Source organism: Musca autumnalis, unplaced genomic scaffold, assembly GCF_047663935.1.
Source record: "Musca autumnalis isolate F117 unplaced genomic scaffold, ASM4766393v1 scaffold_1, whole genome shotgun sequence".
Taxonomy (NCBI): domain Eukaryota; kingdom Metazoa; phylum Arthropoda; class Insecta; order Diptera; family Muscidae; genus Musca; species Musca autumnalis.
Window position 1 is genome coordinate 230,345,127 of NW_027411644.1, and position 121,896 is coordinate 230,467,022.

Here is a 121,896-nt window from a genome sequence, read left to right on the forward strand (position 1 = left end):
AAATTACTCTCTATTATTGTGATTGATTGGTAACTCAAGCAAAACGTCAAACATCGATTAAACCCTACTTACTACGCTTTAACACAGAAAAAATTTTAGCCATAAAAAATTTTCGTATTGACAAAATTCAATAAAATAGTCCACATTGTGCTTGATAAAAACAAAATATTTTCTTGATGAAAAAAATTGTTGAATACATTTAAAAAATGTTCATATTTACAATTATTTTGTCGTTTTTTTTTTTTTTTTTTTTTTTTTAAAACAATTCCAAAAGCCAAATTGGTCGAGAATGGTTCGATATTGATTTTAAATTAGATTAAAACTATTACCCCCTGTTTTTTAACTATTTTTTGTTCCTTCGTCTATATTAATAATAATTTGGGCATTCATAGCTCAGCCCCTACACAGAAAAAAAATTGTAGCCATTTGATAAGAAAAGTCAAATATTCAATCAAAAATTGTCTTATTGACAAAATTCGATAAAATTATTTGATCACAAAGTAAAAATACAGGTTGATAAAATAAAATTGTAATATTGATTAAAATTTTTATCGATTTTTAATTTTTAAAATATTTATCAAAATATTCCACATTTTGCTTGATAAACACAAAATATTTTCTTGATTAAAAAAATTGTTGAATGCTTTTCTCCCAACCGATAAAAAATATTCATATTTACAATTATGTTGTTGTTTTTTTGTTAAATACAAACCCAAAAGCCACAAAAAAATACACATACACACATTTTTAAATGGTGGTTATTTATCTAATTGAAATGCCAAGTACAAAAGCAACAACAGACGCATAGGTACATAAATAATAACAGATGAAAGAAAGAAAAACGAAATGGGGTAATTAATAACAGAAGTAAATAATTATTTAGTGTCACACTTTAATTTTAATAAAAGAAAACAAATAAATCACTTTTAAATATAAAATACAGGGAACATTGTTGAACGCTTCCCGTTTTGAAATAAAACCCATTCTTCTGCCACATTGAAAATTATCAGCGGAAAATGGATATCTGTAATGTGAGAAATAGTACATCCATACATATTTCAAATATATAAAATGTTTTGATGTTATTACCAATATCACATGCGGTTGTTTCTTTGTCCAATAAAATATTCTTATTATCCTTTTTCATATTCGTGAATTCAATTATAAAATGTATTGGTCATTTAATTTACTTGAAAAGCACCATTACTTTAAGAAAACACACAAACACAGATTTATTTCTGCACTCCCGATCCACATACAACGACTGCTTTAAATAAACTGCGAAAATAAACCAAACTGATGCTTAAAAAATGTTATCTGCCTTCCTTAACCAACAAACAGAAAAAACATGAGAACTCGTACCGTTTGTTAGGTTCATAAAAATTAGCAACAACAAAAACAGTAACAAACTTATTGTATACATACAAGCTTTCACCCGCGCACAAATAAATAAACAACCCAAATACCACACAAACGCACCATCCCTCCATGCCGCAAAAAATTCATCACCATGCTTTGAAATATACATAGCAACGACACTCATGGTATAAGTAAAGAGGTAGATTTAATTGAAAAAAATCTATAAAACCCTTGTTTTTCCTGAATTCCTAAAACATCAAAATTGGTAAACACAAAAGCAACAAGTGGGTTTGTTTACAATACCAATTTTGAGCATTTTATAATAAACACGAAAAATGAATGAAGGGCCAAGGTTTCTCCACATAATCGAGTTTCAGATATGATAAAATGTTTGTTTCAATACAAAACTAAAGAATTTCTTACATACAAATGTTCTAAAAACAATTTTAAAAATCATTGAACTCGATTGTTTTTAGAATTGTTTGGCATATTATTCAAACAGCACACACACATACAGAGATTGTGTATATTTTTTGACGTTTTAGGAACAGTCGGAAGATAAAAAATTAAATTGACAGAAAGCTTTAGCTAACCTTTCTTATTAAACCATGACGACACTCACATCCCAAGAAAAAAACACAGCACATTTTTGTAGCAGTCTCTTTATGCCCTAAAAAAGTTGTTTCTCTCGCTCTTGAGAGCGAGAATATGCGACAAACGTTGAAAACCATTTTAACTACAGAAATTTATTAATAACCATAAACAAATTTCAATAAATTATTTGTTTGAAATCGTTGATTGATCGCTTTCTAGTAACATTTTCATGTTTGATAAACATTTTCCCATTATGTTCGTAATATTTTATCGCCATTCGACAAAAGTATGGTGATAAAGCTTTTAATCAAAATTTCCGTGGTGACTTTTTTTCTGTGTAGATGACATACAGATCTAATTCTTCGTAGACACGTTCTATATACAGTTAAGAATTCCTCATTCAAAAATCAGCGTTCCACATTTGCGCTAAGGCAAGTAAATCGATCTACAACATTTGACAATTCGTGTCAGAACTTAATTTTTTTTACAAAAACAGGCGGTTAATAAGTTATTACGGAAAGCTTATAAGCTAGAGCTGGCAAAAAATCGATGACACTATAGATAATATCGATTATTTTTTAAAAATTAAATATCGATTGATAGTTTTGTCTATCGATGTTATCGGATTAAAAATCCCTAACAAAAAATTCATTGAAATAAATAGAAATTTGGGTTTTTTTTTTGGTTTTGTGGATGTGAGAAATTAAGTCAGTAGTCACACGTAGAAACTTTCGGAGAAGTAAAATGTATTTTTTATATATTTTTATTAAAAATTAAAAAAATTATTGTTTTTTCTCCTTTATATTTCTGTGAACAATTGTGCAAAAAGTCAAAGCATAGAAATTTCCGCCATTTTCATTTCTATATTAAAGATGACTACATTTTAACGATAGTATCGATAGCAATCGATTTTTTTAAATTAAATATCGAAAATATCTAATATTGGGAATATCGATTGTTTGCCAGATATAGTATATGCCATTTTAACAAATAAAATTAACTAATGCATTACTGAACTTCAATGCATTTGGTCCGGAAACTTTTTTCGCGAAAGAGAAAAAATGACACAGTATTTCGTAGTAGTTTTTCGTGCTCTACGGGGCTATGCGATGGTATTTTTGATATTTGCAAAAATTGCAAAAAGTTATAACCCTAATGTTTATTATTAGCTATTCTAACAACCACTGAATGCTGATACAAAATTTGGAATATTTTGATACATATTTTTGTCAATATGTGAAATATTTATCAGTTCAATACAAAAAATCGATAAATATTTTAGTCAATATGTGATATATTTTATCAGTTGTATTTTTACTTTGTGATCAAACAATTTTATCGAATTTCGTCAATATGACAATTTTTTTAACGCCGGAAAATCTATAATTTTTTTTCTGTGTATACAATTTGTACGTGAAACGCCGTATTAAAGCCTTTTTGCCGGGTTAACCTTCTTTGTGAGGATTTATTTGACATATAACCAATGGAATTGGCAATGGAATTGGGTTAGTTAAATCCGGTTATATAAACGTACTATGAGTTCATTGACAGTAATAGCTTTGTTTCAGAACCAGAAAATGTATACTATTTTTGCAACATTTTGCGAAAAAACTTGCACCTCCCATTTAATACAATTGGCGCTGAATAGAGTTTTCGTTAGAAAGTATTTACAAGACAATTTTAAGCGAGTAAAAAGCAACAACTTCATTGCTGGCTTCTAATTGGCTTATTCGTTGCTTTTGACATATACTCGTAAAACTGATTTTTTGTAATTTCTGTCTCTTTTTCGTGCCTGTACTTTTTGAACAAGTTATTTTTGACAGTTCGCTTTTTTGTTAGCTTTACCATTAAAAATTACGAATGAATCTAATTTGACAGCTGGTATGACAATCTTCTTTCATATAACACATTTACATATACTATGTTTTATTTTTGTTATTGAATAAAAGGTTAACGCAAGAAACACCACTTTTGGCACTTTGAAAATTATTGAAAAAAAAAAACAAACAAAAAATAAAATTAATAATGCTTTCTTTAACATTTATAGCATACAGCCATACAAATTTTATAAAAAAGTCAAAAAACTTGAACGGTGTTGAAAATAGAGCACTTAGAAAAAGTGTGGTGAAGGTGTCCCATGATACTATACATATATGTAATGACATGATGGCCCTAAATCTTGTTTTCAGTGATATATCTACTTACAGTGTCTTAAAATAAATTGACCAAAGTTCTGAAAAGTAAAAATTTTAATTTGGGCGGAAGCTTTTTTGTCGAAGCACTTTATAATTAAGATTTCATCTAATATTAGGTAAAAGCTCACAAAAATATGATACTGCGATATGAGGTTGTAAAAAACTCGGGATTTCTGAGTGAAATCGGACACTTTCTCAAAATGAGGTTTTTGATTTCCTTTATTTTTTGCTGGGGTGATGTAGGGATACGCAAGTCGATTTTCGAGTAATCGATTCTTTGATTTGAAGAACCTAAAAATCGAGTTTTGACTTCATAGAGAATCGAAAGATCGATTCTCTATTATGATTCTTCGATTCTTGCAGTGGGAATCGAAAGATCAATTCTGTTTTGACTTTTTCATGTAACAACAATATTCTATTATTTGTTGTACTGATAAACAAAGTTAATCTAACGGTACGGCAGTGTTAAACGCGAAGCATTGTACACTAAAACGTTCACATTTTTCATTTTTATCCAAGTGAGTTCTAAGTAAGAATCAAAGGATCGATTTTTGATTCCTACGTATGAATCGAAAAATCGATTTTTGAGTTCTAAGTAAGAATCAAAAGATCGAAGGATTGATTCTTGAGTTCTAAAGCTGGGTACATATTGTCAGTTTTGAATGACAGCTTTGTTGTTGCTTGCTAGTGTGGCAGTTCATTTTTGTCATTCATCATCCAACCACAAAATGTTTTGTGGTTGCTGGACGGTTTGACAGTTATCGATAATTGCGAAATATCGACATTCAAAACTGACAATGTGTACCCAGCTTAAGTATGAATTAAAAGATCTATTCTTGAGTTCTAAGGAAGAATCAAAAGATCGAAAGATCGATTTTTGCTTGGTAATACGTATCCCTAGATGATGCTGCTCATCAGCAAAACATTTCAGTATACTTTCAGATTTTTTTTACCAACGGCTCCGGAGATATCGCGCCTTATGGTTTTCTATAAGAAGACCTTCAGGTTTTCTATAAGGGGACCTTCAGGTTTTCTATAAGAGGACCTTCAGGTCTTCTATAAGAAGGCCTTCAGGTCTTCTATAAGAGGACGTTAAGATCTTCTATAAGAAGACCTTCTGGTCTCCTATAAGAGGACCCTCAGGTCTTCTATAAGAGGACCTTCAGGCCTTCTATAAAAGGACCTTCACTTCTATAAGATCTTCAGGTCTTCTATAAAAAGAACTTCGTTCGTTTGTGGTGTTCAACAAGAAGACCCTGTAAGAACCCCTTCATGCATTCTAAAAGATGACCTTCGGACCTAAAAGGACCTTCAGGTCTTCTATAAGAAAACCTTCAGGTTTTCTTATAAGAGGACCTTCAGCTCTTCTATAAGAGGACCTTTAGGTATCCTGTAAGAAGGCCTTCAGGTCTTCTATAAGTGGACCTTCAAGTCTTCTATAAGAAGACCTTCTGGTCTTTTATAAGAAAACATTCAGCTCTTCTATAAGAGGACCTTCAGGTCTTCTATAGTAGGACCATCAGGTCTTCTATAGTAGGACCTTCAGGTCTTCTATAAGAGGACATTCAGGTCTCCTATAAGAGGACCTTCAGGTCTTCTATAAGAGGACCTTCAGGACTTCTATAAAGAAGGCCTTCAGGAAAAAAATAGGTAAATTAAAATGATTATAATTTCGGTAATTAACTATATTTTTCGATAAGTTAGCGACCAATAAAAAGTAGTCGTAAAGTTTTACAGATAGCAAGAGTGCTGTTCTTTCATGAATAATTTTGCGTTCTAATTTTACCGATTTTTGTCCGTAACTCAAAAATGAGTCAGAGAATCGCACTACTGGTCTTCTATAAGAAGTATACCTTCTGGTCTTCTATAAGGAGACCTTCTGGTCTTCTATAAGGAGACCTTCTATAAGAAGACCTTCGGGTCTTCTATAAAAACCTTAGAAAACCGTCTTTCTTTAAAAGACCTTCTGGTCTTCTACTAGAAAATTTTCTGCTTTTCTGAAGAAACCCTTCTTTCATTGGAAGATCTTCTGGTCTTCTATAAAAAGATCTTCTGGTCTTCTATAAGAAGACCCTGAGGTCCTCAATAACAAGACCTTGTGGGATTCAATAAGAACACCTTGTGGTATTTTATAAGATATCATTCTCCTTTTTATAAAATGACCTTGTGGCCTTTTATAATATGACCGGCGTTCCATAAGTTGACCTTCTGGCCTTCTAGAGAAAACTTTGAGGTCTTCTATAAGAAGTGTCATTGTTTCCTTGTGGTCTTCTACAAAAAGGCCTTTTGTCTTCTATAAGTGTCCTTGTGACCTTCTATAAGATGACCTTCTTGTATTTTAAAGAAAACTATATGATCTGCTATAAGAATACCTTCTGGTCCTCTACAAGAAGTCCCTGAGGTCCTCAATAACAGGATCTTTTAGTTGTCTTACAAACAAATTTATAGCCTTCTATCTTGTGGTCTTTTATAGGAAGGCGTCAAGGTTTTGTATTTTAAGAAGAAGAAGGCTTTGTTGTATTGACCCTGTGGCCTACTATGAAGAAGGCCTTGTGGTCAACCATCGGTATTTTATTATCAGGCTAAATATCTTCCAACTGTTCAGCCTAATATTGAATAGATTTTCGTTTTGACAAAGTATTACAACACCACCATCATCAACACACCAAAACTCACAACAAGCAGTCAAGTGACAGGAGGTCTATATTGGTAATGCAGTTTATGGCTTAACAATTTCGTTTTCATATTTCTTTACGGACAGACAATTTATATATTGCCAACACCAAAACTTTTCAAATTTTCCACCAAAAAAGAAAAAAGCTAAATAAAATTGCCAACAAATAGAACATCAGGACGATGTTAGTGGCAGTTCTAGTGGCATCGTGTTAAATATTTTTATTTTCGTCTCCCAGGATGTATGTATGCTGGTGTTGGTAAGCATTGTCATACTGGCAAAATAAATAACTAAAGTAAAAGGATTATGATTCCTGCTGTTGATGTTATTAAAAATTGTTTCTCAAGCACAAAAATTGAAATGAACATCCTTTTTTCCGATTTTCTTTAATGTTGAAAGTGTTATGCCGGCTGTTGTTACTTGTTTAACACTTGGATTTTTACTAAATTATGTGTTGTTGTTTTTTTTTCCTTTTCTTCAAAGAAGAAGAAACTGACCAATTAACCTCATCAAGAATAAACCCACATTTTACAATTGTTAACAAACCAAAAAAAAACTCAAGCATCCATCTTTTTCCGTAAATAATTCACTCTCGCTCGCTTTCTCCATCTCTAATTTATGTTGTTGAATATGAAACATTAGAGTTCTTTTATGCAAATAAAAAATAACGCCTTTATGTTGTTACAGATTTGTTGCGTTCCTTTTTTGTCTTTTTTTTCGTTATTCTAATTTCTATAACACACATTCAACTGACCAAGAAATGGTGATTGAGAAAGATCATATAACAACAGTGTTTAATGTGAAAGAATTATTTTGTAAAAATGTATTTTTGAAAAACTGAGTAGGCAATTTATAAAGCTTACTACAGTGAGTGGCTCAGACATGAAACAGCCGTCCTAATCGGTGTCAATATTACAACTTCAGGATTCATCTTCTTTCCTATTAAAAAACTAACCTACTCTCTTATAAATACGCGTTTTGCCTTAATACTCGTAATATAAACAAATTGGTCGTTTAGAAAGCTACATGTTTAACAGTTTCATAGATACCATTTTTACAAATATGAAATATTTTGTTATGGAATCATTTCATTTTAAGCAGAGTGAAATCTTGCCTAAAATGTGAAATGTCAAATTACTCTCTATTATTGTGATTGATTGGTAACTCAAGCAAAACGTCAAACATCGATTAAACCCTACTTACTACGCTTTAACACAGAAAAAATTTTAGCCATAAAAAATTTTCGTATTGACAAAATTCAATAAAATAGTCCACATTGTGCTTGATAAAAACAAAATATTTTCTTGATGAAAAAAATTGTTGAATACATTTAAAAAATGTTCATATTTACAATTATTTTGTCGTTTTTTTTTTTTTTTTTTTTTTTTTAAAACAATTCCAAAAGCCAAATTGGTCGAGAATGGTTCGATATTGATTTTAAATTAGATTAAAACTATTACCCCCTGTTTTTTAACTATTTTTTGTTCCTTCGTCTATATTAATAATAATTTGGGCATTCATAGCTCAGCCCCTACACAGAAAAAAAATTGTAGCCATTTGATAAGAAAAGTCAAATATTCAATCAAAAATTGTCTTATTGACAAAATTCGATAAAATTATTTGATCACAAAGTAAAAATACAGGTTGATAAAATAAAATTGTAATATTGATTAAAATTTTTATCGATTTTTAATTTTTAAAATATTTATCAAAATATTCCACATTTTGCTTGATAAACACAAAATATTTTCTTGATTAAAAAAATTGTTGAATGCTTTTCTCCCAACCGATAAAAAATATTCATATTTACAATTATGTTGTTGTTTTTTTGTTAAATACAAACCCAAAAGCCACAAAAAAATACACATACACACATTTTTAAATGGTGGTTATTTATCTAATTGAAATGCCAAGTACAAAAGCAACAACAGACGCATAGGTACATAAATAATAACAGATGAAAGAAAGAAAAACGAAATGGGGTAATTAATAACAGAAGTAAATAATTATTTAGTGTCACACTTTAATTTTAATAAAAGAAAACAAATAAATCACTTTTAAATATAAAATACAGGGAACATTGTTGAACGCTTCCCGTTTTGAAATAAAACCCATTCTTCTGCCACATTGAAAATTATCAGCGGAAAATGGATATCTGTAATGTGAGAAATAGTACATCCATACATATTTCAAATATATAAAATGTTTTGATGTTATTACCAATATCACATGCGGTTGTTTCTTTGTCCAATAAAATATTCTTATTATCCTTTTTCATATTCGTGAATTCAATTATAAAATGTATTGGTCATTTAATTTACTTGAAAAGCACCATTACTTTAAGAAAACACACAAACACAGATTTATTTCTGCACTCCCGATCCACATACAACGACTGCTTTAAATAAACTGCGAAAATAAACCAAACTGATGCTTAAAAAATGTTATCTGCCTTCCTTAACCAACAAACAGAAAAAACATGAGAACTCGTACCGTTTGTTAGGTTCATAAAAATTAGCAACAACAAAAACAGTAACAAACTTATTGTATACATACAAGCTTTCACCCGCGCACAAATAAATAAACAACCCAAATACCACACAAACGCACCATCCCTCCATGCCGCAAAAAATTCATCACCATGCTTTGAAATATACATAGCAACGACACTCATGGTATAAGTAAAGAGGTAGATTTAATTGAAAAAAATCTATAAAACCCTTGTTTTTCCTGAATTCCTAAAACATCAAAATTGGTAAACACAAAAGCAACAAGTGGGTTTGTTTACAATACCAATTTTGAGCATTTTATAATAAACACGAAAAATGAATGAAGGGCCAAGGTTTCTCCACATAATCGAGTTTCAGATATGATAAAATGTTTGTTTCAATACAAAACTAAAGAATTTCTTACATACAAATGTTCTAAAAACAATTTTAAAAATCATTGAACTCGATTGTTTTTAGAATTGTTTGGCATATTATTCAAACAGCACACACACATACAGAGATTGTGTATATTTTTTGACGTTTTAGGAACAGTCGGAAGATAAAAAATTAAATTGACAGAAAGCTTTAGCTAACCTTTCTTATTAAACCATGACGACACTCACATCCCAAGAAAAAAACACAGCACATTTTTGTAGCAGTCTCTTTATGCCCTAAAAAAGTTGTTTCTCTCGCTCTTGAGAGCGAGAATATGCGACAAACGTTGAAAACCATTTTAACTACAGAAATTTATTAATAACCATAAACAAATTTCAATAAATTATTTGTTTGAAATCGTTGATTGATCGCTTTCTAGTAACATTTTCATGTTTGATAAACATTTTCCCATTATGTTCGTAATATTTTATCGCCATTCGACAAAAGTATGGTGATAAAGCTTTTAATCAAAATTTCCGTGGTGACTTTTTTTCTGTGTAGATGACATACAGATCTAATTCTTCGTAGACACGTTCTATATACAGTTAAGAATTCCTCATTCAAAAATCAGCGTTCCACATTTGCGCTAAGGCAAGTAAATCGATCTACAACATTTGACAATTCGTGTCAGAACTTAATTTTTTTTACAAAAACAGGCGGTTAATAAGTTATTACGGAAAGCTTATAAGCTAGAGCTGGCAAAAAATCGATGACACTATAGATAATATCGATTATTTTTTAAAAATTAAATATCGATTGATAGTTTTGTCTATCGATGTTATCGGATTAAAAATCCCTAACAAAAAATTCATTGAAATAAATAGAAATTTGGGTTTTTTTTTTGGTTTTGTGGATGTGAGAAATTAAGTCAGTAGTCACACGTAGAAACTTTCGGAGAAGTAAAATGTATTTTTTATATATTTTTATTAAAAATTAAAAAAATTATTGTTTTTTCTCCTTTATATTTCTGTGAACAATTGTGCAAAAAGTCAAAGCATAGAAATTTCCGCCATTTTCATTTCTATATTAAAGATGACTACATTTTAACGATAGTATCGATAGCAATCGATTTTTTTAAATTAAATATCGAAAATATCTAATATTGGGAATATCGATTGTTTGCCAGATATAGTATATGCCATTTTAACAAATAAAATTAACTAATGCATTACTGAACTTCAATGCATTTGGTCCGGAAACTTTTTTCGCGAAAGAGAAAAAATGACACAGTATTTCGTAGTAGTTTTTCGTGCTCTACGGGGCTATGCGATGGTATTTTTGATATTTGCAAAAATTGCAAAAAGTTATAACCCTAATGTTTATTATTAGCTATTCTAACAACCACTGAATGCTGATACAAAATTTGGAATATTTTGATACATATTTTTGTCAATATGTGAAATATTTATCAGTTCAATACAAAAAATCGATAAATATTTTAGTCAATATGTGATATATTTTATCAGTTGTATTTTTACTTTGTGATCAAACAATTTTATCGAATTTCGTCAATATGACAATTTTTTTAACGCCGGAAAATCTATAATTTTTTTTCTGTGTATACAATTTGTACGTGAAACGCCGTATTAAAGCCTTTTTGCCGGGTTAACCTTCTTTGTGAGGATTTATTTGACATATAACCAATGGAATTGGCAATGGAATTGGGTTAGTTAAATCCGGTTATATAAACGTACTATGAGTTCATTGACAGTAATAGCTTTGTTTCAGAACCAGAAAATGTATACTATTTTTGCAACATTTTGCGAAAAAACTTGCACCTCCCATTTAATACAATTGGCGCTGAATAGAGTTTTCGTTAGAAAGTATTTACAAGACAATTTTAAGCGAGTAAAAAGCAACAACTTCATTGCTGGCTTCTAATTGGCTTATTCGTTGCTTTTGACATATACTCGTAAAACTGATTTTTTGTAATTTCTGTCTCTTTTTCGTGCCTGTACTTTTTGAACAAGTTATTTTTGACAGTTCGCTTTTTTGTTAGCTTTACCATTAAAAATTACGAATGAATCTAATTTGACAGCTGGTATGACAATCTTCTTTCATATAACACATTTACATATACTATGTTTTATTTTTGTTATTGAATAAAAGGTTAACGCAAGAAACACCACTTTTGGCACTTTGAAAATTATTGAAAAAAAAAAACAAACAAAAAATAAAATTAATAATGCTTTCTTTAACATTTATAGCATACAGCCATACAAATTTTATAAAAAAGTCAAAAAACTTGAACGGTGTTGAAAATAGAGCACTTAGAAAAAGTGTGGTGAAGGTGTCCCATGATACTATACATATATGTAATGACATGATGGCCCTAAATCTTGTTTTCAGTGATATATCTACTTACAGTGTCTTAAAATAAATTGACCAAAGTTCTGAAAAGTAAAAATTTTAATTTGGGCGGAAGCTTTTTTGTCGAAGCACTTTATAATTAAGATTTCATCTAATATTAGGTAAAAGCTCACAAAAATATGATACTGCGATATGAGGTTGTAAAAAACTCGGGATTTCTGAGTGAAATCGGACACTTTCTCAAAATGAGGTTTTTGATTTCCTTTATTTTTTGCTGGGGTGATGTAGGGATACGCAAGTCGATTTTCGAGTAATCGATTCTTTGATTTGAAGAACCTAAAAATCGAGTTTTGACTTCATAGAGAATCGAAAGATCGATTCTCTATTATGATTCTTCGATTCTTGCAGTGGGAATCGAAAGATCAATTCTGTTTTGACTTTTTCATGTAACAACAATATTCTATTATTTGTTGTACTGATAAACAAAGTTAATCTAACGGTACGGCAGTGTTAAACGCGAAGCATTGTACACTAAAACGTTCACATTTTTCATTTTTATCCAAGTGAGTTCTAAGTAAGAATCAAAGGATCGATTTTTGATTCCTACGTATGAATCGAAAAATCGATTTTTGAGTTCTAAGTAAGAATCAAAAGATCGAAGGATTGATTCTTGAGTTCTAAAGCTGGGTACATATTGTCAGTTTTGAATGACAGCTTTGTTGTTGCTTGCTAGTGTGGCAGTTCATTTTTGTCATTCATCATCCAACCACAAAATGTTTTGTGGTTGCTGGACGGTTTGACAGTTATCGATAATTGCGAAATATCGACATTCAAAACTGACAATGTGTACCCAGCTTAAGTATGAATTAAAAGATCTATTCTTGAGTTCTAAGGAAGAATCAAAAGATCGAAAGATCGATTTTTGCTTGGTAATACGTATCCCTAGATGATGCTGCTCATCAGCAAAACATTTCAGTATACTTTCAGATTTTTTTTACCAACGGCTCCGGAGATATCGCGCCTTGAAGAAGTCGAATTCTTTAAAAACTATATGCAACAAGTAAAACAGTATCAGTCAGCTTTGCCGACAAAGATATACCCTCAGCCTGTGTATATTGAAAAAAAAAATCCCAAAAAACTTATGGATCGGCGTTGACCATTATGGAAGTGGATCTCCAGCCACTACATATGGTGACATAGGGGTTTTTACACCTTTCGGCCTGTCTTCCCAAGAAATATGGACTTGCCCCTGAAAAAACTATTATCGTCGTAATACAGGTAGGAAATGCAAATCGCTTCAGCAAAAATGAAAGTGATTCGAGGGCAGTGAACTTATCCGAAATTTTGTGTGGGAGGTACCCGAAGGTGTGGACAAATATAGTCCATATTCAAACCTGATCTATATCTGGTAGATATATTAAGATGTGTAAAGTATGGAAAAAATCGGTTTCTCCCTTCAATAGATATCGTGCGCACAATTTTTCCGAACATTTTTGAACTTTTGTGGGGGAAGTACCTGAAGGAGTGGACCAACATATCTTATCTTTGAACTTAAACTATGTTTGGACAAAATATTACGAAGGCCAAATTTTGGACCAAATCGGCAAATCCGTTCCCCCCTACAAACGGTGTCATAGGGGTTTTTCGCAACATTCATGCTATTTTTTCAGGAAGTATGGACTTGATGAAACTTGTACCATCGTATGGGTGGCAGTGAATACAAGTTGTAACAACAAAAATCAAAAAGATTATAGAGCAGGTCCTAAACTGAACTTATCCGAAATTTTGTGTGGGAGGTACCCGAAGGAGTGAACCGATAGAGTCCATACTAGAACCTCATCTAAGTCTGGCAGAAATTTCTCGATGTGCAAAGTATGGACCAAATCGGTTACTCCCTTCAAGAGCTATCGTGCGCACAAATTTTCCGAACATTTTCGAACTTTTGTGGGGGAGGTACCGGAAGGAGTGGACCGATATAGCCCATCTTCGGACTTAAACTAAGTTTGGGTAAAATATTACGAAAGCCTAAATTAAACCGAATCGGTTTATCCGTTCGAGAGTTATCGTGCGCTCCAGCCAGCCAGACAGGCAGACAGACAGACAGACGGACGGACATTGCTCAATTGACTACAAATTGTCTGAAACACATTTCGTCCAAACATACTTGGGGTCTAAAACCATTATTTCGATGAGGCACATTTTGCCCGTATGAAAGTGTATACATATACCCTCGTTAGCATAAATGCTGAGGGTAAAAAAATGGTTATAATCCAAACGAATTTATCAAACAAAGGACTATTATTAACGCCTTAACTTAAGTTGAATCATTTAGTAAATTTCCTTGCTTCATTTTTCTAGTTATGAAAATTTCTCTAAATTGCAAAGGTTGCCATATATTTTGGTTATAATATCGGTCAAAATGAAAATATCTAATACAGAGGTATGGATTTCTTTAAAGTTTAAGTTACTTTCCAAAAAATCGCAAGATTGGCCACTAGTACCAAATTGAAAACTGTATAGACTTTTTGAGGAAGTTTGCGGTTTTGGCAGTTATGACCAAGACCTGAGAACCAAAAATACACTATTACAAGTAATTCTGCAGTCAAATGTGGTTAAATTTTATAAAGTATCAAGAAAAGGATGGTAACCCTATATGGAGGCTGTGGTCAAAAGTGGACCGATATGACATTTCGTTATAAGATGGTGTTCTGAGGTCTGAGTTCATATTCGCTAAGAATATTTCGTTGACATCTGCCTAAATAAATCGATATAAAAATCATATAGGGTGTATACCACATAATGGACCAATACTGACAATCTTTCGCAGGGAGGCTTAATATGCATTAAAAACTCTTGGTACCGAATTACAGCAAATTCGGTTGAAAAATGTGTTGGTAACAGTAAAATATTTAATGATTCAGAATGATTCATTACATGGCAAACACGAGAAATTTCGGACCTAGGACCCCAATATTTTACTTAGAATGTTTTTATGCCACTATGACCCCATTGATAACAATTTCAGTTCGATATTATTTAGATTATTTTTGTCACACCTTCCCATGTAAGAGCCACCACAATGCATTGTGGAGTAGGGTATAAATATAAAAGCACGCTTTTCACAAGGAAGATTTTTTATTTAATTTGTTTAAAATATTTATTATAATTATAAATTATAATAAATAAATATAAAAGCACTAGCAATAAAAGCTATCGGCTAACTCTCAGGGAAGATAAGTAGGTATTATCTTAAAGACAAATAGGTTTTCTCAGGACTTCTCCTAGATGATCAATAGATATTCACATAGAAGATCAATAGGTCTTCTCATAGCAGATCAGCAGGTCAACTGATAGAAAATCAAAATGGTTTTCTAATTGAATACCAATAGGTCTTCTTAAAGAAGACCAATAGATCTTCTCGCAGAAGATTAACAGGTCTTCTCATAGATAGTCAATAATAACGGTATAACCTACGAAATTACCATAACGTTCAGTCATGTAGAGAATTTTCATAGCTACAACATTTTCTTTAGTCCCATTTCGAAACGGCCTTGCAGTTTCCAAGCAAAATCGTAAACCCGTTAAATGTCAACTTACAATCGCGATTTTCAGAATCTGCAAAAATTTCCCAGGTGTGAGCACCTTCCATTTAAAGTTGCTTCAAGAACACCGTGAAAATGATTCTTCCGATTTTCAGTATTTTGAAGGTTTTAAACACCATATCTTACCGAAATCGCTTCAATTTTGTACAGAGTCAAGGTCAGTGTAGCAATCATATGTTCTTTCAAGGAACTTTAAGGATATATTTTCGGCTTGCTTCTTCTTATTATGGTCCAGTCTATACCCAACCAATGTTAAAAAACTTTTCTTTAAGCAGAATTGTATTTAATCATTTATCCACCCGAGAAAACTTGAACGTGAAGTTTAATCCTCCGACTAATCATAAAGCCATACCCAAAATTATGTTTAGTTCCATGAAAAACACTGTCCAATATTTATACTGGAAACAAAAACTAGTTCATTGTCCATCAGCATCCATCACCAAAGACGCCCTATTAAAGCATAGTTTGTCTTTTTTTCTTCTTCTTCTTCACATCTACTTCAGCGCCCGCCCATTCTCTGCATTTTTATCACGTAATTAAAACTTGAAACGCATATAAATTAGCAAACATCTTTCTTTATGCTGTCGTTGTTTTTTTCTGCTCCTTTTTTCGCACCATATTTTGGTTTCTAGTAACAAGTCAGAGATGAATGAATGCTTGAATAAAAAGGACATGCAACAACACAAAGTGAAAGAGAGAGAAAAAAATGAAGAACGTAATAAAAATATTACAGGATATAACAGACCAGAAGAACGACACGCGCGTCGTTGTCTTTTTGTGTGCAAATAAATTCCACGATTTTCCCCCATTTTTCCTGTTCCTGCATGCGGCGTCCCGTTCCCCAACTAATCGAGAATAAAACAAACACCGCAGATTGATTGGACAGATGCCTGCAACCAGCATAAAATGGGAGTTGTGCATAGAAAAATCTGTGGGCGAAGGGATAACAACAAACAAAACACAGAGAACAGGACAAGTACTGGTAAATGACTGACATTGTTAACCTCACTCTGATTAACTTTCTTTGTCACGTTAATGCCAACATGTTTACTAACCTCCTAGCGAAGAATACCTACCGCCTGCCAATGTTCTATTAACATTTCTAGCGCATCAAAATGAATGTGGAATTTAATTAGTTTCTTCGCACTGATGAACTTTTTCGAAAAAGGGAATAATTTATTTTTGTAATACTTTTCAATAGTTTATATTTAAATAAAAATTTGTTTAAATATGTGTGGGGAGGGGTCAACAATTGGAATTGGATTTTGATTAATAGTATTTTGGTATTTAAATTTATCTTACGAGTTCATGCGTTTTGATGTAGGTGAAAGGGTTATGGCCACTTATTGAGCACGAAAAAATCCATTTTCATGAATTCATGAAATCTACCAATCTCTATTAGAAGATTTTGTTTTCATCTGAAAGGTCACACCTTGAGCTACTTTGGTTTTTTTTAATATTGCACAGTGTTCTGACAAATGGCCGCCTACGAAACACTGTTTATACTAAAGTAGTTTGCGGTGTCCACTGTAGCTCGAAAAAGAATAAACCGATGAACATATATTTTTCTGTGATTATTAGGAACCTAATTTATCGACAAATTAATGGCGGAAAGCTTTTAGACTCAAAGACGACTAAATACCAAACTTCCGACATTTCGGTAAAATAATGTGGCTCAAAAACCTCCAGAATACCGAAAATCAAAAGATACGCTTCTATGGGGGATATAGGACGACGTGGACCTATACTACTAACTCTCTTCTGGAATATTTTATAACACCATCGAAGACTAAACAAGTGAGCCAAGGGTATAGTCGGGTCGGGGCCGACTATGTGATACCCTACACCACTTCCCCTGTGCATGTGTGACTGGTAAAATTCAAAATATTAAAATTGGGATAGCTTAGCGCCTATGCTCCCAATGTCTTCACTAATACAGGTAAATTTTGTTGAAACGCATTTAAGTGCATCGTCAGTACAAATCTAATAAAAAATGGAAAAGTGGGATGTACGCCAACCATCAATAGGCTTCTTTCTTTGTGAGACCCCCATCAACCCACCCAAAATTTCGTAAGGATCCACACAAAAAATGGAAAAATGGGATGTATTACCGACTATTGCGATATCTCCGTTATTTGGCCACCTACACAAACCTGCTTTACATCATTGTAAAGATGGGATTTTCTACTTTCATAGTCAGGCTTTGTTTTTAGAAGGTCCCCAACCAAAGCTGTGATATTCGTTATTGTTATTAAAATCTCAAAAATTAAAAGTTGGGTTCTATTAGCGTCTATTGCGATATCTTCGTTGTTTGACCACCTACGACAACCTACGTTACATCGTTGCAAAGGTAATATTTTCTACTTTCATTAGCGTTTGATCATTTGCGTTTGATATATCCCTCATAGAAGCGGAGATATTAGCTTTGAAATAAAATGTTGACTTTTTCTCCAAATAAGTTTTTAGCCCATTCCGACCCCTCAATATTTTCCGACCATCACCAAAATCAATAGACTTCTTCCCCTCCGGGACCTTCATCCACACACAAAATTTGGATTAAAATTGCGACCTATAGCGTGATTACAAGGTTTAGATGGACAGACGGACGGACCGACACACATAGCCACATCGACTCAGCTCGTCGAGATATTCATTTTGGTATATATATGTAAGGGTCTACGACCATTATTTTGATGCGTTACAAACTTTTTGGCCAAAACCAACTTATAATACCCTCCCCACTTAGTGGTGTAGGGTATAATAACAAATTTCAGTCATTTCGGTGGGATATTGACGTCACAACCCTCAGAACTATGAAAATCGGAAGATACCGTTCGAATTTCAGACTAAATACCAAAATTCAGCCATATTGGTGGCTGATTTTCGGTATTTTGATGGTTGTGACCATAAACCTTCAAAACACCGAAAATCGGGATGTATCATTCTATAAGGGAAATGTGAAGACGTGGAACTATACCTACAAATTTCAGGTGAAAATTTATGTACCCCCAAAGAAGACTTCATACCAAATTTCAGCCATTTCTGTGGAATATGGAGGCCACAATCTTCTATGGGGCTATATGAAGGCCCAATATCGACAAATTTCCGGGGGAAAGTTGAATACCCCCAAAGAAGATTAAATACCAACTTTCAGCCATTTCGATGGATTGTTGTGGTCACAACCTTCAAAATACTGAAAATCGGGAGGTATTGTTCTATGGGGGGCTATTTGAAGGCGTGAACCTGTACCAACAAAATTCTGGGGGAAAGTTGTATACCCCCAACGAAGACTATGTACAAAATTTCAGCCATTTCGATGGATTATTGTGGTTACAACCTTCAAAATACCGGAAATCCGGAGGTACCGTTCCATGGGGCTATATGAAGGCGTGGACCCATACCGACAAAATTCTGGGGGAAAGTTTTATAGCCCCAACGAAGACTAAGTACCAAATTTCAGCCATTTTGGAGGAAAATTGAGGCCACAAACTTCACAATACCGGAAATCCGGAAGTACCGTTTCATGGGGGCTATATGAAGACGTGGACCTATAACGCCAAATTTCTGGTGGAAAGCTGAATACCCCCAGCGAAGACTAAGTACCAAATTTCAGCCATTTCGATGGATTATTGTGGTCACAACCTTCAAAATACCGGAAATCCGGAGGTACTGTTCCATGGGGGCTATATGAAATTGTGGACCTATACCGACAAATTTAATATGGAAAATTTTATACCCCAAATGAAGAATAACTACCAAATTTCTGCCATTTCAGTGGATTATTGTGGTCACAACCTTCACAAAACCGAAAATCGGGAGGTACCGTTCTATGGGGCCTATATGAAGGCGTTGACCTATACCGACAAAATTCTGGGGGGAAGTTTTATACGAAGACTATGTACCCAATTTCAACAATATCGGTGTGATAATGAAACTAAAAACTTCAAAATTTCGAAAATCGGGTGGTACCGTTCTATGGGATCAATATGAAAACTTGGACCGATATATCCCGTTTGCAATAACAAACATCCTAGGAGTAATAGAAACTTCTATACCAAATTACAAAGCTCTATCTTAAAAATTGCGAGCTGTATCTTGATTTCAACAGACGGACGGACAGGCGGACATGGTTATATCGACTTAGAATTTTATCCCGATCAAGAATATACATACTTTATAGGGTCTCCGATGAATATTTCAATGTCTTACAAACGGAATGACAAATTTAATTAATTTAATTAATACCCTCCATATTATGGTGGAGGGTATAAAAATTGATAGTTTTTCCGTCATAAATCCGTCAAAAAAGATTATAAGTCTATCGTTTAAGTTAAAGTTTTTAATGTGTGTAATAATCACACAAAAAAATATGAAGATCGGAACGTTTTCGAGCTACAGTGGGCACTGCTTTCAAAAATGCCATTTCGAGAAAACCGCGTTAAAATCTTCGATATTACATACAAACCACAAAGATTTTTTTCCATTCTAATAAAAAAATTTTCGATTTTGTAAAATTGGCAAGTCTATACTTACCATAACATCACCATCTAATTAATAACACCTCAATATAATTTCTTTTTATAATATTTTTTTATTTACAACTAATTTTAAATTCGTAAAATTGGAATAGTATCTCATTTCATCGCATCTCAACCATAGAAACCAAATGGTGGTGGTGGGGGTCCAAAGAATGGCGGCGGTGGTGGCCTATAGAAACCACCATAAAATGGTGGTGGACGTGGTCTGAAATATGGTCTGGGCCTATAGAAACCACCATAATATGGTCGTGGTCTGTAGAAACCACCTCCGAAATATGGTCTGGGTCTACCAAATCCAAACGTACGAAATTGTCTTGTTTCACGTTTTAATTCTTCGGTCACTGCATTTCTTACACCCGCATCCACATCGCTTAAAGAAATTGCTGCTTTTGGAGCCTCTTCAATTTGACTATCCTTTACAACTTCACCATTTTCAGCGTTTTCTTCAGCAACAGCAACGTTATTTATTATGGCCAACACCAACGTTGTTACGGCCAACAACCGCAAAAATTTCATCTTTCAAGGCAAACGAAAGATGTTGGAATACAATTTTTTGAATTAGAACTAAACTATTTCATCAATGAAACATGCTTTTTATACTTTTGTAATGCTTTGTAGAATGTTTATTTTTTTTTTTTTTTTTTGAGAGTGAAGAATTGGAAGAAGAAGAAAACCAGAATTTTGCAAATATTAACAGCGGCTGTTCTATGACAATCATTATGAAATATATTCTTATAATGAGTTTCAAATTAATTTCATGTTACGGCACAAATTCTTAATGTTTCAATAATTCCCAACTTATTTCTACTACTTAAGAGTTCAAAAGTTGTAAGTCAAGTTTTCAAAATGGGAAATATATTTTGTTGTTGTTGCTGTAGCAGCATCGAAACCTATGTAGAAGCATATGTTTGATGTTGGATTGGCAGCCACTGCCCTTGGGATTGGGAAATATATTTTCGTATGTTTCGGCGTTAAGTGGGACCGGGCTGAACTTTTTAATCCCTAATGGACTAGATTATGAGGCTTACACCTTAAAAATACCCATAAATCGGGAGTTAGCGTTCTGTGGCGATTGTAGGTGGGCTATAACTAGACAGCGGAATCCTATGCAAATGCATATATGGCTAGGATGGTCGTAGAGAAAATCTGATTAGACAGAAACTCATTTTATTACAAAATAAAACGAATTAGGTCCAGAAATTTTTGCATATTTTGCATATTCTGCATATCGTGCATATTTTGGCATATTTGTACATATCTGCATAAAATGAGCATATGCAAAACCATATGCAAAAATATATTCAAGGATTTGTGGTCTAAATATCCCACCGAAATGACTGAAATTTGGTATTAAGCCTTCGTTAGGAGTATGCAACCTTACAACTGAAATCTGTCCGCATAGGTCCACGTCTTCATATAGCCCCCATAGAACGGAACCTACCGATATTCAATATTTTGAAAGTTGTAGCCTCAATATCCCACCGAAATGACTGAAAATTGGTATTTAGTCTTCGTTGGGGGTATAAAACACTCCACCTCAAATTTGTCGGCATAGGTCCACGTCTTCATATATCCCCCATAGAATGGGACCTCCCGATTTTCGGTATTTTGAAGGTTGTGGCCTCAATATCCCACCGAAATGACTGAAATTTGGTATTTCGTTTTCGTTGGTGGTATAAAACTTCCCACCTGAAATTTCTCGGTATAGGTTCACGTCTTCATATAGCCCCCATAGAACGGTACCTCCGGATTTCTGGTATTTTGAAGGTTGTGGTCTCAATATCACTCTGAAATAGCTGAAATTTGGTATTAAGTCTTCGCTGTGGGTGTAAAACTTTCCACCTGAAATTTGTCGGTATAGGTCCATGTCTTCATATAGCCCCATAGAACGGTACCTCCGGATTTCCGGTATTTTGAAGATTGTGCCCTCAATATCCCTCCGAAATGGCTGAAATTTAGAATCAAGTCTTCGTTGGGGGTATAAAACTTTCCACCTGAAATTTATCTGTATAGTTCCACGTCTTCATATAGCCCCTATAGAATGGTACCTCCCGATTTTCGGTATTTTGAAGGTTGTTTCCTCAATATCCCACCTAAATTACTGAAATTTGGTATTTTGTCTTCGATGTGGGTATAAAATTTCCAACTGAAATTTGTCGGTATAGGACCACGTCTTCATATAGCCCCCCATAGAGCGGTACCTCCCGATTTTCGGTATTTTGAAGGTTGTGGCATAAATATCCCTCCAAAATTGCTGAAATTTGGTATTAAGTCTCCCTTAGGGGTAAATAGCTTTCTACCAAAAACTTGTCGGTTTAGGTTCAGGCCTTCATATAGCCCCCATAGAGCGATACCTCCCGATTATCGGTATTTTGAAGGTTGTGGCTCTGGTTATACATTTCTCTATTTTATTGACTTGTCTGAAGAGAATTTTAAATAGAAAAATTGTACACACAAACATTTTTGTACCTATTATTGAACTATTTGTTGCATAAGAAAATATGTAAAATGCATAAATTTTGCATATGCAAAAATTTATGCATTTTGCATAATTTTGCATATGTCATATGTTTCGATTGCAATGTAATCAGAAGCCAAAAATATGCCCAGTCTCAAAATCTGACATGAATCGGACCAAAAATAGGGGGTGCATAAAATTCCGCTGTCTAGCTATAACAAAACGTTGACCTATACCGACAATTCTCTCAGGAATATTTTATTCCCTCAATAAAACTAAATACAAAGTTTCGTCTAATTCGGTTGGATAATGAAGCTAAACCTATGTCACGAGTTCATATTAACTGTGGCCAAAAATAGAAGAAGTTATCGTATTTTTACAATCTCTAGGACAAAAACTGGGATGGTTCGTTTTGATATAGCCCCCATAGAACCATACCTCCCGATTTTCGGTATTTTGAAGGTTTTAGCTTCATTATCACATAGAAATGACTGAAATTTGTTACTTAGTCTTCGTATAAAACATCCCCCCAGAATTTTGGAGGTATAGGTCAACGCCTTCATATAACCCCCATAGAACGGTACCTCCCGATTTTCGGTATTTTGAAGGTTGTGGCCACAATAATCCACTGAAATGGCTGAAATTTGGTATTTATTCTTCTTTGTGGGTATAAAACTTTCTCCTTGAAATTTGTCGGTATATGTCCAAGCCTTCATATAGCCCCCATAGGACGGTACATCACGATTTTCGGTATTTTGAAGGTTTTAGCCCCATTATCACACCGAAATTGCTGAAAATTGGTATTTAGTCTTTGTTGGCGGTTTATAACTTTCCACTTGAAATCTGTCGGTATAGGTCCTCGTCTTCATATAGCCCCCATAGAACCCTACCTCTAAATCCACCCGAAATGACTGAAATTTGGTGTTCAGTCTTCATATTTTTTGTGTCTTTAAATATGAGAATTTTCCTTCAACAAGTAAAAAAGTGTCAGTCAGCTTTGCCGACAGAGATATACCCTCAGCCTATGTGTAGTGAAACTTTCATCTACGGACAAATTGAATGTATGTAGGGTCTTTTCGGAACTTTGTGGCCCTTTCTGGACATTTTAACTTGTCGATAAAAATGTGGGTTAGGATTAAAGTTCAAAAGTGTTGCGGAGGAGGTACTTGAAGGAATGGATCTTATTTTGGAAGTCATATTTATACCCTATACCACAATGTGGAAAAGGGTATTATAAGTTTGTTTTGGTAAAAATTCATGTAACACCGCGAAATATTCGTCGGAGACCCCCAATGTGGTATACCAATCTTCATATCTCGACCAGATAAAGCGATTTTGAGATGTGTGTCTGTCCGTCCGTCCGTCCGTCTGTCAATTATAAATTGTAAACACGCTCCAGGCCGCAATTATGGACCGATCGTCACGAAATTTTGTATGGAGGTCGGGTTCAGATCAGAATAGATCCCTATTCTTATTGGTGATGATCGAGAAATATTAAGCGGGTGAAATGGACCAAAAACAAAATTTTTATCCGATTTTGTAGCGGCTCTGTATGTCAAAATCGAAATTTAAAATAATGTAAGATTATATGACAAAGAAGAAGCTTGCTATTTGAGATGGTGATCGGATGATGTTTAGAGGGTTAAATGGACCACAACTTTTGTGTGAAAATTGTGAAAATTTTTAATATACCGGTAATATTTTTATTCCTTGACCACTCATTCCGCCCACATAAATAGTTTTTGGAAGGACAACAATTGCCCTTTCAATTAATGCCAATTATGTTGATTTATGTGGTCAGATAACAGAGTTACAACCTAATATATCGTGTGTTTTGCTTGTAATGTAATCAAAAGCATACTAGAGGTCGCAATTATATATCAATAGTTCAGAAATTTTGAACGAGGTAGGGGTTTAGGTCGAAGAAGATGCCTACGATTTTTGATGATGATCTGATATTATTTAGCGGGTGCAATGGACCATTACTTTTGTATGCTAAATAAAGACTTTTTTTTTTTTGATCCATATTTGAATCCCTGGAGGCCATATACCGGCAAAGTCGCCTATATATGAAAAATTAACTACCGATCTTTCCTCTGATGAAAATTGCAATAATATGTGTGCTTGGTAACGGACCTACTAGCTAAGATATAATGAGTTTTGTGAAGAGAACCACATCTTCCTGCCATGCTACAAATTTTCTGTGTCATGACAGACAAATTCCCAGTTCTTACAAATTGCGTGGAACCCTATCATATTACCTGTCCAATTGTTGAAAATTTAAAATGTAGCAGAAATTGCTAAACAACGCAAATTTTCAAATTTAAGAATATTTTTTAAAATGTACTGTATATAATTGTTCCACAAACATCCCAGTAGGGACAAGGGAGCCTTCTCTCATATCAATGAGAGCACCCCGATTAATATCAGCTCAGTGATATGTAGACAGCGGAATTTTATGCAACACCTATTTTTGTAAAATTTGCATATTTTTGGCTTCTAATTAAATTCCAATCGAAATATGTATATCACATATGCAAAAATATGCGAAATGTATAAATTATGCATATGCAAATATTATTTTTGCATATGGAAAATTTCTGTATTTCACATATTTTCGTATGCTACATATATTTCAATAATATCTTCTAAAATGTTTATGTGTACATTTTTTGTTTGAAATTCACTTCAAACAAGTCAATAAAATAGAGAAATCTGTAACCAGAGCCACAATCTTCAAAATGTCGAAAATGGGGAGCTTTCGTAGTATGGGAGCTATATGAACGCCTAGACCTATACCGGCAAATTTCAGATGGAAAGTTTAATACCCCCAATGAAGACTTAATACCAAATGTTAGCCAATTCGGTGGGATATTGAGACCATAACCTTAAAAGTACAGAAAATCGGTAGGTTCTGGTTATGGAAGCTATATGAAGACGTGGACATATAACGACAAATTTCAGGTGGAAAGTTTTTTACCTCCAACGAAGACTGAATACAAAATGTCAGCCATTTCAGTTTGATATTGAGGCCACAACCATCAAAATTTCAACCATGTACAACTTCTCTACAGGTGGTGTTTTAAGACAAGCCTTTCGGACTCGGCGATAAACAGTAGGCCCCATACTATTGCTGTAATATGAATCGTGGTGCACGCCCTGTCCCTTCTGTGATGTTTGTGGAACAATTATTATATTGTTATTTAAACTTAATGTGATAAGGTTGCAGACTTCAAAAATGTATTTCTTACAATGAGCTTATTTGTCCAAAAGAAACTTTGATTTGCTGAAAGCTAACTCGCAGGGTAGTGGTGTAGGGTATCGTATGGTCGGCCCTGTCCGACTATATCCTTTGCTTACTTGTTTTTCTATAAAGATCGCGCCCTCTAGGCATTTTAGTGGGTCATCCAATAACATATGGGCCAGTATGTCAGGAATCATGGACTTGTCCACAGAAAACATAATATCGCTGTAAACAGGATCACAACGAACAGCTTCGGTATACATTTCCAAAGGATCTTCGAATCTTCGAACAGACACTAAACTGCACTTAGACACAAATCTTGAACTTTTGTGGGAGAGGTACCCTAAGGAGAGGTCCATTTTAGAAGTTAAACTAAATTTGGACAAAATATCAGGAGATGCAAAGTTTGGACCAAATTGGTTGCCCCGTTCAAGAGATATCGTGAATGTTATTTTACTGACAGTTTTTAATTATTGGGGGAAGTACCGGAAATTGTGGACCGGTATTGCATATGTTCGACATGAAACTAAGTTTGGACAAAATATGACGAAGGCCAAATTTTGGACCAAATCGGTTGATCTGTGCGAGAGTTATCGTGCTCTCCAGCCACTACATATAGTGCCATAGGGGATTTTACACCTTTCGTACTGTTTTCTAAAGTATGAACTTGCCCCTGGAAAAACTTTTACCATTGTAATTGAGGCAGCGAATACAAGTTGCTTTAACAAAAATCAAAGTGTTTCGAGAGCAGGTCTTAAAGTGAACTTATCCGAAATTTTGTGTGGGAGGTACCAAAAGGAGAGGACAAATATAGTCCATATTCGAACCTGACCTATATCTGGTAGATATATCAGGATGTGTAAAGTATGGACCAAACCAGTCATTCCCTTCCAAATTTATCTTGCGTACAATTTTTCCGAACATTTTTGAAGTTTTGTGGGGGAGGTACCTGAAGGAGTGGACCGATATGGCTTATCTTCGAAAACTACCTTAAACTAAGGTTGGACAATATATTACAAAGGTCAAATTTTGCACCGAATCGGCAGATCCGTTCGAGAGTGATCATGCGCACCAACAACTACACACGGAGTCATAGGGTTTTTTACAACTTTCAGGCTATTTGCTCAGGAAGTATGGACTTGCCCCTGATGAAACTTGTGCCGTCGTTTAGTGGACAGTGAAAACAAGTTGTTACAACACAAATAAAATCCATTCCAGAGCAGGCCCTAAACTAAACTTTTCCGAAATTTTGTGTGGGAGGTACCCGAAGGAGTGGACCGATTGTATCCATATTGGAACGTCATCTAAGTCTAATAGAAATTTCACGTTACGCAAAGTATGGACCAAATCGGTTACTCCCTTCAAATGTTATCGTGCCCACAAATTTTCCGAACATCTCCTAACTTTTGTGGGGGAGATACCGGAAGCAGGGGACCAATATAACCCTAATTCGTACTTAAACTAGGATTGGAAAAAATATTAGAAAGCCAAATTTTGGACCGAATCCGTTGATCCATTCGAGAGTTATTGTGCGCTCTAGCCAGACAGACGGACGGACATGGCTAAATGAACTCCAAATTGTCTGAACACACATTTCATCCAAACATACTTGGGGTCTAATACCATTATTTCGATGAGGCACATTTTGCCCGTATGAAAGTGTATATACACGCAGAAAAATTTATGTTAGAAATATGTTTGGATCCAAACAAATATATGTTTGGGACCGGTTGCAAACAAATATATGTTTGGGTCCAAACAAATATATGTTTGCAACATTTTGTAACATATCTCAATTTGATATGTTTGGGTAAAACATATTTTTTATGTTAGAACATCTTTTTCATGGGTGGAGAGAGGATGTTTGTCAACGAGAGTAATAACAGTGCTCTCGCGGCTGTGGGTATTGTATAAAAGAAGACGTGGAAGGGGGCTTTGGTGGCATGTATGCGTCAAACTCGTGTGTTTCTTGTTTTGTTGTTGTTAACCAACTTAGCTGGCGAAGAAGAAAATAAGAAATGATATGAATTATATTTTTTTCTTTCTTCAGTGTTTTAGTTGCCTTTGTAGAGTCAAGACGGTAAAGTGAGTGAATAAATCAGTGTTTTGTGTTTTCTTAAAGAAATTGTGCTTTTTAGTAAATTAAATGCCCAATACATTTTATAATTGAATCGGAAAGTTGAATGGAATTATTTTATTGGACAAGGAAGAAATCGCATTTAATATTGGTAATTACATACATACTTATGTATATTTGAAATATGGCATATCCATATTTATTTATTACATTACATATTCATTTGATTCTAGATGCCGATTCCCCGCTGATGATTTCAACTATGAGGACAATTTGTTTTATTTCACAACTAAGGAGAAGCGTTCTATATATTTTTCCTTTTTTAAAGTGTGACTATTTACAAATTATTTCAATCAGTTTTTCTTTTATTAAAGTGTGTTATGTATTTCTTTGGAATTTTGTATGTACCTATGTGTTTGTTGTTCTTTTGCCTTTCAACAAAAAACCACAACATTTGTGTGTATACTATAGAGATAGCCAGTGAGTTCTTACTGAGAGCAAGTGAGCACACATTTTAAAGCAATGGTGTGCACGGCCATCCACTGGTGGTTTCTGTAAAATACTCTTAATTTAATTAATTCAACAACACTTGGACGTTTAAGTATTTTTTGTAATAATTCTTCAATAATTCATTTGTATCACGATTTTAGGTAATAATAGTGCTTAAAAATGTTTAAATATGTAATGAAACAACAAGAAAAATTAACTATTAATTCTCCCTTAAATGTTCTCTTTTCCTATTTTGCTCACCATTGTTTTAAAGTGTTTTACATTGAATTTAACGCTCTCTTGCTCTCAGTAAGCGCCCACTGGTGCATGTGTTTGTTTTTTTTTTGTGCCTTTTGGGTTTGTATTTTTTTGCACCCAAACATAAATATCTTTGCACCCAAACATATATATCTTTGCACCCAAACATATATTTGTTCCCACCCAAACATATATTATGTTTGGCACTGTTGCAAACATATATATGTTTGCTGCAAAATATGTTTGGGACATATGTTAGAGAGGCCGTTTTTTTTTTGCGTGTACCCTCGTTAGCATAAATGCCTGAGGGTATAAAAACGGCCAATTTGTTATAAAAATTAGAAATTGACTTTCGCTGCTGGCTGACCTTTTTATACCCTACACCACTATGTGGGGATATCACAGCTTTAGTTGGGGACCTTCCTAAAAAAAAGTCTGACTATGAAAGTAGAAAATCCCATCTTTACAATTATTTAAAGCAGGTTGGCGTAGGTGGCCAAATAACGGAGATATCGCAAAGTCGGTAATACATCCCATTTTTTATTTTTTTATTTTTTTTTTTTTTGTAATCACGCTACACGTCACAATTTTAATCGGATCGTCACGAAATAGAGGAAAAAACCTATTGATTTTGGTATTGGTCGGATATTATTTAGGGGTCGGAAAGTGAAAAAAAACTTATTTTGAGGGTATAAAAACGGCCAATATGTTATAAAAATTAGAAATTGACTTTCGCTGCTGGCTGACCTTTTTATACCCTACACCACTATGTGGGGATATCACAGCTTTAGTTGGGGACCTTCCTAAAACAAAGTCTGACTATGAAAGTAGAAAATCCCATCTTTACAATTATGTAAAGCAGGTTGGCGTAGGTGGCCAAATAACGGAGATATCGCAAAGTCGGTAATACATCCCATTTTTTATTTTTTTTTTTTTTGTTTTTTTTTTTGTAATCACGCTACACGTCACAATTTTAATCGGATCGTCACGAAATTTTGGGTGTTAATGGGAGTCCCACAGAGGAAAAAACCTTTTGATTTTGGTAATGGTCGGATATTATTCAGGGGTCTGAAAGTGAAAAAAAAACTTATTTGGAGAAAAGGCCAAAGTTTTATTTTAAAAAGAATATCTCTCTTCTGTAAGAGGTATATCAAAAGTGGCAAGGAAAATAGAAAATATCACCTTTACGACGATGTGAAGTAGGTTGTCATAGGCGGTCAAACAACAGAGATATCGCAATAGTCTATCGACTATTGCATTCCTTTTTCCATTTTTTTGTACAATCACACTACAGGTCGGAATATTGATCGGATCCTCACGAAATTTTGGGGTTTGGTGGGGGTCTCACTGAGAAAGAAGCTTATTGATGGTTGGCGTACATCCTACTTTTCCATTTTTTTATTTGAGTTGTACTGACGATGCACTTAAATGCGTTTGAACAAAATTGACCTGTATTAATGAAGACATTCATAAACAAGTAAGAAAAGTGTTAAGTTCGGTTGGGCCGAACTTTTTATAACCTCCACCACAATTTTCAGTCATTTCGGTGGATTAATGTGACCACAACCTTCAAAATACCGAAAATCGGAAAGTACCGTTCTGTGGGGGCTATATGATGGCGTGGACCTATACATACAAATTTCTGGGGGAAAGTTTCATACCCCCAACGAACACTAAATACCAAATTTCAGCCATCTCGGTGTGATAATGAGGCCAAAACCTTCAATATACCGAAAATCGGGAGATATCGTCCTATGGGGCTATATCAAAATGTGGACCTATATAAACGTTTTATGGTAGAAATGTTTCTTAGTCTCTGGAAACACAAAATACAAAGTTACAACCGATTCTGTTGTCAAATGGGACTAATTCAAAATATATTGAAATGACGCGTACTTTATATGGGGCGTTATATGGGGGCTATACCAAAACGTGGACCTATATAAACCAACTTTGGTAGGAATGTTTTTTGGTCTCTGGAGGCACAAAATACCAAATTACAACCAATTCGGTGGTTAAATGGGACAAATATCTTAAAAATTCTTTAAAACGACGACGCGTCACGCGTCATTTGGTATGGGGGATATACGAAAGCGTGGACCTACATACCCCGCTTTCAATACCAAAAGTCCTACGTACATATAATAGATTTTCCCAAAATTTCATCCACCTACGTCAATCCGTTCGGACGCTGGAGTGATTTCCACAGACGGACGGATATGGCTATATCGATGTAGAATTGCACACTGATCAAGAATATATATAGTATGTGGGGTCTACAATGATTATTTCGATTAGTCACAAACGTAGTGACAAACTTAATATACCCCCATCCTATGAATTTTACCAGTCAAAAGTTTATGCACAGGGGTAGTGCTGTAGGGTATCACATAGTCGGCCCCGATCCCACTATAGCCTTGGCTCACTTGTTTTTTTATATTTTTAACAAAAAAATCGCGTGCCGACGGTGAGCGTTGAACACACAACCCTAGGATTTGTAGTCGGACACACACGCTCTGTGCCATCGTACCCATTTCTAAGTAAATAGTGTAGTAAGTGGATTTACATTGATACATTACTAACAGATCCGATTTTTTACTGGGATATTATCAATATTTATTTTGCGACAAATTGGCATCTCTTCGAGGCAAATTAAAAAACAATCGCTTGGTTTTTCAAACGATAAATATGAAATTTTTTAAGCACCACTAATAATATTTTCGTAAGGATCACTATCTTCAATTTCAAAAATTTGATCTATTAAGATTAATCTTAAATTATCTTTTGTGTTTTTGACGTAAACATTCCCCTTTCAATTCAACGTAATTTCAAGAAATCATTAAAACCGATTATCTGGATGCTTTCATTGTGTGAAGAAATCTCTTGAATACTAATGACAATCCCATTGAACAACAGAACTTGTTTGTCAGCCGTACCAAATGGCTGCCCATCAACACAAAAGACTGTAAAACAGTAGTTATAAGAAATAAAACAAAATTACAATAACAATATAAACTGATCTCAAATCACAACATTTGACCACAAACATAGAGCGGGAGTTTTTTTTTCTATCGTAAATTTTGCGATGCGTCATTGTTTGGAGGAGGTGAATAAGATTCTTCATTGTTTGTTTTCTGATTCAAATATGCGTGAAACATGATTATTGTCTGGTGGCTGCTCACCTGAGCTTTAGAATTCTTACCAAGCATAACACGATGATCAATTTTGTTTAATGATTACAGTAAATGGAACTGGCATACAACATCACCGCCACCACAGGCTATTGCCAAGATTATTAGAACATTATAGAACGAACAATGCCGAAATTAAATTTCCATAAAAATCCCCAAAAACGTTCACAAAAAATAAATGTGTTATTCTAAGTTTTTAAACTAAATACTTCAATTTTCAGTTTTTAACTAAATATGTACTTCAATGGCGACTATTCACTTGGTATAAATAATAAGAACTCAAACTGGAATTATTTAGTTGTAATTGAAATCTCAAAACAAGCAAACACACAAATTTTTTCATAACATCAAAATGAAAACTATTTGGCAATTTACAATTATAGCCATTATTTTGGCTTGTGCCTATCAAATCAGTGCAGAAGGTGAGGAGGAACAGCAAACCTTTGCAGATGTTAGTGTTGCTGATGCCGGTGAACCGGTAAGCTTGCTGGATGTGGATGCTGGTGTTCAACAGGATGCCGGTGAAGTTACTCGTGAAGCCAGACAATTTGGCAGACCTTTCTATGGTGGTGGTTTCTATAGACCACGTCCTTACTACAGACCACCCCCACCACCACCATTTTATGGAGGATACTACAGACCACGTCCATACTTTAGGCCACCACCACCACGTCTAGGATTTTATGGTGGTTTCTATGGTTAAATGGAATTTAATTGTTATACGATCTGTGGAAAATAGTATTAAATAAATTAGTTAAATATTTCGAATTGAATAAAGTTAAAAAATTGTTAGACAATTAAAATTTTTAAATTTTAATAATTTTAATTTTAATCCTCTATGCCTAAAAATTTATCTTTTCTTTTCCAATTTTGAATATCCTGATTTCAATCTCGTCCTTAAATTTTTTACTCCATCGAAGCCTTATGGCCCCGGCACATACTGTCAGTTGCGAGTCGCGTCACGCGTTAAAAACACCAACCACATGAAAAATGTGTAAGTGATGCCAAGTTTGTTGTTGAAGCTTTCATGTGGTTGTGGTAACGCGACGCTCAACGGACCGTATGTGCCGCGGCCTTTAGCCTTCGAGTTCTACGTGTACCGCCATGCGGTTCCCTCATTCTTATGGCACGGCCTATCTAATGCAATCTTTGTATCTCGATAAGTTTAACTCACAGTGGTTCAGAATCAAACCACAGTCAAAATTCTGTAACTTTTGAATGGATTGAGATATTTGCATAATTTTTTTGTTCGACAGATAACACTTTCAGCTTTCCGATGCATCAAAAACGATCAAATTCGGTCTAGTATTTGCAGAAGAATTCAAGGTCTAAACTAAAATTTTGAGTTTTTTTACATGTTGTTTTTTAAATTCCATAAAAATAAATAAAAATACAAAAAATGAAAAAAATATCAAAAAACTTTAAAATTGTTCACAAATTAAAAAAAAAAATGTTTTCATAAAAGTTATATAAAAACTCATATATTTAAAACAATGTCAATTTTCATAAAAAAGCTACAATTAATATGGGAAACGGTATGGAAAAAACACATTTTGATCCATGTAATTTCAATAAATTTAAACAAGTAAGAACGGCGTTAAGTTCGGCCGAGCCGCACTTGTTATACCCTTCACCATGAGTTGTATTGAAGTAAAATGGAACAATTGGTTTCTATTCGTTTATGAAGAAGACTAAAGACCAAATTTCAGCAATTTCGGTAAAACAATGTGGTTAACCTTCAAAAAAGCGAAATTCGGGAGGTACCGTGCTATGGGGGCTATATCAAAACGTCGATCTATACCGACAAATTTCTGGAGGAAAGCTTTTAGACTCACAGAAGACTAAATACCAAATTTCCGACATTTCGGTAAGATAATGTGGTTAAAATCTTCAAAATACCGAAAATCAAGAGGTAAGCTTCTATAGGGGATATAGGAAGACGTAGACATATGCTGATAATTCTCTTCTGGAATATTTTATAAACCCCTGGAAGACTAAATAACAATTTTTAGTCATTTCGGTGGGATATTGATGATACAACCTTCAGAATTACGAAAATCGGGAGGTACCGTTCTATTGGGGCTATATCGAAACGTGGACCGAATTTCAGTTGGAAAGGTTTTTACCTTCAACGTACACTAAATTCCGAATTTCCGCTATTTCGGTGGTTTGTTGTGGCCACAACCTTCAAAATACCGAAATTTGGGAGATACCGTGGTATGTGGGCTATATGAAGGCGTGTACCTGTACCGACAAATTTCCGGGAGGAAGTTTTATACCACCAACGAAGACTAAATACCAAATTTCACCCATTTCGTTGGAATATTAAAGCCACTACCTTCAAAATACCGAAAATTATTATTATTATATATATATAGACGAACGAACAAAAAATAGTTACAAAAACAGGGGGTTAAGCCATGTTGATGGGTTGTTGTGGCCACAACCTTCGAAATACCGAAAATCGGAACGTACCGTTCTATGGGGGCTATATCGAAACGTGGCCCAATGCCAACGAATTTCAGTCGGAAAGTTGTATACCCCCAACGAACACTTAATACCAAATTTCAAACATTTCGGAGGGATATTGAGGCCACAACCTTCAAAATACAGAAAATCGGGAGATACTGTTCTATGGGAGCTATATGAAGACGGGGATCTATACCGACAAACTTCAGGTCTAAGGTTCTGTACGCCCCAACGAAGACTTCATACCAAATTTCAGACATTTCGGAGGGATATTGAGGCCACAACCTTCAAAATACCGAAAATCGGGAAACACCGTTCTATGGGGGCTATATGAAGACGTGAACCTCTACCGACAAATTTCCGGTGGAAAGTTTTATACCCCCAGCGAAGACTTAATGCAAAATTTCGGCCATTTCAGTGGTATATTGAGACCACAACTTTCAAAATACCGGAAATCGGGAGCTACCGTGCTATGGGAGCTATATGCCTTCATATGGACCTACAAATTTCCGGTCGAAAGTTTTTTACCTCCAAGGAAAACTACATACCAAATTTCAGTCATTTCGGTGAGATATTAAGGCCGCAACCTTTAAAATATATAAATTCGGGACATACCGTTCTATGGGGGCTATATGAAGACGTGTACCTATACCGAAAAATTTCAGATGGAATGTTTTATACCCCCAAGAAAGACTTAATACAAAATTTCAGCCATTTTAATGGTTTATTGAGGCCACAACCTTCAAAATACCGCAAATCGGAAGCTACTGTTCTATGGGAGCTATATGAAGACGTCGTCATATACCTACAAATTTCAGGTTGAAAGGTTTTTACCTCCAAGGAAAACTACATACCAAATTTCAGTCATTACGGTGGGATATAAAGGCCGCAACCTTTCAAATAGAGAAAATCGGAGGACACCATTCTATGGGGGCTATATGAAGACGTGTACCTATACCGACAAATTTCAGGTGTTAGGTTTTATACCCCCAACGACGATTAAATACCGAATTTCAGTCATTTCGGTAGGATTTTGAGCCCACAACTTTCAAAATACAGAAAATCGGGAGGTACTGTTCTATGGGGGCTTTATAAAGACGTGTATATATACCGACAATTTTCAGGTTACTTACTTACCTGGCCTTTTACAGAACATTTGTTCCATAAGCCGAACTAAGAAAAAATCTCCAATCCTCTCTGTTTGCTGCTGTATTTTCCCAATCTGGGATATGTAGCTTTCTGATATCTCGTTTCACTTGTTCGCTCCAACGAAGCTTTGGCCTTCCAGATCTAAGAGAACCTCCATGCGGCCCGTATTTATACGCCTTTTTAGCGGGTTCATCATCACTCATTCTTATAACATGGCCTAGCCATCGCAATCGTTGTATCTCGATTCGTTCAACTACATTGATGTCATTGTATAGTTGATACAGCTCGTTGTTCATACGACGCCGATATTCGCCGTCAACACAGATTGGACCGTAGATCTTTCCAAGAATTTTTCTCTCGAACACACCAAGCACTGCCTTATCTGCTTGAGCAAGTACCCATGCTTCGGAACCATACATTAGCACGGGTAGGTGGCTTTATTTCTAAACTGCTTACTCAGCCCAAAGTAGCATCTGTTAGCCAATACTATTCTTCTTCGTATTTCACAACTGATGTTATTTGTTGTGTTTATGGCGGTGCCGAGGTAGACGAAGTCCTTTACTACCTCAAAGTTGTAGGTACCAACATTCATAGATGGTGCGGGGTTTGTGGACATATTACGCGTCGATACCATCAACTTGGTTTTTTCGCCGTTTACTGCCAGACCAACTTTAGCAGATTCTCTTTCGACTTTTGCAAAGGTGTCAGTTACTTCCTTTACCGATCGACCCATGATGTCAATGTCGTCGGCAAAAGCCAGTAACATATGGCTGTTCGTGTATATTGTTCATTTTCTTTTGACCTTCGCGTCTCGTATGACCTTTTCCAGCAGGATGTTGAATAGATCACACGACAGGCCGTCTCCTTGTCTGAAACCTCTTTTGGTAATAAACTCTTCGGAGAGGTTCTTTCCTATTTTAACTGAGGATCTCGTCTCAGTTAATGTCATTCTACAAAGCCGAATGAGCTTTGCAGGAATACCAAAATCAGGCATTGCTTGGAACAGCTTTGAACGTATAGGGCTGTCGAATGCTGCTTTATAATCGACAAAAAGATGGAAGGTGTCGATCTGCATTTCTTGGGTATTCTCCAGGATTTGCAGCAGGGTAAATATCTGGTCAATAGTGGATTTGCCAGGTCTAAAGCCGCATTGGTATGACCCAATTATTTCATTGACCATAGGCTTTAGTCATTCGCACATTATACCTGACACTATCTTGTAGGCGATAGGGAGAAGACTTATGCCCCTATAGTTGGAGCAAACAGTCTTATCTCCTTTCTTGTGGACAGGGCACAGGATATTCAGGTTCCAATCGTCGGGTACTCGTTCTTCCTGCCAGATGGTGCTAACTAGCTGATGAATACACCTTATCAGCGTGTCACCTCCGGTTTTGAACAGCTCGGCTTCAGCCGACTTATTTCTGTCTTTACCTCAACTGGGCGGTATACATTCAATACCATCTTCTGGGGTATCTTCGCCGTCTTCGCTACTATCGGATACCAACAGTTTGGAGAAATGTTCTTTCCATATCCTGAGCACGCTATCTGTATCAGTTACCAAATTACCTTGCTGGTCTCTACAGGAGGATGTGCCTGTACCAAAGCCATCAGTTTGATGTTTCACTATTTGGTAGAACTTTCGGACTTCATTCTGGCTCCTGTACATCTCGATTTTTTCACACTCACGTCTTTCCATTTCTCTCTTTTTCCTGCGGAAAAGGCGTTTCTCATCTCTCCTTTTCCCCCGATACCTCTCTCGTGCGCTACGCGTTGCTACTGATTATAGCGTAGCCCTATATCCCGCATTTTTCTCTTCGGTAGCAGCACGACACTTCTGGTCATACCATGAATTCCTTGGTGGAGGTCTCTGGTATCCAAGTATGGATTTTGCGGCTGTTTGCATGGAGTGGGCAATATTTTGCCATTGTGCTGATATGTTATGGGGACGAGGAGTGCTTCCATTAAGCAATTGGGTCAGTTGAGTGGAATATGCTGAGGCTATCTGTTGTGTTTGCAGCTTACCGATGTCCAACTTCCGCGTTGTATCTGTTCGTGCTTTATTTGCAACGAACAGGGTAGTGGTCCGAATCTATGTTTGCTCCTCGGAACGATCGTACATCCAACACGCTCGATGAATGTCTTCCATCTATCACAACATGATCAATTTGATTACTTGTTCTTTGATCTGGAGACAGCCAGGTGCCCTTATGAATATCGAGATGATTAAAACTGGTACTGCTAATTACCATGTTTTTTGCAGCAGCAAAGTCTATCAGCCTCATACCATTGTCAGATGTTTCACTGTGGAGACTGAATTACCCGACTGTTGGGCCAAAGATATTCTGCTTTCCAATTTTGGCATTAAAATCGCCTAGAATAATTTTAATGTCATGGGCAGGGCAACGGTCATCAGTTTCTTCTAAGCGCTCGTAAAATATATCTTTGGTAAAGCTGATGTTGAAGAATTTTGCTTTTAATCTAATTTCAGCGAGTCTTTCATTCACTGGGGTGAAGCTGGAGATCTGCCAATGCGTAGACTGCACCAAGATAAATCCTGGGCTTTGCCATGTTAAAGCCGGTCAGGACCGTTCCTTGGTATCTTCCATCCCCTACGTCATTTTATGCAAATATGTCAAAATATGCAAAAATGTCTGGGCGGTTTATTTTGTAATAAAACGAGTTTAAGTCTAATACCCAGTTGACTGAACTGGGCTGTAACGTTAGTGTCAAATTCCAAACGACATTTAAAATATTTATTTCTATTGTCGATGTACATTAGGGTATACATATTTTGAGGAAAAAATTATCATTCTGAAAAAATACTATTTCCCATAAAGCCTTCTTCATATCATAGACATGTGACCTCCTCCAAGTACGAACGACGTGCCGCACACTAAGACACCACTTATAGAGGCGGCAAAACATTTGTTAATATGTGTGATATTTTGTTAAATTTGAAAAAAATAAATCCCTAATAAACATGCGCTTCTTTGATTTAAAAAACAAAAGATTGATTTTTTTTTTTTTTTTGTTTTGCCTTATTAAGGCGGATGTCATTTTTAGAGTGATATTTGAATTAATTCTCTTTCGAGTTGAGCTATTTAGACCTATTTAGACCTAATAATGAAAAATTAGGAATCCACCGAAGCCCCACCCATTCAACCACTATGCTACGCTTCACGGGTGGTTAGACCGATCATCAGGACGAAGGCTAAGCTTGGAAACTAGCAATTATATCACAAATCGTTCGAAATTTGTATATTCGAATTATTTATTATTATTTTAATGTTAGTCATTTAATTCCAAACCTTTCCTATAGTCCGACGGTGGATTCCTAAATTTCCAATGTACCTATTAGGTCTAAAAATGACATTCGCCTTATTAAGGCAAAACAAAAAATGATTTCAGCATGAGCCAGGCTGGGATTCGAACCTGGGACCCCAACAACCAAGTGACACGATTGCAGGCGTCTTAGCGTTCTAAGCCACCATCAACTTGTCAAAGATTCCGATGACAAATATTGATGATCAAAATCTTCTGATACAGAAGAACAAATAAAATAATGGTGGGAAAAGGCTGCCTTAGTATTTGTAATAAAGCATTGAAAAATAGGGTTACCAGCCAATTCGGACTATAGGAAAGGTTTGGAATTAAATGACTAACATTAAAATAAAAATAAATAATTCGAATATACAAATTTCGAATGATTTGTGATATAAATGCTAGCTTAGCCTTCGTCCACCCACTAAAAACACCATTCAATATGCCTGATGATCGGTCTAACCACCCGTGGATTCCTAATTTTTCAATGTACCTATTAGGTCTAAATAGCTCAACTCGAAAGAGAATTAATTCAGAGATTGAAACAGCTTCTCTTTTGCAATGAATTTCCAGCGATCCCAAACATTTTCGCAAGAATTCTACTATGCATTTAGTGGAATAATTTGGAAAAATTCAAATTGAAAATTTATTTACATATACCGATGAAACTAACATTACAAACAAAAACAAATGTGTATGTGGTAGTTGTTGAGTTGTATTTGTAGTAGTATTTACTTTACCTTATTTATTCTACCTTGAATTAATATGGGAAACGTTGTGGAAAAAACACACATTTTTACCCATGTAATTTCAATTAGCACTCGCTCGGGTTTTTACCGTGAGAGCTATCCTAATCACTATCTGATTGCAGTCGTCTCAAATTTTATGGGGCAAGGATCGATGACACCGTGCAAAACATCTGCCTAGCATGCGGCACAGGCCCGCACGACACTCTGCCCCTTTTCAACTGCTCTGCCAAACCTACTCAACTAACTCTAGCAGTTTTGTGATTAAAACCCATCGAAGCAGCCATATTCCTAGAACTGGAGATAGAGCCAGAAGCCAGATGAGAGGTGAGAGAACCCCACCCTGCGGTGTACCTCTGTAAAGAGTTTTGCTGATGAAACTCTTTTCTATGCGCGAATAGGTAATCCTGTTTTCCAACATCGGGTGACGTATGGGATGGAAGATACCAAGGAACGGTCCTGACCGGCTTTAACATGGCAAAGCCCAGGATTTATCTTGGTCCCTCTTTCATCTCAAGTGGACACTGACCTCCCCGTGGTGTCACCTGGGGAGCTGCGTTTAACACCCGTTAAAGGTAATGAGCTAGCATGTGCCGCGCGTTCACCCATAAGAACGTTAAAAACTTGGGTTTGGGCGTCGGGTTAGTAACCATCACCTAGAAAAAAGCAGCCTACTATGAAAAAACGAAAGAAAAGAAAAACAACCTCCTCTAAGATTGAAATAAACGTTTTAAGGAATATGATCTGCGAATCTGTACCTGGAATGTTCGCACTCTTTATAGAGAAGATGTAGGAAATACGATGGATTGGGAAAGGCGTCACAACAACACCTAAAGGTGACGCACTGTATTATAGCTGCCATGACGCAAAGCATGAGTTTGGTAGCGGCTTCGTAGTTGGTCGGAGGTTAAAACATCTGGTCTCCAGCTTCACCCCAGTGAATGAAAGACTCGCTGCAATTCGATTAAAAGCAAAATTCTTCAACATCAGCTTTATTTGCGCTCATGCTCCCACTGAAGACAAGGACGAACAGACCAAAGATATATTTTACGAGCGCTTAGAAGAAACTTATGACCGTTGCCCTGCCCATGACATTAAAATTATTCTAGGCGATTTAATGCCAAAATTGAAAAGGAGAATATCTTTGGCCCAACAGTCGGGGAATTCAGTCTGCACAGTGAAACATCTGACAATGGTATGAGGCTGATAGACTTTGCACCCCAGTGAATGAAAGACTCGCTGCAATTCGATTAAAAGCAAAATTCTTCAACATCAGCTTTATTTGCGCTCATGCTCCCACTGAAGACAAGGACGAACAGACCAAAGATATATTTTACGAGCGCTTAGAAGAAACTAATGACCGTTGCCCTGCTCATGACATTAAAATTATTCTAGGCGATTTAATGCCAAAATTGAAAAGGAGAATATCTTTGGCCCAACAGTCGGGGAATTCAGTCTGCACAGTGAAACATCTGACAATGGTATGAGGCTGATAGACTTTGCAGCTGCAAAAAACATGGTAGTTAGCAGTACCAGATTTAAGCATCTCGATATTCATAATGGCACTTGGCTGTCTCCAGATCAAGGAACAAGTAATTAAATTTATCATGTTGTGATAGATGGTACGTTCGTTCCGAGGAGCAAACATAGATTTCGACCACTACCTTGTTGCAACAAAGGTACGTACCCGTCTAAACGTTGCAAATAAAGCACGAACAGATACAACGCGGAAGTTGGACATCGGTAAGCTGCAAACACAACAGATGGCCACAGCATATTCCACTCAATTAGCCCAATTGTTTAATGAAAGTACTCCACGTCCCGATAACATATCAGCACAATGGCAAAATATTGCCCACTCCATGCAAACAGCCGCAAAATCTATACTTGGATACCAGAGTGTGCTCAGGATATGGAAAGAACATTTCTCCAAACTGTTGGTATCCGATAGTAGCGAAGACGGCGAAGATACCACAGATCCAATCCCAAAAGATGGTATTGAATGTATACCGCCCAGCCAAGATGAGGTAAAGACAGCAATAAGTCGGCTGATGAAAAATAATGCAGCAGGAGCCGATGGCTTACCATCCGAGCTGTTCAAAACCGGAGGCGACACGCTGATAAGGTGTATTCATCAGCTAGTTAGCACCATCTGGCAGGAAGAACGAGTACCCGACGATTGGAACGTGAACATTCTGTGCCATGTCCACAAGAAAGGAGATAGTGATCCCAGACACAATGTGCGAACGACTAAAGCCTATGGTCAATGAAATAATTGGGCCATACTAATGCGGCTTTAGACCTGGCAAATCCACCATTGACCAGATATTTACCCTGCGGAAAATCTTGGAGAAGACCCAAGAGATGCAGATCGACACTTACCACCTTTTTGTAAATTACAAAGAAGCCTTCGACAGCCCTCTACGTTCAAAGGTTTTCCAAGCCATGTCTGAATTTGGTATCAATGCAAAGCTGATACCCGATCGTCAGTTAAAATAGGAAAAAACCTGTACGAAGAGTTTGGTACCAATAGAGATTTCAGACAATGTGATGGCCTCTCGTGTGATCTTTTCAACATTCTGCTGGAAAAGGTTATACGAGATGCGAAGGTCAAAAGAAGTGGCAAAATATATACAAACAGCCATATGTTACTTGCTTATGCCGATGACATTGACATCATAGGTCGATCGGTAAAGGAAGTAACTGATACCTTTGAGAAAGTCGAAAGGGAATCTGCTAAAGTGGGTCTGGCGGTAAACGGCGAGAAGACAAAGTTAAAGGTGTCGTCGCGCAATGCGTCCATAGAGATCGTGCCAACTGTTAACGTTGGTTCCTACAATTTTGAGGTAGTAAGGGACTTCGTCTACCTCGGCACCGCCGTAAACACAACCAGCAACATCTGTTGTGAAATACGAATAAGAAGAGTGTTGGCCAACAGATGCTACTTCGGGCTGAGTAAGCAGTTCAGGAATAAAGCTACATCTCGTCAAACAAAACTACGCTTTACAAAACACTGATACTAGCCTGGGTACTTGCGCAAGCAGACAAGGCAGTGCTTGGTTTGTTTGAGAGAAAAATTCTTCGAAAGATCTACGGACCAATCTGCGTTAACGGTGAATATCGACGTCGTATGAACCACAAGCTGTATCTGCTATACAACGACTTCAGTATAGATAAACGTATCGAGATGCAACGATTGTGTTGGCTAGACCCTATCATAAGAATGAGCGATGATGAACCCGCTAAAAAGGCGTATAAATTCGGACCGCATGATGGTGCAAGCAGAATTGGAAGGCCAAAGAATAGATGGTGCAAACAAGTGGATGAAGAGATAACAAGGCGCGGTATTCCAGAAAGCGAAGCACTAAACAGAGACAGTTGGAGATCTTTTCTTAGTTCGGCTTATGGAACACATGTTCTGTAATGGGCCAGCTAAGTAAGTGTGTTTTTCAACATATCATCAGTCCATTTCACTAGGATGGAGGAAATTCCAGTGTTCCTGAGAGCGTATGAATGGATTCAATGTTTCCAATACTGAAGCCCCCCTCTATATCGAGAAAGACCGTCAAGGTAACGTTAGAATTTTCCATATTATTCTCAATGTGCCCAACCACCTTAGGTAAGGTGATTTCTACCCATTTGTGATAAGTGTGCTGTGATATACTAATATTTTTGGAATTTATTTGTGCCCTAATTTCAAGATTCAGCAATCTTTCGATTGTCCTTAAAAAAAAGGGAAAAAGATTAAATGGTCTATATACCTACATATAGTGTTTGAAAGGCTTCCCTGCTTTGGTGTTTTAAACATATCCGTCAGAATCTTGTACACCGGCTGCGCTATATTCTGAAGCATAACTGGTATTACGCCATGAGGCTTGTAAGGCTGCTGCTTTAATCGCCTATTGAAGTCTTGTGAGACTAGTTAACCTATATATCAGCTGTTTATCCTCTTCAGTGCAGGATTGATTATGGCTTGGTGTAGGAGGACACTATCAGGATCCGCGAAACAGGGGAGTGAACCCCCGATAGTATATCCAGAGTCTCTAGTCCAGAGTTAGTCCATGAACCGCTGCTCCGCCTAATATTACCTATGAGTTTGGATACTTAGGTAGCATTTTACAAAAACAGGCCGCTTCATTTACTGCCTCTATAGACCCACTAAAACTGACAGTACGTTTTACGGACTTTGTTATAAAATTTCCTATCTACGAAGATTTCCTATTTACGAAAAGTAGTAGACTTGCCCACGGAAAACATAATATCGCTGTAAACAGGATCAGAACGAACAGCATCGGTAACTGCATTTAGACACAAATGTTGAACATTTGTGTGGGAGGTACCCTAAGAAGAGCACCGATATGGGCCATTTCAGAAGTTAAACTAAATTTTGACAAAATATTAGGAGATCCAAAGTGTGGACCAAATTGGTAGCGCCTTTCAAGATATATCGCGTATACCATTTTAGTGACATTTTTAACTATTGGGGGAAGTACCGGATGTTGTGGACCGGTATTGCCCATCTTCGATCTGAAACTAAGTTTGGACAAAATATAACGAAGACCGAATTTTGGTCCAAATCGGTTGATCAGATCGAGAGTTGTCGTGCTCTCCAGCACCTACATCCACTAATGTGGAGGGTACAATTAAATTTGTCATTCCGTTTGTAAAACATCGAAATATGCATTGGAGACCCTATAAAGTATATATATTCTTGATCAGAGTAAAATTCTAAGTCGATATAACCATGTACGTCTGTCCGTCCGTCCGTTCGTCCGTATGTTCAAATCAAGATACAGCTCGCAATTTTTAACAAAGAGCTTTGTAATTTGGTATAGAAGTTTCTATTACCCCTAGGATGTTTGGTATTGCAAATGGGCTATATCGGTCCACGTTTTTATATAGCCCCCATATAACGGTACCACCAGATTCTCGGTATTTTCAAGGTTTTAGCTTCATTATCACATCGAAATGACTGAAATTTGGTACTTAGTCTTCGTTGGGGGTTTTCAACTTTCCCCCCAGAGTTTTGTCGGTATAGGTCAACGCCTTTATATAGCCGCCATAGCTCCCGATTTTCGGTATTTTCAAGGTTGTGGCCTCAATATTCCTCCGAAATGGCTATAATTTGGTATTTAGTCTTCGCTGGGGGTATAAAACTTTTCCCCAGAGTTTTGTCGGTATAGGTCCACGCCTTCATATATATAGCCCCCATAGGACGGTACCTCCAGATTTTCGGTATTTTGATGGTTGTGGCCTCAATATTTCTCCGAAATGGCTAAAATTTGGTATTTTGTCTTCATTTGGAGTATAAAACTTTCCTCAAGAATTTTGTAGGTATATGTACATGCCTTCATATATCCCCCACAGAACGGTACTTCCCGATTTTCGGTATTTTGCAGGTTGTGGCCTCAATATTCCTCCGAAATGGCTAAAATTTGGTATTTAGTCTTCGTTGGGGGTATCCAACTTCCCCCCTGAATTTTGTCGGAATAGGTCCACGCCTTCATATAGCCCCCATTGAACGATACCTCCCGATTTTCGGTATTTTGCAGGTTGTGGCCTCAATATTCCTCCGAAATGGCTAAAATGGCTATTAGTCTTCGTTGGGGGTATAAAACTTTCCCCCGGTATTTTGTCGGTATAAATCGACGAAATTTGCTGAAATTTGGTATCTAGTTTTCTTCGTAAACGTAAATTGTTCCATTTTACTTCAGTATAACTCGTGGTTGAGGGTATAAGAAGTTCGGCCAGGCCGAACTTAACGCCGTTCTTACTTGTTTAGATATATTAAGATGTGTAAAGTATGGATGAAATCGGTTCCTCCCTTCAATAGATATATTGCGCACATTTTTTCCAAACATATTTAAACTTTTGTGGGGAAGTACCTGAAGGAGTGGACCGATATGGGTTATATTTGAACTTAAATTATGTTTGGACAAAATATTACGAAGGTAAAATTTTTGACGGAATCGACAGATTCGTTCGAGAGTTATATGGTGTCATCAAATTTTTTTTGCAACTTTCAGGCTATTTTTACACGAAGTATGGACTTGCCCCTGATAAAACTTGCACAGTCATATGGGGGGCAGTGAATACAAGTTGCTACAAAGAAACAAAGCGATTCGATATAAGGTAATAAACTGAACTTTTCCGAAGTTTTGTGTGGGAGGTACCCAACGGGGTGGACCGATTGCGTCCATATTCGAACCTCATCTAAGTCTGGTAGAAATTTCACGATGTGCAAAATATGGACACGAGCGGTTACCCCCTTCAAGAGTTATCGTGCGCACAAATTTTCCGAACATTTTCGAACTTTTGTGGGGGAGGTACAGGAAGGAGTGGACCGATATAACCCATCTTCGGACTTAAACTAAGTTTGGGCAAAATATTACGAAGGCCAAATTTTGGACCGACATGGCTAAATCAACTTCAAATTGTCTGAAACGGATTTCGTCCAAACATACTGTTGGTCTAAAACTATTATTTCGATGAGTCACATTTTGCCCGTATGAAATTGTATATACGCTCGTTAGCATAAATGCTGAGGATATAAAAACGTCGAAAAAGATTACTGGTTCGTCCTGGAGTCACAGTGGCAAGTTTTAAAGTAGTGCATTTTAAAATGGTGAACAACAAATGTCACAATTTTACCCTCAGTAATTGACAACAACTTTTTCTCAAAGATTCACTTCTTTATGGTACCTATAAAATGACCACTTAAAAAGTCCATAATTATTCGCTAAGTTCCTCATAATTTATAAAGTCGTAGTAATTTCTTGCACTTGTTTTTTTGCAAGTTCATGATTTTATTGTATGTACTTTGTTGGTCATGGTTTTTATTGTTGTAGTTCGGTCATTGGTGTTGCTTTAAGTAATTGAAATACACTTTGGTGTTCGTTCGTGGTCTTTGTAACAATAATAAAAATAAAAAACGCAACCGAGAGAAAAAAAGTCAACTTCTTGTAATTAACAAATGAATTTAAGATTTTTCTTCATTGTTTTCCAAAGGCTAAACTTTTCTGCCATTCCGTTGTCGTTCCGTTGTGGGGAGGGACCCCGTCATCACTTCAGTTCAGCTTAAAAGGAACGAAAGAAGAAAGGCAAAAAAACAACAAATCTGAAATAGTTTGAGGGTGTCATAATACTTAGTCAAAGTACACTCATTGCGGGTGAGTTTTTTATTATTCATTTTTCTTTACATTTAACTTGATTGTGTTTGCGGGGAAAATGGAGTGGGGGACAGAGATTATCCTTAGGAACAGTTGGCAATTTTTTTCCTTGGTCTTTGTGTTGGCTTGTTTCCTTTTATCATTTGCGCTTTGTTCATTATTAAAAAAAAAAAAAAATGAAATTGCTAAAAAATTAACTCAAATGACGGGGCGTTAAGCATTATGAATTAATATTTGAAAAAAGGGTATTCATAATTGAAGAGTGGTAGGTAGTCTGCGAATCGGGAGAAACCTTATTTATTGTTTTAAAGGAACCAAAATGGTATAATGAATAGCATAACCACCTAATAGACACACTAATTTCGGTACCCAGCAAAATTTGAGGAAAGGGGTTCTATGCGGTGACGTGATTTCATGTCATCTTTCGCATTGGTTCAAACGAAGTCGTGAAAGATTCGAACTTTTCATCAGCATTTGAACTCATTCCATCCACCTTTATATTTTCTTTTATTTATTTGAATATGTTTAAAGCTGTATAAGGTTTATTATTTATGTTCTCGGAAACTCGAAATCACGAAAAAAAGTTATTAAAACTCTCGTCGTAATGTTGTCTTACATTTCCTGTATATCATACAAGTACGACTTCTAAACAGTTGGTGTTGTACCTAGCTCGAAACGTCGTTCAGACACTGCAATAAAAAGGAAGTCCCAATCATCGAGCTAAAAATAGAATCGGAATGCACTCTTTGGTATTATATAAATTCCCTTGGCTGTTCTAAATCTGACACAGAATGAAATCAATCAAATCTCACTTCTCGAAATTTAAACAAACAGACCGAAAATAAATGGAGCAAGAATCCGAAATGAAGAAGTAACGACTTTTGGAAAGAAAATGTTATAAATTAAAAATAAATTAGTAACGCATAAATGATATTTTCCTGATCTAGAGATCCCTAAAAAGCAAGTCGATTTGTAGATCCCTCATTCCAATAATTTTGTCATAAAATTGAAAGCATGGTTTAATAAGAAAGGTTAGCCAAAGCTGTATGTCAATTTAAATTTTTTCATTCGAGTATGCCTAAAACTTCAAAACAATATACAGTATGCAAAGTTCATATTCGTACACCCCTAAAAAATGAATAAAATCGTTATTAATTCCATATTTTATGTGCAAATATGTAATAATTGATAGGAAGTACCATACGAAGAAAGATTTAAGAATAACAAAACAAATTTTTAATTTATTCCGGCATTTATGTATAGATGGCGCCTGTCTGGGTGGCAAAGTTCGTATTCGTACACCTACAAACACTATATATTTGGAGTTTTTAAGGATTTTCAAAGCAAAATACCGCACATTTTTGTTCTTTTCTTCTTTTGGAATGCCTCTGCTATAGAAATATGTAAAAATAACGGTAATTTTATTAAAATTTTGCATGAATAAAAAGTCGGACGAATATTTGAAATAATTAAGAAAAATGTGCTAGATATGATTAACTATTGCAATTTATTCCCGAATTTTTGACGAAAATAGCTAATAGCAGTCCTTCTGTACCAATATTCGAGGTCTAATATGAAAATAAATGTTGTCAGCATTTGGAAATGCAAAGAAACGTAATCCGGGCTTAGGTAAAGTAAACACATTTTTGGTTTTTACTTGGTAAAAATCGCAAGTTTCGTTTTAAATTTGACATAAAATGTATTGAAGTTTTAGAATACGGTTTCGAAAATCATTTTATGTCAAAAACTGTGAGAAATTATGAAGAAAAGTGAAACTGTACAAGTTTTCATACTGTCCGCGTACGACTGAAATTCTACGCTTAATATGAACGAGGGTTATGGCTGCCAAAATTGGGAAAATAATGGTTTTTACTTCTTGAAAATTATATTTCTTTACTGAACGATCCAAAATGAGTGCAAAAATGACAAAAGAATGAAATAAATTGTCCAGGAAAGAACGTGGGGTAGCCTTTTGAAGAAATGCATTATTTTCGGGGAAATTTTCATCCCTAAAAAATTATTATTCCTCGTAATTTCCGATATGTCTTCTTATAAAATGATGTTCGAAACCGCATTCTTAAACTTCAATACATTTAATGTCAAATATAAAACGAAACTTGTGATTTTCACCAAGTAAATACCAAAAATGTGTTTACTTTACCTAAGCCCGGATTACGTTTCTTTGCATTTCCAAACGCTGACAACATTTATTTTCATATTAGACCTCGAATATTGGTACAGAAGGACTGCTATTAGCTATTTTCGTCCAGAATTCGGGAATAAATTGCAATAGTTAATCATATCTAGCACATTTTTCTTAATTATTTCAAATATTCATCCGACTTTTTATTCATGCAAAATTTTTAATAAAATTACCGTTATTTTTACATATTTCTATAGCAGAGGCATTCCAAACGCAGAAAAGAACAAAAATCTGCGGTATTTTGCTTTGAAAACCCTTAAAAACTCCAAATATATAGTGTTTATAGGTGTACGAATACGAACTTTGCCACCTACACAGGCGCCATCTATATCTAAATGACGGAATAAATTAAAAATTTGTTTTGTTATTCTTAAATCTTTCTTCGTTATGGTAATTGCCATCAATTATTTCATATTTGCACATGAAATATGGAATTAATAACGATTTTATTCATTTTTTAGGGGTGTACGAATATGAACTTTGCATACTGTAAACAAACCATGGCAGAACTACCAGGTAGTGGTATCACACCAGCTGATCGAATATGAAAAGTCAAATTCCTTTATAAAAAATATTTTTGTTGTAATTTCCCCAACAACATAAAGAAAGTTTTGACATAACATATTCAAAATTTTACGATGCCACTACCTGGGTAATTGTGCCATGAAACAAACTGTGTATGTGTGTGTGGTGTTTGAATAATAAGCCAAACAATTTTAAAAACAATCGAATTCAATGATTTTTAAAATTGTTTTTAGACCATTTGTATGGAAGAAATTGGTGAGATTTGCATTGAAACAATCAGTTAATTATATTCACAACTCGATTATGTGGAGAAAACTTAACTCTTCATTCATTTTTCGGGGTTTTTATAAAATGCTCAAAAAATGCATTGTAAACAAACCCACTTGTTGCTTTTATTTTGAAGTTTTAGGAATTCAAGAAAAACAAGGTTTCTATAGATTTTTTTCATTTAAATCTACCTCTTTACTTATACCATGATTGAAAGTAATTCACTAACAAGAAATTCGTAAAGGAGTGCAGATGGAGTCCATGTCGAAATCTGAACGGGTGTTGGAAAGATAATAGAAAACAAGTAAAAAAAGTATCAGTCGGTTTTGCCGACAGATATACATATTCCTTCAGCCTATGTGAAATTAAATTCATCTACGGACAGATCGAATGGAGGGCCTTTTCAGAATATTTTGTGGCCCTTTTTCGACATTTGAATTGGCAACAAAAATGTGGATTAGGATTAAAGTTCAAAAGTGTTGCGGAGGAGGTACTTAAAGGAATGGGCCGACCGATTTGGTCCATTATGGAAGTGGATCTTATTTTGGGAGTCATATTTTTTCGATAGATATTGCGCCCACTGGGTCATCGTATTAGTTTTGGACAAGTATGCCAGGAAGCATGGATTTGTCCACGGAAAACATAATATCGCTTTAAACAGGATCACAACGAACAGCAAAGGATCTTCTTGAACTTTTGTGGGGGAGGTACCCCAAGGAGAGGCCCGATATGGGCCATTTTAGAAGTCAAACTAAATTTGGAGGACCAAATTGGTTGCCCCATTCAAGTGATACCATTTTAGTGACATTTTTCCAAAATATAGTCCATATTCGAACCTGGTCTATATCTGATAGATATATTAGGATGTGTAAAGTATGGACCTAATCGGTCATTTCCCTCAGATAAATTTTTCCGAATATTTTTGAACTTTTGTGGGAGAGGTACCTGAAGAAGTGGACCGAAATGGCTTATCTTCGAACTTAAACTATGCTGGGCAAAATATTACGAAGGCCAAATTTTGGACCGAATCGGCAGATCCGTTCGAGAGTTATCTTGCGCTCCAAACACTACACACGGCGTCTTTGGGATTTTTACAGCTTTCAGGCTATTTTCTCAGAAAGTACGGACTTGCCCTTGATGAAGCTTGTACAGTCGTATAGGGGACAGTGAATACAAGTTGCTAAAACAAAAATCAAACACCTCGGTTCAGTAGCATTGGAATATCTCTCAAAACTTCTCAGTCTCTCTATTAATCAGCTGATTATTCCAGAGATATGGAAAGTGGCGAGAGTTTTTCCTCTTCCTAAACCTGAAAACCGGCTAACTCAGGAGAGTCTTATCGCCCAATCTCCCTTCTGTCACCTATAGCGAAGTTCCGGCCACCTACATCTGGTGAATCACCAACATGGATTTCGGAAAGCGCATAGCACCACGACGTCACTGTGGCTCATTGTCTTGGCAACTGACGCTCCTCAGCTGCGAACGATGGGGGAAGTTCTCCGAGGACCGCATTCGCATAATTTAAAACTAATTGATAGATTAGTTGAGGTTCTCTCTTGTAACGCTTTACCTCTCTTTCTAGATCATGAACATCCCTACTGACATGTCTGGGGGGGGTCCTATCCACCATTCTCATGGTAACACCCGAGCAAGTACTGAAACGAAAGCATGTCAATATATTGCTGCACTGGAAGAATATTTGTCTCCTCATGTAGATGGTCCACATGAGGAGGCACCCTGTATCAGTTCTCAAGTCGGCATTCTGACAGGTTTGAATATTTGTTCATAGCGTTGCACTTATATTCGCAGAACACACTGGAAGACCACACTCCAACCTATCGCGTTATATGTGGTCAACAAAAGTTTCTTTATCTGGATCCCAAGTGATGCCGGCTAGACACTTTTGGACCTTGTTCCTATATCTGAGCTTGTCCCAAATATATGTAGCATTCGCGGACGACGAGAATATTCTGTCGAATTTGACGCCCAGAATCTAGGGGTAGTTGGTGGTTGGAACTACCATAAAATTCAGCCCAGTGCTCACCTCCGCAGTCCATATGGTGGACACAGTGGCCGCAGTTTTATTGGCGGATATTTGTATATTCCTCGCATGGTAAAAAGCTGATAAGATCGGTCAAATAGGAATTTAGCCTTTCACAAATGATATTTGGGAAGGTATCCGACGCCAAGATCGTAGAATCGTCCGCATACGTTACGATCTCAATGACGTCTGGAGAGGGTGGAATACAGGAAAGGTAGAGATTAAACAGTTCCGGAGATATAATCCCACTTTGAGGAACTCCCTGTTTCACTCTACGGGGCTTGGACTTCTTGTTCCTGAATTCCACGTACTACTGCCGTCGACTCATATATTTGATTATCCAACGTTTCAAACTTGGTCGGAGGATAATCTGCTCAATGTCATCAAACAGCACTGAGTGCTTGACAGTATCAAAGGCTTCGTTCGTAAGTTTTTCAAAAATAGCGTTTTTTTAAATAGGCCTTAGGAGAGGTACCACGAAGCACCCCCCCCCCCCCCCCCAAAATTCAACATAATATACGGCCTATTTTCACCAGGGGTCACCAACACTTTTCTATCATACGGCTTGCTTTCGTTGAGTCCCCGACAAATATGTGTAGAGATGGCGTGCGATGCTGTTGTCGTGCTGCGTTGCTTACGGAACCCATTCTGATGATCGGCAACTGGATATCTGTTTCTTACGCTGGGAAGGACTAAAGCCTCTAGGGTCTTTGCTACTAGCGACTAAAGCGAAATCGCCCTGTACGATTAACTTTTGCTGACAACCTTGTCTGGATTCAGTAGCGGGACCAACCTGCCTGTTTTCTAGACTTCGCCATTCGCAACATCATCCATTGTAAATTGTGGTGCTTCCTCCTCGGCAGGAAGATATCTGATGCGACGTAGTAGTCTTCTTTTCGCCCTCTTTCGACAAACTGTCGATTGAAATAACATGGGCACCTCTTTGAATCAGTCAGTGTAACGTCGACCCACTGTCTTCCTTCTTCCCAGGTTTCGATAGTGACTTAACCGTTGCCCACTTATTTCGACTCCAATATTGTAACTCGGGTGCCACCGTGGTGCAATGGTATGCACACCCGCCTTGCACGCAGAAGGTCGAGGGTTCGATTCTCCGGCTAGGCAACATCAAATTTTCAACGGTGGCAAAATACCCCTCAGTAATGTTGGCGACATTTCCTAAGTATTTCAGCCATGTAAACCTGCTCTACAAGTGGTGTCTTAGGACACGCCGTTCGGACTCGGCGATAAACTGTAGGTCCCATATCATTGAGCTAATATGAATCGGGGTGCCCTCATTGATATGAGAGAAGTCTCCCTTGTCCCGCCTGGGATGTTTGTGGAACAATTATATTATATTGCAACTCTTCAGATGATTTAGCCTCCGTCCCCCCTACCTCATTTGCTAATCCCTGGGGAATGGCAGAAGGATTTGGCAGATCTCTGAAGCGGTGATTAGTGAACTCTCTGAAACGGCGGATTGCCAGGTGACGTCATTTGTCAGACCATGTAATACGATGTTTATGTCTGGCGCGCATTCTGATGACGACGCAAGGCCTACGTACATAAGCTGCCTTGCCTGATTGCCTTGCTTTCCTGCTTCATTTCTGACATAATAAAAATAAATGAATAAAGAAGGCCGAGCATTTCGAAATAGGTTGCCCTTTTCTTTTTTATTCTTTTGTCAGAAGCAAGCAAGGTAAGCAGGCAAGGCAGCTTATGTACTCACCCCTTTAAAGGCCTGCGTACATAAGCTGCCTTGCCTGCTTACCTTGCTTACTTTTAATAAAAGAATAAAAAAGAAAAGGGCAACCCAGTTCGAAATTTCCTCCGCCTTCTTTATTCTTTTATTTTTAGTATGTCAAAAATGAAGCAGGAAAGCAAGGCAATCAGGCAGAGCAGCTTATGTACGCAGGCCTTAAGGCCTCGACAGATAAGAACAATGACATTCTTGCTGAAGTCATCTGATAAAAGACTAAAGACCAAGTTCGACCTAAAAAAAGATTTCAGAATCATATTTGAATTAGGGCGAACTTGGTCTTTAGTCATTTACCAGATATGACTTAAGCAAGAATGCCATGCTTCTTATCTGTCGAGGCCTTTACTGGGGGCTGTGTTCATGTAGCATGCAGCAACATAGTCCCTTTCGTTGTCCATCGCATGGACGAGTCCAGAATAAGCCGGAGCAGGCATTCCGGAATATGCTACTCCCAATGCAGTAAAACGATACAAATACAAACACATGTACACTGCGGTGGCAGTTGCTGGCCGGAACGCGGGTGTTGTGTGGTTCCGGGTCAATGTCGAAGAAAATGACGCTGTGCGATTGGTCCTATCCGTAGCCACACAGAGAAATATTACTTGAGCTTTCTCCTACCTCGCCGTTTTTTCTCATAAACTCGAAAATTCTTCATGAAATATCTCACAGTGTGACTAACGAGTAATTGGTTTTTCTTTTTGTCATTCTCACAATTATTGATATTTCAAAAACGGAGAATAAAATTTTGAAAAATTTTCAAGACGTTATTTTTCGGAAAAACAATTTTGGATTCCTTCTAAAACATCATGGATGATGATAAACGGGTTAGTATTGAAGAAATCACTACCTTATATCCTAATCAGCAATTTCAACCTCTCAGCTTGATATAAAATTGAATGAAATTTGGAAAGCATGTAGAAAAATTCAAGATGCTATTTTTCGTTATGGTTACAATATTGCTAAAGAATTTTGTGAGCATGATCCTCAAGGCAAGGGGCTAATTTCGGGTAAGTCGAAAAGAGAAACGTGTGGAAATATTTTTAGTAGAATTTATTTTTCCGCATAATTCCAGAATCCCTGTTTAGCAGCATTTTGGGCAAATATAAAAATGTCATTGGCCTATCAGACTTTGAGTTACGCGAAGTAACCGATTATTTTCGTCTACGTGACGGTCGTGTTGTGTACAGCGAATTTTGTAAAGTTGTCTGTAATGAAGGTTCGTTTTTGCCAAAGTGTTGTAATATTGCTTAAATATCCACTTAATGTTGTTTAATAGATCCCAATAAAACCGAACACAAGGATATTGCTACCGGTTTGGAATGGAATGATCCAATGCATGTCAATGTCATACCTCGGCCCGAAGATAGACGCCAATTATGTTTAATTTTAATTAAAATTGCCCAATTTGCTCATTTACCACTGATGCCATATTTTCAAGATTATGAATTTGTAAGTACGACCAAGAAAAATTTCTTTATAATAACGGTCCAAAAACTTCATCTGTTGTTCTTTGACAATTCATATGTCTAAGGTGAAGCTATAATATTGTTACGAATGTAACTGATAGATTTAAGTTAATTTAGGTAAATTTCCGTTAATTTAAAAATTTGATTTATAACGTAAACTTTTGCTAAGCAGTTACATTGTTTAAATTGGTTTTACAATAACAACTTCCGTCTAGAGTTTTCTCAAACTTTCCATTCTTACTTTCCATGTCATTAATGTACATTTGTTTTGCTGCAATCATCCAATTATCGCTTAGTTGGCTATTGTTTTTGTTGTACTCCTTCATGATTATTTTGACGATTCAGTGACGTCATTGCTGTTCTTTGAATTATCTTGTATTTGTCTCCTTTTCGACCACATATCATCCAAACATTTGGAAGTTAAATATATCTTCTCTCAGCAAAAGCGTGTCTGAAAGTGCCTGAAAAAGCGTTAAAAAGTGACTGTTTATACAAAAACAATTTCTTTAAACCATACTTATTCTCTCATTCTAACTTCTTTTAAACCTTGTGTAGAATCCTTGCGTAAAAAACGATTGTTTACATTTATTCATTTTATACAACGTTAAAAATATAAGGGTGAATATTGCGAAAATACTTCCTTCTATGTCCCGACGCATTTAGGGTTAAAAATATTGAAAAAATTAAATTCATAGAAACGGAATAAGTAAAACAAAATATCCTTAAACAATATTTTATATATTTTTATTTGAAAATTTTGCCTATTAGGCGAAGGTAATTTTTTTTATTAATTATACCCTCAGTCTTGATTTAAGTTCGAAGATGGGCCATATAGGTCCACTCCTTCAGGTACCTCCCCCACAAATGTTCAAAAATTGTCGCAAATATTGTGCGCACGATGACTCTTGTAGGAAATAACCGATTTGGCCCATACTTTGCACATCGTGCAATTTCTACCAAACTTAGATGAGGTTCCAATATGGACTCAATCGGTCCACTCCTTCTGGTACCTCCCACACAAAATTTCGAAAAAGTTGAGTTTAGGACCTGGTCTCGAATCTTTTTGATTTTTGTTTACGCAAGTTGTATTCGCTGTCCTATATACGACGCTGTAAGTTTCATTAGGGGCAAGTCCATACTTCCTGAGAAAATAGCCTGAAAAAGTTACAAAAAAACCCTATGACACCGTGAATAGTGGTTGGAGCGCAAGATAACTCTCGAATGGATCTGTCGATTCGGTCCAAAATTTGGGTTTCGTAATATTTTGTCCAAACTAAGTTCAAGTTCGATGATAAGCTATATCGGTCTCCTCCTTCAGGTACCTCCGCCACAAAAGTTCAAAAATGTTCGGAAAAATTGTTCGTACGGTAACTCTTGAAGGGAGTGGCCGAATTGGTGCATACGTTACACATCCTAATACGTCTACCAAATATAGATCAGGCTCAAATATGGACTATATTTGTATACTCCATCCGGTACCTCCCACACAAAATTTCGGATAAGTTCACTTTAAGACCTGCTATCGAATCACTTTGATTTTTGTTGAAGCAACTTGCATTCGCTGCCTCAATTACGATGGTAAAATGTTTTCGGGGGGCAAATCCATACTTCTTGGGCAAGCAGCCAGAAGGGTGTAAAAACCCCATATGTAGTGGCTGGAGATCCACTTCCATTATGGTCAATGTCGATCCATTCCTTTAAGTATCTCCTCCGCAAAACTTTTGATCTTTAATCCTAATCAACATTTTTGTCGGTTCATACATCCAAAATTTTTTACAATCCCCTAAATACATACGATTTTGGGGAAAAATTGTTTCAATATACACAGGCTGAGGGTATATCTCTGTCAGCAAAGCTGACTGATACTTTTTTACTTGTTATTATAGGATTTTTAAACAAACCATCATACATGGTACAATAATACAGGTAGCATTATCATGCCAGCTGATGGTAACATAATGTGTCAAGTGCATTGAATTGAAGTCAAATTTTGACATCTTATGTTAACAACAATTGCTGATGCGGCTACCTGTGTATTTGTACCATGCCATCATATCGTCACCATAAATGCCCGAAGACGTAACCGACATGAAAATCGAAATTCGTTTTTTGACGTTATCTGATACATAAAGCTAAAATACATGCTCTGGCAAAATTGCAAGCTTCTACGTTCAAAAACAACGATCCTATTCAAGAAATGGCATTTCGGAAAATAGGATAATATTACAGATTTTGTTGTAATGGAGGATCTCAAAACTAAGCACTTCAGCGGTTTTGGTTTCACTACTTATTCCCCTTGGTATATGATCGATAATATTCCATATACTCGCCTTAATAGATTAATATTCCATAAAACAGTTTTTAATTTGATAAAGTTTTTTGCTTCTCCTGTAAAATTTTGTTTTTGTGGGTTACGTCTTCGGGCATTTATGGTGACGATATACAACATGGAACCATAAAGAAACAAGTAAAAAAGTATCAGTCGGCTTTACCCTCAGCCTATGTGAATTAAGGCCTCGACACAAAATAAGCATGGCCTTCTTGCTTAAGTCATATCTGGTAAATGACTAAAGACTAAATTTGACCTAATTCAAATGTGGTTCTGAAATCTGTTTATTAGGTCGAACTTGGTCTTTAGTCTTTTATCAGATATGACTTCAGCAAGAAAGCCATGCTTCTTATGTGTTGAGGACTTTAAAACATTCATCTACGGACAAATCGACACAATTGTTGAACTTTTGTGGGGGAGGTAACATAAAGAGAAGATCGATATCGGTCATTTTAGAAGTTAAACTAAATATGGACAAAATATTAGGAGATCCAACGTTTGGATAAATTTGGTTGCCCCGTTCAAGGAACATCGTGCATACCATTTTAGTGACATTTTTTAATATTGGAGAGAGGTACAGGAAATTGTTGCCAATCTTCGAACTAAAACTAAGTTTGGACGCCTTTTGTACTGTTTTCTCAAGAAGTATGGACTTGCCCTTGAAAAGGCATTTACCGTCGTAATTGAGACAGCGAATGCAGGTTGTTTCAACTTAAATCAAAGTGATTCGAGAGCAGGTCTAAAAGTGAATCTATCCGAAATATTGTGAGGTACCCGAATAAGTGGACAAATATAGTCCATATTCAAACCTGATATACATACATATGGCAGATTTATTAGGATGTGTAAAGTATGGACCAAATCGGTCATTCCCTTCAAGAGTTATCGTGCGCGCAATTTTTCCGAACATTTTTGAACTTTTGCGGGGGAGCTACCTGAAGGTGTGGACCGATATAACCCATCTTCGAACTTAAACTAAGTTTGGACAAAATTATACGAAATCCAAATTTGGAACCCAATCGGTTGATTCGTTCGAGAGTTATCGTGCACTCCAACCACTAAACACGGTTTCATAGGGTGGGAAGTATGGGCTCGCCCCAGATGAAACTTGTACCGTCGTATGGGGGGTGGTGAATACAAGTTGTTACAACAAAAATCAAAGCGCTTCGAGAGCAGATCCTAAACTTTTCCGAACTTTTGTGTGGGAGGTATCCGAAGAATTGGACTGATTGAGTCCATATTGGAACCTCATCTAAGTCTGATAGAAATTTCACGATGTGCAAAGTATGGGCCAAATCAGTTGCTCCCTTCAAGAGTTATCGTGCACACAAATTTTCCGAATATTTCTGAACTTTTGTGGGGGAGGTACCGATATAACCCATCTTCGAACTTAAACTAAGTTTGGACAAAATATTACGAAAACCAAATTTTGATCCGAATCGGTTGATCCGTTCCGTATGTAAGTGTATATACCCTGATTAGCATAAATGCTGAGGGTATAAAAAGTAGGAATGCAGAGGAAAAATAAATAGTCAATAAGGAAAAGATCATGTCGACCGTGATCGACTATATGATAACCTACATCACTGTGAATATGTTAAATTGTATTTGGGAGCTATATCCAAATAGACCAATTTCAAAGTCAAGGCTATAGTTAATTAAAACAAAGAAAGGACAAATGAATCTTACAAAATTTAATATTTAAATATCATTTCCGTGGGACTATGTCATTCATACATACAATTGTCTTATAAAATAGCCGAAAAATATTTATTTAAAGCCTTTTCGCACTTTGCCGTTTTCGACCCCGGAAACCAGTAATTTCACAATATTTACCCATAAAGGCCATTAATGTCAGAACAGAATCAATCGTCGCTTGCTTTGCTTGCTTTCCAAATGTCAAATTATAAAGGAATGTCAGAGCCTCCAAAAGGGGAACGCAGGCGGATTTGCAAAGAGGCTCTTGTATTCCTTTATAATTTGACATTTGGGGAAGCAAGCAAAGCAAGCGACGATTGATTCTGTTCCGGCCTTTAGTCTATCTGAGTATTACATGGAACGGTGGTGCAATGCTCGGCTGGCATTCTGCATCCCCGGGTTCTAATCACGGGCCAGGTGTCGTCAAAATTAATGTTGACGACAATTCCATAATAATTCAGCTAAGTATGTAAAATAGTATAAAAATATTGGATGAAAAATTACAATTGTAATAATAATAAAAAAGAAATAAAATTAAATAAAACAAAATTTCTTTTTTTTTCGTCAGTGCCAATTTTGTCGCTTTTATAATATCCAGTAGTGTCGGAAGCGACAAGCAAGTTAGGGACACAAAGTGGAACAGTTTCTTAAGTCATTTTTATCTCTTTGGACATCAGTCGATCAAAAATGTTTGCAGGATATATATGTGTTATTAGGTCTGTTCGATAACCCAAAAGTTTGTTAAAATTTTACAGTGAGTGTCAAAAATATTCGGTTTTTAATTTCACTAATAATTGGTCTGTTCCTTTACTTTTCAAAATGGTAAAAGTGGTGAACTGTTCTCATATAAACTGTATGCTTTTAATAGTAAGGGAACACTTTGCGGGTAAAAACTGGTAACCTCAGGAACGTAAAGGAACACGTCTAATATGTTGCGTGGAGCTGGAGAAATGATTTTTTTATATCGAGGCGTCCTGCCTCTTGCAGCCGGCAAACGAAAAAGAAACCGGATACACATTAGATGGCCGGTTCATAGGCAAAATTCGGAGTGTAGCCAACCAATATGAAATAATAAAATACAACACTGTGGGGAACTATAGTGATCTATAGGTTAGTTCGAGGCGAAAACGACAACGAAAATGAAAGCGATAAACGTTGGGAAATCCGCGAAAAAGCTGGAAAATAGGAAAATGTCTGATGATGGCGGCCGTATATAAGGAGAAAATTCGCCATTGAAGTTTTTGGTGCCTGACAATAAGTTTATAATTCCCAAAAAATATATATGACCCAGGAAAATAGTTAAATTGAATGAAACAAAAGACTGACAGCCTGTTTCTGTATGTCGAAAGAAGAATGTGTGCGAATGAAACACGCCCAAACTTTAGTTTTCGAAATAATTTTACCTTTGCTTTTGCTTCAAAACAAAAAAAAAATTGAAAAACACACAAGAGTTTGGACGTGTTTCATTCGCACACATTCTTCTTTCGACATATAGAAACTGGCTGTGAATGTTTAAGAAAAAAACACTTTCTACCATTTATTTAAATTGATGGTGTTGTGTGTATGTTTCTGTGCGTACAAAAAGTTGTAAGTTGTTTGTTTTGTTAGTGATTGGTTGTCGGTTATAAAATATTGCTCTCTTATTAAAGATACCGCCAAGAAGAAAACCGATCACATCAATTAGAACTCTGGCCCCTCCAAAGCTTTGTGTGAAGGTGGTCAGTAAAATTTTAAGGATAAATTGATCCAAAAACAAAATCCATATTGAGTCTGTTGGAAGTCAGACGTCTGTGGGCTTAAGTCCAGAGTGAGGCATTGTGTCCCGGGGAATGTTTCGGACACTTGGAAGTCCTAGATTGGCTAAACCATCATCATCTTCATCTGCAAATATTAAAGAAAAGAGCGAATAAGTATCTGGCTACCAGGTAAATTATAAATTTGTACCTACCGACATATAAAACGGCGACTAGCACGCAACAGGGGTGACGTCTGTTTCCTAATGTGTAGGCGCATGCGCGCCAGATGGTGATTGGGGCCTGAAATTACATAAAAGAACAGAATAATTTCAGTCATTGTTTTTTTATAAATTGACCCATGGTATAAGTAAAGAGGTAGATTTAAATGAAAAAATCTATAGAACCCTTGTTTTTCCTGAATTCCTATAACTTCAAAATTAAGCAACAAGTGGGCTTGTTTACAACACCAATTTTGAGCATTTTATAAAAATCACAAAAAATGAATGAAGGACCAATGTTTCTCCGCATAATCAAGTTGTGGATATGATAAAATGTTTGTTTCAATGATAACCTGGCGAATTATTTCCATACAAATGTTGCAAAAATAATTTTAAAAATCATTGAATTCGATTGTTTTTATAATTGTTTGACATATTATTCAAACACCACACACACATACACAGTTTGTGTATATTGTGTTGACGTTTTAGGAACAGTCGAAAGAAAAAAATTAAATTGACATAAAGCTTTGGCTAACCTTTCTTATTAAACCATGAATTGACCTTAATAATATCATCAAAACTTCAACGAAAAAGACTAAAATTTAAAATTGATATCATCGTTAGGTTAAGTGTGATCGTCTGTAGTGAGTAGATTAATATTTAAGTTTCCACATTTGTTAAGAATTTCTAACGCCCAGAAAATTACGTGAGCGTAGGTTTACACCGATATGCGAAAGGAGTAATTTTGGTTTTTTATGTGTATGTATGGACATATGGTAACGTCCATCTTCCCCTTAACAGAGCTCTATTAGGGTGGGAAAATTAGTAAAAGTGGCTATATTGGCAAAACAATTCCTACTCATATTAGTCAGTAACCTGAGCGATTGGCTCGCAATAATAAAGTCAGGTGTTAGGAGTTGAAATAAAAATCTATTGTGTTTAAATGTTTTATTGCTTTAAACATTTTGCCAAAAAAACAAGTCATTATCGAACTTTTTCCTGCAATATTACCCCCTGTTTTTGTAAAAGTTTTTATTCTTCTCACACGAATTGTCAAATTTTGTAGATGGATTTACTCGCCTCAGCGCAAATGTAGAGCTCTGATTTCTAAAAGAGGAATTCTTAATTATATATGGAACGCGTCTACGAAAAATTAGGACCGTGTGTCATCTGGGGGCTGAGCTATGAATGCCTAAATTATTACGAATATAGACGAACGAACAAAAAATAGTTACAAAAACAGGGGGTTAGTATACATTTTAATAATTGGAAACAGAAACTTTGTTCCTGTGTGCAGAAATATTATATTTTTTAACAAATTATTAAAATTTAGCGCTAAGGAAAAACGCTATCCTAGAAAAGAGAAAACTGCCTAATGTAAATATGGACTAAGCTAACCCTAGTTTTATTTGGTACACGAAGTTTAGTAAAACCTAATTCCGTAACAATATTTTTTCTTCCCTTGCAGATTTCGCAAAATATGGGCACCGTTACCGTTTCGCACTTCTCTCGGGTTTTGCGTTTTATGAAAATTCCTCTTTCCGATAAAGATTTCCTTTTGCTACTTAAGCGTTATATGAAAGATTCATATATGGTAAATTATGTGGCCTTCATGAAACACTTGCAGAATATTCTGGACTATTTAAAGGTTAACAAATTAACTGATAACTCTATGGTAAGTTGACAAAAATTACACCAGCATATTTAACTACAACTATTTCAATATTGCAAAAAAAAATATCCTAGAAAATCATACAAAATTTCCCTGGGAAATTGGTCGACTTGGAATTACCCGAACTGCCACCAGTAGATGGTACAAATATTACCCAAAGAGTGTTCAAAGATTTTTGCAATCACCCTCAGGAAAATAAAGATATTTGTGACATAATATTTTGCCTTCAAAAACAAGTACATAAAAACCGTATACGAATCCGCGAATTTCTTGAGGGATATGATCTCTTGCATACCGGTACCGTGACCCGTAATCAATTCGAAAGAGCCCTTCACAATATGGGATTGGGTAGATATTTAAGCCAACGGGAAATGTTATTGTTGTGTTCGCGTTATGTGGACGCCATTGATACAAATCGCATAAGATGGCGCATCTTTGAAGATGAAATTGATAGAGGTAGTAGCGGAGTGTATGGATCGGTGTTATTATCTTTGTATTAATCCAATTTCTTTATGTGTAGTATTCACAGTGAAATATTTAGAGAAAACACCTTTGCTAGAGGTGCAATCACCACCAAAATATATTGAAGAAATGCCCCGCCCCGGTTCTTTGAATTGGCAAGAGGCTGGCGAACCAATACGTAATCTATGCGAAGAATCATTGAGGAAAATTCAAATACGAATACGCAATCGACGCCTGCACTTGCATCCATTCTTTCGGACATACGATAAGTAAGTGATTTCATTTTTATCATTATTATAGCATCCATCATAATATGGTGGGTATAATTAAATTTGTTTCGTTTGTAACACATCGAAATATTCTTCGGGGACCCTATAAAGTATATATGGGATTTCTGAGTGAAATCGGGCACTTTTTCAAGATGAGGTTTTTGATTTCCTTTATTTTTTGCTGTGGTGATGCTGCTCATTAGCAAAACATACCAGTATATTGCCAGATTTTTGTTTTGACTGACGGTTCGATAGATGTCGCGCCTTGAAAAAGTCGAATTCTGTAAAAACTATGTGCAAAGAAATAATCATAACTTCTTTAATATTGGTCCAAGTAGAAAAATTTTTTTTTTTTGTATTTTTTTCAGCTATTTAATGAAAGATAGAAAAAAATTGCACAGTGGTCTTGGCTTTTCTTGAATTTTTTTTGTATTAAACTACCATTAATTACAAAAATTTTAAGTCCTATTTAGTACTGGGATTCGAATGACTACTATTTTTTCTTAATTTTCTTAAAATTTGTCAATACAATATTTCCTTTATACCTGGGCGAAGCATTTGTTAGTTTACCAAAAAAAAATATTTTTTTTAACATTTGTTTTGTACTTTTATTTGGTAATTTATCTTAAACATCTTAAAAACCTCGGAATTTTTCGATTTTGAAATTGTTTAGGTGTTATTGTACCAGCCGTTTGGTGGTTGGATTCCAATAATTACTGGTTTTTTTTTTCAAATTTTAAATATTTGTCAATATTTTTTTTCTATATACCACTGTGCAAAATTTGTTATTCTACCGAAAATTAAAACTTGCATTTACCAACATTTGTTTTGTTATTTTATATAGGAACTAGCTGACCCGGTCCGCGTTGCTGGCCCGTTGTTTGGGTTCTCCGTGTAAACTTTAGTTATCTATCCAGAATTGATACAGCCATAATTAGGCATCCCTCTAGAAACTTCATAATATAAATCAATGTTTTGACATAAATTCCATGTAATGGTATCCCCCAAATTTAAGATATAAAATCTCTTTTATTATACCCTTCACCATAAATTGACAGTTTAAAGCACTTTGTGACCCACATATAATGATCGGTGCACGTCAATTAACATTGCTATATATTGGATTGTTGGTCTCGGTTGGGGTCGTAATTATTACTGCAGAGAATTGTCAGTATAGGTCCACGTTTTGATATAGCTCCCATAGAACGGTACCGGCTGATTTTCGCTATTTTTGAGGATTTAGCATCATTATCACACCGAAATGGGTAAAATTTGGTTTTAATGTAATTTAATGAGGAGAGCATAAATATTCGTATCGACCGAAAGACACGCCTTTTTATTTGTGATCGGTATGCAACAGTTATAGATTCACGTTTTGATATAGCTCCCATAAAGCCGTACTTCCCGATTTTCGATAGTTTGGAGATATAGTCACTTTTGGGGGTCGTAAACAGTCTTGCAGAGAATTTTCAGTATACGTCCTCGTTTTGATATAGCTCCCATAGAAAGGCGCCTGATTTTCGCTATTTTTGGTTGATTTAACCTCTGGATAGTGACATCTCAAGTTATCGGGATTTTACTGTATTCCAAAATGTGGAGTTGATCTCGCTATCTCACTTATTGTCTAGTGTTCAGCGTTTATAGCATTTTTTAGGCACGCAAAATTATGTATATTATCTGAAATAATAAATGTTTGAACATTTTTGATGACCGCGATATTTCACTTACGCGAAGACCATTCAGGGTCAAGACGGCAATTACAGTAGTATTGCAAACAATCTGTAAACAATACGTCCAAAAATATCATGGACTTTAAAAAAAAAATTGAAGGAGAACCTCCGGTCACTACACTTAGCCATATTAAAATAGCTCACGACCGCGCTATCCCACTTGTTCAAGCTAGTGTTCATATCATTTTTGTGTCACGCTTACTAAAATTATGTATATTAATTGAAATAATACATTTTTGAAAACTTTGTGATGACCGCGATCATTCAGGGAAAACAATCTGTAAACAATACGTTCAAAAATATCAAAGATTTCGGATTTTCTAAAAAACATTGTGGGGAGGACCACCGGTCACTATTCTTAGCAGTAAAAAACAGCTTACGACCGTTCTAATTAACTGAAATAATACTTTTTTGAAAATTTTGGGATGAACGCGATATTTCACTTCCGCAACGACCATTCAGGGTCAAGACAGTAATTACCATAGCAATGCAAACAATTTGTAAACAATATATTAAAAAGTATCTTGAATTTCGCGGTTTTCTTAAACAATTTGTGGGGAGCACCACCGGTCACTACACTTAGCGGGATAAAAAAATAGATTACGACCTATTCTCAGACCTAAAAACTCCACATACAAAATTTCATAAGATTTCCCAATCGATTTTTCGGAATTTCTATATAGTGACATCTCATGTTATCGGGATTTTACTGTATTCCAAACTATGGCGTTGACTGCGTTATGCCACATATTGAAGCCAGTGTTATAGCGGTTTTGTAGTCACGCTTACTAAAATTAGGTATATTATCTGAAATAATACATTTTTGAATAATTTGGGATGACCGCGATATTTCACTTCCGCGACGACCATTCAAAAAAATATATAGCCTATTTTCACCACCGGTGTTCCCAGTACATTATCTGAAATTTTCAAGAAAATCTATTCAGCCGTTTTTGAGTCTATTCGGAACATACAAACAAACAAACATACTAACATACACACATTGCCTTTTATATATCAGATTTATCTTAAACCATCCTAAAAACTTCTTCATTTTGCGATTTTGAAAATGGTTTAGCAATTATTGCACGAGCATTAGTGGGTATTACCAGGGTTAAAAATGCTAACGCCATATTAGCAAAAGCATCGAATATTTGCAGCTTTGCCTGCTAAAATTTCTTCGAAATATGTTTAGCAACAATGAACAACGGCAACATGTAGCAACAAATTTCACAAAAATATTGCTAGCGATGCTGATGCTATTTGATATTGTCGCTATAATAAAAAAGCATCAGACACGCATACTCATATTTTGCAGCACACATGATCAACACATATCAGAAAAGAGAATAAGCAACAAAGTTTCAACGGCTTAGCCATGTTTTCAGCAAACAATTGTTTTTGAGATCTGGGTTACCAGTGTAATGCATTCAAAATCACGATATAATTAATTCCACTTTTTCGTTCAAAGGATATGTGAATTTTTGGTGAAGCCGTTCAAAATATATATTTTTTATACCCTCCACCATAGGATGGGGGTATATTAAGTTTGTCACTACGTTTGTAACTACTCGAAATAATCATTGTAGACCCCACAAAGTATATATATTCTTGATCAGCGTGCAATTCTACATCGATATAGCCATGTCCGTCCGTCTGTCCGTCTGTCTGTCTGTCCGTCTGTCCGTCTGTGGAAATCACTCTAGCGTCCGAACGGATTGACGTAGGTTGATGAAATTTTGGGAAAATATGTTATATTTACGTAGGACTTTTGGTATTGAAAGCGGGCTATGTAGGTCCACGCTTTCGTATAGCCCCCATACAAAATGACGCGTGACGCGTCGTTTTAAGGAATTTTTAAGATATTTGGCCCATTTTACCTCCGAATTGGTTGTAATTTGGTACTTTGTGTCTCCAGAGGCCAAAAAATATTCCTACCCAAAGTTGGGTTATATAGGTCCACGTTTTGGTATAGCCCCCATATAAGGCCCCATATAAAGTACGCGTCATTTTAATATATTTTGAATATATTAGACCCATTTGACCACAGAATTGGTTGTAATTTGGTATTTTGTGTCTTCAGAGGCCAGAAAATATTCCTACCAAAGTTGGGTTATATAGGTCCACGTTTTGGTATAGTCCCCACATAAGACCCCTTATAAAGTACGCGTCATTTTAATATATTTTGAATGTATTAGACCCATTTGACCAAAGAATCGGTTGTAACTTTGTATTTTGTGTTTCCAGAGGCTAAGAAACATTTCTACCATAAAATGTTTATAAAGGTCCACGTGTTGATATAGCCCCCATAATAAAATATCTGCCGATTTTCGATATTTTGAACGTTTTAGCCTCATTATCACACCGATATGGCTGAAATTTGGTATTTAGTCTTCTTTAGGCGTATAAAACTTTCCCCCAGAAATTTGTAGGTATAGGTCCACGCCATCATAAGCCCCCATAGAACGGTACCTTCCGAATTTCGGTATTTTGAAGGTTGTGGCCACATTAATCCACCGAAATGGCTGAAATTTGTGGTGGAGGGTATAAAAAGTTCGGCCCGACCGAACTTAACGCTTTTCTTACTTGTTTTATTTTTAAACAATAACACTGGTCAACACGACTTTTGTTTCAACCGAAGTTGCGGTTGTTTCTAGATGAAATCGGCGAGTTATTTTCAAATCCGGTCTCGGTTTTTCTCCATCAGCTCTTGTTTTTGAGATATAGCTCAAAATCGGTTTTTACGAGTTTGACCCAGACTTTCGTTATTTTCGGATACAAACAAATATTTTTTGTGGATTTTTCGACATTAATATATTAAGGAGATGTTGTACGCTCGATACAAATCGTATTTGAAATAGTTATGGTGAGTAAATATCAAAAAATATAGAAAATATACGACGGACCTTGTAAAAATTGCATATTTTGAGTACTTTAAGCTGTAATTACGTCATCGGGGGAAGTCATAGGATCTTCATATGGCAATGCGGATATGCTTAGGGTGTCTACTATATAGTCCAGTATTCAAATATATAATATAAAGTTCATAGCGCCCATGATTCGGCCATAACCTAAAAATAGCCATGAAGACTGCTAAAGGGAAATCATTTACCAGTGATATCATTACCACATAAACCATTTACTTTTCAATGGCAGTCTTCATGATGGTTTTTAGGTTATGGCGGAATCATGGGCGCTATGAACTTTATATTATACATTTGAATACTGGATTATATAGTAAACACCCTAAGCATATCCGGAGTACCATATGAAGATCCTATGACTTCCCCTGATGACGTAATTACAGCTTAAAGTACTCAAAATATACAATTTTTACAAGGTCCGTCGTATATTTTCTATATTTTTTGATATATACTCACCATAATTATTTCAAAAACTATTTGTATCGAGCGTACAACATCTCCTTAATACATATATGTCGAAAAACCCACAAAAAATATTTGTTTGTATCCGAAAATAACGAAAGTCTGGGTAAAACTCGTAAAAACCGATTTTGAGCTATATCTCAAAAACAAGAGCTGATGGAGAAAAACCGAGACCGGATTTGAAAATAACTCGCCGATTTCATCTAGAAACAACTGCAACTTTGTCTGAAACATTCAACTTTTTCAATTTTGTTGAGCAGTGTAATAAATAGTATTCTTTAGGTTCTACCATATGATGGGGGCATTTTGACATTAAATGACACCTTTTTATACCCTCCACCATAGGATGGGGGTATATTAAGTTTGTCACTACGTTTGTAACTACTCGAAATAATCATTGTAGACCCCACAAACTATAGCTCTGTTCCAGAACTAAAAAGTTTTTACAATTTTTACCACTTTTACACATTTTGCGTTCCCGTACACAAAATTTATATGAAAATCGTTTACGACTTTTACAACTTTTACGACTTTTACCACTTTATAAAGTACGGGAACAGGCCATACATATATTCTTGATCAGCGTGCAATTCTACATCTGTCTGTCCGTCTGTGGAAATCACTCTAGCGTCCGAACGGATTGACGTAGGTGGATGAAATTTTGGGAAAATCTATTATATGTACGTAGGACTTTTGGTATTGAAAGCGGGCTATGAAGGTCCACGCTTTCGTATAGCCCCCATACAAAATGACGCGTGACGCGTCGTCGTTTTAAGGAATTTTTAAGATATTTGTCCCATTTTACCGCCGAATTGGTTGTAATTTGGTATTTTGTGTCTCCAGAGGCCAAAAAACATTCCTACCAAAGTTGGTTTATATAGGTCCACGTTTTGATATTACCCCCATATAACGCCCCATATAAAGTACGCGTCATTTTAATATATTTTGAATGTATTAGTCCCATTTGACAACAGAATCGGTTGTAACTTTGTATATTGAATTTCCAGAGGCTAAGAAACATTTCTACCATAAAATGTTTATATAGGTCCACGTTTTGATATAGCCCCCGATAGGACGATATCTCCCGATTTTCGGTATTTTGAAGGTTTTGGCCTCATCACACCGAGATGGCTGAAATTTGGTATTTAGTCTTCGTTTGGGGTATAAAACTTTCCCCCAGAAATTCGTAGGTATAGGTCCACGCCATCATATAGCCCCATAGAACAGTACCTTCCGATTTTCGGTATTTTAAAGGTTGTGGCCACATTAATTCACCGAAATGGCTGAAATTTGTGGTGGTGGGTATAAAAAGTTCGACCCGACCGAACTTAACGCTTTTCCTACTTGTTTATTACTGCGTTGGCAACCCTAGTCATAAAAAACACCCTCTGTGCCTAATTCGCTGCGACAAATGGTCAGTCGACTGCTAAATATGTAGCGTGGCTGTCGATTATGCCTAACGAAAAAAAGATTAGGCTTAAAAAACGAAATAAGCAAAAATGTACAAAAATAAATATGCGTTCGGTTGCTTATTTAGCCGGGTGTGTGAATATTGTGTAGCAGTTGAAGTGTACAGCTAATGCTAATGTTTTTAGATGCTGGCTTTTAAACCCTGGCCACAAATCAAAAAAACAAACACATGCACCAGTGGGCGCTTTCTGAGAGCATGGGAGAGTCAATTTCAATGTGAAAGACATTGAAATGTATGCTCACTTGCTCTCAGTAAGCGCTCACTGGCTATCTCAAACATATACATATGTACACACATTTATAAATGGTGGTGGTTTACTGAAAAGCATAGAAAAAAAAGCAAAAGCAACAACATACACATAAAAAGCTAAGATGCATCGCAAATAGTGAAAGAAATTACAGTTTGGAACTATGAAAATCAAGAACAGAGGCAAAAAATTATTTAAAAAATCGCGAAGATCCTTCCTGATCGCTTCCAAAAATTAATCGTGTCTTCAATATCAATCTCGGAACCAATGTCTTGGATGAAGTGTCCACAAGGTTCCAAAATCCAGAGATATTGATGGTTATGTAGCAAATAAAACATTAGAAAAAAATTGGAAAATATAGGGAAACAACCATCCCTTGCCAAGACCTCTGAAGTTATAAAATTGGATTTTAAAAATGGTGCGGTTTAGTGGCGAAGGTATTTAAATATATTTGCATCGGATGGCCCTCACATGTTGCGGGAAAATATCAATAAAGAGTGATCTATTTTGTCTTATTTATTAAAAAATAATATGGTTTTTTCTTGCCATAATACCGTCAATATATTTGGATTTTGGAACCTTGTAGACACTTCATCCAAGACATTGGTTCCGAGATTGATATTGAAGACACGATTAATTTTTGGAAGCGATCAGGAAGGATCTTCGCGATTTTTTAAATAATTTTTTGCCTCTGTTCTTGATTTTCATAGTTCCAAACTGTAATTTATTTCACTATTTGCGATGCATCTTAGCTTTTTATTTATTTTTTACGCTTTTGTTAGAATTTGAAAGTAGCGGCGAATCATTTTTCACTGATTTTCTTAGAGATTAATGTCGGTAATGACCAAAATTAGTAAAACATATTGTCAAAGAAATTAATGTAGGAAAATTGGAGAAAATAACCGCGAAAATATGTCGCAAGGTGGTGGAACTGGTGCCGAAACAGTTGTGTAATGTGATAATCTCCAACGGTTACTATAAAAATCTTTAGCGTGTAACAAAAATGTCTTTTTCTCAAAAAATATGTAAAAGGCAAAACACTTTTTTGAGGTAAAATATTTTGTGTTGTTATAGATTTTTGCCAATATCTTGAAGACCATTAAGCCTTTCGCAGCGGTTCTTGCAGATATTGGATACTAAAATATCCACAAACATACTACATACAATTATTCGACTTTCTGACCACTAATTTGATGATTTTAAACGAATTTATTTATATTTTTTCAATTTTCTTAAGAGGCAAAATACTTAATTGACTCACTGTAGATACATAAAAAATTCCAAAGAAATACATAACAGACTTTAATAAAAGAAAAACTGAATGAAATAATTTATAAAAAGTCGATCTTTTAAAAAGAAAAATTTATATAGAAACATCGTTGAACGCTTCTCCTTAGTTGTGAAATAAAACACAAATCAACAGCGGGAAATCAGCATCTGGAATCAAATGATTATATAATGTAATAAATAGGTACATCCATATTTTAAATATACATACATATGTATGTATGTATATGAAAAATGTATTGATGTAATTACCAATATTGAATGCGATTTCATAAATATTTCCATTCAACTTTTTGATTCAATTATAAAATGTATTGGACATTTAAATTACAAAAAAGCACCATTTCTTTAAGAAAAGAAAAAACACTGATTTATTCACTCACTTTACCGTCTTTACTCAACGATTGTATTTAGAAAACTGAAGAAAAAAGAAAAACATAATTAATACAATTTTTTTTCTTTTCCTCTTCGCTTGCTACGTTGGTTAACAACAACAAAGCACGAAACACACGTGTTTTACATATACACGCCACCAAAGCTTCTGCGTCTCCTATTATACCATACACACAGCTCTTTATTATAAAACAGCATTCCGCAGCCGCGAGAGCCCTGTTGTTACTCTTTTTGACAAAAAATCCTCTCTCCACCCATAAAAAATATGTTCTAACATAAAAAATATGTTGGTACCCAAACAAATAAAATTGAGATATGCTACAAAATGTTGCAAACATATATTTGTTTGGGCACAAACAAATTATGTTTGGATCCAAACATATTTCTAACACATATTTTTCTGCGTGTACGTTTAAAAATAACGTAACTTTGAGGATATTTGTGTATTGAATGATCCCAAAACCAAGCATTTCCGCGGTTTTGGTTTCATTCGTACATGACTGATTAAACCTAAAATGCGCGGTCACATAAGATTTATACTCTATAAAACAGTTTTCAATTGATAACGTTATTTGCTTCTCCTGTGAACTTACGGCTTTGGGCATTTCAGGTGACGATATACAAGGAAAGTTTAGGCAGGAAAGTTTGACAGTTGACAGCTTAGGCTAAGCGTACTCAGGACAGTTTGACATACGACCATGTGTTGTAGCTCATTTAGACTAGCCATAAATCCTCGACTGGATTTAATAAATCCAGTACAAATCTCATTGTATTTAGATATACATTTTGGAGGATTTAAATGACAGTCAGCTGATTTTTGTTCATAGCACAATTACCAAGGTAGATGCATCAGCCCATCTGATCGAATTTGAAACGTCAAATGATTTTTTTGTAAATTGAATTCGTCTCAAAAAACATACGTCAAATTACAAATTTATTGTTTAATACTGAAAGTGTTAGCACATTATGCTACTAATGCTAACTAAAGTGCAAATAAAGAATTATTTTATCGCAGTTTGCCCATCTAAAATAAATGAACTAATAATTTTATCGTTTAGACATCGTAAATATTAGTCTTGGTTGATTTAAATCAACTTTGTACATCAAAACAAACTTAATTTTTCCGCCTTGTTTACAAGTTTTTATATTTTAAATTATTTTTAGTGTAGCAATTCATCGATGCATCTACCTTGTTTCTTGTTCCAGCTTGCAACTTTTTGTATTTTCTAGCAACATGTTGCAAAAAACAGAGTTGTATACGAGGATTTATGCCAGATTTAAAACAAATCCACTCAATAGGAGGATTTATTTTTGTATGGGAAATCTGGTAAATTTTGGCTGGATTTAGCAACTAAAACCTGATAATGTGCTAAATCCGGCTAATAAAGTCATATCTAAATGGGCTTTTGTGTTGTTTACAGTGACTTGAGAAAATCACTTTGCAAAAAATGTAATTTACTTGTGAACATTTTCGTCCTATATTTTTTCATAACTTTCGACGAGGATTATCACGGTAAGAGTGCATCGATCAAATTAAATCTTTGTATGTCGATAAAGGGGCATCCAATATCACTATGATAAACTGGCTTCATAAATTCAATCGGGGTCGACACTCGTTCACGCCGTGCGTGAATTGATAATGCAAGATCGCCATGTTATATACCGTGAGATAGAGGCATCCTTGAGCATTTCTTCCACCAATTAACATTTGATATTATGTGTGTTCGTTTACTCAAAATTTGTACAAATTGTTACTGGATGTTGTTCGTTTACTCTACAGTACAATGCAAAAGACCTTAGCCGATTACAAGAAGTTACTGAACTTGTACAAATTTGTACGAATTGTTGAGTAAACGAACACACCTATTGTATGAACACCTGGCCGCAAAAATTGATTGTTCTCGTTAGATCCCGCAAAATTGGACAATCGTTCGAAAAGAGGCTCTTGTGAGTTGGTGCAAAGAAATTGTGAATAAAAACGATCGTTGGCTTCAAACGACGTTTATAAGATCATCACAGACGACAAATCTTGGATCTTTGCTTAGGAACCCAAAACTAAAACAGGAATCGACCGTTTTGGTCTTCGAAAGCCAGCCAAATCCAACGAAAGTTGTTCATGTCAGAAGCACCTCGAAGCAAATGGTCGCCTGTTTCTACACTACTATTTGTTTGCCAGAAGTCTCCTGAGAAATTCGAAAAACGAACAAGAGAAGACGAATCGTTCTGCATCATGACAATGCGAGCTCTCACACATCGATTCAAACCAGCGCACAGAGGCCGAAATCATTGATCTAGCGGCGCGAAAGTCAAAAAATCAAAGTATAAAATTGCGAAATGTTTTCCATTATATCGATTACAGACACTCTGCTGACTAAGATTTTGTTTTTACTTTTTTGTTGTTGTAAATATTTACTCAGTTATTCAGTGTCAAGTGCAAGAAATTTTGACGGATCAGATTTTAATAAAATTGTTGCTAAAAACCTGATCTAATATTTGTTTAATTGTTAAATAAATTCGTAATAAAACTAAACAAAGTTTATTTTTTATTGATAGGGGAGGATTTAAGTTAAATTAAAATAAAATGTTTGGGGCCTGAAGTTACATAGTTATAAAGCAATACATTTTCAAAAATTATTATTTTTTGTATGTTTTTAGTGCAATATACTTTTGTTGGATGGAGCGTAACTACAAAGGTCCACCGAGGTTCGGTCCAGTTATTTTTTTAATAATTAAATTGGACTCCCAAGATTCCGAATAACCAAAATTTAGCTGCAAATAGCTGCAAATCTTGCTGATAAATGGTCTTGAAAAATAGCTTAAATCCTCAAAATACCCAAAATCTGTCGGTACGGTTATATGGGGGCTATATCAAAATGTAGACCTATGTTCACAATTTTTGGTGGCGAATGTTTGTGTCCACTGGGAACCCCAAATACCAAATTACACCTAATTTGGTCGGAAAATGTAGCTTTAAATCCCCAAACTACTGAAAGTCGGGAGGTACCTTAAAAGGGGCCTATACCCAAACGTGGACCTATGTCCACAATTTTTGGTGGAAAGGTTAGTGATCACTAGGAACCCTAAGTACCAAATTACAACTAATTTGGAAGGAAAAGGTGGCTTAAATCCTCAAAATATCAAATATCAGGAGGTACCGTTTTATGGGGGCTATACCAAAATATTTGCCTATGTTGTTCATATTCAGTCCATAACACTGTGCAACACTGGAAATGCAAACAACTTCTAATGGGCATTTTCTGAAAGTACATATTGAGACTACAAAAACCATAATTGGGTTTTGTGTTCTTAGATCGGGTTTAGATTTTATGACCTCATCTAAACCGACCTAAAATGAGCCTTTTTTCCAGTGATCGGACCTTTATCTCCGAAACTAATAAGAATTTTGCTTTGCAGTCTTCAGCAATATTGTAGCCCTAAAGTAGTAGAACTTATGTGTCAAACAGATGAACTAGGAAAAGCTACATCTAGCGCTTCAAACTCGTTAAAATATAGAAAAGTTTACATAATTTCTGAAATTCTGGTCAGTAACAACTGAACTGTTGGAAGTTGAAACAAGTGACAATTCTAAAAATTTTCCAAACAATGTGACCATCAATTCTTCAGAACATTCTAAAACTCTAAAATTGTTATTTCACGTTGTTTAAGGGGTATTTCATAACATACCTTTTACAAAACTTATTTCAAACAATGTTCACACAGGCTGTTTATTCTCATGTTGGGGATTTCAATAAATTATTGAAATATTTACCAAATTGTTATTGAAAAATTCGCTATAAACAAGGCGATAAAGGCATTTTACAACAATATAATGTTCTGAAGAGTTGTGTATTACATTCCAGAGAATATTTTTCCAAAAGGTAACATTAAGAAGAATTTAACATTTTGCGAGATACGCTGCGAAATATACACAAATAATAGAATTTTTACATATATTATAAAATTTGAGGCAATAAATGCAGTTTTTCGAGTTCACTATTCCTCCAAATATTTTCTTCTTGCTCTTATCTACAAGTTTGCTGCAGATGTCAAAACAAGATTCGTATTGGTTTCAGAGATACAGCCCCGATTTGTTTTAAAAATTCGATTTTTAATCATGTTTAGATGAGGCCATAAAAACCGAACCCGATCTAAGAAAACAAAACCCAAATATGGTTTTTGCCTATTGGTCCTCTACTTTCATAAAATTCTAGAAAGAAGTTGTTTGCACGCGATTGGCTCAAAAATGTTGCACAGTGTAATTACCCACAGACACAGATTGAGTTTGTGCAAAATTTTAGAAAGATATCTTCATTCGTTTCTAAGTTATTTATTTCGCGCCGCTAGATCAGTGGTTTCGACCACTGTGCAGCGCCTGTCTGAGGACAAAACGTGTAATTGATGGGTCATGCGTCGTACAGCCCTGACTGGAGATCCAATGACTTCATCTGATTCCTGCACATCAAGAAAAAAGGCGTGGTCAACGATTTTCGTCGCTAGTAGATGCTGTAAAAGCGTTCAAAAACCATGTTTTGGAGGTGTCTCAATCAAACTATTGTAAAGAACCTAACACATGGTCGTATGTCAAACAGTCCAGAGTACGCTGAGGCTAAAAATTGTCAAACTTTCCAAAAAAAAATGTCAAATGACTCCTGGCGACACTGAGTTTTGCATAGACCAGAAGGTTTTGTAGTGCCCCTCGAACACTTCAATACAGTTCGTGGTGGAGGGTACAAGAAGTTCGGCCTGGCTGAACTTAAGGCCTGGCATAAGCTGCCTCGCCTGATTGCCTTGCTTTCCTGCTTTATTTCTGACATAATAAAAATAAAAGAATACAGAAGGCTGAGCAAATTTCGAATTGGGTTGCCCTTTTCTTTTTTTATTCTTTTATCAGAAGCAAGCAGGCGAGGTAACTTATGTACCCAGGTCTTTACTTGTTTGCATTAAAATCGCCTTGATTGATTTTAATGACATGGACAGGGGCATCGATCATGTTTATTTCCAACTCGCTGGTCGCATCGCCGGGGCATGGGCCCAGATAAGACTTGTAGCATATATTTCATCCACGGGGGTGAAACTGGTGACAGGCTCTTTTAGCCTCCGGATAACATCCACAGGCAAATTTGCGTCTGGTCGCAAACCACCACAGCCACCTTTAGGTATTAGTAATAAAGCTTACTATTTTGTCCATTGTATTTCTTGTAATGTAATTTAATTAATTGCATTTATTACTTTCATCCCGGTCAGACTCAACAGCGGTCATGTTCCTTGTAAAATTGCAAATCAAATATTCGTCAGCAATGGAATTCTGCTATCCAACGATGAAATGAATAGTCTCACTGATCGCTATGGCAACGAATTGGGTTTTAATTATAGACGTTTTCTTGAGGATGCGGATCCTGCTGAATATGCCATACCTAAACTGAAAGCTACTTCCAATTTACAAACTGAATGTCCCACACCAAATAACGCGACTACCGATGAAACTGAAACAAATGAGGAATTCATTATAAAATTATTGACAAAAGCCAAACGGCAAGCTGTAACAAAAAGTATTCCCGTTATAGATTTCTTGCAAGACTATGATCGACATCGTGAAGGAGAAATTTTAGAAATTGATTTTCGTCGTGCACTTGATAATGCCAATATAAAGCTTTCGGTGGAAGAGGTGAATACCCTGTGTAAAATGTAAGTCAATTCTCACATACATAGTTCATACACTCTTCCCCCATTGACCATAATTTCTATTCCCAGATTTCGTTCCCCGAAACGTGGCTGTTGTATTTTGTATCGTGATTTTTGTCGTGCTCTCGATGAAATATTCATTAAAATGGAACCGCAATCTGGTGATAATGAGTTGACTGCAGTTCCACTCATCCATTTAGCCAATTTAGATTGTTCCGAATGTTTCTTGAATTTCGAAGAACGTACCATCTGTTCACAGGCTTTAATGAAACTTGCCCGCCAACCAGATGAAATTTCCAACTTAAGTTCAGTATTTAAAGATTTCGATCATGAAAATTGTGGATCAATAGTTAAGAATCAACTAATACGCGCCCTAACTGTGCGTGAAATGCATCACATGTTGAGTAGTCGTGAATTGGATACGATATTCAAGTGTTTTGGAGTACAACGTGGCATACATCTGGAATTTAATTATCGCGAATTTTTAAATATTTTGAAAATTTTACATCAAACTGGACAAGTTAAGAGGAATTATTGATTATGTCATTGTGTATTCATATTTGTGTATTTGTGTGGGTAATGTAAAAATTCAAAAATTTGCAATATATCGATTGGGTTAAATTTTGAACTAGCATACTTAATTGGGTCAACTACGGTCCCTTCTCGTCATCAAACATTGCACTGACGTAGACAGGAGGCAGCCCATGGGTCAAAAGAGAAACTTCACAAGAAGAATCCTGAAGCAGAATCTTATAAGTTTTAATAAGTTGAGAACTAAAATAGGGACTTATGGAGGGTTACTCTGAACCAAAATTCCCAGTGAGTTTTTTCACTTTCTCCCCTAAGTTGAAACTGCGGAAAGACAAAATATACGGGGAATTTTTCGTTTAGAAAAACCCCCATGCATGGTAGAATAAAGTAAAGGTAGGCCACAGCTCACAGCTGATTACAATTTTTTTTTCTTTTTATGGCCTAATCTGTCAAAAGCAGGGTTGACATTTTGTACTGTTTTTGTCATTATGCAATCATAAAGGTAGATGTATCGCTGAATTGTTTCAACAAAAAACTTCTGCTGTAACACTATATCTTAAAATTGAAAACAAGGACAAAAAATGTGTATTCGCGTGGCAAAATAAAATTGTTGATTTTTTTAGCAAAACTTACGAATATTGATATTAATTTAAATTTTTTCCAAAAGTACGGGAATGTAAAAATTACAATTTTTGTACAAATTCTGCTGACATTTATCTGCAAATCGGATGCCAGCAATCACGATGTCAGATTAGCCAAACTTGTCAAGTAGAAAATAAGTGAATGATATTTTTTCACTGTCATACGTTTGGGAAGAACTTTTGCTATTTTTAACATATAAAAAGTGAAGCTCTAAGTTCCATATGTTTTTGTAATACGGGATAGCTATGCGGGTACGTCTACCATTATTATTGTACCATGCCATTTGACGTTTTAAGCCGTAGCTGCAGGGTGGCATTTCTCAGTGATTTTCATACCTGGCCTACCTCTCCTTTATTGTACCATGCCCTCATGATTGTCAGGTGTGATGTTGATGCAGGGTGCATACATTATGACATTGGTTGTGACGCCGGAAGTCGGGTCTCGTTTCCGGCTCTCCATTTGAGATCTCTAATTGTATGTAAAGTCTAACTACATATAAGTGAATTATACATTGTTCCTTTTGAATGCAACCAATACTTTGTGTTTTATGTTGCCTGGGTAGGTTATCGGTGTTGTCGATTAGATTGCAAAACAACTTACAGTTGTCCTAGCAGCGACACCATGATTTACACCGATCGCCTCAACAGCTGAATAGGCGTCAACAACATCCAACCAAACGCGCATGCTTATGGGTATCCATAGGCATTGATATACGTAGCACTTGTAAGCAAGTAACAACAACTAGCGTGCTTCGACTCTTGGGTTCTTCGGACCTGAAAAACAAGTAGCAACAACTCGTGTGCTTCGACTTTGGGTACGCTGGATTCGTAAACAAGTTGGACTTGTAAACAAGTAACAACTCGTATGCTTTGACTTGGGGTACGCCGGACTCGTAAACAAGTTGGACTTGTAAACAAGAAGCAACAACTTTTATGGTAGGCTCCAGGACGTTAAGTTATAACTGACGTCTGGTGGCCCTATAAAAAGGAGTGGCGAGCCTACTGGAGAGTCAGTAAGTGCGCAACCGTGTGAACAAGTAACAACGAGAAATCAGAGAAAATCCAGGTGAGTAGAGTGGAAAGTGAATTGAACCGACGGACAATTTGTGCGGACTTAGTGTGAACGGCGGCGAGTTTCCGTAAGCCTCTTTCTGAGAACCTCCCGAGCACTGGTGAGTTTTAATTAGCCACCATCACAAGAAGGACCGGAGCCCCAAACCGCAACAAAGAAGGCGAGTTTTCCTTAAGCCACCTCCTTAGTACAGCCCGAGAACCGGTGAGTTGTGAGTAGCCACCATAGCAAGGAAACTTATAGTACCCCTGCACAAGACGACGAAGGTGAGTTACCCACGCCACCTCCATCTACATCTACGTCTGTGACCGTGAGTTGTCGTAAGCCACGTCACAGAAGAACGGGGACCCGGCGGTCTCGCGCAGAACCCTAGACTGAACACAAGTAGGAACCCACGCCACCTACAACTGTGGCCGTGAGTTGTCGTAAGCCACGTCACAGGAGAACGGGGACCCGGAGACCCCGAGCAAAACCCCCGTCGGAACCCAAGTAGATCTTGTAATTGACAATAAACCAGGTTATTCTACCCCTATAACCCAACTCTCTTGATTCCTGTCGCTGAAAGAAATACATTTCTGTGACGAATTCTGGCCACCGCGAGCTAACCTCAGCCAAGGGAGCCGAAGGTGCCGTTACATGATATAGGGGTAAATGCTCGTCCTGTTTCTCAATTGCTGTAGGACTTGATGGGCAGGAGCATAGGTGCGCTGTACTGTGTGAACTCTGTTGGCAATTCGGGCAAGAGTGACTACAACCTTTCTGGCTTAGGTAACAACTAAGAATAGTGCTTACCCAAATCTGAGCTGGCCCAAGGTTGTTCTGGTTCGTCTGGATATAAATTTTTCACTATAGGAGATTACAGGAGAATGATTATTAAGTATTATTACGGAAGTGTCCTTTGACGGCTTGAGAAAACGATCGAGTGTGCATAAGCTTCAGACCCGCCGGTGTTGACAATCTATTGACGTCATTTGGAATTACGTGGATTGGATATCTGGTCGTGCCTGATATGTCCGCATATGTCGAAAAGAAGGATCCTGCATCACAATGGCTGTATCATTGTCTCTTCATATATATTATGCACACTCGATAGCCTCACACATCTGGTAGCAATCCGAACCGCACTATTTTGAAACCACTTGCAGGTTCATTGCTTATCTTCCAAACTGGGGCGGCATATTGTAATATTGAAGCGACTGATGGTCTCGTATTTAGCTATGAGCGTCTCTTTATCTTTACCCAAGGAGCTGCGAGCCAGAGCTTTCAGTACCCTTTCGGTACAATTCTAAAATTTTGGTCTGTTGGTTGTTGAAAAAATCGTTCAAATGAATCCAATAACCCTATTTGTTATTGGATTGAAAATATTCTTTGAAAAATCTAAAATTTTTGGTCTGTTGGTTGTTGAAAAAACGTTAAAAATATTCTTTAAAAAAATTCACATTTTTGGTCTGTTGTGCTAAGTTTACATTTACGAAATCCACTCGATTTCATCTGTCAATTCCATAGCTCAAACGTCAAATAAAATCTCATTTGAAATCCATTGGATTTCATTAGACGTTTAACCTATGGGTTTGACAGATGAAATCAAGTGGATTTCGTAAATGTAAACATAGCATTGGCTGTTGAAAAAATCGTTAAAATTAATCCAATAACCCTATTTGTTATTGGATTGAAAATATTCTTTGAAAAATCTAAAATTTTTGGTCTGTTGGTTGTTGAAAAAACGTTAAAAATATTCTTTAAAAAAATTCACATTTTTGGTCTGTTGGTTGTGGAAAAAATCGTTAAAATGAATCCAATAACCCTATTTGTTATTGGATTGAAAATATTCTTTCAAAAATCTACAATTTTTGGTCTGTTGGTTGTTGAAAAAACGTTAAAAATAAAAAAAAATCTAAAATATTCCAATAACCGTGATTCGAAACAATCTTCATTCGTAGGTTAACTCGCTTCTGTCAAAATGACACAAAAAACAATGACAGATTTTTTCACAATTCTGTCGTTGATGACGTCGATGAAGGAGAGGAGGATTCGGACGGCTTCGATGAGTGCGGGGTAGGGGTTTTAAAGGACTTTGCATATTACCAAGATTTAATTAAAAAAAGCGGACATCAATAACTTTGCAAAGGTGTTGATAAACAAAAATGCTTCTTCGGTGAGTTGGACATATTTTGGAACTCTAATGGTATCAAAAAAAAACTTGTTTTAACAGGGTACACATTTTGTAAAATATGTCTGGAGGAGAGTTCCATTTTAAAACGGTATAATTTAAATGTTTATATTGTTTTTTACAACAATCTTAAGTAATAAAATAATTATAATATTGTATACTAGATTTTCTAAAAGCACATCAACCTCAAATCATACCAATCACTTGAAAAATGTCCATCATATAGAAATTTACAATAAACCGGCTGAAAAATCTCGTATAACTACATCAAAGGCACTGCAGTCAGAAAATAGCAAATGTTGGAAATGCCAGGCGATTGGCTGAAATGTGCTGCATAGACTTGCAGCCTTTCAATCTTGTAGAAAGAGAGGGCTTTCGAAAGTATGTCTCCCACTTTAATTCATCTATACATTTCCCCACCTCTAAGACATTGGCAACACAGGCCCTTGATGATGTGTACCAGTTTTACCTGGAAAAAGTGAAAAATGAGTTAAACAATTCAAAGCATCTGACTTTGGTTTTGGACCTATGGAGTGACAAATATAAGAAATTATCCTACATTAACATAAAGGTGCATTATTGTCAGGATTTTCAAATAAAGCATTTTTCTTTGATGACAGCCCATTTGCCAAAGCCATATTTAGGTGGATTCTTTGTAATTATATAAATTGGCCTCAAAATTGGCTTCAATTGCAAAGCAAATAAATAAAATAAAATAAATAAAAAAAGCCACACGACAATGTAGCTGTTACAAAACAAGTCCAAGCCTGCATGAAAAATTTTAACATCCTTGATAAATGTACAACTGCTGTATCTGCTCCGAGTTCGCTAACCTTGACAATGTTATATCAAAACAAGTAAAAAAGTATCAGTCGGCTTTGCCGACAGAGATATACCCTCAGCCTGTATATATTGAAACAATTTTTTCCCAAAAAACGTATGTATTTAGGGGTTTTTATAAATGTTGTTAATTTGAACCGACAAAAATGTTCATTAGGATTAGGGATCAAAAGTTTTGCGGAGGAGATACTAAAAGGAATGGATCTACATTGACCATTATGGAAGTGGATCTTCAGCCGCTACATATGGTGCCATATGTGGTTTTTACACACTTCGGGATGTTTACTCAAGAAGTATGGACTTGCCCCTGAAAAAACGTTTACTATCGTAATTGAGGAAGAGAATGCAAGTTGCTTCAACAAAAATCAAAGTGATTCGATAGCAGGTCTTAAAGTGAACTTATCCGAAATTTTGTGTGGGAGGTACCGGATGGATTGGACAAATATAGTCCATATTTGAACCTGATCTATATCTAGTAGATATATTAGGATGTGTAAAGTATAGACCAATTCGGCCACTCCCTTTAAGAGTTACCGTATGAACAAATTTTCCGAACATTTTTGAACTTTTGTGGGGGAGGTACATGAAGGAGTGGACCGATATGGCTTATCTTCAAACTTAGACTATGTTTGGACAAAATATTACTAAGGCCAAGTTTTGGACCGAATCGGCAGATCCGTTCTAGAGTTATTTTGCGCTCCAACCACCTCACACGGTGTCATAGGGGTTTTCTACAACTCTCAGGCTATTTTCTCAGGAAGTATGGACTTGCCCCTAATGAAACTTGTGCCGTCGTATGGAGGGCAGTGAATACAAGTTGCTAAAACAAAAATCATAGTGATTCGAGAGATGGCCCTAAACTGAACTTTTCCGAAATTTTGTGTGGGAGGTACTCGAAGGGGTGGACCGATTGAGGCCATATTGGAACCTCATCTTTCTCTTGTAGAATGTTTACGATATACAAAGTATGGACCAAATCGGTTGCTCCCTTCAAGAGTTATAGTGCGGACAATTTTTCCGAACATTTTCGAACTTTTGTGGGGGAGGTACCTGAAGGAGTGGACCGATATGGCCCATCTTCGAACTTAAATCAAATCTGGACAAAATATTTCGATACCCAACATTTGAACCGAATCTATTGATCCGTTCGAGAGTTATCGTGCGCACCAGCCAGACAGACAGACGGGCAGACAGACAGACGGACGGACATTGCTAGATCTACTCAAAATTGTCTGAAACGGATATCGTACAAACATACTTGGGGTCTCAAAGTGTAAATACCCTCTTTAGCCTAAAGGCTGAGGGTATAATTAAAGACAATTTTTAAAACACTTCGTTATAAAGGAGAGGAGTTAACTGAATTACAACAACTTAAGGGAACAGGAAATGTTTGCGACATCATTACTCAAATATACGAGAAGAACTTGAGGAGGCAACTAGAAACATGTCTTTCCAGGGATTAAAAAACTCTGTAGCCACCAGATGGAATTCGATACTGAGAATGGTTAGAAGCTTCTCACAAAATATTGATTTGATTAATATCATGATGCTAAAAGTATGCACTGAGACCTCCATGGTCATTCCAATAATGGAAAAATCGTTATTATTGGAATTTGAAAAATTTTTATCGATTTTTGAAGAAGCTACAATCCACTTACAAAGCCAAGATTACGCTAGCTTTCCAAGCTGCATATACTTTCTAGAAACAATATTTTCAAAATTTGAGGAATTCGAAGTGGAGACATCTTTCGAAATCAATATCAATCTTTATAGCTTCGCAAAGGAACATTTTTATTCAAGGTTCAAACTAACCAAAGCTCATGTGGTAGCAGCTCTAATGGATCCATGTCAAAAAAAAACTGGAATATATTGGAAAAAATATCTAAAAAAGATCCCAAAAAACTATGTTGACGATAACTATATCCTTTGTCAGGATTTTGAGGTACATATATCAAAGGAGGAACTTATATATTCCCAAATAAACAAATTTAGAATTTCAAAAGCGTCTGACGGAGAAGACGAGCCTCCAAGCAAAAGAGAAGTATGTGAAAATTGTAATGGCTGTTTTTCTTCATAAATACTTACATTAATATATAATATATTTACATTAATAATAATCATATATGTATATACAGCTGTGTTTAAAACAATAGGAGTGTCCATACAGACCAAGGAAATGGATTTTTGAAAAACTTTAAAGGCGATTTATAATGTTGGTGTAAACAGTAACTAATTTGAAATAATTTGAAATAAATTGACACGTTTCTGCTAATGAATTAACTGTTGGGACGTCAACAATGATAAGCAAACACATTTCTTTTTTTGTATGGGCTCTCCTATTATTTTAAACGCAACTGTATATAAATATATATGCATATATGCTCTATTCCAGAACATGCAAGAAGCTATTTTTTACCACGATAACATTTTTTCCTTTATGTTATCGAAAATTAGTAAAATTAGTAGATTCTTGCAGTACTGGAACAGGCCAATACATTAATATTTCTTTTATCAGAAAATTTCCAATAATCGCCAAAAAATGATTGATTTTGTTAAACGAACTTCCAACTATGTACTTGAGCAATGTCAGCCTGAGCCAAGAAATAACAAAATACATATTTTGAAATTCCTGTACAGAGTGCCGAAAGTCTTGATTGGTGGAAAGAGCATGTGAAAGTAGGTTCTCCTTTTTAGGCTTCTTTTCTCCCAATCTAATGTCTATCTGCAGCTATTTCCTAGAGTTGGTGAACTCGCTAACATTTATTTTGTTATCCCCGCAACATCTGCATCTTCAGAAATAGCGTTTTCACACGCTGGTTCCTGCATAACAGAAAAGCGATCCCGTCTAAACCCCTCTACAGTCAGAAAACAGTTGTTTGTTCACAACAACTATAAATCGCTGAACTAATTTTTAACAATATAGGTACGTAACAATAGTCGTAACATAATTAAATGTTTTAAACACGATTCCATCATTTTGCAGATTATTTCCAAAGCACACAGAAAACAAACACCAAATCTAGATAGTTAAACTATCTAAATATCTCTTACGTACATTAAAAAATGTATGCTCGTTAATGTTGATCATTATACACATTTATTTTTACGTTTTTATGAGATATAAACAAATACCGACTGAAATGTATTTTAAACAATGAGACTTTAATTAATTTAGTAAAGACTAGATAAATGATACCGCAAAAATACTAATACTGCTCCTTGCAGGTTCTGGAACAACAATATACCCATGGTAGAATAAAGTAAAGGTAGGCCACAGCTAACAGCTGATTACAATTTTTTTCTTTTTATGGCCTAATCTGTCAAAAGCAGGGTTGACATTTTGTACTGTTTTTGACATTATGCAATCATAAAGGTAGATGCATCGCTGAATTGTTCCAACAAAAAACTTCTGCTGTAACACTATTGGTCTGTTCCAGAACTGCAAGAATCTACTAATTTTTACTATTTTTTCCGATAACATAAAGGAAAAAATGCTATCGTAGTAAAAAATAGTAGCTTCTTGCAGGTTCTGGAACAGAGCATATATATTAAAATTGAAAACAAGGACAAAAAATGTGTATTCGCGTGGCAAAATAAAATTGTTGTTGATGAACATTGGATGCAATCACGATGTCAGATTACCCAAACTTGTCAAGTAGAAAATAAGTGAATGACATTTTTTCACTGTCAAAAGTTTGGGAAAAACTGTTGCGTGGAGGGAAAATCACTTAATTTGAAATGAATTGTCCAAATTATTTGCATGTAGTTGCTGTCCCAGCGGCTGTAGAAAAATGTAACCGGAAATGTTCTAAGCCGGGAAAAACACTATGTAAAAGTGCTGCCACTATCAGGGTTGCTGTAGTTACGATATGAAAGATGTACCTTGATGACAAAATACAGCCCTGCGGGGGCTTAAAGGTTTCCTTAGGTTGATCATAAAAAAAAAGACAAATGTCGAAGATTTAAGAAAATGAGGAAAAGAGGGAAAAATTCGCGCCTGTCCCAGGTTATAAAAGGGCCCAAAAAGCAAAATGCGCTCTTGTTTTAAACTGGTGTTCCTCAGGAGGTAACTCTTAACATTTACCAACATTTAAAGTAGTCTCAAATTTAAAATAAAACAAACGATTCGAGAGGGTTTCTTTATTAAAGGACTAAATTTTGTATTTAAATGCATGTCGTTGGCGATAACAACCAAAAGTGAGTGTGAGCCTTGAATGGTGTTGTAATACAAATAAGTTATGATGTTGTCTGTTTTGTTTCATTTAAAGATACCGCCAGGCAGCAACAAATAATATTCACTGGCCTCCCCGGCTGTATAAGCGGAGAGGTCAGCCCATTTTATTTAAAAGGCCGAAAAGAAGTAGTGAAGATTTGGGTTTGGCTAATCCGAGCATTAACCATTCCACTGGGGATCCTCCGGGCAGCACCAAAAACATTCAAAGGGTAAATTCTTGTTGAAAACATCCAGGTAAAATCACGTACAAGATATTATTTAATAATGCCACAAAATCACCTGCGGAACAACTCCTGGAAAGAGAATATAAAAAAGTATATTAATTATCGTTCAAACTGGGAATGAAAGAAAAACACAAGTTTTTTTTAAAGTATGAGAATTTAAAGCTTAAAAAAATTAATTACAAAAAAGCCAAAAGGAGAATATGAAGACGTAAAGCGGAAAAAAAATTAATTTCTATAAAGAAAAAGAATGAAAACAGAAGATTCATAAAAAAAAACCTAAATGTTTCATAAAATTAGATTAAGTTGTGTTGTTTCGTGTTGTCCTGAAGTGTTAAATTTAAAGTTAACATTGTGAGAGACGTTAACTCCATTTCTTTTTTTTAACATAATTGAGTGTAGGGTTACCCTGAATTACTGAGGATATTGTAGAGATTCTCAGCTAAATTTTGTGGACAAATTATTATGTCCCTATGCCACCTAAAAGAGCTCTATTAGGCAGGTAATTTTATATTGATATTCGCCAGGTTTGGCATCATTGTCCCATGGTAATAGAGGGTGATCTGAGTGAGTGACTCATCTTGATAGAGTACAACCATGGGGTTAATGTTTCAATTAATTTTTTTTGTCTAATTGTTAAGATTATGCCTATAATGTCAATAAAACTTTGTTGAATTTCAAATGTTTCATATGTCAAAAATAATGTGTTAGTTATTTTGTGAGAGAGGGAATCGGTGGGTATGTTGTCATGAGGTGAATGTTCGTGGATAGTGGGGCCCTTATAAAATTTCAAGGTTTAGGATCTAAGGGTCAAGGTTGGGTGGGCAAGTGTGGGGGAAAACACCAATCTCCCTTGTTTTCGGTGTACGAAGTGTTAGTGATCGTTTTGTATTGTTTATCTGTTTCAATTTCAAATAAAATTGTTCGTCCCCTAGGGCTATGGTTGATTGGGTTGGGACCGCCCTGAAGATGGCCCCCTAAGCTTGCCGGATACCTCACCATAGCGCCACAGTAGGCGGTACGTAACAAAACTTTTGCTATTTTTGGAACACTTTTCCATAAAGAATATTCTGGAGCCTAGCTAAAGAAATGCTTTTACACTATATGGCACTTTTAACATATAAAAAGTGAAGCTCTAAGTTCCATATGTTTTTGTAATACGGGATAGCTATGCAGGTACATCTACCATTATTATTGTACCATGCCATTTGACGTTTTAAGCCATGGCTGCAGGGTGCCATTTCTCAGTGATTTTCATACCTGGCCTACCTCTGCTTTATTGTACCATGAATATACCTATGTATATTCAGCCGCCGCCGACAATATTGGCAGGGCGCCGCCGACGTTGGGCTTACAAGTGATGAGCCGCCGCCGCCGAAAAAGTCGATTCGCTTCTTTGTCTGTTCCCAACGGTCAGAAAACTTCACCACCACAAATACGCAAGAGAATAGACATTTGAAATCCAAATTTATTACTACCTTTTTCATTTCGATAAACCTTTCTCGATATCAACAGCATTCGATTGGTCATGTTTAGTCGAAAGTATTCTACAACTTTTACCTCCTTAGCACCATCTATTGAACAATTCTGACAACTGTATCAGACTAGGGTAATAAAAATAAAATATGAAATTTCTGTTGGCCACTCTCAAGGTGTTGACAATAACTATAGTGGATCGTGTCTTCGCTGGACAACAGGGTGTAGATTTGACATATTAAACATTCAGGCAAAGATGTAAATAAATAAGATAGGAAAGTCAATTGTGAAAAATTATCAGCAGATGGAGTTAAGCTCTGTTGTCATAAAGTCTGTCTGTTTACTTTCCCAGCAAGAATTGTCCAGCAAGAACTTTGATAGAAAATTGTAAAAAGTAAACAGACACTTCCCAGCAAAAACCAGCAAGCAATCAGCTGGCTTGCCAAAACAGAACAATTTGTCCGCTATACATGACATTTGGTGTGTCTTTTTACTTACTAAATGTTGTTGAAACATTTTTTTCAGCAACTTTTCCTTTATACAACTGTCAAAATCTGCAACATTAGTAATAATTATTACTAATTATCACGTAAAAAGACACAACTTTTGTTAAGAGCTAAGTAGAGGGTGTACGAAAATTGTAATTGTAATTGTAATTGTATTTTTATTGAGACTTTTTTTTTCATTTCATAAAAGCCATAGTATTAACAGAAAATATCAGGAACACTTAAAACTATTGCGTATTATTTTAATTACATTACAGAAAATGAGGATGCTACATGCTTATACAGTTTTTAGTTAATTAATTGTTTTTAACAAATTTTCGATAATTACAGTAATATAGTGTTTGCTCCCGACACTAGCAATAGCGAATAGAGTTTAATCTATATATGTTGTAATGGACTTAAAAACTAGGACTTATAACTAATAATAATAAAAAAAAAAAAAAAAAAAAACAAAACTTATACATTAACTTAAACTAAATACATAAAAAATTACCCCCTATGTGTGCCAGGTGTAGAGCAAGTATAAAAGTTTTCTACAGAAGTGTTTGGCCACTCATGTAGTATTCCAAAAGCGGAAAGATAATTTGTATTCGTCCAATTTAATTCATTTTCGCTGTTTAAAATATCCTGGAAAATAGACCCATCGAAATCAGCAAGTCTATCTACAAATAGCCTCATCAGATCCAATGCATATGATGAAAGCCGTGTAATATTGCTCTCGTTGTAAATGAATTCATTTGAAAGTCTCTTAAAACGTGACTGAAAATTTCGACCTATACTTTTCCGGATAATGTTCCGCTCAAAAATTTCTAATTTCTTCATCGTGGTTGGAGAAATGTTAAACCATATAGTAAAGGCATACAATAGGACAGGACGTATGCTAACTTTGTAGAGGTATAATTTAGATTTAACTGACAAAAATTTGTTGTTAAATAAATTTGAAAAAGCACCTTTAATCCGATTTGCTCTTTCCAAATTATAATCAGCATGCCTGTTGAATTTTAAAAGTTTATCAAAATTAACTCCTAAGTATTTTAGACTATTTACGAACTCAATTCTATCACCATCTAACTGCAGATCTAATTGTTTGCTTTCCGGTACTACAGTATATTTGCATTTGCCAGAAGCATTTCGTATGCAAATTGCTTTACTCTTTGAGGCATTAATTTTAATACCCCATTGCGAATAGAAATATTTGACTCGATTAAGATGCGATGAGACACGTTGAAGGGCAGTTGACGGGGACTCATCATGGGCGTAGAGAAGAGAGTCGTCGGCATAAAGTATACCCTTGGATTCATCCAATAGATGGGGAAAGTCATATATAAAAATGTTATATAAATGAGGTGCCAATATGGATCCTTGCGGCACTCCGCAAGTAACATTGCACAAAGATGACTGAGTGTTTTCAAATTGAACACAGAATTTTCTTTCATCGAAAAAGCTTTTAAACAGTTTTACTATCGATGGTTGGAAACCAATCTCGATCATTTTAAACAAAATTCCGTTGTGATAGGCCTTGTCGAAAGCCTTTTCAACGTCTAGTGATACAGCTACTGTACAGCGACGTTCCCTAAGATTCTGGACAATATCATTATGAAATTTTAGGAGTGCATGAACCGTTGAACTTCCCTTCTTGAAACCAAACTGATATTGAGGAATATAAGAATCAACAAGCCCTATATCCATTTTTTCCTTAATAGTTTTTTCGAACAATTTTCCAAGGTTGGACAAAAGTGAAATCGGCCTTAAGTTATTAATATCACTGTCGCCGGTCTTTTTTTGTATAGATACAATTTTTGCGATCTTCCATGCCCTAGGAAAATAACTGTTATTTATACAGTTATTAAATAATATTGTCATATACTCTAAGGCCTTCATCGGGAATTTTTTTAATAGGTAATTGGATATATTATCCACACCACACGACTTTTTGTTATTGATTGATTTCAAGTTTGCCTGAAGTTCATTTAATGACGTAAAAAATGTGTCGTTTTCATTATTTAACGCTGTCGTGGAATCATCAAATGTGTTGATTGAATCGGGTACACTAGATATAACACGATCTATGGTTTCATCTATGTACGATGTGTCTCTGTCCGGAGGAGAACCTTGATAAATGGAACTAAAATGATTCTTGAGAGCTTCTACCTTTTGATTAACGTCATTTATATTAACACCATTTACAGAAATATCCTTTACCTTTGACCTATTTTTCTTCCCTATAATATTAAATATCTTTTTATATGCCCAAGGGCCAGGTTTTATTTCACTTAATTTTGAGTTAAAAATGTTGGCCTGCTCTAACTCTACTTGTTCCTTAATTATTACCTTTATCAAATCAATTTGTTTCGATATCAATAAATAGTCTGGGTGGTTTCTATTCAAGGTTCGGGCAAAAATTCTTTTTAAATCTTTTTGCCAATTATACTTAACTCGAAGCAATGCCTTTAATTTATCTGACGGTATGAATTTAAAATTTCCTCTTTTAACTTCATTGGAATGAAGCTGTGCAACAAAATTCAGAGTCGTCACAAATTCCTCTATGTAATAGTCAATCTCAGAATTTGTCAGATTTCGGTTGATGGGTGGATAGTGACACATCAAGGAGTTAGTAATATCTCGTTTAAATGAATCCCAATTGGTGTTCTTAAATGAGATGAAGGTTTCGTTGGGTTGCAAAATAAAGTCAAATTGGGGAAAAGACAGCTTAAGTTTCAGAGGTAAGTGATCTGAAAATGTGGGTAATGTACTTGTTGTGAAATTTTGGTTACCAACCAAATTACTACTAACAATAAAATGGTCTAAATGTGATGAACATCTTGGATAAGTGGGATCGGAATCACAAATTCTATTTACATTTAAGTTCTCATTAACAAACCAATTTGAGAGAACCTCACCATTATAATTATTAATTTGATCACCCCAGGTAACATGTTTAGCATTTAGATCTCCTCCCATTATAAGCCCATCAAAATTTTGAGAAAAATTCAGAATTGCTGATAAACCATTACATATATACCTGCGATCATAATTACTAGGGAAATAAACAGACCCACATAACATTTTTTGAACTGTTCCGTTTATCAAAACGTTGATTTCTACAAATAAATTTGGAAATTTCAAATTAGGAATTGCTATTTTTGAATAAGAAATGCTCTTCTTAATAGCTATGCCCACTCCAACAGAGCTCTTGTCCCTTAGAACTATAAAGTTGTCTAAATAAATATTGTTTTCTTCAGGCAAGTGTAACTCCTGGAGAAACGCTATATCAACCTTAGCTTGATCCAAGATTACGTTAAGTTCTAGCTTTCTACTGACGTTGACAAGGGAGCCAACATTAAAAGTAACTATGTTCAAAGAATTACCGGTGGTACCCATCTTGGACAACTTCCATTATTTTCAAGCATTCAGCCTTTGCTTGATCTTTCGACATTTGTTTGTACTTGCTCAAGAAATCCTTTATCCTATCCTCTACGGTTATAGGTTCAGGATCACATAAAATTTTGGCAACTTTTAAAAATTCATCGATTAAAGCAGGATTTTCCTGCTTCTCATGTACTCTAAGAACATTAGCAAATGTTCTATTTTCTCTAACCAAGTTTTGACTATTTAAAAACCCTGTAACATTTCTTGCCGCAGCCATTTTTCGTGCTTTGGATTCTTCAGCGATTTTGTTTCTATAAGAAATAAATTCCTTATAAGAGCTACATCCTCTATAATTTGCCGTGTGGCCAAAGTTTTTGCAATTAACACAAAATACTTTATCATCAGGACCAAGTTCACATAAACCGTGTTCATGTTTTTTATTGCATTTAACGCATAACGAAGGGCGACTGCAATTCTTCGAAATATGTCCCCACTGTTGACACCTATAGCACTGCGGAATTTTTTTTGAAGATTTAGGTTTTTCCCAATATACTCTTTGTTCAAGGATATACCTTATGCCTAGAATCTCATTTGCTCTTCGATTTGGCTTTAAAGTTACTAAAAACAACCCGGTATCATAACCGTTTTTCTTGGAAAAATCCGTAGAAAACTTTGTGACGGTTTCCACAGTATCTGGAACAAAAATGTCTATTTCTGACTTAATATCATTAGCCTCAGTTTTATGGTATAGACCACGGCAGACTATACTTTGGCGTTTGAACTCCTTGGGAGTATATGTATAAGAAGAAATATTTTTTTCCTTCAATAATGCCATCATCTCAGCGTGTGTCGTCGCATCTTTCAAAAACAATTTGCTTTTAGAGTTAGACTGATTCTTAATTTTGAAATCTACATTCTTAGCTTTTAACTGCTTAACGAGAGACGTTATATTGACATTTTGTAGGAAAATTGGAGGACAAAACGAAGTTCTTTCCGCCTTAGGTGGTTCATTCTTTTTTGTAGTGCGTGTGTTATTATGTATAATATTTTCATTTACACTAGACTCAATATCTAAATTACCCAATAACGAAAATCTATTTGAGCGATTAATATTAGCATCTGCCTTATCTAATTGTTTGAAAACATGTTTTGATAAATCAATTTCCATATCACATTCATGTTTACGTCTTTTTTTTGATCTCACCTCTTTGAAATCTTGATCTACGGAAGCAATGGAAATTGAGTCCGGATCCCAATCATTACGTAAAGTTTCATTGCTATTGCAAGATGCAGAATCTTCCCCAAGGATGCAATTATTTGGTTTTTCAAAAACGGAACTTTGCAATTGATTCTCATGATCTCTGTTCGTATCATTTGATGGTTTTGAAATTGGTTCTTTAAGATCCTTGGTACAATTAATTTTAGTTTTCGGAGTAGCTCCATTTGCATTATCTTTCATTGCTCCTTCAGAAATATCGGGAGGCCTTCCTCCCGCTTGCAAAAGCGTGGACTGTTTCCTCATTCTTTTCAAAATCAAGGAATTAAATGTGGGTTTTTCTTTATTCAAGATTTCTTGAAAAATTTCTGTTTTTTGACTATTTTTATTTTATTTTTTGATTAGGAAAACACAACCGACTCGTTCGGCAGTTGGAAGAAAATCCTCGGGTGTACGAAAACTGTTATTTGAATATTGACAAGAAATAAATTTAAACTCACATTTTTTCTTTTTATTAAATAAAAAACAAAAGTGATGGATGATACAAATTTTAGCCACAAAACACGACGTTTATGTTTTCTATGGGGAACAAATGGGAAACAAAAACGAACATTGCCGTTAGCTATTCCATTAAATTGTTTAGCCATCTATAACCAAATTTCCACACAATGGCTGACGTCCGTATCGTCAGATACTTTATCAGCCCAATCATGAATGTAAGCTCCCCGTGAGTTTTGTCTTTCTGCCGTTGCAACTTAAAGGAGAAAGTGAAACAACTCACGGTGAGTTGATATTCATGATTAAGCTGTATAGTTTTTAAACTCAAGCCCTAGGGCTTAAAATTGCTTTCATGCATTGTTGCTCGAAAATGCAAATAAATGCAATGATACATGCGCAATGTGACGTTTCGAAATAAAGACCTGCAATGGTATAACTGTTTATATCAACAAAACAGATATATCATATACATAACAGATATAATATGATATTAATGTGGGAATGAGTGTAACAGTTATGATATTGTTTGGGTTGTGTATACTCACAATAACATAACTGTTAGAAACAGTTCTGTGTTGTATATGAACGAGTGAGAACTTTATTTGTTTTTTCGTTCTCAAGTATCTGTTGTACAACAGATATTTTTCAAATACTACAGATACCAACAGATACTATAGGTGTAACAGGCTTGTGTGAATAACTTCTAAGGAAAATTTCATAAAAAATAAAATTTTAAACATTTTTATTATTTAGGGGATAAATAAATATTAAAGACATGAACTGTTATAACTGAACGCATCAATTCGAATGTTTTTCTGGGTTCAGTGTGTGGAATGTACGAGGGCTACTAGAAAAGTTTCCTAATAATGAAAACGCGAATATTTATCAAAAATAGTTTTATTATATTCCAAATATTTATTGCAAATAGTTTTGTTATATTGAAGCGTTTTTGTGGTTATTTCAAAACTAGGTTTAAAATACCTATAAACCAATTTATTTCCCGCAGGGAAGTGTTAGGTTGTTACATTTTGAACACGTTTGCGGGCGCAAAAAAACTCAGAGAGGTGCAAAAAATGACACCCAATTTTTTCGGAATTAGTTTTTTTTTATTAATTAACTATTAATATTATTATATTTTTTTTTATTTATTGTACTATGGATATTTATGAAATTAGTCGTATTATGTACATTAATCACAAAAACATTCGATTGTATACAAGTAAATGACTAAAAATTGACTTTGGAAGTGAATGCTATAGCATTCACGTCATCCTACGTCACCATGAAAATGAATGCTATAGCATTCACGTCCGCGAACGTGTTAAATTGGTGTGGAACTGATTAAAAAGAGAGGGAGATAGAGAGTAACATATTTGCTTTCCTATGGTTAGTTTAAACAAATACTTACATATTATATGTGCCTACAACATCTCGGAAGGGAGAAGGCATACTTCTTCCATATCAATGAGTGCACAGCGATTCATATTGACACAATGATATGGGACCTACTTTTATCGCCGAGTCCGAACGGAGTATCTTACGACACAACTTGCAACTCAGGTCGGTGATTGACCTTAAGAGAATAATACCTTCAAAAGCCCTTAAAACGACGCGTCACTTTGTAAGGTAGGGGTTGTTCCAAGCTGAATGGACTTACAATACATTTACCGAAGTATTATCCACCTACATACTTCGGACATTAAAGTCATTTCCACAGAAGTACAGTCATGGGCTATATCGGTGTAGAAGCAGGCTAATAAAGAACATATACACTTTATATGATCTTAAATTATTATTTCGAGGAGTTACAAACAGAATGACAAACATAATATACCCTCCATAACAAATTAAATGATTTTGTTATTACTAATGGTTTTCATAATACAGAATTTGTTATTGGTCCATGGAATGATTCTGAAGAAATTCCAAATTCACATTTTTGATTTGGTTTGTAGTACTTGGTCCAGTAGCACCATGTCTAACCAGATTTTGTATCCTGACTTTCGGGTCAAATAAGTTATAGGTGCTTTATATGTGCATATCATTATTATGTGACTTTTAGGAACGCGATATCTTATAGAGAATTTTACGGTCGTTGTCTTTTGCTTTTTTTGAGATATATAAAAAACCCAAAACTATGACCTATGACCATGAATAAGTTTCTTTGCACGCATGGGATTAACAGAGATTTTTAGAACCTCATTTGTAATGACAAATCCTACATTTCCACCAAAATTCAGCTCTGTGGGAATTTTTCTATTTCAATTCCTATTTTGTTTGGGCTACATACAATAAATACTTATTGTATCACACCAATATCCATTTATATCAGTTTGTACAAACCAGATATAAACAAATATGATCCTTTTTTTCTGTCCATACCAACTCATATCATACCTGTGTGAAAAAGTATCAGTATCAACTTGTAACTGAAACTACATTCTACATATCCATACTCACTCAATGTTGAAAAATGTCGGAACTGATATATTCAGTTGTATCCATGCAGGTGTTTATTTCGAAATACATAGATTCGCATTTAAGTATTACGGCGTTATGAAACACAATACTTCAAACATTTGCAGTTATTTGCCAAGCATCTGACGATACAGAAGTCAGCCTATGTATGTCGATGTATGTCGTTGGACTAGCTTTCAATTTGAATACTTGCTTACAGAAAAACGAAATCCGCATTCCTACAACCATAGTTTTACCCGAAAAATGTATGAATGAAACAATGCTATTTTTGATTTTTGTATATTTATTTATTTTTTCTGCTTAAACAAATAATGCAATTGTGAATTGAAAAATAATCTATGTTTTTGCGCAAAACAAAAGCAACAAATCAAGGACTTTAAATTAGTAATGGTTGAGATAATTGAGGAGTTAAATTTCTTTATAATACGAAAAGAATAAGAATGATTAAAATCTATCTTCAGAATTAAAGTGATAATTTCACCTTTTACGTAAAGAAACAAATCTTGATTTCAGGGACCTTCGTAAAAAGTTAACAAAGATCGAGTTATAACAGAGATGAACTGAACACAAAGTATTACATTTTAAAAGTAAAGCTCCAAAAAATTTTAAATTCCTTGAGTTGTTGATTTTTTTGCATAACACTGTAAACATATATAGTGCATATAATGCAACAAATACTTACTCTTTCAACTGCTTTGACCGTCTGGATGAAATTTGAATTCTAGTTATTGAAAGTGAATTAATGGGCCGATTCCGTACAGCGAGGCGAGTCGTGTCGCGTTGTCAAATGCAATTTTTCGATTCCGTATGGCAATATCGCCTGACGTCTTCAAATTTTGTCGCCGAAATGTTCATTTTCCGGCGACAACAAATTAGCTGTCGCCGTACATTTTTACTAACGAATAAAAATAAAATAAAAAAAAAATAAAAATAACTTGTTATCGACGATTATTTTCTATAGCTGTACGTAGTGCATTTTTTAAATTTTGTCACAGAGACGATAGACGACGCGACATGACTCGCCTCGCTGTACGGAATCGGCCCATAAGTTTCCATGCGGTAAAATACATAGATACATATCGTCACCATAAATGCCCGAAGTCGTATCTCCAAAAAAGTCAAAATTATTTTTTTTTTTTTTATTCTAATACATAAGACTACATACATGATGATAATATCGCATTATGATGATAATATCCCGTATACTCGCCTACATAAGATTAATATTCCATAAAACAATTTTTCCTTTTTTACGTTTTTTGCTTCTTCTGTAAAATTATTATTTTGTTATTTACGACTTTTGGCATTTATGGTGACGATATGTAATAAAAATATTTATAATTTCTCAAGGGAAGTCCATCGAATAGATTCCATACTAAATATTAAGCAAATTATGATTATAATTACATATTTGTATAGTATAACACAAGTTAAGGCCATTGTCTCTATGAGATTTTTGAAATATACGTTTTGGCCAAATCTGCAGCTTTGTTAATATCATATGACGAAATTTTACTTCATGCCTTTTACAAAAATTGAATGGAATATTCAGATATGTATCATATATCACTAATTCTTTCAATTGCACTCCACTTGAAATCAAAGATGTCTGGTCTAATCTTTCAATGAAAAACATTTTCCTTTATACAACCTATCTTCAGATCTCCCTACGTTTATAATAAAATAGATAATAAGATAAATAAAATAGAATAAAAACCATCCATATAAAAATATTGAAATATAATATGTATTTTGTCTTTATTAATAATACTTCTTATATCATAATTATTTAAAATTATAATGTCCGTTCATACGCGGACTATATTATATCATAATGTTCAATAGCTCTGCTTTCCATTCCACCGTTTTATAAAATATATTATATCATTAATATATTAGTTTTTATACGGCATTCTGAAAGGGTTCTAAATGTGTTGCCCTAAATAAAAAGATAGATAAAATATATAGATCATACATATATGCATATATATATAAATTATATACAATATATGCTATAAAGTAAATTTGTTTAAATATAAAAAATAAGACTGAAAAAATTCTGAACGAAAATTCCCGGAGAGTTTTGTCTTTCCGACGTATTAACTTGCAAGAGGGGGTGATTTCTCACGGGGAATTTACGTTAAGAAAGCTACCATAATTATGACAACATAAAATAAGTTATAAAAAACTTTTAAAGCCCCTCTCACAAGGTGATATAAAGGTATAAACAACGGAAAATACGGAAAGATTTATTTTCAAAATAATGATATGAGCTTCATACATATCTAAAATGTATACCCATTGTCCATTCATTTAATCTAAATCGTGATCTTAAACATATTGTGAAAATATTGCGTATATTGCACCCTGATTTTTGAGTTAGAATTCCAAGAAAGAGAGCATAATAATTTTTTTAATGTTAAACTCCACAGCATTACATTGGCTACATTTTTCGAGAATTGAAGTATTTCTTTAAGCGTTGTCGTTCAATGTTTGACACACCCTTCGGACTTGGCAGTTTCTTTTTAAAAAATATTTTAGAACTTTAATTAGTGACAATTTTTCCCTAACTGACAATGAGGAAATACAATCTCTCAAAAATGGACAATGCTTAAATAGATTAATTCTAAATGTTTACTAGTTTGGAATTTTCCACAATTTCTATCTAGGCCTAAAAATAAATTAAATTTCCTCCCATATAGTTCGGCGAATTTCAATAATACTCGTAAAAGGCGGACGGACTCACTCAATGCTAAATGTTTACTGGTTTGGAACTTTTCCCTTTTACTATCTTGCCCAAAAATAAATTAAATATCCTCCCATATATCTCAGCGAATTACGATGGTCATGACTGGTAATTTACATCCAAAACAAAAAGTTCTTACTTAACATTTGAATACCCTTTTTAACGTAATGACAAAAAGCCAGGGGGTTTGCAATAACATAAAACCCCCCGCCCACACCCCTTTAGATTTTATATACTTACCACATTTATTTGCATTTAAGATTTATATGGAGCCATGCGATTATTCTGTAAACGGCCACCTTTTTCAGGACCACCATTGTATGACTGTTGATAATTTCCGAATTGTTGATTAGCTGGAGGCGGTGCAGCCGTATTATTCCAACCATTAACAGGTTGGGCTGTTTGAGGTGGTGGTGGAGCTGTAGCTGCCGGTGCTCCATAACCCCAACCATTCCATGCCGGAGGAGCACCATAAGCTGGAGGCGGTTGCTGGGGGTATGCTCCTGGGGCGCCTGGTGGTGGTGGTGCACCCCACGTTGGTGCACCATATGCAGGCGGTGGATAGCCGTATGGTGCAGCATATGCTTGTGGTGGATAAGCTGCTGGTGGAGGAGCACCTCCAGCATAACCAGGATAACCACCAGTTTGATTTTGATATTTAGATGGATCTGGTTTATAGTTGGATTTTTTAACATCTATTCTTAAATGTTTGATAATATGATTTTGTTGAGCTGCAATTGAGATAAGCAAAATGTGTTTTGAATGAAACGAAATCTAAAAATACTCTTCTACTTACCCACGGCCTTATCGGCAGAATCATAGTCTTCAAACTCAATGTAGGCAAATCCTCGATTTCGACCGGTGTTACGATCGATGAGAACTTTAACGCCCAATATTCTTCCGAATTGTTGAAAATGTTGCCGTAGTGCATCTTCATCGTGCACAGCTTTCAGGCCACCAACAAAAATTTTTCTTCCAGATCCCTTAGTTTTTTGATCGGTTTCAATTATAACACGTTTGGAATCAACAGTTCTAAAAAGAATATTATAAGAAAGTATGTATTATTACATTATCCAAATAAACAAGTTAAAATATTATTTTCGTTTTTAAGGGAATTAAAACGCGGGTTTCTCCCTGGTAATATTTGTATTGCAAACCATAAATACATCGTTTTTACCAAAAAGTATGACACATGCAAAGAATCGTACTACAATAGCTTTTCCTCAACCACAAAAAATAGAATTAGGTGTAACTTTGTACTTTATAAATTTAATTTAATTGGGAAGTTAAATTCGAAACGGGGATTCTTAATGCAGATTAGAAAAATTACTGTACATAATGATTTAGGCGTGAAGTGAGAGGTGAAGTGTGTCTCAGAACATACCCGATAATGTAATTAGTTGTGTATGTACTTACTTTCCATCAACTACATGTGGCCGGTTAGCTTGTGCCTTATCCACGCAGGCGGCATCAATGAAGGTAACAAAACCAAAACCACGAGAACGTCCAGTAGTTGGATCTCGCCTCACTGTAACATCAATAACTTCACCAAATTGCTCATAGAATTTTCGCAAAGAATCTTCCGTTGAATTTGCCGATAAGCCACCCAAAAATAATTTACGTAGATTATCTGATTCACCGTTTTGCTATAAGGGAAGAAAAATAATTTATTGTTAATAATTGTTGTTTATAGTCTACACTGTCCATATGCCAGTGAAAATATTAACCTGCACTGGTTTATTAACTACCATTTTCACTTTATTTTGTATCAACACCAACAAAAACTATTTCAGATTAGAAAGAAATGCTGGTCAATCAATAGGTTTATTCACTTGTAATAAAGTGTGTATACAAGAAACAACCAGACAACAATGCCTGAGTGGGGTTTTTTGTCGGCGTCACAAGTGTTAACAGTGGCGTCTATTAGCAGTGACGCCATGTATACACTGAGAGAAATAAGGATGAAAAATGTTTGCATTTATAGTTGTCTTTCAAACCAGAAAGTTTGAACTACTTTTTACAGTGTTTTTTACTTTACAATTTTGATTAGTCCCAATTTACATTAGGCGAGATTACTTGCGGCAATTGTCAGTTTGATGGAGAGAGAGGTGAGGCATATGGTAACCCTTTGCCTCTCAGCCCCCTCTCTCAACTACAAACTGACAATTGCCGCAAGTAAACTCGCCTAATGTAAATTGGGACTTAGAAATACATTCTTGTATAAAACTACCGACATTGTAAAAAAGTGTAGCAAATTGACTTTGATATGTATGAACATTTTACGGCATATACCATCATTCCCGAGATGTGAGGTTTTATAGTTCCCCATGAGGGATTTCATCGTAGAGCTTTATTCTAAAATACATAGAATTTAATATGTACGGGGTAACACGATAACAAAATGTAATGTGGCGAGAAACATGATGAGATTATAAGTTGGCGTAAAACGCCAATTTTTTTATTGTGAACTAATTGTATGAGAACGTAAACTAACATTCTTGTAGAATTTTAGGCCAAAATAGAGTTGCTGTGGTACTTACGTGACCTGGTAAATAGCGGGAAGTAATTGTTATAACTCTCAACATAGACATCTCTGATATAAAGAATTTGAGGATATATGAAAGCGTTCTTTCTCGAATCACTAGGTCCCGGTCCACACTAGCGTGAATTTCATTAAAAAATTCATGAAATTAGGTGTTCTTAAATCGAATTCAACACTACAGGAATTTTATGATTTTACTCTACTATGGACGTCGATCTAAGACGCATAATTTCATATCAAAATTTCAGTGAAATTACTGTAGTGTGGCCCGGGACTATGTGATACTTTTCAAAATCTCTATATTTGGAGTCAAGCAGAGTCCCCATAGAAATCCCGCATAATCCCGCACTGAAAAGGATGAAAAGCTGATAGATAAACTTAGCCTCTGAAGACGTCAATGGGCGATGAACAGGTTTCAGCCTTACAAGTCGCCGGGACCGGATAATATAATACCAAGTATACTTCAGAATGAAGCAGAGCTGGTGGTAACCAAGCCGACAGAGATATTTAAGGTATGACTTCGTTTCTCGTACATACCTGTAGTGGACTCTCAAACTCATTTTTTGAGTTACCGACAATTGTCGGTAAAATTAAAATGCTTATAATTTCGGTAATTACCGATGTTTTTCGGTAAGTTAGCGACGAATAAAAAGCAGTCGTAAAGTTCTACCTACAAGAGTGTTGTCAACTTTTATTTGAACTTTTCATTCACAATTTTGCGTTTTAATTTTACCGATTTTTGTCGGTAACTCAAAAAATGTGTTAGTGAATCGCACTACTGTTCTACGGAAACGGGTAAAGGTGGTATACATCCCTAAAGCGGGGAAGTCCAAGCCACACATTACGTAAAGACTGTATCCTAATTAGTCTTTCTTCACTTCAATTGAAGAAAATGAAAAGGTTAAAAAAAGGTTACTGGTGGTACTGCTAACTGGCAAATGTTTGCCAAGCCTGTCTGACCTTATGCAAGGTGCTGATACAACTGTCAAGCAGTGCCCATAACAATGGCCTTTAAGTGAACCCGGAGAAGACGTAACTCGTACTATCCACAAAGAAATAAAAAAAAAAATCCGATTTCCAGCCACTAGTTGTAGATGGAGTTGCATTAAAATTTTTTAATGAAGTACCGATGTAAAACCTTGGACCGTCGCTTGGCATAGAAAAGGAATATCGGGCAGCGGACCAGGAAAGATTGTATTGCGCTCTATTTCTGCAAGAACTCCATTGTAGGAAACCTATGCTTACTGTCCAAACTATGTGGTGTGCAAAGGGATGCGTCAATTCTGATCACCGGAGCAAGCAAAAAGACACATCAGGCTGATTTAAACGTGACCTTGAATCTTCAACCGACGACGAATTTTATGGGTCTATCTTGCATTGCCACTTAACTTGAGTTGAGTTGTCAGTTGTCTGCGCGACTGAGATGAAATGTTGTAGCATTAATGTCAACTCAACTGGGTGGTCGATAAACATGTTATCGATCAGTGTTTTTTCAAACTTGTGACCTCTATTCGCAAAAAAAAAAAAACTATTTAAAATAATTTGCGCTTTGGATAACTCTTTTGTGTATTCTGGACAATATTTTAATATTTTGGCTGAGTTTTCGAGCAAATTTGGAAAACAACCCAAGATTGGAATATAACCTTGCCATTGAATCTTCGGATCGTCAAGTTTTATTTGCAAAAAATGATAAGTTCGGTAGAATTATTTTTTGATGATGAAGAAAATGTACAGGACATTGCATCTATTAGAAGAAATTTGAGGGACAAGTCGAATCCATTGGAATTGCCATCTGCACTGTAAGTTGATGTTCATGTGGAAAGATCTGTATAATCAGTAAATGATTTCAGGTTTAAGGCGTATTTTCGATTGCCAAAGGATGCCGTAGTTTACATTGTGGAAACGTTAAAGGATGACTTCAAAGTAAGTTACAGATCAACAGCAATACCCCCCACTTTTAAAAGTGTGCGCAGCGTTGAGATTCTTTGCGGACGGAAGTTTCCAAAAGTCCCATGGCAATGATTTTAACAATTGCATTTGTCAATCTACATTGTCGAGCGTATTGAAGGAAGTTGTTCACTTGATAGAGGACAAATTGTGCCAAAATTGGATCATTTCGAAGTTGACGGAGGAGGAAAAAAGAAATAATAAAAACCATTTTTATTCAAAAACGAAATTCCCTGGTGTAGTTGGCTGTATAGATGGAACACATGTGCACATTATGGGTCCAAAGGAGGATGTTCGTCATTTGTACTTAAACAGCTTATCAATTAATATTTCGAACTGTTGCTTTGTCGTTATTTTTACCATATTGATACACAAAATTAATTAATGATGCAAAGAATCAATAATTGTTAATAAAATGCTTATTTTTCCTTCTATTTTACTTCTTGTTTCTTCGAAAATGTTCACTGCAACTGAAAATTTGTGGTTGCTGTAAAACAGCCACTTCGTCAACTGAGATTCGCAACTTCAGATGAGAGTTGCCATACGTGGATCAATTTTGACAACTGGCAACGCCACTCAACGATAATTGTTATCGATGATCGGCCCCTTAGACTCCGAGAATCAATAAGGTGGCGAGTTTCAACATCCAAAGATCATAAACTTAATTGATAGCTTGGATCTAGTGACAGGAATGGCACACCTCTTGTATCTTTGTATAACCATCAGTTGTAATCCCAAACAGCTTGTTATCAGGAAGCAGCAGAGTTTATTACAGAATCACAGGATTCTTGACTATATATGGCGATAGTCTGGCTGCCCTTAAGGCTCTAAAGTCATGGACCATATACTCGGGAGCTAACCTTGATTGCAGAAAGGGCTGGGTTCCAGGACATATTAAAATTCAGTTGAAAAGAGAATTAATATTACATTAATTGAAAGGCAAATCATCAACATTGTGACGAAACAACCCTTTGAACACACACAGAAGAAAACTAGGCCTCCCATTCATTTTTCGCTTTTTAATTAATGGTCCAAAAAGTCAAATAAAGAGAACAACCTGTTGCATATTTATTTATAGTAATTCTAACAGAGTAAGCACATACACTCGGGCCTTTTTTTCCACAATTTTTTCGAACCTGTCCTACCTTGTAAATTATTGTACCATGGTATAACCTTTCCCTTCTCTTATTTCATAAGTTAGGAGGGATAAGCAGCACTGCGAGACTTATCATTTAAACTGTTTAGCTGGGAATACTAATACATATCTTATTACGTTTTATTTTTTTAATAACAATTCGACTCTTACCAAAAAACAAACAGATCTTTCATATAACTCAAATATCCAGCTATACAATACGTAATATCATAGTTTTGCATATTATAGTTATAGTAAAGTATGCAGCATATTGTATATAACTCAAATGAGAATAAAAAATAACTTCAACGTTTTGTTCTTATTGTAATTATGACATATAACTGTCATATTTATATTTATTCATTATTATATAGATTAAAAATGATACATTTATAACGTGAGAGAGCGAGTAAGATACATAGGTATACGTATAATTAATTATATATTGCATTTTTATATTATGAACATAAATATAAAAATACCGTAACTAAAGGTAATACGACACATTTAAATTGTGTTCTCTTATTAGTGATAATCTTTGTTATTATTTATCTCAACAAATCGAACGTCTTTTTCATTGCAAATGTTCATTACTCAGGCGACCAAGGAAATAATCCACACATATGTTATCTTCCATACTCCAACAATACGATATAGTACATGTATTTCGATTCAATATGGGTTAATATAGGTTATATACATACAAATACCTGAATAGGGAAAAAATAGAGAAATATAATACAAAATATGCTGCGAGAAATACAATAAATTTGTTAAAATATATGTAATTTAAATAAAAATTATATAAGAAAAATATTATAGATTTGTCGGTAAGCATACAGAAAAATATGTAGTGAAATTTTGTAACAAAATTACCGACAAAAACCATTGAAATAAAGCACAATAGTATGCATACATACATATGTTCCCACAAACATCTACGAAGGGACAAGGGACACTTCTCTCATATAAATGAGTGCACTTGATTCATATTAATGCCGTAATATGGAACCTATTTTTATAGCCAAGTCCGAAGGGCGTATGATACTACGACACTTGTAGAGCAGTTTTACATGGCTGAAATACTTAGGAGGGATATTCTTGACACCATTGAAAATTTGATGTGGAAAATTATGAAATAGTTAAAAAAAATAGTTTTCTAATTAAAATGTTAACTAATTTATATTTTGTAAATGTTTGTCCATTTTAATATCCCTCCCAAAAAATTGAAATGTCCAATTTAAGATCCGATCTTAAATTGAAATGATCTTAAAATGAAATGAAAATTTCGATGTTGCCTAGGCGGGGAATCGAACCCACGACCTTCTGCGTGCAAGGCGGGTGTGCATGTCATTGCACCACGGTGGCACCCAATATTACAACTATCCTTTTTTCTTTCGGTACATAAATTTCTCCTTAGTTGTGACCGATAAAAACCTACCGCACAATGTAAAATTGTCTGTTTTTTTATATTGTTAACAAAAAGGGTTGAATATGTCAATTGACAAAGTATGTTTAATTTTTCAGATGAAGACACGGAAAACTGTGTTGGGACTTTTTTTGGATAATATTGAAATAATTCGCCAGAATTGCCCCTGACACTACAATTTATAGAATTAACAATAGCGGTATTCACTCATTGTGGTAGATTTACAACTCTTCCCAGCAAAAAAAAAATGGAAGTGGTGCAAGTTGGAGTGAGGATTTCATTACATGCATGGATGCGCTTCCAGTGGACTAATGAAAAAGGCAATCCTTTTCCTCACATTTGGATTACATCCAACAAGCACTTTTATGTATAAACGATAAAAAATTCAATTTTCATTCAACAAATGAAATTAAAGTAATACGGCGTTTATATTATAGTTTTTTGCAGGGTTAACCTTCTTTATGAGGATTTGTTTGAAGTATATACAATGGAAATGACATTTGAAACCCAGACCCACTGGGTTAACCTTGTTATATATAAACGGCCTATAAGAATAAAATTAAAATGTCTTATTAATGGCCTGTTCCCGTACTTTACAAAGTGGTAAAAGTCGTAAACGATTTTCATACAAATTTTGTGTACGGGAACGCAAAACTCGTAAAAGTGGTAAAAATTGTAAAAATGGAGTGCTTCCTAGCTGCGTGCTGCGGAAGCAAAATGGAGTGCTTCCTAACTGCGTCCTGCGGAAGCAAAATGGAGTGCTTCCTTTCTGCGCGCTCCCTTGTAAAATTCACTGAGGAATTCATAGAAAAAGAAGCACTTCGTGACACTTGCACCAGTGATTTAACTGCTTCCGTGGATGCAAACTTTTTGCTGGGTTGTTAATGTACTATATGTACCAGGGTTTTTTACAACGAAGTGTGATTGTCTTTTTTGTGAATGTCGTAAACAAATCAAAGCATCTTAACGTCGTCGTAAGTCTATCATTTAGTTTCAGTTTTATTACACTTTTTTCATAAAAAATTGTTTTTTTCTTGGCCTCCATTCTTTTATTCTTTTTATTTTTCCCATTTTTCTACCAAAAAACAAAACTCCGACATAAATTAACACTCACAACAAAGTGATGGCACAACAATCAGCTGTTCTACACCCTTGTAAAAGTACAATGGGATGTTTACAATACTTTTAGGTCGAGTAAATTAACAACCCTGTGGTAAATTAAACTTTCATGTATTTTGTTGTTGTGGTATTGTAAACACTTGTAGATCTACAATATTAACAATATGTACAAGATCTACAATGCCACTTTACCAACATGAGTGAATACCGCTAATATAAACGTAAATAAACATTGTCACATACTCACCATTGTATTTAAGATCTGTATGGTGTTTTACGATTTGATTGTAATTTACCGCCTTTTTCGGGTCCACCATTATATGATTGTTGGTAATTGCCAAAATTTTGATTTGCTGGTGGTGGAGCAGGAGTATTCCAACCATTAGCAGCTGGCGGAGCTACACCGTTTGGTGCAGGAGGTGCCCCATAACCCCAACCATTCCATGCTGGTGGAGCACCATAAGCCGGTGGTGGTGCCTGTGGATATGCCCCAGGTGCTCCTGCGGGAGGTTGTTGGGGATATCCACTAGTTGCTGCAGCTGGTGGTGGTGCTCCCCATGCTGGCGGTGCACCATATGCTGGCGGGGCCGGCGGATAGCCATAAGGAGCCGGATAAGCTGCTGGTGGATATGCTCCTGCTGGTGGAGCTGCACCAGGAACTTGTTGCATACCATTTTGTTGTTGAATGCGAGCCTGATCTGGTTTGTAATTTGATTTCTTAACATCTACAGTCAAATGTTTAATGGTATGATTTTTGTGCACTGCAAAATTGCATAATTTAATTTAATATCCTATAAGGTTATTTAAAAACTTTTACTTACATACAGCCTTATCGGCCGAATCATAATCTTCAAATTCAATATAACCAAATCCACGATTGCGTCCAGTATTCTTATCAACTAATATCTTAATACCCAATATCTTGCCGAATTGCTGAAAGTGTTCTTTGAGTGCTTGTTCTGTGTGCACATCTTTTACACCACCAACAAACACTTTTCTTCCTGATCCTCTGAGTTTTGGTTCAGGTTTTGCAATAACACGTTTTGAATCAATGGTTCTGAAATAACATGAAAAGTAAAGATAAATAGACATTAACTCGAATTTGAGAAGCAAAATGGTACATAGTTAAATGCATTAGGCTTTCTTGCGTACATATCGCACCTGTTCAACAAAAGGGTAGTAACTCAAAAGTTTATATTTTTCAGTAGAGGCAAAAACTGTTAATACATATTAGTAACTCTGAAGGCATAAACAGTGAGAACAGGGAGATTTTTAATAACAAGTGAGTGTTAAAATTTGCAGTTACTATACTTTTGTTGAACAGGTGCGATATGTTAAAATACATGGTAAAGGACTTTCTCAAAGTCATAAAAGTAAGTTTGGCTTTTAAAGAATCAAATCACATCTAATAACTATCGAAGATTTGATATGTACATATTACCCGCGTTAAAATATACAGTTAGGCAAGAAATGTATTGCAAAAACCAAAATTGTAGAAAATTTCATATTAATTGTTCGTTTATGGCCATGCGTTTTACCTTTTTTACCTGTCTGAAGACCCTCCTGACGGCATTTTTTATCACTGAACTTTATTACATTTAATACTGTTAGTGTATTATTAGCCGCAAAAGTCATAAAAATGCATAATGACCTCAAATATTTGCAAAAATTTTATAGTTTTACAGTACTGATTTTCCCGTTGCAATACTTTTATTGTCACCCCCCAAGTAGTAGTTAATTCTTATTTTTGACCGTATTTGTTATAAATCGCAAATAACCTTTGCATATTTTGACGGAATATTGTTGTAAGGACCTATAGCAAGAGATTTGCACAAAAAACCGTATAGTTTTTACATAATTTGTTGCCATAAACGAACAATTAATATGAAAATTTCTACAATTTTGGTTTTTGCAATACATTTCTTGCCTAACTGTACAGTAGTTCAGCTGGCCTTTAACAAAGGAATTTTTGGAACTTCAAAGGCCCATATCTCGGGAAGTATAGACTTCCGCAACAAATGTTATATATATTTGTGATCAGGGTAACGAGATCTACCTGTGATAAAAATTTCATTTCAATCCGAGCATAGTTGGCCAGCTCAATTTATGCCATTAAAAAAGTATTTTGATGCGTTTGTTGTCCAAAAATTGAATATGCAAAAAAAGAGCGTGTTACGAGCTAAATCATAGGGAGGATGAATAAGTTAAGAAGAATATTTATAATATATCTGTGGTAAGTATTGATACATATCACCACACAACTTATTATCGCGTTATTTCATTAAACTTCAATACATTTTCTTTCAGGAACTGTTGAATGATTTGAAGGAGACACAAAAAAAAAACATTCCAAGGGCCAAATAAACATAAATCGCTGTATCAAGTAGTCACACACAAGTTCCAGTATCAAGGATCAAAATGTACTTGTCATATCCATATGTATACAATATTATATTGTCATTTGTAACATATTTGCTCTCCATGTAATAAAATAAAGTGTGGCTAATGCATATATGCATTTTCCCATTTATCTGACTTCAATTTAGTAGTAATTTTGGATATCATTTCTAAATAACGAATTGACTGGTTACTGGTAATGCAATGAAGAGACAATTGCCTTTCACACGACTATCAAATTAGGTGGTTACCGTTAATGCAGCGAGGGGACAATATACCCCCTCCTTTGACATCCCCATGTTAACCAGTCCATAGCATTGCGAGTAGATTGGGTGGTAACCAGTTGTGTTTGCCAGTAGCCAGCAAAATTGCTAGTTATTCCCTAGTATAATTTTAAAGTTCTCAAACAATTTTCAACTACATACCTACAAACAATTAGAAAAACTATATCTTTTACTTACTTGCCATCAACAATATGTGGTCTAGCGGCCTGTGCCTTATCCACGCAAGATTCATCAATAAATGTTACAAATCCAAAACCTCTGGATCGTCCTGTGGCGTCACGACGTATTGTTACATCTAGAACTTCACCATATTGTCGATAAAATGTCTTCAAAGAATCCTCTGTAGAACTTTGGGATAGGCCACCCAAAAATAGTTTACGCAAATGGTCACTTTCTGAATTGTACTGAAATTAAAATAAGAAATGACTCAAGTTTAATTGCTAAAGTTAAATTTTTACGCAGGTAGGTCACGCGTAACCTGGGACAAGGCAAAGGAATTCTCGAAATTCAGATGTCATATCTTGACGTCCTTCCCCATGAAATTATATATTGAGCTGACTTAAGGCGAGACCTACCTAAATAATAACTATTCTAAATAATAACTATAATAATAATAACTTTTTCTGGCATAAGTTGAATATAAGGATTGGATTCAGATCGATGATAAAAAAAATTTCGATATTAAGGAAAATTTTGTTCGCGTTAGCCGAGATTTGCTCCTGTCCATAGTATAAAGTCTTAAATCTCCGGCCAAAGGCCGGCTATATACGAACAATTTTCGATTTAAAATAAACATATCGTCAAAACCAAGGGATGTTTTGAACTTTCGGAGCCTATATCTCGGGAATATATGATATATGGGCGTGATTAGCTCTGCAAGCCCTACCTGTGGTAAAAATTTCAGATCGATCCGAATCCAGTCCAAACATTCAACCTGCCCCTATTTCTTACCATTTTTACTCTATTTTAGAAAATAATTGGAAAATTCTTTACAATTAATTATCTTCACAGATCACAGAACAGAAACGTGTATGTATCGATCAAATAAATTTTCCGAGTATAGTATAGAGTACAAAGTCGGTTGATGTTAACTTTGCGGCTTTGGGTGGATTAAAAGTGAAGGCCGCTGCACATACGACGCGTTGAGGTTTGAGTTACAACACCACATGAAAACTTCAAGAACAAACTTGGCATCACATACACGTTTTTCATGTGGTTGTTGTTTTCAACGCGCAACGCGTCGCACAACGGACCGTATGTATTTGGCCCTTCACTCATGGGCCAAATACATACGGTCCGTTGCGCGTTGAAAAACAACCACTTGAAAAATGTGTAAGTGATGCCAAGTTTGTTCTTAAAGTTAATGTGGTTGTTGTAACGCGCATAACGCTGCCGCTGCACATACGGCGCGTTCAGCGTTGAGTTACAACAACCACATGAAACCTACAAGAACAAACTTGGCATCACTTAAACATTTTTCAAGTGGTTGTTTTTTCAACGCGCAACGTGTCGCACAAAGGACTGTTCGGCACATACGGTGCGTTGAGCGTTGCGGTACAACAACCACATGAAAAAAGTGTAAGTAAAGCCAAGTTTTTTGAAAAACAACAACATGACTGACACATTAAATTTAAACATAATTTAACTGTTTTGGGACAACGCGTGTCCCAACGTGTCGCTAAAGCCCTCGGCACATACGGTCCGTTTAGTGACACGTTGGGACATGCGTTGTCCCAAAACAGTTAAATTATGTTTAACTTTAATGCGCCAGCCATGTTGTTGTTTTTCAAAAAACTTGGCATCACTTACACATTTTTCATGTGGTTGTTGTAGCGCGACGCACAACGCACCGTATGTGCCGACCGCTTTAACGGACCATATGTGCCGAGGGCTTTAAGCCGAACAGTCCTTTGTGCGACGCGTTGAGCGTTGAAAAAACAACCACTTGAAAAATGTGTAAGTGATGCCAAGTTTGTTCTTGTAGGTTTCATGTGGTTGTTGTAACTCAACGCTGAACGCGCCGTATGTACAGCGGCAGCGTTAAGCCCGCGGCACATACGGTACGTTGTGCGACGCGTTGCGCGTTGAAAACAACAACCACATGAAAAATGTGTAAGTGATGCCAAGTTTGTTCTCGAAGTTTTCATGTGGTTGTTGTAACGCAACGCACAACGCACCGTATGTGCCGAGCGCTTTATGCGCGTTACAACAACCACATTAACTTTAAGAACAAACTTGGCATCACTAACACATTTTACAAGTGGTTTTTTTTCAACGCGCAACGCGTCGCACAAAGGACTGTTCGGCACATACGGTGCGTTGAGCGTTGCGGTACAACAACCTCATGAAAAAAGTGTAAGTTACTAGGCGTTTACACCAGACAGTTTGTCTTCAAATACAACTCTGATTTACTAACACATACATACATTTGTCGTTTGGCTACCAGCTGTCCATCATTCTTTCACAGACAACCGGGTTAACAAAATTTTGACATTTTTTGTAAAAATGTGTAAGATAATAATTGAAATGTGTTGAAAACAAAAGAACATGAACAAAACAAAATATGTGAACGGAAAACAAAAGGAATTCGATGATTTCATTCATAATTTTACAACTGTTTTTGCAGTTGTCTGGACGCCTACGTCACAAAGGCAAATTTTGGGATTTTGACAACCAATACATGAAGTCAACTGTCCTGTCATTTGTAAACGCAGGGTTAAGCCAAGTTTTTTGAAAAACAACAATATGGCTGACGCATTAAAGTTAAACATAAATGTTCCTTTACGTGCCAGAGGTTACAATTTTTTACCACTTTTTACCCGCAAAGTGTTCCCTTACTTTTAAAAGCATACACTTTATATGAGGACAGTTCACCACATTTACCATTTTCTGCCACTGTTACCACTTTTAAAAGTAAAGGAACAGACCATAACTGTTTTGGGACAAAGCGTGTCCCAACGTGTCACTAAAGCCCTCGGCACATATGGTCCGTTTAGCGACACGTTGGGACACGCGTTGTCCCAAAACAGTTAAATTATGTTTAACTTTAATGTGTCAGCCATATTGTTGTTTTTCAAAAAACTTGGCTTTACTTACACTTTTTTCATGAGGTTGTTGTACCGCAACGCTCAACGCACCGTATGTGCCGAACAGTCCTTTGTGCGACGCGTTGCGCGTTGAAAAATAACCACTTGAAAAATGTGTAAGTGATGCCAAGTTTGTTCTTGTAGGTTTCATGTGGTTGTTGTAACTCAACGCTGAACGCGCCGTATGTACAGCGGCAGCGTTATGCGCGTTACAACAACCACATTAACTTTAAGAACAAACTTGGCATCACTTACACATTTTACAAGTGGTTATTTTTCAACGCGCAACGCGTCGCACAAAGGACTGTTCGGCACATACGGTGCGTTGAGCGTTGCGGTACAACAACCTCATGAAAAAAGTGTAAGTAAAGCCAAGTTTTTTGAAAAACAACAATATGGCTGACCCATTAAAGTTAAACATAATTTAACTGTTTTGGGACAACGCGTGTCCCAACGTGTCGCTAATGGCCCCGGCACATACGGCGAGTTGAGCGTTGCGTAACAACAACCACATGAAAACTGCAAGAACAAACTTGGCATCACTTACACATTTTTCATGTGGTTGTTGTTTTCAACGCGCAACGTGTCACAAAACGGACCGTATGTGCCGAGGGCTTAAACGGACCATATTTGCCGATGGCTTTAAGCGCTCGGCACATACGGTGCGTTGAGCGTCGCGCTACAACAACCACATGAAAAATATGTAAGTGATGCCAAGTTTTTTGAAAAACAACAATATGGCTGACGCATTAAAGTTAAACATAATTTAACTGTTTTGGGACAACGCGTGTCCCAACGTGTCACTAAACGGACCGTATGTGCCGAGGGCTTTAGTGACACGTTGGGACACGCGTTGTCCCAAAACAGTTAATTTATGTTTAACTTTAATGCGTCAGCTATATTGTTGTTTTTTAAAAAAACTTGGCTTCACTTACACTTTTTTCATGTGGTTGTTGTAACGCAACGCTCAACGCACCGTATGTGCCGAACGCTTAAAGCCCTCGGCACATACGGTCCGTTGTCCCAAAAAAGTTAAATTATAGCTGTGTTCCAGAACTAAAAAGTTTTTACAATTTTTACGACTTTTACACATTTTACTCGAAAAAGCGTTCCCGTACACAAAAAAGTTGTAAAATGTTCACTTCTCTTTAAACAAAACTGACGCTGAATGACGCTCTCTTTAAAAACTTTTTACTCGACAAATTTGAGCGTGTAAAAAATAGTAACATGGATGCCGGCGTCTGATTGGCTGGTATGCCGACTTTGACATTTGTTCCAGCTTTTTTGACGTTTTTTTCCATTTTTGCGTTCCCGAACTTTTTGAAAAAGCTTTTGTGTGACAACAATTGTTCTCTCTTTCTCTCTTTTACGAGTTTTACTATTAAAAAGTACGGGAACAAAGCTTGTGTTTCACTTTAATGCGTCAGCCATGTTGTTGTTTTTCAAAAAACTTGGCATCATTTACACTTTTTTCATGTGGTTGTTGTACCGCGACGCTCAACGCATCGTGTGTGCCGAGCGCTTAAACGGACCGTATGTGCCGAGGGCTTTAAAGTTAAACATAATTTAACTTTTTTGGGACAACGTGTGTCCCAACGTGTCAATAAACGGACCGTATGTGCCGAGGGCCAAATCCCACTTTTTTTCATGTGGTTGTTGTAACGCAACGCTCAACGCACCGTATGTGACGAGCGCTTAAAGCCCTCGGCACATACGATGCGTTGAGCGTCGCGGTACAACAACCACATGAAAAAAGTGTAAGTGATGCCAAGTTTTATGAAAAACAACAATGTGGCTGACGCATTAAAGTTAAACATAATTTAACTGTTTTGGGACAACGCGTGTCCCAACGTGTCACTAAACGGACCGTATGTGCCGAGCGCTTAAAGGCCAAAAACACACGGTCCGTTGTGTGACGCGTTGCGCGTTGAAAACAGCAACCACATGAAAAATGTGTAAGTGATGCCAAGTTTGTTCTTGAAGTTTTTATGTGGTTGTTGTAACGCAACGCTCAACGCGCCGTATGTGCAGCGGCCTTAAGTATTTTGCCCAAAAGGTGGCTGCACATACGGCGCATTGAGTGTTGCGTTACAACAATCACATGAAAACTTCAAGAACAAACTTGGCATCACTTACACATTTTTCATGTGATTGTTGTTTTCAACGCGTCACACAACGGACCGTATGTATTTGGTCCAGAAGCTAACAGATAATGAAGCCAAACAAGCTTCTCCGCGAGTTCTAGCCAGTTTGTTTTTTATTTTTAAATATTTTATAACAATTCAGCATAGAAAAAACCGAGATCGGCGGCTATTTGAGGTCGATTGTAGCCGCCACCATTCTTTATAAAAGAGCGGCGGTGGCTCGCCGCCGATTAATAATCGATCCGCTCCTCTGGAAACAAAGCCAGCCATTTTATTTTCACATTTTCCAAAAGGGAGTGATTGGCATCATACATTCGTGAAACGTGTTAAAAGTCGGTTTATTCTACTACGCATTTTTTCTCCCACGGAAAATTTAATAAAAATATATATATATATCCCTTTGAGATAATAAATTTATTTATAAAAACAAAATGGCTGACGTAGCAGTTGCAAGTTACACAGATATTAATCAGGTATGTGTTTATTCTTTTATGTATTAACTTTAATCTTGCGAAAAAATGTGTATAACAAAATCGAATTGTAATCGTGTCAACCTTATTTTCAACAAAAAAAACTTGTTTATTACTTTTAGCAAAATAATAATGAAGTTATTTGCTTGACTAATTAAAAATGCTAAGTTTTTGTGCTTTTTAAAGCACTAACTAAAATTTGTATAGTTGTATTAGTAAATGAAAGTTGGAGGCTTTTTTAATTGAAATTGTATTTGCTAGATATTTGTGTGTATGTGTATATTTCGCCATATATTATCTGTATGTATTCATTATACATACATATTTTATTGTATCATGGAACTTTTATACATACTGTTTTACTATTGACAAATGAAACTCAATATGTCTTCTTAAAAAAAATCCACATGGTACACCGCCAAAAACCAGCACTGATAGATGTCATTCTAACCATGTTTTCCTGCCTATGCATGACATCAATTTCTCACATTTATATGGTATTTTTTTTACAACTTGTTCGTAGTCTCTGTATGAGACCACAATGTACAAAATTTCCACCACTCTTTTTATATAACGTTAGGTACAGTCCGTATTTATCATTCATACATAGTAGCAAAAAGTCTTTTTTTTTTGTATTCTATTGTCGATATTTTGGTTTCCTAATATCTAATTTCATCATAAAGCTATTATTCGTATTTCTTCTCTTGCTACTTGGTACACTTAGTCATAACAAGTTTTTTGCTATTTTACTTTTTAATGTTATCAATTTTTACCATTGAAATCAGATACATACATATGTAGTTCTTTTTCCAAAACACGTTTCTAAAGCATAGTACACGCTGACCAACAAAACTGACAGTCATCGAGGTCTATTTCGTTAATATCAAAGTCTAGCTGAATAATTACTTTCCTAATATGTAAATAATACTTTACATATTGTATTTCATATATTTTTAGCCAAAGAAAAACTTTTATTTGCGAGAAAATTGTACCAAAAACACGTTGACTGTCGGTGTGTACACCACTTTAGTTATAAACAACGAACGTGAAAATCGATATTCAAATCGAAATGAACCCACTTTATAAACATCTTTGCTCTCCAATACCGTACCGTACCAACTTCGCTACAGGGAAAAATGCTGTTTGCTACGACTAATAAACTATTGCCATTTTCTCAGGCAATCATATTGTACCCCATACAAAACGGATTCATCCATTTTGTATATCCTACCCTCCATTATGATAGAAATGTTTATATCAAGATTTTTCATTTGGATGTTTCCAAGATGTTAAGAATTTTCGTATTTATCTAAATAAATATTGGCTTAAGACGGGTTTACACGCGCACGCCCGATTTTTTTGAAATTTTTACCACAGGTAGGTCTCGTTGCCCTGATCACAAAAATATATATATCGTCTAGATGTAGTCCATACTTCCCGAGATATAGGCCTTTAAAGTTCCAAAAATATGTAGCCGAAGGCCGGATAATTAGAGAAACATTTATAATTTAAAACAAATTTTTGTTCCCGTTCCCTAGATTTGCCCCTGTCCATAGGAGAAAGTCTTAAATCCCCGGCCGAAGGCCGGCTATTTAGAAAAAAATTTAATTTAAAAGAAAATTTTGTGCCCGTTCCCGAGACTTGTACCTGTCCATAGCAGAAAGTCTTAAATCCCCGGCCGAAGGCCGGCTAATTAGAGAAACATTTATAATTTAAAACAAATTTTTGTTCCCGTTCCCTAGATTTGCCCCTGTCCATAGGAGAAAGTCTTAAATCCCCGGCCGAAGGCCGGCTATTCCAAAAGAAAATTATAATTTAAAAGAAAATTTGGAACTTTAATGGCCTATATCTCGGGAAGTATGGACTACATCTAGACGATATATACATTTTTGTGATGAGAGCAACGAGACCTACCTGTGGTAAAAATTTCAAAAAAATCAGGCGTGCGCGTGTAAACCCGTCTTGTTCCTAAATATTTATACTTTTATTTATATTTTTACATATCTTTTTCTATTTCAGTTTGAAAATGATAATTATGCGTGCAAATTGTTTTTGGGCGGCCTAGCTCCCAATACAACTGAAGAAAGTTTAACCAACTTCTATGCACAATATGGAGAAGTAACAAATGTTGTTGTAAAGCGTGATCCCACAACACAACGTTCCAAGGGATTTGGTTTTGTTACATACAAAGATTCCGCTAGTATTGAAAGAGCTCAAAGTGTTAAACCCCATGTTATTGATGGAAGGTAAGTTATAATAATCTTCATCTTTACGTAAACCGGATCAAGGTTTTATTATTTTCTTAATTTTCCTTTTACATAAGAAATGTTGACTCAAAACCCGCTTTGCCACGTTCAGAAACCAACAGAAATACCAATGGCGGTGGTGGCTACAATTCCAATGGGGGTGGCAGTGCAGTAAGAAAGATCTTTGTTGGTGGACTCCGCGATAATCATGATGAACAAAATCTGCAAGAATACTTCCAACAATTTGGCACAGTACAAAGTGTTAAAATTCTTTTAGACAGAACCACAGGCCGTAAACGCGGTTTTGGTTTTGTAGAATTCGAAAGCAATGAAGCTGCTGAAAATGCCGTGTGTAAGTATAGTATTGAAAGTACATGAAATTCATTTGCAAATTATCTTTGCCAAAGCAATGGCATTCTTTAATTCATTCTGCAAGTATTGTTTTTGGTCTAACATTCAAAAATTTCTCCGCCGTAGCTTAGTTTATGAATGGTGGGATTATTACTACTAGTAAGTAATAATAGAACAAGGATATTTGAAATGAATATTCGTTGTGAATTGACAGAAATTAAAAAAAGTATGGTCACATTCTATTAGTACAAATTAAAATTTGGATTGTACTTTTCTCAACTAAGAAAATTTATATAAAAATAATCTGCAGCTGTTGAACATTTCAGAGCCATTAAGATGTCGTGTCTAAACGAGATTAAAGCCAAAGGCGACTAAGGACAGCAAGTTGATTTTAGGCGTTCTGATACAAAATTTTTGAGTTTTAGATCTTATTTAGAAACACACTTTCAGAACGAGCAAGGGTTAGGTTTTATGTTCAACACAAGAAGACATCTCACAACAATTCGGGTGGATCTCTAAAATTTATTTAAGCCCAGTCATTTTTACCTTACTACACCAATAACATTTCACAAATCTTTGTGTTAATAGAAAGGGAAGAAAAGTATACAATATAAGAGTATTGGATGGGCTCACGCTTAAAAATATTGGAAGATTAGAAAATCTCTAAATATAAAACTTGGAATACAAACGATGACTCATAAACTACGCTGATAAAGGTGTCTTCTTCATTGCTTAGTGGTCATACTTAGTCCGTACACAAAGCAACTGGCGTTTTAGAATTCTTTTCATAGGTTAGATTTTATTTTTCAAAAGATTCCACCCTAGTAAACCTTCCTGTTGGCGAATGACAAGTCAAACTACAACAAATGACACGGAAAAATAAGCGGACACAGAGAGAGTACGTACTTAAAATACAAATAGACACGGAAATCAGCATTTTATTAGAAAACATGGAGATATGGTTGTTTGGTGGAACCACACCACTTACACGAGTGATTAAAGATTGTATTTGGTACACTTCTGTTAAATTTGTCCATACAATAATTTATTTTTCTGCCTGCATTTTTAGTTCATAAAGATCATGTTATTGATAATGTTAACGTAGAAGTAAAGAAATCAAACTATAGACCCGAACAATCAAATCGTGGTCCATACCAACAAAATGGATCTTATGGATCCTATTCACAAAATAAGTCATATAATAACTATGCACCTGCACAATCATACAATGGATGGGGTGGAGCTCATGTTGCTCACTACCAGCAGCAACCACAAGCAGTAAATGAAGGTGGCTATGCTGCAGCAGTACCAGCATACGGTGTTGCGACATATGAAGAACCCCAACAAGCTGGCTGGAATGGAGCTCCTGCAGAAGGTCAATTCGGTAGCTACCACAATTCACATGGTGGTGGACCACAAAAGGGCTATAACTTGCAAAATAATCGGAGGAATCCCTATAACGTTTAAGTGGTATGTATTGCAATAAATATAACAACAACAAAAACACAAATATTGACAGAGTTTCTGTGTGTTTTGTAGTGTAGGGGTGTGTGTAAATATCATCAATATAAAAAAAAGATACTAAATTATGTTTTTTTTTTCTAATCTTTATTACTACTACGTAACTTATGTTCAGAATCTTTATTTTTTATAATAATGGCATTTGAATATATATTATACATATATATTTGGATGAGCGAAAATATACGTTTTTAGCCCTATGGGCTACAGTGATATCTATATAAAAAGTAAAGTCGAATATTTCGAAATCATATTGTGTTTTAAATCGTATTTCAAATGTAATAGAATACTTCTAGACAAGCTTTATTTTCGTCCAAAATAGTCTTAAATTATGTTCCGTCGTATATAGAACCATATATTTTCTACGTACTACAAACAAATATGCTTATAAATTAATCATCGTGTTTTAAAATTACAAACAGTGTATGTGTAGCAATTGTCTTATTTACGTATGTGCTCCGATTTGGTTTCATCGAAATTTTTAACTATTTTACGTTTCCAACTTCCTGCTACAGTTTACACATACAGTGCTAATATTATTAAAAGTGATTATAAATCAGAAGTTGTCATCCATCATCTGCGTATGATATTCAATTTTTTTTTTATTTCAAAACACCTCCGGATGGGTATTTGCAATTAATATATTATTAATTGTGAACCCACATAACTATAGGACATTTCACAGAACTGTGTTACCTTTTGAATTACATTTTTGTTTCTTACATATATATCCTAAGGCACGTTTAAACTACTATCTACTACCTCACTTATTTACAATTCGTCTAAAAATGTTTGCGGTTATATTAAAATAAAGTTTTATAATGAAATTATCCAGTACTACATAAATTGTATAGTCTCTAAAAAACTACTACAAAATATATATGGAAAATAAAAAACAACTAAAATATATAAAACTATCTACTTCTTTATTGAAAAAAAAACTCAATTGAATGTAATTTTTTGAAACATAAAAATTACATACAATTGAGCTGAGCCGCCGTCGACAAAAATCGAACCAAAAAGAGTTTAAATAAGTCTTAATATTATGTATGTTAATACAGAATGTGTTCAAATATCATACATATATTTTTTCTGCTTAGTAAAATAAAATCTGTTACTATTTACCATATTTCTTTATTCTTTATAGTGTTGTTGAACAAAGCTATACACAATTTCTATACATAATATAAATGTGTGTTATTTAAGAATGTATATTACAATACAAAATTAATGGATATTCTCGTATCATACACTACTATATTGGATCGTCAACATCCCATTTTTATTGGACAAAAAATGAATTGAAACATTTTTTTTTTAATTTCTCTTATAATTATATATAAACAAGAAAAAATATATCTTAAAATACATAATAAACATTTTTAAAAGAAACAACAAATTACTGGAATTTTTATTACATGTTTGTACAACCTACATTGAGTAGTAGTGGGGGTGGTCACTCTGGTGTATCTATTGCATATAACACTGTCCACAAAAGTATGGCGAAGTAAAAACTCTGAAATATATTGTATAGACAAGTAAGTGCTACAATTATGGCGCAATAAGAAACATCATATGTTCATCATACTAGTCAATATTGAGCGAGATGTAACTAAATT

At 35.6% G+C, this 121,896-nt stretch overlaps 3 protein-coding genes and 1 long non-coding RNA gene across 10 annotated transcripts; 2 read left to right on the forward strand and 2 right to left on the reverse strand.

Annotated features, from left to right (window-relative positions):
• Positions 1–54,238: 54,238 nt before the first annotated feature.
• On the forward strand, positions 54,239–78,233 carry LOC141391113 (uncharacterized). Its single transcript, XM_073964032.1, has 9 exons — positions 54,239–54,383; positions 54,440–54,566; positions 54,632–54,775; positions 54,836–55,008; positions 62,478–62,684; positions 62,756–63,137; positions 63,202–63,412; positions 77,171–77,611; positions 77,678–78,233. Exons 1-9 carry the CDS (start codon positions 54,366–54,368, stop codon positions 78,144–78,146), a joined length of 2,172 nt encoding a protein of 723 aa, XP_073820133.1. The 5' UTR covers positions 54,239–54,365; the 3' UTR covers positions 78,147–78,233.
• LOC141391114 (uncharacterized) lies at positions 60,799–86,042 on the reverse strand. The gene is made up of 3 exons (XR_012409563.1): positions 85,918–86,042; positions 61,001–61,088; positions 60,799–60,933 (listed from the first exon to the last, which is right to left on the reverse strand). It is a non-coding gene; the product is annotated as an uncharacterized lncRNA (long non-coding RNA).
• Positions 86,043–86,990: 948 nt separating this feature from the next.
• On the reverse strand, positions 86,991–111,546 carry LOC141389188 (ribonucleoprotein RB97D-like). Of its 7 annotated transcripts, none has more exons than XM_073960322.1 (5): positions 101,334–101,492; positions 101,023–101,252; positions 100,403–100,638; positions 99,847–100,337; positions 86,991–87,389 (listed from the first exon to the last, which is right to left on the reverse strand). In XM_073960322.1, exons 1-4 carry the CDS (start codon positions 101,355–101,357, stop codon positions 99,862–99,864), a joined length of 966 nt encoding a protein of 321 aa, XP_073816423.1. In that variant the 5' UTR covers positions 101,358–101,492; the 3' UTR covers positions 86,991–87,389; positions 99,847–99,861. The 7 variants fall into 7 exon arrangements, with proteins under 7 accessions (XP_073816423.1, XP_073816426.1, XP_073816424.1 ...); XM_073960325.1 differs by having other exon boundaries at positions 101,355–101,468; XM_073960323.1 differs by lacking the exons at positions 86,991–87,389; positions 101,334–101,492 and adding exons at positions 98,586–98,799; positions 108,026–108,539.
• Positions 111,547–115,698: 4,152 nt separating this feature from the next.
• Positions 115,699–121,676, forward strand: LOC141389189 (ribonucleoprotein RB97D-like). Its single transcript, XM_073960326.1, has 5 exons — positions 115,699–116,162; positions 118,179–118,405; positions 118,483–118,757; positions 119,826–120,226; positions 121,425–121,676. The coding sequence occupies exons 1-4, from the start codon at positions 116,121–116,123 to the stop codon at positions 120,221–120,223; spliced, it is 942 nt and encodes a 313-aa protein (XP_073816427.1). The 5' UTR covers positions 115,699–116,120; the 3' UTR covers positions 120,224–120,226; positions 121,425–121,676.
• Positions 121,677–121,896: the final 220 nt, after the last annotated feature.

What these genes read in the sequence shown, in the direction of transcription:
- LOC141389189 (XM_073960326.1), top strand. Translation starts at nt 116,121, where the DNA reads ATGGCTGACGTAGCAGTTGCAAGTTACACAGATATTAATCAG. An exon ending in GTTACACAGATATTAATCAG is followed by an intron (nt 116,163 to 118,178) that starts GTATGTGTTTAT and finishes TTTCTATTTCAG; the next exon opens with TTTGAAAATGATAATTATGC. An exon ending in AGCTGCTGAAAATGCCGTGT is followed by an intron (nt 118,758 to 119,825) that starts GTAAGTATAGTA and finishes CTGCATTTTTAG; the next exon opens with TTCATAAAGATCATGTTATT.
- LOC141389188 (XM_073960320.1), bottom strand. An exon ending in CCACATATTGTTGATGGCAA is followed by an intron (nt 108,836 to 110,636) that starts GTAAGTAAAAGA and finishes ATGTTATTTCAG; the next exon opens with AACCATTGATTCAAAACGTG. An exon ending in TTCGGCCGATAAGGCTGTAT is followed by an intron (nt 108,540 to 108,599) that starts GTAAGTAAAAGT and finishes GCAATTTTGCAG; the next exon opens with TGCACAAAAATCATACCATT.
- LOC141391113 (XM_073964032.1), top strand. An exon ending in TGAAGATGAAATTGATAGAG is followed by an intron (nt 63,138 to 63,201) that starts GTAGTAGCGGAG and finishes CTTTATGTGTAG; the next exon opens with TATTCACAGTGAAATATTTA. An exon ending in TTCTTTCGGACATACGATAA is followed by an intron (nt 63,413 to 77,170) that starts GTAAGTGATTTC and finishes CATCCCGGTCAG; the next exon opens with ACTCAACAGCGGTCATGTTC.